Source organism: Oncorhynchus clarkii, chromosome 15 (genome assembly GCF_045791955.1).
Source record: "Oncorhynchus clarkii lewisi isolate Uvic-CL-2024 chromosome 15, UVic_Ocla_1.0, whole genome shotgun sequence".
Taxonomy (NCBI): domain Eukaryota; kingdom Metazoa; phylum Chordata; class Actinopteri; order Salmoniformes; family Salmonidae; genus Oncorhynchus; species Oncorhynchus clarkii.
In genome coordinates, this window is record NC_092161.1 from 19,617,118 (window position 1) to 19,736,277 (window position 119,160).

General features: G+C 41.9%; 4 protein-coding genes across 5 annotated transcripts; 2 read left to right on the top strand and 2 right to left on the bottom strand.

Annotated features, from left to right (window-relative positions):
• The first annotated feature begins 16,495 nt into the window (after positions 1-16,495).
• Positions 16,496-71,118, top strand: LOC139367016 (melanoma receptor tyrosine-protein kinase-like). The gene is made up of 27 exons (XM_071104868.1): positions 16,496-16,740; positions 46,473-46,624; positions 47,024-47,231; positions 47,447-47,581; positions 47,836-47,904; positions 48,108-48,226; positions 48,395-48,536; positions 50,795-50,911; positions 51,065-51,191; positions 55,370-55,443; positions 55,549-55,639; positions 55,932-56,134; positions 56,574-56,706; positions 56,823-56,910; positions 57,132-57,289; positions 57,461-57,499; positions 60,424-60,568; positions 62,807-62,929; positions 63,167-63,265; positions 63,633-63,818; positions 64,802-64,957; positions 65,146-65,221; positions 65,349-65,495; positions 65,625-65,722; positions 66,177-66,329; positions 66,427-66,562; positions 66,697-71,118. The coding sequence occupies exons 1-27, from the start codon at positions 16,662-16,664 to the stop codon at positions 67,029-67,031; spliced, it is 3,588 nt and encodes a 1,195-aa protein (XP_070960969.1). The 5' UTR covers positions 16,496-16,661; the 3' UTR covers positions 67,032-71,118.
• On the bottom strand, positions 70,983-83,500 carry LOC139367017 (regulator of MON1-CCZ1 complex-like). Of its 2 annotated transcripts, none has more exons than XM_071104869.1 (20): positions 83,278-83,500; positions 79,866-79,942; positions 79,696-79,780; positions 79,539-79,595; positions 79,324-79,410; positions 78,344-78,484; positions 77,986-78,089; positions 77,772-77,861; positions 76,884-76,989; positions 76,399-76,507; positions 76,039-76,083; positions 75,850-75,903; positions 75,051-75,179; positions 74,802-74,908; positions 74,267-74,386; positions 74,092-74,169; positions 73,643-73,747; positions 73,075-73,143; positions 72,395-72,620; positions 70,983-71,558 (listed from the first exon to the last, which is right to left on the bottom strand). In XM_071104869.1, the coding sequence occupies exons 1-20, from the start codon at positions 83,374-83,376 to the stop codon at positions 71,479-71,481; spliced, it is 1,968 nt and encodes a 655-aa protein (XP_070960970.1). In that variant the 5' UTR covers positions 83,377-83,500; the 3' UTR covers positions 70,983-71,478. The 2 variants fall into 2 exon arrangements, 1 of the variants encoding a protein (XP_070960970.1); XR_011626831.1 differs by having other exon boundaries at positions 71,382-71,558; positions 73,075-73,121; positions 83,278-83,478.
• A 468-nt stretch (positions 83,501-83,968) lies between these two features.
• Positions 83,969-93,293, bottom strand: LOC139367018 (serine/threonine-protein kinase RIO3-like). Its single transcript, XM_071104871.1, has 13 exons — positions 92,888-93,293; positions 91,742-91,860; positions 91,334-91,476; positions 90,763-90,870; positions 90,454-90,563; positions 89,748-89,891; positions 88,932-89,059; positions 88,412-88,594; positions 87,544-87,703; positions 87,285-87,365; positions 87,065-87,154; positions 84,950-85,057; positions 83,969-84,642 (listed from the first exon to the last, which is right to left on the bottom strand). The coding sequence occupies exons 1-13, from the start codon at positions 92,921-92,923 to the stop codon at positions 84,538-84,540; spliced, it is 1,515 nt and encodes a 504-aa protein (XP_070960972.1). The 5' UTR covers positions 92,924-93,293; the 3' UTR covers positions 83,969-84,537.
• Positions 93,294-98,660: 5,367 nt separating this feature from the next.
• On the top strand, positions 98,661-117,226 carry LOC139367019 (clavesin-1-like). Its single transcript, XM_071104872.1, has 6 exons — positions 98,661-98,704; positions 101,198-101,768; positions 102,102-102,276; positions 108,339-108,449; positions 109,003-109,235; positions 116,836-117,226. Exons 2-6 carry the CDS (start codon positions 101,380-101,382, stop codon positions 116,915-116,917), a joined length of 990 nt encoding a protein of 329 aa, XP_070960973.1. The 5' UTR covers positions 98,661-98,704; positions 101,198-101,379; the 3' UTR covers positions 116,918-117,226.
• Positions 117,227-119,160: the final 1,934 nt, after the last annotated feature.

A 119,160-nucleotide genomic window follows, 5' to 3' on the forward strand; every position in this document is an offset into this window, starting at 1 on the left:
CCACATCATCGACGGGGGGATTGTGCGATAAATCTCCTGGCAGACGCTGCGCTTCCCAGGAGTCACGTGTATCCCCTGTCGCAAGTGGAGACGGTGACATATGTCTCTGAATCCCTATGTCAGGGGTACATTCAGCCCTCTACTTCACCCGCCTCCTCAAGTTTCTTTTTTGTGAAGAAGAAGGATGGAGGTTTATGTCCGTGCATTGACTATAGAGGTCTCAACCAAATCACGGTGAGGTACAGTTACCAGCTACCTCTTATCGCCAAGGCGATAGAGTCAATGCATGGGGCGCGATTCTTCACGAATCTAGATCTCAGGAGTGCATATAACCTGGTGCGTATCCGGGAGGGAGACGAGTGGAAGACAGCGTTTAGTACCACCACAGGGCATTATGAGTACCTCGTCATGCCGTAGGGGTTGATGAATGCTCCATCAGTTTTCCAATCCTTTGTAGATGAGATTTTGAGGGACCTGCACGGGCAGGGTGTAGTGATGTATATCGATGACATTCTGATATACTCCTCTACACGTGCCGAGCATGTGTCCTTGGTGCGCAGGGTACTTGGACGACTGTTGGAGCATGACTTGTACATCAAGGCTGAGAAATGCCTGTTCGTTCAGCAGGCCGTCTCCTTCCTAGGGTATCGCATTTCCTCATCAGGGGTGGAGATGGAGAGTGACCGCATTGCAGCCGTGCGTAATTGGCCGACTCCCACCACGGTAAAGGAGGTGCAGCGATTTTTAGGGTTTGCCAATTACTACTGGAGATTTATCCGGGGTTTTGACCAGGTTGCTGCTCCCATTAACTCACTGCTGAAGGGGGGTCCTGTAAGGTTGCATTGGTCGGCTGAGGCGGACAGGGCTGGCCCATCCGGGTCCCTCTTTGGCATTCATAGTGGAGGAGGACACGTCCGAGGCTGGGATAGGGGCTGTGCTCTCACAGCACTCGTGTACGCCACCTAAACTCTGCCCCTGTGCTTTCTTCTCGAAGAAGCTTAGCCCAGTGGAGCGTAACTATGAAAAGTGGATCGATGATGGCTAGAAGACCAGCGACGCCGTCCGAAAAGGGAGGAACCAACTTCGGGGGAGGTCGTGACAAGATGAGAACAAATGTCAACATGGGCATTGAAGAACTTCGAATGGTAAATAGTCTGTTGTATAACCCTTTCACGATGTATGTAACTGAGGGATTGAAAATGTTGGGTCCAGACTATTGCTATACTGTCAATCGCTATGTATTTTCACGGTTGCACAGATCACCGGTTTCAGAATGGAAAGTGTACAAGAAGATATCAAATTAATTTACTTTTTTGTTACTTTGTTTCTTCTTTTCCCCTCCCTCCCTCCCTCCCTCCATTTCTTCCACTTCTCCTTGCTTCTATCAGGTCATGAAGAGGACAGAACAGTTCCATGCGACTGCCCTCACTACAGCAGCAGCAGCAGCCAACCTCCCGGAGTGGACCACTAAAGAAGATGAAGACCATCTATTACACACTGAACCTGTGTAACATAGACATCACACAGAAGCTGCTTGTTGCTGAGATTTGGTGTCCAGTGTCTGACTTAAACCTGCTATGATAAAGGGATCAATAAGTACACTGAACTTGATTTAATTTCAAAGCATTCTGGGTGTACACAGACAGATTTAGGGTGCACATCAATGTAGATTTCTTAAAAATGAACTGTGTGCGTGTGCATGTGAATACAAACACATGCACGTGAATACAAACGCATGCATGTGCACGCGTGCACACACAACCTGATATAGCCTTCGAATTCTGTAACACTCCATTCACATAACAGACCGGTAGCTAATTAACACAACTGAAGCAGCAATGGCCGCCAATACTGATGATTGAAATCACTACAACAATAAGACCAGAATTGAACTACAGTTTTATGATGTTTCCAAACGTTATGTTTTTATGTCTCATCTATCCTTTACCAGGTTTAATCCCAAAACAAGTTCTACAAAGAATCTGGGTACAAGTTCACACCACTTTACTTCGACAGGATGCTCAACATGCAGTGATTTCAGACAGAGAAACATGCTATTGCTATTGCTAAAAGTCCGTTCTCATATGCATTTATTGTTTATGTAGATGTGTTTGTGTTAGTCATTGATCACATAAAGTTGAGCTCGATATGTGTATCCTATATGTAATCTATAACTGTTGTCATTGCATAAAAAAAGATGTGCAGGCAAGGTGTATCATTTGCCACAAGATGGCAGCACACAATCCTCAGTCAGTCATGGTTCTATAAGTAAATTCAGCAACAAGAATAACCAAAAGCAGTCAATATAGAGAGATGAAGATGAGCTTCTACTCACTAAAAGATGTGTACAAGTTCTGTAAAAAAAACAACAACATGTAAATAAAAAGTTACATTCAACAAATCTGTGAAATGTCTTGGGATAGAATATGGAAAGATAAGTTATTCTGTTGTGATTGCCTGTAGGGATTCTTCTTGTGCGTGCTTATAAGTGCATTGAAAGTAAAACCCCAAACCAATCAGTGTATTTGTTGTCTTGCAATAGGATTCTTTTTAAGAGTCTAATGCAAAATAAATACTTTCTTGTATTAACTAATTGGTCCTAAGTGGCAAAATATTAAATTAGAGAGAAAAGCTTGATCTGTAGATTTGGGGGACAGATTAGTTATTTGTGGATGTGATACACTCTGTCGCCCTCTCGAGGAAAGAAAAGTGCATCCTTACCTAAACATCGACATTAGAATGTTCCATTGAAGAAACCACCAAGGACTGTATGCTATATCTGCAGAGTTATTTAGGCCAGTTGTTGTTCAAATCTAAAAACTGTCTAAAAAGCATTGTAAAAAAAGAACTCAAAAGGCTCACCTAACTTAATTTGCTTTCAACCGCTTGAGGAAAGGAAAGGGGATTCCCACAGTTACTTTCAAGCATAACAGTTGGTCTAAATGACCATTCAGATTGACAATAACAATTATCAGCAACAAAAAACTGATTGTTGCATGTTTATATTCAGAGCTCAATTCGATAAGGATGGTCACAACCCTCTGAAGACTGACCAAGTGCATTCAGATTTGAAAATGACCACGTCTATAACACAGCTGTGAAACCATACTGGTCACTGTGGGTATCCTGGCGCTAGTCCATCCTTATGTCTGCCACAGTTTATTCTAAGCATTGCAGTATATGTCTCTGTTCCTTTGTCTTTGTAAAAAAAAAGAGGAAGGTTGGGACTTGACTATGATGGTAATCCCGGGGATTGACTGCACATGTGCTTCAGCCATTATTAGACATGGAATAGGTACATTTTTATGTCTTCTTTAATTTCGATGTGACACGATGCATCTTGTGTGCCAATACCTTTTTGTCAACACACAACTCCTCCAAATGACTATAACACACAGCTCAGAAGACTTATTAATGCACAACATTCAAGTGTTGAGGTCAGTTCCATCCACTTACAGATATTCAATTTAATACTAAAATATGTAAAATATGTCTACAACTTTGTTCTGTCTCTATGGCATATGCAATGGCCTGCCAAAAAAAAGGATGACTGGTGGCTTTGCCTAAATCAGTTTGCTTAATTCTGGAGATTTGGTTAAATCATAATTCTTTGCTAGCGAGAAGGGGAGGGCAATCAGTGCTTAAAGTTGGACTGTGCTTTTGCAGTAAATGCAAGTTGCGAGAGGCAGGTGAAAGCAGGTTAATTGAATTGGGCTTTAAAAAAAGTGGATTGAATATGAGAGCAAGTGTGTGGTCACCTCTTTGCCCTCATTCCTTATTCTCCTCTGAGGGCACTTTTCCCACTTGCTGAGCAGAATGTGCTTCATTCATGATCGAATCTCACTGAGGGGTCTCAACATAAATGTTTTATGCACAGGTTTCATTGTGTGTGTGTGTGTGTGTGGGGGGGGGGGGGGGGGGGGGGGGGGGGGGGGGGGGTTGGTTGGTTCTTCTATCTTTGTGGGGAAACAATGAAAATTCTCCCATTCTCCCACATTTTCCACATCCACATGAGAACAAAGACTACTTTAGTTTAGGGGTTAGGATTAGGGTTAGAATTAGAGTTAGGGTTAGAATTAGGGTTAGGGTAAGGGTTTAGTGGGTAGGTTTAGGGTTATGGGTTAGGGTTAAGGTATGGATTACGTTTGGGGTTAGGTTTAGGGGTTAGGGAAAATAAGATTTTAGGTCCACACAAGGATAGAAGAACATAATGCGTGTGTGCATGTGTGTGTGTGCACATAAAGGTTATTAATTATATTATAAAACTGAAATGATAACTAATGATGAAAAAACAATCATTTAATTATTTAGTCAACTGAAATGAAATTATTAACAAACCCATTTGAAAAACGAAAACTATACTGAAACTATTTGACTCCAAAACTAACTAAAATAAAATAAAACAATCACAAATTATGTTTGGGCAAAAACCTAATGGGGTTTTCAAGCTACTGAATTTGGTGGGTAAATGCTACCAGGAGAAGCTGATGTTTCAAATAGACCTAGCTTGAACATCACTATTCCTAGCTATCACTAGCTGACAGGGGAGGGGGAGGAGGGGGGGGGGGACCTGCTATGTAGCTAACTTGATTCTTCTAACATGTACTACTAAAGCATTGGATTGGTGTAAACATGGGCACGAGAGAGTTTCTTTCCTCCATATTTTTTTGCACCAATCTTCACGATATTCCTTTTAAATTCAAGTGACATTGAGATTTACTTTATATCTTAAACCTAACCTTCATTTGAACAACTGACCACAGCAAGGCCGAAGTGTACAACTTTTCCGACGGTCTGTCTAACCGTGAATAATCACTGCATGCAATACGGTTTTGTAAACCTCCGAAATTCTAAGCTTAATTGTTCTCAGATGGTTATACCATGGACCATTTAGCTATTTGGTTTAGAATTTTAGGACCCTTTTAGGTATATCCATTTTTTTTATTTAAAAAAATGTTTGATAAAATATTGCATTTGGCCTTTACTACTATAGCTCATAGAGACGCATTGAATATCACATTCATAAATGGCAAAAAAAGACAGTCAAAAGATTCATCATAAGGAATGAGGTTTTGAAATAAATAATCTCTGGAAATAAATACATATTTTTTATATTTTTAACCCCTTTTTCTGTGAGCACAAAAAACGACCTCCATACTTCCATTAATTTGTATGGGTTACCTATAGATGAGTTCATCGTGTTCATGAGTCTCCCCTTTCTATAGATTAGTCATATTATTTTGTAGGCCAAACTGTTCGGATGCTAGAGGTTTTCGTGAGAAGACCGATTTTCGGGATGTTTCCTGGTCTGACAAATAGCAATGGAGCACTGTCACTTCCCACCGCAGAGGCGGAAGGGCGACATAGGTGGATGTGGTGGATTGAGACACAACCCATACAAAAAAACAGATCTCTACAGTTGTGGCCAAAAGTGTTGAGAATGACATCAATATTCATTTCCACAAAGTTTGCTGCTTCAGTGTCTTTAGATATTTTTGTCAGATGTTACTATGGAATACTGAAGTATAATTACAAGCATTTCATGAGTGTCAAAGGCTTTTATTGACAATTACATGAAGTTGATGCAAAGAGTCAATATTTGCGGTGTTGACCCTTTTTTTTCAAGACCTCTGCAATCCGCTCTGGCATGCTGTCAATTAACTTCTGGGCCACATCCTGACTGATGGAAGTCCATTCTTGCATAATCAATGCTTGGAGTTTGTCAGAATTTGTGGGGTTTTGTTTGTCCACCTGCCTCTTGAGGATTGACCAAAAGTTCTCAATGGGAGTTAGGCCTGGGGAGTTTCCTGGCCATGGACCCAAAATATAGATGTTTTGTTCCCCGAGCCACTTAGTTATCACTTTTGCCTTATAGCAAGGTGCTCCATCATGCTGGAAAAGGCATAGTTCGTCACCAAACTGTTCCTGGATGGTTGGGAGAAGTTGTTCTCAGAGGATGTGTTGGTACCATTCTTTATTCATGGCGGTGTTCTTAGGCAGAATTGAGAGTGAGCCCACACCCTTGGCTGAGAAGCAACCCCACACATGAATGGTCTCAGGATGCTTTACTGTTGGCATGACACAGGACTGATGGAGGCGCTCACCTTGTCTTCTCTGGACAAGCTTTTTTTCCGGATGCCCCAAACAATTGGAAAGGGGATTCATCAGAGAAAATGACTTTAACCCAGTCCTCAGCAGTCCAATCCCTGTACCTTTTGCAGAATATCAGTCTGTCCCTGATGTTTTTCCTGTAGAGAAGTGGCTTCTTTGCTGCCCCCCTTGACACTAGGCCATCTCCAAAAGTCTTCACCTCACTGTGCGTGCAGATGCACTCACACCTGCCTGCTGCCATTCCTGAGCAAGCTCTGTACTGGTGGTGCCCCGATCCCGCAGCTGAATCAACTTTAGGAGACGGTCCTGGCGCTTGCTGGACTTTCTTGAGCGCCCTGAAGCCTTCTTCACAACAATTGAACAACTTTCCTTGAAGTTCTTGATGATCCGATAAGTGGTTGATTTAGATGCAATCTTACTGGCAGCAATATCCTTGCCTGTGAAGCCCTTTTTGTGCAAAGCAATGATGACGGCACGTGTTTCCTTGCAGGTAACCATGGTTGACAGAGAAAGAACAATGATTCCAAGCTTCCAGTCTGTTATTCGAACTCAATCAGCATAACAGAGTGATCTCCAGCCTTGTCCTCATCAACACTCACACCTGTGCTAACGAGAGAATCCCTGACATGATGTCAGCTGGTCCTTTTGTGGCAAGGCTGAAATGCAGTGGAATTTCTTTTTTTGGATTCAATTCATTTGAATGGCATAGAGGGACTTTCAGATTAATTGCAATTAATCTGATCGCTCTTCATAACATTCTGGAGTATATGCAAATTGCCATCATACAAACTGAGGCAGCAGACTTTGTGAAAATTAATATTTGTGTCATTCTCAAAACTTTTGGCCACGACTGTATTTTAAACTGAAGGATTTTTTAAATGTTGTTTTATTATGTTACTTAGATTAATGCACCTGGGTGTCAATAGACTCTAGGAGTTTAAACTAAATAAAAACCTACCAAATCTGTCACGACTTCCAACAAATGTGGCTCCTCTTCCTGTTCGGGCGGCGCTCTGCGGTCGTTGTCGCCGGTCTACTAGCTGCCACCGATTCCCTTTTTCTGTTGGTTATGTCTTTATTGGTTTCACCTGTTTCTTGTTTGGGGGTTATTGCAGGGATATTTAAGCCGTTTATGCCCTCCTGCTTTTGTGCCAGCTAGTTCTCTGTTTTGTCGTGGATGGTTATTGTTTGTGCATTTTTCCAGACTGTTTGGTGTCCTGTTTTGGGTCGGCCTTTTTCGCCTGTCTATTTTGGCGTGACCATTTTCAACCGAATAAATACGGTTTTCCCGAAACATCTGCTCTCTGCGCCTGATTCCACACCCACCACTCCTAGCTATGTGACAAAATCAGGTTTGAAGACTGACTGAAAGTTAGCTGCATTAAAAATAAAAATGGAAAAAGTCATAGAAACAAATATAAACAAAAATCTATAATAACTTTGGTGCACATGTGCCAATGCCAGCGTGTCAGAGTCTCTGCATGTGAATCTCCTTATTATTGTAAAAATAAAGAGTATGTACTCAGCCATATACATTTAGGTGTGGATACACAGGGTTGGGTAGGTTACTTTCTAATTGTAATCCGTTACAGTTACTAGTTACCTATCTGAAATTGTAATCAGTAATGGTGCAAAGCTGTCATTAAGGCAAAGGGTGGATACTTTGAAAAATCTCAAAAATAAAATATATTTTGATTTGTTTAACACTTTGTTTGCATACTACATGATACCATATGTGTTATTTCATAGTTTTGATGTCTTCACTATTATTCTACAATGTAGAAAATACAAAAAAACTAAGAAAAACCCTGGAATGAGTAGGTGTGTCCAAACTTTTGACTGGCACTGTATATTTAAGGACATGTTGTTTTGCATTGTCCACAAGAAGAACAACTTCTAAGATGTATAGTGTATTATATTGAAGCAGATCGCATACTGAAACACGTTTCAAACTTCACATCCTCAGTCAGAGTTAACCTGGGGTCTTTTCCCACTGAACTTTTCTCACCTTATCATAGACTGCAGGTTCTGATTTTAACACATTTGACAGAGCAATTAATTTATGTTGCTCACACAGTAGTCATCCCACTGGATGCTCATCCTGGTTAAGACATTTGGTGAACCTGTTAGCGTTATGATCCAGGTGACCTTGGTTGGACAGTTTCTGTTATTTAGCAATGTGGGATTATGTTTCCTTTACTGTAGTCTTTTCCCAGCAACCGTAAGACAAGTAAACAAAATGGAAGACAGAGATATTCAAATTAGTTATCCACACATTTCTTGGATAAATGCCGTTGTAATTGTGTTAAAAGTGGACATTTCAGTCAAGATTTTTGTTCTGCGGGTCTTGACTTAATGCTTCCGCTCAGTGGGTAAGAATGCACTTCCAAATTAATTTATTTCACTGTCGCCTAATGTACTTTAAAGAAAAAAGGTAACCCATTTGCCTTAAAGCTTTGTGTACTCAGAAATGCGTTGTTCGCAAAGTGATTCATTGTGCATGTTGAAAGCCTTTTTAAACTAGAAAAAGTATAATCAAAACAGTTTAATAATGCATGTTGCATTGAAGGGCCAATGAGGGCCTCTCATGTTTACTCCTAATCAACACAGTAGACCTCAAACTGCATTTGATGTAAAGTGATTTATTGATAGTTTTAGTGATAACAAATTGAGTGGTTCCTACATTAAATTATGTGTCTCCCCACTGCATGGACGAAGATAGAAATTGTGTACGGGAAATATGTTTTTTGATTCAGTAGCGTTGTATTGAATGTTTTGATTCACTGTTCTGCATTGAGGGCGGTGTACATACTTGTTCCTTGGTTGCGCCATCAGCCTGACATTACCTGAATCTTAAACAAATTGTTCAGACTTGTGGTGTGGTATTTTTATTTCTTTCCAAAGAACAAGAGGATGTTGACTATTCGTCTGATGCATACATTTTTTTGTGTCATCCTAATCAAGCAATCACTTGTTTGAGGTCGTTTCTTCATGGAGACTGGTTCTATGTGGGTTGATATCAAGACTGCCATCAGAATAATTGATAGCAAATAGAATACAGATGGGTAAAGGCAGCCTACAGTAGTTGAGCGGAGCATTGAACTAATCTTGCCTGCCTTGGGGTAGGAGGGTCACACACGCATTTGTGGTTTATTTGACATTTACATGCTCAGAGGAAATACGGGGGTGCATTAACCTGCTCAACAGACCCATCAACCTAGAAGGGCATGTTGTGATAGACATTTGATATGCATCATATGCATGACTCAGGCTATCACATTGTAGCCGTTGCATCTACAAATGGTAGTAAAATGTGTCTCTTATCCCTCCACTGTGTCTGCATTGAAACCAGATGTATTGGTGCCTCCCTGTATGCAGCTTATTAACCAGATATTCTTTCAAAATAATATTTATTTATTTTAAGACAATTATTGATGCCATAAGTCAATGGTGCTACATGTCAATGACTTTAGAGGCTGGTATAATGATGATTTAAATGGTTTGACCATAGAGATCTGTTTACGCTTGATTGATATCCAGGTACAATGGCTCCCTGACTACCTCCGGAGGTGGTCAGGAAGATCTGATCACAATCAGACCACAATGTGTCTTTAACCGTCTATACCTGTCTAAAAATTGGGGCATAATCAGATGGTGGACCAGATCTGGAAAAAAGACGTATGCTAGAACCTGGTGTAAACAAGGATTTTATGGAATCAGACAGTGTTTACTGACATTCCCTTGCAGTGAGTGAGCTGAAATGCCTTAAGAAACCTAAAGCAACAAACAAAGTGGTGTCTTAGACAAGCGGTCTTCAACCTTTTCTTACTCAGGGAAACCGGCAACCCAGGGACCTCAATCATATTGTAATGACCTGGCTAGATCATGAAGGAGCAATTGTCCAGAAAGAGGACTGAGTTTACGAATTCACGGTTTATTAACCCAACTCCACACAAGTTACTGTTTGGCCGTAGCCCACACCAAATAAATGAAAGATATCTGTATAAAACAACCATGACCTTCTCTTGTGAAAACCAGATGTAAGAAAGAGAACAATGGCTAAACATGGTCTTAACTTGCAATGCTCCCCCCCATGCATGTTGCATTGAAGGGCCAGTGAGGGCCTCTCATGTTTACTCCTAATCAACACAGTAGACCTCAAACTGCATTTGATGTAAAGTGATTTATTAATAGTTTTAGTGATAACAAATATATAAAATGATATCATGCCCTGGTAGGATGATGTATGTTGCCATAATGTACTGGTTTTTTGATTCAGTAGCGTTGTATTGAATGTTTTGATTCACTGTTCTGCATTGAGGGCGGTGTACATACTTGTTCCGTGGTTGTGCCATCAGCCTGCCATTACCTGAATCTTAAACAAATTGTTCAGAGTTGTGGTGTGTTTTTTTTCTTTCTTTCCAAAGAACAAGAGGACATTGACTATTTCCGTGATTGGCAGATCACAGGGTCTGATATGCCAATCAAACTGCTAACACTGGGTACTGGTAAGCACAACACAACCAACTAACAGCATAACACAAAACACACAGCTGTCTGTGCGGGTCGCTCGAATATGTTTGTAACAAAAATAGTTTTGACATGTCTTGTACATCAGGTAAAGACAAGGAAAAGTAATCAACATTTTAAAATGAATAGATTTGGTAAATAGTTATTCATTATTTTTACCTCATCCCCACGTTATAATTGGAAGTTGAAGTGTAAACTCTAACATAACCTATTAGCTAGCAAGGTAACGCCAAACACATTTTCGCTAATAACAGCTGTTAAACAAAGGTTAGCTATGTGTTGGCAAAAATGTATGTCCAAGTCAAGAAAGCTTACCAGCAGCCAGTGGCACTTGCGTCGACTGGTACTTACAGTTGCTTTTTCAAAGCCTATTTCAGTAGTTGCCAACCTGTGGTCCGTGGATATATGATATTATAAGCAATTCTACATTACTTTCACAATGCAAATTGTTTAACAAACATCCATCTGTAATATGTCTTAAAGGTAGACTCAGGGAAAACTTCCCTCTCACACAGTCACACACCCGGTATCTACACATGTGTATGGGTTCGCTTCACGCTCTTACAGTGTGGGATCCACGGCACCAAAACAGTGGAGAAGTTGAGCCTCGTGCTTCAACGCTCTTAGTTGTTGCGGAAATTGACCCACTATGCTGTTTACTTTCTGCATTTACGTCATGTTGCTGAGTCTACCTTTAACTCCGTTACATTCACTGATAAAATGTACTCTAAATTTGACAGCTGATATTTTATGTTAAAGGCCCACTGTAATCAGAAACGTGACTGTTTTTTTTTCATTTTTGTCACACTATGAGGTTGTAATCATACTGTGAAATTGTGAAAATTATGGTAATGCACTTTTAGTGCAGGAGCAGTTTGAAAAGATAAAAACAGATGAGTCTAAGTGTCACTCTCTGACCATAGAGAGCCCTTGGTTCTTTGTTGAGTGCTGATGTGCGCTCTGTTTGTTCACGGTCGGTGTTTGTTTATTGTTTTGTTTAGAAGTTTCACTTTAAATAAATATGTGGAACTCAAATCACGCTGCGCCTTGGTCCGTCTTTCCTCACGACCGTGACAGAATATCCCACCAAGCAAGGACCAAGCAGCGTGTTCATGAGGTAAAGGAGTTTTGGACATGGGAGGATGGGAGACCCTTCCTTGGCGGGAGTCGCAGAGGACTCAGGAAGGACAGTGATGACGCTGGGGCCCGCGGCCACAGAAACCCCAATACCTGTCGGCTGAGCAGCGGAGAGTACAAGAGCCCGAAAGGCAAACGGTGGAGGAATTTAATGAGGGTTACCGGAGAGAGCGTATCATCAGTCCGGTGCCATCTGGGCCGGCTCCATCTGCACCGGTACCCAGTCCAGGCAGGGTGACCAGTGCCGTTCCAAGGCCGGAGTCTTCCTCTGCGCCGGTGCCCAGTCCAGGCACGGCGTCCAACCCAGCTCCATGGCCGGAGCCCTCCTCTGCGCCGATGCCCAATCCAGGCACGGCATCCAGTACCACTCCAAGGCCGGAGCCTGCCTCTGCGCTGATGCCCAGTCCAGGCACGGAGTTCAGCCCGGCGCCATGGCCGGATCCGGGGTCTGGGCGGAGGCTACGACCCGCACCGGAGCCGACACTAGTCACCCACCCTACCCTCCCCATTTGGTTTCAGGTTTTGAAAGTCCGCACCTTTGGGGGGGGGGGGGGGGGGGGGGGGGGGGTACTGTCACACCCTGACCATAGAGAGCCCATAGAGGGCCCTATGGTGTTTAGGTCAGAGCGTGAGTAGGGGGGTGTTCTAGTCTTTTCATTTCTATGCTGGTGCTCTTAGTATGGTTCCCAATTAGAGGCAGCTGATGTTCGTTGTCTCTAATTGGGGATCATATGTAGGAAACCCTTTCGCCCACCTGCTTTGTGGGATATTTTTTTTGTTGAGTGCTGATGTGCGCTCTGTTTGTTCATAGTCGGTGTTTGTTTATTGTTTTGTTTAGAAGTTTCACTTTAAATAAATATGTGGAACTCAAATCCCGCTGCGCCTTGGTCCGTCTTTTCTCACGACCGTGACACTAAGTTTGTAACAGTCGTAAAGTTGTCTATCGACTGTAAAATGTGAGCGCAACGGGAGGCGTCATGCCCAGATTTGTCCTCTTAAAAATAAAAATATTCTGTATTAAGTTTCAGAAGCACGACATGACCAAACTTGTGTGTGGATACTTGCTCGTCGAACATCTCATTCCAAAATCTTGGCCATTAATATGGAGTTAGTCCCTCCCTTTGCTGCTATAACAGCCTCCACTCTTCTGGGAAGGCTTTTCACTAAATGTTGGAACATTGCTGTGGGGAATTGCTTCCATTCAGCCACAAAATAATTAGTGAGTTTGGGCACTGATGTTGGGCGATTAGGCCTGGCTCGCAGTTGGCGTTCCAATTCATCCCAAAGCTGTTAGATGGGGTTGAGGTCAGGGCTCTGTGCAGGCCAGTCAAGTTCTTCTTGAAAAACCATTTCTGTATGGACCTCGCTTTGTGCACAGGGGAATTTTCATGCTGAAACAGGAAAGGGTCTTGCCCAAACGGTTGCCACAAAGCTGGAAGCACAGAATCGTCTAGAATGTCATTGTATGCCGTAGTGTTAAGATTTCCCTTCAATTGGAACTAAGGGTCCTAGCCCGAACCATGAAAAACAGCCCCAGACCATTAATCCTCCACCAAACTTTACAGTTGGCACTATGCATTAGAGCAGGTAAAGTTCTCCTGGTATCTGCCAAATCCAGATTTGTCCGTCGGACTGCCAGATGGTGACGCGTTATTCATCAGTCCAAAGACACTACAAGTTTCCACTGCTCCAGAGTCCAATGGCGGCGAGCTTTACACCACTCCTGCCGATGCTTGCCATTGCACATGGTGATCTTAGGCTTGTGTGCGGCTGCTTGGCCATGGAAACCCATTTCATGAAGCTCCCGACTAACAGTTATTGTGCTGACATTGCTTCTAGAGGCAGTTTGGAACTCGGTAGTGAGTGTTGTAACCGAGGACAGGCAATCTTTACGTGCTACGCGCTTCAGCACTCGGCAGTCCCATTCTCTGAACTTGTGTGGACTACCACTTCGCCGCTGAGCCGTTATTGCTCCTAGATGTATCCATTTCACAATAACAGAACTTACAGGGGCAGACCGGGGCAGGTCTAGCAAGGAAGACATCTGAGTTGTTGGAATGGTGGTATCCTTTGACGATGCCATGTTGAACGTTACTAAAGCTCTTCAATAAGGCCATTCTACTGCTAATGTTTGTCTATGGAGATTGAATGGCTGTGTGCTCTATTTTATACACCTGTCAGCAACGAGTGTGGCTAAAATAGCCGAATCCACTAATTTGAAGGGGTGTCCACATACTTTTGTATATATAGTGTAGGTTATAAGTAGGCCTGTCGTAAAATAAATAACATTAGCCTATTGATGTCATTTGTTGAGTACGGTAGGCACTAGCCTTTGTTGGTAATTAATGCAATATAGCCTGTTCAAAACGTTTGGGAAGGTTTAAACCAGATCGTAAGGGTTTTGTTTAATTCTATTTAGCCATTTTCTTTGGCCAAATTCAGTTCCAACTGTGATGCTGTTTCCCTCAGTATAACATCCTTCTCATATTTCTCTAATGAACAATGGCTTGACTTACATCTGATATTACCCTAATAAAGTTTAGAATGGTTTGGTGTGGTGTGGTGGGGATATTATTAAGATTTAGCTACTGCAGGCCTATGAAGGCTGTGCTCACTGGTGCTCCAACTGACAGATGAACTTGAGGTGAGAAAGAATGTTTCAGGCCTACCAGAGTTAATCCTATAATATAACAAAATAATGCTTATCTTTATCCAAAATATTCAGATAATTTACGAATTAGCCTCCTGTACGGCTATATCCGCATAGCAGACGCAGTAGCCATCTGACATAAAGAAATGTATGTTGGTGTCATGGCATGCCACTGGCATATCTCTATCTCTCTCGATTTCTCTCTGCAGCTGGGCCTAATCTTCTCTTCCTTATATATATATATATATATCTTTTTTTTACATGAATATCATACAGTGGACTCCAAGGCCTTTAGGCCTTTGCATGCAATGCCCTCATGCATTTTGTGCTCAAATCACCGACAGCTGAACCGTGAGGTGGACGAATATTGTTTTAGGAAAAACAATTTTAAGAATAATTGACTATAAAGTTTTGCGTATACTACACATCAAAACACAAGGAATAGTATTTTTGTAGTTTGTTATAGGCTGTTTTTAAGGACATGTAAATGTGGCTCATTTGGTCAACGTCACTCATTTATTGATGGCGCTGACTGCGCCAAGTCGGATTTGAGGGATGTCCGGTAAACTTTTCAAATGTCTGGAAAATTAAAATCTTCCTGGTCAAATTTTCCCAAAAACCCAAAACCCTATACTACTAACCACCTACAGATGGAAATGTGAATTACTATTTGGAATCGAATTAATTGATATTTTTGTAGGGGTTGATACATTTTTCGTAAGGTAAAATAGTCTGTAATTTGAATGTGGAAATTACAAATTTCAGAAGCCTTTTTAAACCTCAAATACACCACAAGTTAAAAATGTCCTGTATTGCAGGAAAGTTCTCCTGCAACTGGGTAATCAAATGAAGATCCTACATCTGTAGCAATTTTTATGAAGTTGGCTTTAGCTAAGCCAGTTTCCCAATCTCCCAACTTTATAACTAGCTACCAAGCATTTTCAGGCTATCAATTAAGTTAGAGTAGCTAGGTTGGTAGACTTCAGAAATGCAAGCAATTGCTAAATGTACTGAATAAGACTCACATTCCTTTAAATATTTTACCCAGATTTTAGCAGAGATGCAGAGAAGCATATCTAGTTTCTTTAAAAAAAGAACCGCCAGTCAGGAGGATACAGACAGCTCAAGAGGTATGCTTGGATATGCCCCAAAAAAAGCACAATGATTGCAGGAAAAAGCAGTTTCAGGTGTTTGAAAAGTGCTAAATTCTCCAACTTCCAGATGGGGGCATATCCCCCCCTCCGGTCCACCCCGCTGCCATCTTCACATACTTTGTGCCCGCTTAGATTTGTGTGGGGCATCGCGCCCCTTAGTGCAACAGAGCCAGTTACAACTGAATTATCTGATCATCAATAGATTCGACAAAAAGCAAGTTGTTTTTAAACACAGTGGCCACATATCATCAGGTAGGTCCTTGTTTAATAGCCTATGACATGTTGAAATGTTGACGTTTCTTACGATAACCTACTTCCAAACCAAATGTTACATAGACACAAAGGTAGAAGGGGTGTTTGTTATATGATCTCTTAAACAAAAAATTAATGGAACGAATTTGGAGCAGCAGTTCATTTTTTCTATGAGCACTTCTATGAGCGATTTTTAGTGGAGTGGGGAAAGGAGGTTGAGCACTGGAGCGGTGCGCAAAGACGTGGAGCGATGAGTGGGAGCTCACATACTCTGCTTCAGTGAGTGTAATTATCTCTAATGAGTGCAATTTTCGCAATATTAGGAGTTGACAAATAAAGTTGACAATTGAAAGAAGATATTATCCTCTTTTCTACTGTAGGTAGCCTATGTAATTCAAAATGTTTAGACAATAGCTTGCAATAAGAATCCTAGGCATGTATCCTACTTGCAATATGAACATATCAACCTAATAAAATGTTATTTCAGCCAGGGATAGGCCTATTTGAGATAACGTATCCAATGGCCTATGCTTGTGAAAGACCATGCTTGATATAACTTTGCACTTGACTGCTTTGCTTTCGAACTATACTCCTTCCAAATGACGTCAAAACAATTGAAAGTTGCTCTGACTGCGATAGAGACGGAAGAGGACCAATCACCGGGAAAAGAGAGAGCGCCAGTTCAACGAAGTCCCACCCAAATAGACTACACCTCTTACCTCCCCTGTACGTAAAGTGGGGGTAGATACATCACATAAAGGGGTTCGCCCAAGACTATGGATACATTTCTTCTCTAATTTCATTGAATATAACACATTTTGGAAACAATGCGACCTGAAACTGGAATAGTTATTGCTGCCTTGTTCTGCATGGGCTGCTGCGTGACACTGACAGCGCACAAGAAAGGTAGGTGTGAGACCGACTTTGCTTGTGGGGAATTTGGTAAAATGTGGGAATTAGTACTAGGTTAGCCTAGGCTACTTAAACGGAATGTTTGACACGGAATTCTAAATGACAATGCTTCTTCTACTGGATATAACACAGTAACCTGTTTATTGGTCGGGGGAAAAGTCTGCCAAACATTTTTTTTAAAGGAGACATCCACATCATGTAGCTTAATTCCGAAGACGTGTCACATGATTTCAATAGTATTTATCTCTATTGATCAGTAGACAAACTTATATAAACTTTAAACTTTAAAAAAATGCAAATTAATAGCCTACAATTGAGAGCTATTTAATTTAATTTTCTGAACACCTGCTTAAGGACTTTATATATATACATAGAGCTCTGCAATGTTTGTCCCTGCCACTGCGTTAGTTTTAAGGCTATTTCTAACCAAAATAATACTTTTCATTTTCTGAACAGAAACACTATGACTATAGGCCTAAACTAAAGCTGCATCATCACTCCTTACACATGAAACATTACACATCAAACTTCAAATTAAATGCAATAGTCTATAGTTTATTTGTACCTAATTAACCCACAGGCGTTCCAGAACTGCTTTGAGACTGTCCATTGCCTGTTCCATGTCTAAACTGTCTTGGTACATTAGCCACCACTGGGAAAGAGGAGACCAAATCTGGTCCTGTGTTGTGCCAAAGTGGGTCTCCAGTCCAGATGGTGGTGGTGACAGACGGGGTCCCCCATGGAGCAGGGACTGCCCCTTGTCCCCCTGGCTCCTCTGTGGACAACCACCTGCAGTAGGAGACCCTCTGATCTGGCCAGAGTGCTAGCTGTCTGGGACTCCCGCTAGTTTGAAAACACACCAGATTGTTAGCAGATTGTGGAAGTGTCTGATCTGGTTAGTCATTTGTCTGGGGTTGTTGGGCAGCCAGGTACACATTTCCATTCTAACCAAAATGGATGGACAATTCTGGTATCTATTTTATTCTGCTCTACATTTCTTGATTTTTAAGTGCAGTCAGAGAGATAGACAGTGTCTCGGGTTAAAACATTATAATATTAGACATATTTAGCAGTCGTTTCCTTTATAAACTGTGATTTAGAGGAAAGAACATGTTCCGCTTGCCAGATGAATTCAGTCATATTAGATGTAGGTGAAATGGAATTGGTGGTTACAATGTCTATTCCCTTTTTTCATTCACTACCTTCTACAGTGAGCCACTATAAAGTCTGACATGTTTTATCATTTATGATGAAGAATGATTTTTCCTTCTTGGGTAGCCTACTAAAATGGATGTAAATTGAACTATAAAATGCTGACATGATTTTCTTATAATTTGTTTCTGTAATTAACAGACGTCATCATACTAGACAATCATTTAGTTATTGTTCATCTTTGAGTAAGAATAGCTGACTGTTCCTTTTCTTTGACTGGCCTCACACAACAGCTTGAAGAAACGGTAGCTCCTGGAAGGACCCTTGCTTAAGGCTCACACCCCAATTATCCTGGTTTGTGTCTATGGCAATTAGTGTTCCTCTTCAGTACATTGTTTGAATTGAATTAATTTGTCATTGACTTCTTAGACATGTTCCCTCTGTTTCCACTATAACACAGACTTCTAAAAATACATATGGAATTACCACTGCAAATAACAAGTATCATTGGTTTATCAGTATAATTGTGATCCTCAATGTCTTAGAGAATTAAATAACTGAGTGTTAATAACAACGTAACAAGGTTCTTGATAAAATGAACGCAATTATTTAATGCAAGTAAATAGCTAATTTGATTGGAAGACCCATCTCAAATTGGTGAATGTAATGACCTTCTCATATGACAGTGGTTCAGTGACGTTTGCTGCTGTTTTGATTCAATGGAAGCTATTGTTCTCTAAAGCTCTTGCCAGGTTCTCAATTGCAGCCGTCTGCATTTCAGGGTAATTTTATTGTGTCAAGGGTCCATCATGGGTTTTGTTTTGTTGTGCAGCTGTTACATATTATTTCAATGCATTTGAGGAGAAAGCTTTTTCGGCTCCCATTTTCTGGAAGCATGTTATTCCTGGTTTGACATACTTAGCTGAAGAGATGCCAAGGTATTATTATTATTATTGTTCATGGATATTAATAGACCTTACCAGATAGCCTTAGCATTGAGATGATACTCTCAGTGAATGGTGTCCTCTTTCAATGCAGAGAAAAGCAAAAGAGGGAAATAAAACAGTTTTGTTGTCCTGAAAAGTAGCACTGACCTCCACTCCACTAGGCACTTATAGGACTGGTTAGGGTAGCAGGGTAGCCTAGTGGTTAGAGCGTTGGACTAGTAACCGAAAGGTTGCAAGTTTGAATCCCTGAGCTGCCAAGGTACAAATCTGTTGTTCTGCCCCTGAACAAGGCAGTTAACCCACCCTAGGCCGTCATTGAAAATAAGAATTTGTTCTTAACCGACTTGCCTAGTTAAATAAAGGTTAAAAAAAAAAATAAATAAATAAAGGTTAGGTGTGCATGATAAGTCCATCAAACTCAATTTGTGGCATCAGTCTAATGACCAGCCCTGTGTTTTAGCCTCTGGCACGTTTTCCTCTTTGAGAATCTGTTGACAGAGGACAACTAAAGCATTTGCCACTCTGAACCCTGTGAGTTTACCTAGTGATACCCTGCCTGTGGCCTCTAACAGACTGCATGTGTTGTAAAAACAGTCAAACCAGCCAGCCGCACAAGGCTCATCTGGCCTTTACCCATTAAGAGTGTCTGCTAAATGAATGCTCACTAAAAGGTCTCACTTGGTGTAGTGGGGAAGAACTACAACAGAAAACCAGATAGGTATAGGGCACACACATGACTGAAGGATTTTATAGTAGAAGCACCATAGACTACCAGGTGCATGATGAAATTGTTTTTTTTGTATCAACTCGGAGAAGGTACGGTGGAACTCGGAATTAAGTATCATAAGGTCTTCAAGTGGAAATCTTCTACATATTCTGTCTGTATGTCCCTTCTTTGTGTCTGGTTTATGCGGTATCTCAATTTGAATTGCAATGCCGAAACGGTAAACTCTTGGCTCGTGCTGCCGTTGCGTATTAAGAAGCAAAGAGAACAACACAAAGGTAACACACATTTTTTAACGGAAGCAATCTATTTGAGAAATGGAAACATTTCTTTCTTTCTCGAAACATGTGGAGTCAAGTTCTGGGCGGAATTTCCCTCGGCTCCATTTGTGAGAGTGTTTTACCCATCAACCTGTGCACTCTAACCCTACCTGGAATGCCTTTAACACCTCTGTTTCAAATGTTAAAAGGAAGTATCAATGTACATTGAAAAGAAGTTGGTCAAATGTCAAACACCTCCCCGTTTCTTGGAAGTGATTGAATATTTTGAAGGTTTTGTTTTGATATCACAATTATTCTGATTTTGGAAAGGTGTTCAGTTGGTTGGATGACTAGACCATGCCTTTATTACCGTTTTAGTTTTTCAGACCCCTGTCGAAAGAACACAGTGTCCGTTTGACTTGTGGAACCTTAAACCACCTTCCATCAGGTGTTACAACAAGAAGGTCCTGATATATGGCCTTATATGACAGTGAGCAGCATCCAAGCTGGTAAACAAATAACTTTGAGATTTGTTTCTCTTCTATCATGACTTGGATTTTGTTGATTTAGTGTTGTTTAGCATATATTTTACTAATCTGCCTAAATAGCTCCGTGGCTGTGTCTACGGCATTAGTTCTAATCAGCTATGTCTATGGTACGACAAGGACACTGTCCAGCCTTGGCATTTGGCTCCAGAGTCTGTCAAAATGCTGGCCTCTCAAGCATAAATCGTCTATTCCCCGAATTATATGTCCTCTCCAACCAAGGAGGGCAGCTTTCTCATTGCTGTTTTCACAATCCCGTTTTCACTAGGCGAAATCGAACCTTTTGAGAATTAACCATAAATCAGTATTTGCTAGAAATGAATTAGAAATCAATTTGAACACTTTAACATTTAACACGTGGTGCCACATATGATTCAAGAACAATGTCAATACAGCACTTGTTAGCCATTTAGGCATCATCTGTTATTGAGTGTGTGGAGAGTAAATAATGCTCCATTGATTTTAGGCCTGAATATCCAATTATATCACCCAGGGGGAGGTCACTTGTGTCTACTCTGTAACACTTATTGGTGTTAGTCCAATAACATCATATCTCACAAATCACGGCTGCTCTGTTGGTTGAATTGCAATCAACTTATTTAGCTCGAAAAATTCTGGCAAGCAAATTTTTGGCAAGTATATGAGGGAATACTTTTTTTTAATGAACATAAAGATAAAACAAGGGTGAAAGACGGTTTAATGCAAGGTCAAGTTTAAATTAAGAGTTTTATGATTAGGCTTTTTTCTGTGTGTTATATTCCCAACTTAACAAAAACAAGTGCAAACTTGTTAGTTGGTGCAAACACTTCTAGATACTGTGGGTATAGGAAAATTGGCAATTCCAAGGTAATGGAATCTCACTTAAAATGTATGCCAAACAAAAACCATTGATTTCAAAGTTTAGCAAACCACACTACTCTATACACAAGGACTACTTTTAACAATTTACACATTTTGTTTTACAAAAACACATTTACTGGAAGAAATGTGAAGATGCAAAGTTGAGTTAAAAAAAAATCATCCGTATTTTATGTGCCCAAGTTTTCCGAAAACAATGTTAAATATCTGCTCTGAATTAAGATTCAATGATGTCTGCAGAAACAATGGTGTCAGCTATGACATGACACATTGCCTTCACAATACAGTACAGTAGAGAACAGTATTGTACAGTTGAGTATAACTAATTGATAGGTCTACCTTTACTTGTTACATCTGTGAACATTCATTATCGTCCCTCATTAGGTAAAGGAATTTCAAGGCAGAATGCAATGTTTCTGAAAAACTTACAGAAGGCAGAAAAAAATATCAAAAAGTACATGATGAAATGAGTTGGCAGGGATTTTTCAACAGCATTGTTTTTTGATGTGTTTCTAATACCTTTTTAAAAAACCTTTTCCATATGTTTGACCAGAAATCAAAGCCTTTGCTTATTCCTAATGTTTGTGATGGGAAATGGTTGAAAATATAAATATGCCTTAATTAAAAAATATATATATTGACACTTTCATTTGACAACCATTTTTACATGATCCTGTGAACTTCACATGTTAGTGCTCATGGGTCCTTTTACATGGAAATGACTAAATCTCTAGTATTGTCACGGCCATTGAAAGAAGTGGACAAAGGTGCAGCGTGGTGAGCGTACATTTTCCTTTTATTATAAAAATGACGCCAACAAAACAACAAACGAGAAAACAACCGTGAAGCTTACAGGGCAAAATACCACAAATAAAGTTAACTACCCACCCTGAAGGAGGGAAAAAGGGCTACCAAAGTATGATTCCCAATCAGAGACAACGATAGACAGCTGTCCCTGATTGAGAACAATACCCGGTCAAAACATAGAAATAAAGAAACATAGAAAACAAAACATAGAATGCCCACCCCACATCACACCCTGACCTAACCAAATAGAGAAATAAAACGGCTTTCTGAGGTCAGGGCGTGAAAAGTATCTATTTTTACATGAGCAGACTTACAGATTTGTGTTTTCCCCTGGGCTTAATCCCCTTATTTTCATTTAGCAAATCATAAAAGTAATTTATGGGACAGACCAGGCTAGATTAGTTTTGGCTGGAAAAGATTCCACCAAATCCCAGGATAAATAGCTGTAAATAAACTGTTAAAAGAGACCATTGTCAGGCTTAGATTCACTTTTTTTTCATGTTGTCCTTATGTCCAGTAATAACTACAGCAATTGGTGTGTTGAAGTAGAACAGGAGTGGTCAACCCTGCTCCTGGAGAGCTGCTGGGTGTGCAGGCTTTTGTTCCAGACCTTCCCTACACTCCTGATTTTTACTAATCAGCTGCTCTTTAGGTCTCGATAAAGAGCTGATACTGGTGTGTTAGGGCAGGGCTGGATCAATAACCTGCCTATCCAGTAGCTCTCCAGGAAGTGTTGGCCACCCCTGGAGTAGAGATCCTCTCTTGTCTTGAGTTTTGAGTATACTATCTCAAACCTGGTGCTAGACAGTTGTTCTCTTCAAGTTGTCTGAGTCCTATCAGTGTCAAAACAGGTTTAACTCAGATATACGCCAACACACTTTCAATATATGGCCCTTTTTTAGATGTAATATAAGTCATGTGAATTTTAAGCAATGACCGCAACGTTTACTCTCCAATAACCCTTAGAAAACACACTGACAAACAAACCATTATGCTATTTTATTTCATCTGAGGCACTTCAGTGTTTCTATAGATACTACATATGTGCCTCCTCCTTGTTAACTGCACTATCTAATTTAAAGCAGCCTTAATGTAATTTGCTCAAATTCAATATAAAGCTGCTGTTACACATTTCTGTCTTTCTTGGCAACATTCTTGGACCTAAAGGGGGACTGCTCAGTGAATAATATTATTGTCTCTTGCTACATACGCTGTGAGAGACAGGGAGACCTTATCTGATATTCTCGAGTCCATGGGTTGCGAAATTCCGGATTGGGGGCTGAAAAAACAACTTCCTGTCACTGGGTTGATTCTTCTTATGTGGTGTTCTTTTCATATGTAAAGTTTTCAGACCAGTCAGTCATGGTGATGGAATGCGAGAAATTCACCTGGGAGAGAAGACTTTTCGTGATCCTATTGAGATAAGAAGCAAAAAAGCCCTTCACCTATTCTTTCAGAGTGACAACTCCTCCTGTTGTTTCAGCTCAGGTGTCAGATTGCAGATGGCATTTTTTGGGGGTGAAAGATTCCACCTAGACCCAATGCTTTGAATTCATCTGGATCTAAGATTGTTATCACGTAGTGTACCACACCTTCTCATTCACAAAAGACAGGAAATTCATCCAAAATAGAGTCAAAAGAATGGCAGGATGAAATATATGACAATGAATATGTGACAGAGTGAATCCAGTTGTGAGACTTACTGGATGTGTGACATGACTATATGTTACGTCTCTAATATGTCTCTAACGTCTCTACCCACTGGGCACACACTGGTTGAATCAACGTTGTTTCCACGTAATGTCATTGAACCAATGTGGAATAGACGTTGAATTGACATCTGTGCCAAGTGGGTAATATGTTTGAAGGTCTAAACAATTATGTTGATTTTTCTTTCCTCAATTTGAATCTTCCTCCCTGCTTTGACAAACAAGGCTTGTTTTTTTTTTAAAATCCTCATTGCCATGACATGTTGAAACATCAGGGTCACCTGCCTCTGGCTCAGTTCAGTGTTCATTTTTGACGGATTTCACATTTTTTAACTAGGGTCTGGTTTTCAGTGAGGTCTAGCGTAATTTCCAGATGAATAAATGAATCCCAACTCAAACATCCTTTATCTGCCATAGAGCACATCCTAATGTTGAAATACCAGGCGTTTGTTAAACAAGACATAGTGTACATAACAAGTGTTAGATGGGTCACTTGACTCGTGCTTGATGTGGGAGGACAGGACAAACACTTTTGAACGGCTGCTCTACATCAGGATCGATAATGCACTTGCGACACTAAGTGGTGGGCGTCAATGTTAATAATCTCCTGTAAATCTCATTGATTCGTCCCTAGCAAACCTATCGATTTCCCACCCAAAAAGGTTTGTTTGACCGACGTATGTCGGACTCCTGCAAATGCACACAAAGTGATATTCTGCATTCTAAAGTGATATGCCAAGTTGCTAATGTACATGTGTTATCCATCGTAGGGTCTGGCTGTAGAGATTTAGAGCAAAGACACCAATGCTGATGCTTTGTTATTTGACACTTATTGATTGTGAATGATGACCCACACTTGAGGTGAGGGATGTGCAAACAAGTGCCAAGTTGCCTCCTCTTGCAGGAAATGACCAACGTTCATGTGTGTTCATGCATGCCAAGGCAAGACAATGACTAGTTAGCTAAAGCCAAAACAGAGTCAAACAAAACCCCACAATTCTACAGACGGTAAAACTCTAGAAAGAGATTCAGAATTGGTAACGCCCTCTATTCTTGATGATACCACGTTCCCACAGTAGACACATTAATGAGAGAAAAGCGTCGACTAGGGGGGGGATAGAGAGAGTAGAGTCAAAAGGATGACAGGATGAAATATGACTTACTGGATGTGTGTGGGGGGGGGACTGGAGAGAGAGAGAGAGAGAGAGAGAGAGAGAGAGAGAGAGAGAGAGAGAGAGAGAGAGAGAGAGAGAGAGAGAGAGAGAGAGAGAGAGAGAGAGAGAGAGAGAGAGAGAGAGAGAGAGAGAGAGAGAGAGAGAGAGAGAGAGAGAGAGAGAGAGAGAGAGAGAGAGAGAGAGAGAGAGAGAGAGAGAGAGAGAGAGAGAGAGAGAGAGAGAGAGAGAGAGAGAGAGAGAGAGAGAGAGAGAGAGAGAGAGAGAGAGAGAGAGAGAGAGAGAGAGAGAGACAGAGACACACACGAGAGTGCTTAGGGTTAAACGGCAAAGCACAGAGAACAGGGTCGCCGGTCATTTGGAAAAGGGTAAACAACAGAAAGTCCAAGTTCTCTGGCCTTGAGAGGGGAACACTGGGGATAAATATGTTGGCCAATTATCTGAACCATGTGCTTCTGCTGCTCCAAATGCAGTCTCCTGCCTACCGCTGAGATTTTCACGCTTTTCATTAGCAAGAATCAAGGGGGATACGGTTAGAGTTATCAGCCCACAGCATATTTACAGTATATTAGTGCCTCAATGTGATTGGTTTATGCTAAAACACTTATCCCTACAACAACCTTCCTGCACTGTGCACACTGCATCAGAAAGACTTGTCTGTCAAATACTTAAGCTGTGATTGACAGTGTTACCCCTTTACTTTATTGTACCAGACACATACAAGCTATCTGCCCTTTTCAGCTTAGAATACCCACCGATTAAACTTCAGTAAGATTAGCACTTGGGAACTGATTAAATTGGTGTCAGCTGACCGGTCACAGTCAGTAATACCCAAGGATCAGGAAACCCTGTTATAGTAGAAGAATGTTGTAGAGATGGAATGCACATTAACTCTATTATTGAGTTAATGAGGGGTGGCTAATGGCTATCATGCGCTTTCCTCGTAATAAGTGTCTACCACCAATGGAATAGGCTCACTTTAATACATACAGATGTGGGATCTTAATTTGATCACCCTGTTGCAGAAGAACTTTCATGCAATGCAGGAAATGTAAAACTTGTAGTGTATATTTGAGGTTTAAAAAGGCTTCTGAAGTTTGTATTTTCCACCGACTTGATTTCCCTTACAAAGAAATGTATTAACCCCTACAAAAATGGGCATTAATTATAATTCACATAATAATTCACATTTCCTGTTGCTGCATGATTATTTTCCTGCTCTAGCAAACTGTCTCAAATTAAGATCCTACACACATACTACATATAGTTACAGTGTCTTCAGAAAGCATTCATACCCCTGACTTATTCCAGATTTTGTTGCGTTACAGGCTGAATTAAAAAAAATATATATATATTTTTTTACACACAATAGCCCATAATGACAATGTGAAAACATGTTTTTAGAAGTTTTTCCAAATTTATTAAAAATGATTTCTTGAAATACAGAAATATCTCATTTACGTAAGTATTCACAACCCTGAGTGAATACTTTGGCAGTGGTTACAGCTGTGAGTCATTCTGGGTAAGTCTCTAAGAGCTTTCCACACCTGGATTGTGCAACATTTGCACATTACTCTTTAAAAGATTATTCAAGCTCTGTCACATTGGTTGTTGATCATTGCTAGACAATCATAATCAGGTCTTGCCATAGATTTTCAAGTAGATTTAAGTCAAAACTGTAACTCGGCCACTCAGGAACATTCACTGTCTTCTTGGTAAGCTACTCCAGTGTAGATTTGGCCTTGTGATTTAGGTTATTGACCTGGTGAAAGGTGAATTAATCTCCCAGTGTCTGGTGGAAAGAAGACTGAACCAGGTTTTCCTCTTGGATTTTGCCTGTGCTTAGCTCTTTTTTTTATCCTGAAAAACTCCCCAGTTCTTAACAATTACAAGCATACCCATGACATGATGCAGCCACCACTATGCTTGAAAATATGAAGAGATTTTCCAGAAACATAACACTTTGTATTCAGGACAAAAAGTGAATTGCTTTGGCACATTTTTGCAGTATTACTTTAGTGCCTTAATGCAAACATGATGTATACTTGTATTCTGTACAGGCTTTCCATCTTTTCACTCTGTCAATTAGAGTAGTATTGTGGAGTATTTACAATGTTGTTGATCTATCCTCAGTTTTCTCCTATCACAGCCATTAAAGTCTGTAACTGTTTTAAAGTCACTGTTGGCCTCATGGTGAAATCCCTGAGCGTTCCTTCCTCTCTGGCAACTGAGTTAGGAAGGATGTACTTATCTTTGCAGTGACTGGGTGTATTGATACACCAGCCAAAGTTTAATTAATAACTTCAGCATGCTCAAAGGGATATTCAATGTATGCTTTTTATGTTTACCCAATAGGTGCCCTTCTTTGCGAGGCATTGGAAAACCTCCCTAGTCTTTGTGGTTTAAACTGTGTTTGAAATGTACTGCTTGACCTTACAGATATCAAATCAATCTTTATTTGTCACCTGCGCCAAATACAATCATTTGATTTGAGATAATTGTATGTGTAGGGTACAGAGATGAGATAGTCATTCAAAAATGATGTTAAACGCTATTACAGCACACAGATTCCATGCAACTGATTATTTGGCTTGTTAAGCACATTTTTACTACTGAACTTATTTAAGCTTGCCATAGCAAAGGGGTTGAATACTTTTCATTTTTAATTACTTTGTAAAAATGTCTAAAAAGAAAGCTCAACTTTGACATTAAGAGGTATTGTGTGTAGGTCAGTGACAAACAAATCTAAATGCAATCATTTTTATATTCAGGCTGTAACACAACAAAATGTGGAAAAAGTCAAGGGGTGTGAATACTTTCTGAAGGCACTGTCCATTTGCATCAGCAATTGCTCCATAACCTGTCATCCAGGTTCACAATCCAGCATTAGCATCAAATATCCCCCGTGATATGCAACTTTTCAGGGATGTTAGGAACCAGTATACACAAGCAGTTAGGAAAGCTAAGGCCAACGTTTTCAAGCAGAAATTTGCATCCTGTAGCACATACTCAAAAAAGTTCTGGGACACTGTAAAGTCCATGGAAAATAAGAGCACCTCCTCCCAGCTACCCACTGCACTGAGACTAGGAAACACTGTCACCACTGATAAATACACTATAACTGAGAATTTCAATAAGCATTTTTCTACAGCTGACCATGCTTTCCACCTGGCTACCCCTACCCCGGTCAACAGCCCTGCACACCCCACAGCAACTCGCCCAAGCCTTCCCCATTTCTCCTTCACCCAAATCCAGATAGCTGATGTTCTAAAAGAGCTGCAAAATCTGGACCCCTACAAATCTACCGGGCTAGACAATCTGGACCCTCTATTACTAAAATGATCTGCTGAAATTGTTGCAACCCCGATTACTAGCCTGTTCAACTTCTCTTTCGTATCGTCTGAGATTCCCAAAGATTGGGAAGCAGCCGCGGTCACCCCCCTCTTCAAAGGGGGGAGACACTCTAGAGTCTAGAGTCTAGACTCTAACTACTACAGACCTATATCTATCCTACCCTGCCTTTCTAAGGTCTTCGAAAGCCAAGTTAACAAACAGATTACCGACCATTTCGAATCCCACCGTACCTTCTCCGCTATGCAATCTGGTTTCAGAGCTGGTCATGGGTAGACCTCAGCCACGCTCAAGGTCCTCAACGATATCATAACCGCCATCGATAAGAGACAATACTGTGCGCCGTATTCATCGACCTGGCCAAGGCTTTCGACTGTCAATCACCACATTCTTATCGGCAGACTCAACAGCCTTTACAGTGGGCAAAAAAGTATTTAGTCAGCCACCAATTGTGCAGTCACAAGACAGTGTGCTTTTGCCGGCGTTCTGGTAAGTAGCTTGCTAGCTAACTGTCACGCCACAGATGAAAGGTTACCAGTATCTTCGGTCGTATGATCTGCTTGAGCTACTGTAGCTGGTTTAATGTTTGTAAACAAAGCCAAAGCAAAGCATAGGTGCATGTGATGACAGTTTTAAGGCGGTATATTTAAATGACTTACGATATAATAAGACGTTACCATTGCTGTACTACATTTCTGGCTTTATTTTTTTTAAATATATTTTTTTAATTTGATTTATTTCACTTTTATTTAACCTGGTAGGCTAGTTGAGAACAAGTTCTCAATTACAACTGCAACCTGGCCAAGATAAAGCAAAGCAGTTCGACACATACAACAACGCAGAGTTACACATGGAATAAACAAACATACAGTGAATAATACAGTAGAAAAAGTATATATACAGTGTGTGCATATGAGGTAAGATAAGGGAGGTAAGGCGATAAATAGGCCATGGTGGCGAAGTAATTACAATATAGCATTAAACACTGGAGTAATAGATGTGCAGAAGATGAATGTGCAAGTAGAGGTACTGGGGTGCAAAGGAGAAAAAATAAATAAATAACAATATGGGGATGAGATAGTTGGATGGGCTATTTACAGATGGGCTAGGTACAGGTTCAGTGATCTGTGAGCTGCTCTGACAGCTGGTGCTTAAAGCTAGTGAGAGAGATATGTGTCTCCAGCTACAATGATTTCTGCAGTTTGTTCCAGTCATTGGCAGCAGAGAACTGGAAGGAAAGGCGGCCAAAGGAGGACTTGGCTTTAGGGGGGAACCCGTGAGATATACCTGCTGGAGCACGTGCTACGGGTGGATGCTGCTATGGTGACCAGTGAGCTGGGACAAGGCGGGGCTTGACCTAGCAGAGACTTGTAGATGACCTGGAGCCAGTGGGTTTGGCGACGAGTATGAAGCGAGGGCCAGCCAACGAGAGCGTACAGGTCGCAGTGGTGGGTAGTATATGGGGCTTTGGTGACAAAACGGATGAGACTGTGATAGACTGCATCCAATTTGTTGAGTAGAGTGTTGGAGGCTATTTTATAAATTACATCGCCGAAGTCGAGGATTGGTAGGATGGTCAGTTTTACGAGGGTATGTTTGGCAGCATGAGTGAAGGATGCTTTGTTGCGAAATAGGAAGCCGATTCTAGATTTAATTTTGGATTGGAAATGTTTAATGTGAGTCTGGAAGGAGAGTTTACAGTCTAACCAGACACCTAGGTATTTGTAGTTGTCCACATATTGCATTTAGTTTTCATTGCAATTAAGAGCAGTTGGAAGCCACAGAAGGAGAGTTGTATGGCATTGAAGCTTGTCTGGAGGTTAGTTAACACAGTGTCCAAAGAAGGGCCAGAAGTATACAGAATGATGTTGTCTGCGAAGAGGTGGATCAGAGAATCACCATCAGCAAAAGCGACATCATTGATGTATACAGAGAAGAGAGTCGGCCCGAGAATTGAACACCGTGGCATGCCCATAGAGACTGCCATAGGTCCGGACAACAGGCCCTCCGATTTGCTACATTGATCTCTATCAGACAAGTAGTTGGTGAACCAGGCGAGGCAATCACTCGAGAAATACAGTGGGGCAAAAAAGTATTTAGTCAGCCACAAATTGTACAAGTTCTCCCACTTAAAACGATGAGAGAGGCCTGTAATTTTCATCATAGGTACACTTCAACTATGACAGACAAATTTAGAGAAAAAAAATCCAGAAAATCACATTGTAGGATTTTTTATGAATTTATTTGTAAATTATGGTGGAAAATAAGTATTTGGTCACCTACAACAAGCAAGATTTCTGGCTCTCACAGACTTCTTCTTTAAGAGGCTCCTCTGTCCTCCACTCGTTACCTGTATTAATGGCACCTGTTTGAACTTGTTATCAGTATAAAATACACCTGTCCACAATCCCAAACAGTCACACTCCAAACTCCACTATGGCCAAGACCAAAGAGCTGTCAAAGGACACCAGAAACAAAATTGTAGACATGCACCAGGCTGGGAAGACTGAATCTGCAATAGGTAAGCAGCTTGGTTTGAAGAAATCAACTGTGGGAGCAATTATTAGGAAATGAAAGACATACAAGACCACTGATAATCTCCCTCGATCTGGGGCTCCATGCAAGATCTCACCCCGTGGGGTCAAAATGATCACAAGAACGGTGAGCAAAAATCCCAGAACCACACGGGGGGACCTAGTGAATGACCTGCAGAGAGCTGGGACCAAATTAACAAAGCCTACCATCAGCAAGGGCATTGAAGATGAAACGTGGCTGGGTCTTTCAGCATGACAATGATCCCAAACACACCGCCCGGGCAACGAAGGAGTGGCTTCGTAAGAAGCATTTCAAGGTCCTGGAGTGGCCTAGCCAGTCTCCAGATCTCAACCCCATAGAAAATCTTTGGAGGGAGTTGAAAGTCCGTGTTGCCCAGCAACAGACCCAAAACATCACTGCTCTAGAGGAGATCTGCATGGAGGAATGGGCCAAAATACCAGCAACAGTGTGTGAAAACCTTGTGAAGACTTACAGAAAAGGGCATATAAAAGGGTATATAACAAAGTATTGAGATAAACATTTGTTATTGACCAAATACTTATTTTCCACCATAATTTGTAATTGACCCTTGAAAATTATATTTTGCCATTCTAATGTATGGGTTGTTGTCTTACAGTGGATGTAGCTTGTGTCATGATGAGTAGGAGGAGGATGGTATTATTATTTTCCATCTCCCTTTGTCTTTCCACTACTCTGTCTGCACAGCTTCCCAGGCAACCGCCACAGCAGGAATGCTGTGATACATAATCAGCTTTCCCAAGGTAAAGGGGGGATATGCTGTGAAGCCTAGGAAGACAGACCTAGAGTCGCAGTTATTCATTTAAAATCTGCATCAATTGAGCATTTCAGGCACACAAAAAAATCAAAATCCAAAACAAGAAAGAAAAGGTGCACAACCAAATATTGCATATTTCATATTGAGTACTTTTTTAAAAATCTCATCAACACTACAACAAATTGCTTGCATCATAACAGTAAATGAAAGGAAATTAAATTCACTGCCCATTTAACAAACATTTCTCTTTTCAAGAACATTACTTTATGTAGATGGGATCCTGGATCTCTTTTTAACGAGGTCTCCCTTGATCCAGTGCCAGAGGTGGGGAAGCTGTGCGAGCTGTCCATCCCAGGACCCCTGTCTGTCCAGTGTGAGAGGTCTGGCAAGGAGGCCATAACTGGATTGGTCTCCCGCTTCAATCTTGGGGGCGACTGAAGCCAAGTGGGTGACTGAAGCTTGCAGGATTGAAGCGTGGTACATGGATCCTCCTCTCCTCCCCATCAATCTCTGTAGTTGGTTGCATTTCCTAAAGCCTAAGTAAATCACTTTTATGTGATATGATATCAGATTTTGTTACTTTGTATGTATATTTTTTCAAGCATTCAGACGGGACATGAGTGTCACAAATTGTACGAATCAATGGATCCTGCACACTGTAGGGTGACCGGATGCCTACATTAGGCCTATGGCTCTTTTCTTTCTGTCAAATGATGTCTCACCATTATTTCTCATCTGTTCATGTAGATCAATATTTCAGATATTCTGACCTACTGCAAATGATCAAATAAATGTCTGATCAATACATACAGTTCTGAACATATTGTCATCTATAATGCTAATGCAGAGGCACCAATACATTGTCCAGTACACTTTTTGTATCCTGTGTTCATGTACAGTGCCTTGCGAAAGTATTCAGCCCCCTTGAACTTTGCAACCTTTTATCCACATTTCAGGCTTCAAACATAAAGATATAAAACTGTATTTTTTTGTGAAGAATCAACAACAAGTGGGACACAATCATGAAGTGGAACGACATTTATTGGATATTTCAAACTTCTTTAACAAATCAAAAACTGAAAAATTGGGTGTGCAAAATTATTCAGCCCCCTTAAGTTAATACTTTCTAGCGCCACCTTTTGCTGCGATTACAGCTGTAAGTCGCTTGGGGTATGTCTCTATCAGTTTTGCACATCGAGAGACTGAAATTTTTTCCCATTCCTCCTTGCAAAACAGCTCGAGCTCAGTGAGGTTGGATGGAGAGCATTTGTGAACAGCAGTTTTCAGTTCTTTCCACAGATTCTCGATTGGATTCAGGTCTGGACTTTGACTTGGCCATTCTAACACCTGGATATGTTTATTTTTGAACCATTCCATTGTAGATTTTGCTTTATGTTTTGGATCATTGTCTTGTTGGAAGACAAATCTCCGTCCCAGTGTCAGGTCTTTTGCAGACTCCATCAGGTTTTCTTCCAGAATGGTCCTGTATTTGGCTCCATCCATCTTCCCATCAATTTTAACCATCTTCCCTGTCCCTGCTGAAGAAAAGCAGGCCCAAACCATGATGCTGCCACCACCATGTTTGACAGTGGGGATGGTGTGTTCAGGGTGATGAGCTGTGTTGCTTTTACGCTAAACATAACGTTTTGCAATGTTGCCAAAAAGTTCAATTTTGGTTTCATCTGACCAGAGCACCTTCTTCCACATGTTTGGTGTGTCTCCCAGGTGGCTTGTGGCAAACTTTAAACAACATTTTTTATGGATATCTTTAAGAAATGGCTTTCTTCTTGCCACTCTTCCATAAAGGCCAGATTTGTGCAATATACGACTGATTGTTGTCCTATGGACAGAGTCTCCCACCTCAGCTGTAGATCTCTGCAGTTCATCCAGAGTGATCATGGGCCTCTTGGCTGCATCTCTGATCAGTCTTCTCCTTGTATGAGCTGAAAGTTTAGAGGGACGGCCAGGTGTTGGTAGATTTGCAGTGGTCTGATACTCCTTCCATTTCAATATTATCGCTTGCACAGTGCTCCTTGGTATGTTTAAAGCTTGGGAAATCATTTTGTATCCAAATCCGGCTTTAAACTTCTTCACAACAGTATCTCGGACCTGCATGGTGTGTTCCTTGTTCTTCATGATGCTCTCTGCGCTTTTAACGGACCTCTGAGACTATCACAGTGGAGGTGCATTTATACGGAGACTTGATTACACACAGGTGGATTGTATTTATCATCATTAGTCATTTAGGTCAACATTGGATCATTCAGAGATCCTCACTGAACCTCTGGAGAGAGTTTGCTGCACTGAAAGTAAAGGGGCTGAATAATTTTGCACGCCCAATTTTTCAGTTTTTGATTTGTTCAAAAAGTTTGAAGTATCCAATAAATGTCATTCCACTTCATGATTGTGTCCCACTTGTTGTTGATTCTTCACAAAAAAATACAGTTTTATATCTTTATGTTTGAAGCCTGAAATGTGGCAAAAGGTCGCAAAGTTCAAGGGGGCCGAATACTTTCGCAAGGCACTGTACATGCTCTTATGTCTAAGCTTCTAAGGTGACTCAGGCTTTACTAATTATTGTGAAGTGTATTAGTGAACTGTATTCTGCAGTTAGTTACAAAACAAATGCAATTTTGTATTTCTGCTGTTTGTCTGATATCCAAACGGTCCATGATCAGCACTGTTGACATTTTGCAGAGAAAGTGTGTTGAGGCATACTATTTAGGCTCAGAATGACATGTGGCCCATTGTTTATCTCCTCATCAATGACATGGCCTATTGTTTACCTTGTTACCTGGCAACGACCACAAGAGTGTTTCAAAGAGCTGCCAGTCAAGCTCCCTGCCCAATCAGGCTGTTCTTTCAGGCTTTCTGATAGTTAGAAATGAGAGAAGGTACAATTTCTTCAATTCTGAGCATTTTCATTAAAAAAAAATATTATCGGTGATGTTTTAGTCATTCAAAGGCTATTATTACTTGGGAAATAGGATGCCTGTGTGGAACCTTATAAGACAGCAGGATTGAGGGGCATTCAGCACAACGGGCATTTTTTAGCAAGAACATTGAATGAAACGAAAAGGCCCTTTCCTCTCATTATTTCTTCTCCCTTGTTCAGCCAGCAGTCTGAGAGACTGTTTAAAGAGACAGCGGAGGTGAGTGGGAAGGCCGCAGTTAGTCCGTTCATCCCATTTCCTATGCGAATGAATGACTGGGACCAGGTGTGTTTCTGTAATATAGAAAAAGTGTGAGTGTGTGCATGTGTGCACTTGTGTTTGTGTGCGTGCGTGTTTGCGTAGACTGTACAAACCCTCTGTGACCGTGAAGCTCCTCTTATCTCAACAACCAGTGTCCACTCACTCTTCCATCTCCCTTCCTCCCCTCCCTCCATCCCTTTCTAGCACTGCCCAAAGGATACATGGCATAGACTCAGGGAATTCCACACTTCTCTGTGAGGAGGGAGGGGAGAGGCAGGCACACAGGGGTGGACAGAGGAGAACTCTGAGGGAAGAGAGAGGTCATCTGTGGACCGTTACACATGGAAACTATGACTGGAACTTTAGTTCTATATTTTCAGCTAAGACAAATCCCTTTCAATGCCTCTTACAGAAAACAATGGATATAATGCAAACACACAATTGGCATCATCAGTAGTTGCAATGTCAGCTAAATGTACTCATACAGTAGGTGTAAAGAAAAATGTCAATTGAAATTATAAAAAAGAGTGAGATTGCAGAATCTCTCTCATATAGCCCCACCCAGTACAACACACACAGGAACTTCTTCCTATGAAGTCTGGCATGGCCTTGTAGTCGAGGATTTCCAAGTTAAACAATCAGCTGAAACCTGTTGTCACACACACAAGTTTGGGGTCACTCAGAAATTCTTGTTTTTGAAAGAAAAACACATTTTTGGTCCATTAAAATAACATCAAATTGATCAGAAATACAGTGTAGACATTGTGTTAATGTTGTAAATGACTATTGTAGCTGGAAACGGCAGATTTTTTATGTACATAGGCGAACAGAGGCCCATCATCAGCAACCATCACTCCTGTGTTCCAATGGCACGTTGTGTTAGATAATCCAAGTGTATCATTTCAAAAGGCTAATTGATCATTAGAAAACCCTTTGAAAAATGTTTATATTTGTCAGTATTCATGAATGAAAAAGAAAAAAAAAGGTTTTGAAATGAAAATACTACTCAGTGGCTATCAACAATAACAAAGCATTCTCTCCACCACTGTTTCAGTGTAAAGCAGGGGGATGGGCCTAGAGAAATGTTACCAGACTCAAATTCAAAGGCAGCGCTATGGATACAAGGACTGGCCATGCATGATATCAAAATTATAGTTTTAACCATGTTTTGTTTATGCTAAACAGTGTTTGTTTACAAACATTGGAGTTAAACAAGTTCTATTTTGGGTTCTGATGTGGTATGACAGTTGAACTAAGCGCATGAGGCATTTAAACGGTATATTCTTCAAGAATCAATGGACGCATACAGTGCATTTGGAAAGTATTCAGACCCCTTACTTTTTTCCCCCACATGATATTACATTGCAGCCTTATTCTAAAATTGATGAAATCAAAATGTCCCTCAATCTACACACAATACCCCATAATGACAAAGCCAAAAAGGTTTTTTGAAATTTTGCACATTTATAAAAAATAATACCTTATACCTTACCTTATAAATATTCAGACACTTTGCTATGAGACTCGAAAAAATTGAGCTCAGGTGCATCCTGTTTCCATTGATCATCCTTGATATGTTTCTACAACTTGGTTGGAGTCCACCTGTGGTAAATGCAGTTGATTGGACATGATTTGGAAAGGCATACACGTGTCTATATAAAAGGTCCCACAGTTGACAGTGCATGTCAGAGCAAAAACCAAGCCATGAGGTCAAAGGAAATGTCCGTAGAGCTCAGAGAAAGGATTGTGTTGAGGCACAGATCTGGGGAAGGTTACCATTTCTGCAGCATTGAAGGTCCCCAAGAGCACAGTGGCCTCCATCATTCTTAAATGGAATGAGTTTGGAACCACCCAGACTCTTCCTACAGCTGGCCACAAGGCCAAACTGAGTAATTGGAGGAGAAGGGACTTGGTCAGGGAGTTGACCAAGAACCCGATAGTCACTCTGACAGAGCTCCAGAGTTCCTCGGTGGAGATGGGAGAACATTCCAGAAGGACAACCTTCTCTGCATCCTCCACCGATCAGGCCTTTATGGTAGAGTGGCCAGACGGAAGCCACTCCTCATAAAAAAGGCACATGACAGTCAGCTTGGAGTTTGCCAAAAGGCACCTAAAGGACTCTCAGACCATGAGAAACAAGATTCTCTGGTTTGATGAAACCAAGATTGAACTCTTTGGCCTGAATACCAAGCGTCACGTCTGGAGGAAACCTGGCACTATCTCTACAGGGAAGCATGGTGGTGGCAGCAGCATGCAGAGAGATCCTTGATGATAACCTGCTCCAGAGTGCTCAGGACCTCAGACTGGGGCGAAGGTTCACCTTCCAACAGTACAACAACCTTAAGCACACAGCCAAGATAATGCAGGAGTGGCTTCGGGACAAGTCTCTGAATGTCCTTGAGTGGCCCAGCCAGAGCCTAGATTTGAATATCTCTGGAGAGACCTGAAAATATCTGTGATGCAACGCTCCCCATCCAACCGGACAGAGCTTGAGAGGATCTGCAGAGAACAATGGGAGAAACTTCTGCAAATACAGGTGTTGTCACGCCCTGACCGTAGAGAGCTTTTTATGTCTCTATTTTGGTTTGGTCAGGGTGTGATTTGGGTGGGCATTCTATGGCCTTTTTCTATTGTAACGGCTTTCTTCTATCTCCTCTTCTGATGAAGAGGTAGAACAAGGATCGGACCAAAATGCAGCGTGTAGATTGCGATCCATGTTTTAATGAACAAATGTAAAACACGAATCAATACAAATACTACAAAATAAAGAACGTAACGAACGTAACGAAAACCTAAACAGCCTATCTGGTGAAAACACATAGACAGGAACAATCACCCACAAACACACAGTGAAACCCAGGCTACCTAAATATGGTTCCCAATCAGAGACAATGACGAACACCTGCCTCTGACTGAGAACCATATCAGGCTGAACATAGAAATAGACAAACCAGACATGAAACATAGAATACCCACTCAGATCACACCCTGACCAATCAAAACATAGAAAATACAAAGTAAACTATGGTCAGGGCGTGACAGTACCCCCCCCCCAAGGTGCGGACTCCGGCCGCAAAACCTGAACCTATAGGGGAGGGTCTGGGTGGGCATCTGTCCGCGGTGGCGGCTCTGGCGCTGGACGTGGACCCCACTCCATGACAGTTTTAATCCCCCTCCTAAACGTCCCTAAATAGGTTACCCACCACAATGATAACATGGGACAGAGGGACAGCTCGGGACAGAGGTAACTCGGGACAGATGGGTAGCTCAGCACTGAGAGGAAGCTCAGCACTGAGAAGAAGCTCAGCACTGAGAGGAAGCCCAGGCAGGTAGTAGAAACTACCAGAACCTGGCTGGCTGGCGGTTTCAGCAGATCCTGGTCGACTAGCAGATCTGGAAGAATCTGGTCGACTGGCGGATCTGGGAGAATCTGGTCGACTGGCGGATCTGGGAGAATCTGGTCGACTGGCAGATCTGAGAGAGTCTGGACGACTGGCAGATCTGGAAGAGTCTGGACGACTGGCAGATCTGGAAGAGTCTGGTCGACTGGCAGATCTGGAAGAGTCTGGTCGACTGGCAGATCTGGAAGAGTCTGGACGACTGGCAGATCTGGAAGAGTCTGGACGACTGGCAGATCTGGAAGAGTCTGGACGACTGGCAGATCTGGAAGAGTCTGGACGACTGGCAGATCTGGAAGAGTCTGGTCGACTGGCAGCTCTGGAAGAGTCTGGTCGACTGGCAGCTCTGGAAGAGTCTGGTCGACTGGCAGCTCTGGCTGCTCCATGCTGACTGGCTGCTCCATGATGACTGGTAGCTCTGGCTGCTCCATGCTGACTGGCTGCTCCATGCTGACTGGCAGCTCTGGCTGCTCCATGCTGACTGGCTGCTCCATGCTGACTGGCAGCTCTGGCTGCTCCATGCTGACTGGCTGCTCTGGCTGCTCCATGCTGACTGGCTGCTCCATGCTGACTGGCAGCTCTGGCTGCTCCATGCTGACTGGCTGCTCTGGCTGCTCCATGCTGACTGGCTGCTCCATGCTGACTGGCTGCTCCATGCTGACTGGCGGCCCTGGCTGCTCCATGCTGACTGGCGGCCCTGGCTGCTCCATGCTGACTGGCGGCCCTGGCTGCTCCATGCTGACTGGCGGCCCTGGCTGCTCCATGCTAACTGGCGGCCCTGGCTGCTCCATGCTAACTGGCAGCTCTGGCGGCTCCTTGCAGACTGGCAGCTCTGGCGGCTCCTTGCAGACTGGCAGCTTTGGCGGCATCCTGCAGACAGGCAGCTCTGGCGGCTCCTTGCAGACTGGCAGCTCCATGCAGACTGGCAGCTCCATGCAGACTGGCAGCTCCATGCAGACTGGCAGCTCCTTGCAGACTGGCAGCTCCTTGCAGACTGGCAGCTCCTTGCTAACTGGCAGCTCTATGCTAACTGGCAGCTCTATGCTAACTGGCAGCTCTATGCTAACTGGCAGTTCTGAACAGGCGGGAGACTCCGGCAGCGCTGTAGAGGCGGAAAGCTCTGACAGCGCTAAACAGGCGGGAGACTCCGACAGCGCTGGAGAGGAGGAAGGCTCCGACAGCGCTGGACAGGCGAGGCGCACTGTAGGCCTGATGCGTGGTGCTGGCACTGGTGGTACTGGGCCGAGGACACGCACAGGAAGCCTGGTGCGGGGAGCTGCTACCGGAGGGCTGGGGTGTGGAGGTGGTACTGGAAAAACCGGACCGTGCAGGCGCACTGGAGCTCTTGAGCACCGAGCCTGCCCAACCTTACCTGGTTGAATGCTCACGGTCGCCCTGCCAGTGCGGCGAGGTGGAATAGCCCGCACTGGACTATGCAGGCGAACCGGAGACACCGAGCGCAAGGCTGGTGCCATGTAAGCCGGCCCAAGGAGACGCACTGGGGACCAGCTGCGTAGAGCCGGCTTCATGGCATTAGGCTCGACGCTCAATCTAGCCCGGCAGACACGCGGAGCTGGAATATACCGCACCGGGCTATGCACCCGCACTGGAGACACCGTGCGCACCACTGCATAACACGGTGCCTGTCCGGTCTCTCTAGCCCCCCGGTAAGCACAGGGAGTCTGCTCAGGTCTCCTACCTGGCATTGCCATACTCCCTGTTAGCCCCCCCCCAAGAAATTTTTGGGGCTGCCTCTCAGGCTTCCATCCGCGTCGCCGTGCTGCCTTCTCATACCAGCGCCTCTCTGCTTTCACCGCCTCCATTCTACGGTAACCTTCCTCGCACTGCTCCAGCGAATCCCAGGCGGGCTCCGGCACTCTCCCTGGGTCGGCCGCCCACCTGTCGATCTCCTCCCAAGTAGTATACTCCATACTGTACTCCTCCTTGGGCTGTTCCTGTTGTTTCTTCTCCCGCTGCACCTTAGTGCGGCTACACTCCCCTGGTTTAGCCCAGGGTCCTCTCCCGTCGAGGATTTCCTCCCATGTCCAGAAATCCTTATTGCGCTTCTCCTCGCGCTGCTCCTGCCTGTTGACACGCTGCTTGGTCCTTTTGTGGTGGGTGATTCTGTAACGGCTTTCTTCTATCTCCTCTTCTGATGAAGAGGTAGAACAAGGATCGGACCAAAATGCAGCGTGTAGATTGCGATCCATGTTTTAATGAACAAATGTAAAACACGAATCAATACAAATACTACAAAATAAAGAACGTAACGAACGTAACGAAAACCTAAACAGCCTATCTGGTGAAAACACATAGACAGGAACAATCACCCACAAACACACAGTGAAACCCAGGCTACCTAAATATGGTTCCCAATCAGAGACAATGACGAACACCTGCCTCTGACTGAGAACCATATCAGGTTGAACATAGAAATAGACAAACCAGACATGAAACATAGAATACCCACTCAGATCACACCCTGACCAATCAAAACATAGAAAATACAAAGTAAACTATGGTCAGGGCGTGACATCTATGTTTTGTATTTCTTTGTTTTGGCCGGGTAGGGTTCTCAATCAGGGACAGCTGTCTATCGTTGTCTCTGATTGGGAACCACACTTAGGTAGCTTTTTCCCACAGGGGTTTTGTGGGTGGTTATTTTCTGTATTAGTGTTTGCACCTTACGGGACTGTTTCGGTTTAATTTATTCTCTTGTTATTTTGATTTAGTGTTCAGTTCAATAAACAAACATGAACACTTACCACGCTGCGCTTTGGTCCGACTACTCTTCCTCATCCTACGACGAAAGCTATTACAGGTGTGCCAAGCTTGTAGTGTCATACCCAAGAAGACTCAAGACTGTAATCGCTGCCAAAGGTGCTTCAACAAAGTACTGAGTAAAGGGTCTGAATACTTATGTAAAATGTCATATTTCTTTTATTTATTTATTTTTTGATAAAATGTCTAAAAACCTGTTTTTGCTTTGTCATTATGGGTTATTGTATGAGGGGAAAAAACTCAATTTTTAGAAAAAAGGCTGTAACGTAACAAAATGTAGAAAAAGTAAAGGGGTCTGAATCCTTCCCCAAATGCACTGTATAATAAAGTCCAAAAAGGGATGTAACAACTACTGATTGCCCATTTAAAAAATACAATACTATGAACAGAAATCTGGAAACACTGGGCAGTAACTAAACCCCCCCGACACCAAAATAAAAAAATATAAAGTTTAATTATTTGTGGAGCGTCTGAGATAATTTAATTAACTTTCTTTTCATTCTATTATAAACTAACACCACCAACATCTGTCCACCCCCATCATTCTCTCCAGAGTAGAGCCACATGTAAAAGTGATTGAGCTCCAGGAGGAGTACGACCCACCCCTCCGGCCCTCATCCCCCTCTTGTCCTTTGGGAATGTGTCTGTGGGAGGAGGAAGAAGAGTGGGAAGAGAGGATGACAAGGTTTGAGTGAGGGGTATGAGGCCGGATGACCGCAGATGATGATAGACTTAGGAAACAAGCTTGATCCTATTACAGGAAGTGTGTGGAGAAAGGGTTAAGGGTCAAGTCCTTCAGGGAGTGGAGTATCCAGAGGTAGGGGAGCTCTACAGTAGTGCAGGCTACAGCAGTGCAGGGAGAGTCTGCAGATCGGACACAGATATGCAGTTATGCACACACATACACAGGCAAGCGTACACAGGCAAGCACACTTAGGAACTAAGGGCAAGGTTGTGCTTCCAGATGTCAGATTGCCCCAGAATGACATTGACCTGAACACTGAAGCAGCGTGGGGGGAACAGATACAAAACCGGGAGAGAGGGTGCAGCTGTGTTTACCTTAGTGACATCTCTGAGTGAGGCCTGCTTAGAAGCACACACACGGAGCTCAATGTACACTAATACTGTATGCATGTGAACTGCAGTTACATTAAAGTACAGTTAGAGTAAAGTTCCATCTAGAACATTCTATTTAGAGTTTTATCTTCTATTTTTGATGTAAATAAAAAGCCACCTATCAATACAATCTAGGATAACGAAGGTAAACCTGCCAGAACATGAAATACGACAGCTGTGTAATCAACCCAAGGGTCAAATGTTATTACACGTTACAATGCACATGCATTATGATGGCAGTTGTTTAGTGGAACGGGGGAGGAGGGGTACTGAGGTTAGGGTGACGGAGCCATACCTACACACTAATATTTTGACTTGGCCTATGATTTTACTTATAATGAAGTTATAATGATTGTTCTAGACCTAGGAGCTTGCAACTTGTTAAGTTAAAAGCGGTTTCTTGAAGAATGACTTTCCTGTCTACCTTATTAACCACAGCATGACTCTCTGAAAAGCTCTCGCTAAACTAATATGAACCACAAGCTAAGCTAAACTAATATGAACCACAAGTATATCAGACTTATTAAATGATTTGTTTGGCTACATCCTCATGCTCATGCTGTGAGCCCTGTTGTCTGGTCCCAAGATAAATTACACAGGGACTTTGTCTATTCCCTTACCAGCTGCTTCCATCTTCTCCCTCACCTCCCACTGACTACAGCATCTGCCTCTAAAACTGTGAATGTGCGCGGTCAACTCAAGATGCCCTAGCACAGGCGGCGTGCAACTCTCCACACCATCCACAATTCCTCCCAGAAATACAGCCTTTAACAGTTCTCCTTGGAAGAACAGGTACATTCAAATAAGCATGTGTTAACTAACTAACTATAGGTGTCCCCCAAAGAATCTGAGCGACTTATGCCAGTTGAGACACAATGATGTTAGAGTTTCAGAGGGCAGCAAAGTGCATGTGTGGGAGAGCTTTCTTTCTCTCCTTCCAGATGATGGAGTGGTGAAAATCCCTCCTTAGTTGGCGTGTAGTCTGCAGCAGTGTAGACGTTAAAGATCAACCTCTCATCTCCTCAGAACCTGTCCAACCTGTTGTGGAGACTCTCTGTAATGGCATATCACTTTATGTCAGGACTGACAGTCATTATGTCACCATTACGTGCACCTCAATACCACTAAGTGGTACTGTGCCCACAGTAGGTTAGGTTTCATGGTGATGTTCAGTAGAAATTTGTTTGGAAATGTAGTTTCCACTAAATTATGTCTCTCATCCAAAAGTGGAACTCTGTTGGAATCATTATGTAAATGACTCCTACAGTTAACATGAAAGCCAAAGTTTGATGTATACAATTAGCAACTAAACTTCCATAGTAGAGGTCGACCGATTCATCGGAATGGCCTATTAATTAGGGACGATCTCAAGTTTTCATAACAATCGGAAATCCGATTTGGCTGATTTTTTTTAAATGTATTTTTTTTTACACCTTTATTTAATCTTTATTTAACTAGGCAAGTCAGTTTAGAACACATTCTTATTTTCAATGACGGCCTAGGAACGGTGGGTTAACTGCCTTGTTCAGGGGCAGAACGGCAGATTTTCACCTTGTCAGCTCGGGGGATTCAATCTTGCAACCTTACAGTTAACTAGTCCAATGCTCTAACCACCTGCCTCTCATTGCACTCCACGGGGAGACTGCCTGTTACGCGAATGCAGTAAGCCAAGGCAAGTTGCTAGCTACAGTGGGGAGAATAAGTATTTGATACACTGCCGATTTTACAAAGCATGTAGAGGTCTGTAATTTTTTATCATAGGTACACTTCAACTGTGAGAGACGGAATCTAAAACAAAAATCCAGAAAATCACATTGTATGATTTTTAAGTAATTAATTAGCATTTTATTGCATGACATAAGTATTTGATACATCAGAAAAGCAGAACTTAATATTTGGTACAGAAACCTTTGTTTGCAATTACTGTAGTTCTTGACCAGGTTTGCACACACTGCAGCAGGGATTTTGACCCACTCCTCCACACAGACCTTCTCCAGATCCTTCAGGTTTCAGGGCTGTCGCTGGGAAATACGGACTTTCAGCTCCCTCCAAAGATTTTCTATTGGGTTCAGGTCTGGAGACTGGCTAGGCCACTCCAGGACCTTGAGATGCTTCTTAGGGAGCCACTCCTTAGTTGCCCTGGCTGTGTGTTTCGGGTCGTTGTCAAGCTGGAAGACCCAGTCACGACCCATCTTCAATGCTCTTACTGAGGGAAGGAGGTTGTTGGCCAAGATCTCGCGATACATGGCCCCATTCATCCTCCCCTCAATACGGTGCAGTCGTCCTGTCCCCTTTGCAGAAAAGCATCCCCAAAGAATGATGTTTCCATCTCCATGCTTCATGGTTGGGATGGTGTTCTTGGTGTTTTACTCATCCTTCTTCTTCCTCCAAACACGGCGAGTGGAGTTTAGACCAAAAAGCTATATTTTTGTCTCATCAGACCACATGACCTCCCATTCCTCCTCTGGATCACCCAGATGGTCATTGGCAAACTTCAGACGGGCCTGGACATGCGCTGGCTTGAGCAGGGGGACCTTGCGTGCGCTGCAGGATTTTAATCCATGACGACGTAGTGTGTTACTAATGGTTTTCTTTGAGACTGTGGTCCCAGCTCTCTTCAGGTCATTGACCAGGTCCTGACGTGTAGTTCTGGGCTGATCCCTCACCTTCCTCATGATCATTGATGCCCCACGAGGTGAGATCTTGCATGGTGCCCCAGTCCGAGGGTGATTGACCGTCATCTTGAACTTCTTCCATTTTCTAATAATTGCGCCAACAGTTGTTACCTTCTCACCTAGCTGCTTGCCTAAAGAAAAACTAACAGGTCTGTGAGAGCCGGAATTCTTACTGGTTGGTAGGTGATCAAATACTTATGTCATACAATAAAATGCAAATTAATTACTTAAAAATCATACAATGTCATTTTCTGGATTTTTGTTTTAGATTCTGTCTCTCACAGTTGAAGTGTACCTATGATAAAAACCTGCAAAATCGGCAGTGCAAAAACCTGCAAAATCGGCAGTGTATGAAATACTTGTTCTCCCCACTGTAGCATTAAAACAATTAATCAATCATAATCACTAGTTAACACATGGTTGATGATATCACTAGTTTATCTAGCGTGTCCTGCGTTGCATATAATTGATGCGGTGCGTATCGTTGCGCCAATGTGTACCTAACCATGACCAAAAATGCCTTTCTTAAAATCAATACACAGAAGTATATATTTTTAAACCTGCATATTTAGCTAAAAGAAATCCAGGTTAGCAGGCAATATTAACAAGGTGAAATTGAGTCACTTCTCTTGCGTTCATTGCACGCAGAGTCAGTGTATGTGCAACAGTTTGGGCTGCCTAATTTGCCAGAATATTACGTAATTATGACATAACATTGAAGGTTGTGCAAAGTAACAGGAATATTTAGACTAATGGATGCCACCCCTTAGATAAAATACGAAACGGTTCCGTATCTCACTGAAAGAATAAACGTCTTGTTTTTGAGATGATAGTTTCCGAATTCGACCATATTAATGACCTAAGGCTCGTATTTATGTGTGTTATTATGTTATAACTAAGTCTATGATTTGATAGAGCAGTCTGACTGAGCGGTGGTAGGCAGCAGCAGGCTCGTAAGCATTCATTCAAACAGCACTTTAGAGCGTTTTGCCAGCAGCTCTTCGTTGTGCGTCAAGCATTGCGCTGTTTATGACTTCAAACGTCACTCGCTCTGAGACTTGGAGTGGTTGTTCCCCTTGCTTTGCATAGGTAACGCTGCTTCAAGGGTGGCTGTTGTCGTTGTGTTCCTGGTTCGAGCCCAGGGAGGAGCGAGGAGAGGGACGGAAGCTATACTGTTACACTGGCAATACTAAAGTGCCTATAAGAACATCCAATAGTCAAAGGTTAATGAAATACAAATGGTATAGAGAGAAATAGTCCTATAATTCCTATAATACCTACAACCTAAAACGTCTTACCTGGGAATATTGAAGACTCATGTTAAAAGGAACCACCAGCTTTCATATGTTCTCATGTTCTGAGCAAGGAACTTAAACGTTAGCTTTCTTACATGGCACATATTGTACTTTTACTTTCTTCTCCAACACTTTGTTTTTGCATTATTGAAACCAAATTGAACATGTTTCATTATTTATTTGAGGCTAAATTGATTTTATTGATGTATTATATTAAGTTAAAATAAGTGTTCATTCAGGATTGTTGTAATTGTCATTATTACAACAACAAAAAAACAAAAAAAATAGTCATAATCGGTATCGGCCTTTTTTGGTCCTCCAATAATCGGTACTTGTATCAGCGTTGAAAAATCATAATCGGTCGACCTCTATTCCATAGTGACACTTTTCCTCTCTGTCTTCTGGTTTCAGTGTGTCAGGGGATCAGCAACAGGCTGACGCTGCTGGCGACTGTAGACGACCACTACAACAACCTTGTGAAGATGTACAGCAACTGTACCGTGGTCCTGGAGAACCTAGAGCTCACCTACATCCAGGACTACCACGACCTCTCCTTCCTCAAGGTGAGGAGATGGAGGGTTCGATTCCTATACATTGTTTGCAGTGGCTTCCTACCTATCCACCTTTCCTATGTCCTATAGTTCCTCGCCCTCTCTCTGATCTAAAATGACCCGAGAGAAAATAGTGTTGCAGCCATTTCATTACTTTTCTTGCCGTGGCTTCTAGCTCCTAGTTGAATGCACTGGCTGTAAGTAACTCTGGATAGGAGTCTGCTAAATGACTCAACGTCAATGTGAGTGTAATAGTCAGAATAAAGCTTTTCTATCCTTTATGACTTCACTACCACCAACTGAACAATGATTGTATTGCAAGGTTAACGTAGTCAAGAGTAGGTTGCATGACCACCAGACCAAACTCTGGCATGTTCCGCACTTCTATCCATTTCTATGTTCTCCCTCCAGTCCATTCAGGAGGTTGGAGGATACGTTCTGATCGCCCTCAATAAGGCAGCCAGCATCCCTCTCGAAAACCTGCGTCTTATCCGAGGACACTCCCTCTTCCTTGACAAGTATGCCCTGACTGTAACATCCAATTACGAGAAGAATCACTCCTCTGTGACCCTCAACTACACCCGGGGCCTGAGGGAGCTGAAGCTGAGTGGACTGACAGGTTAGTGGGTGACTGGGAGGTCCATTTCAGTGACTGTATCCTGGATTCTGTCCACACCTGAGTGGGTCAAATACATTATGTAATGTTATTTAAAGTACTTTGAAGTATTTGTGGTGCGCTTGATTTAGCTTGGGAGTTAGAATTTTTGGGTCTATGCCATTGGTTCCATTACACAGGCCAGACAACATATCTATGTGTCCTTCTATTTTGCACAGAGATTCTCAAGGGAGGTGTGAAAATTGCCCACAATCCTTTGCTGTGTAATGTGGAAACCATCCAGTGGTGGGACATGGTAAATAAGGCCATAAACCATAGTATGCACTTCAAACTGGAGAGCTATGGCCGTTACTGTAAGTATGCTAGATTCATTAACACTTAGTATAGTAATGAATCCTTCTCTGCTTTGTGTTCAGTGGAATCATTTTGGCGTTGTTGTTTTTCATTTGATTAACCAGCACAACTATTATGATTATTCCTTATGACACAGCTTTCGGGTTTGTGATTTACAACCAAACTTGCATGGCCAGGTTTAACCATGTGTAACACCAGTATTCTATGAATGACATCATTCAGATGTTAAGCAGGGTTTTTCCTCACCTTACAGGTGACAAGTGTGATCCGGGATGCTACAATGGATCATGCTGGACCTCAGGACTGGAGAACTGTCAAACCTGTAAGGAGCCATTCTTCTCTCCCCAAAATTAGTAGTGATACAAAAACATCACGTGCTATTTCTCTTTCATGATATTGGTAGAAACTTTTGTTCATGTTGAAAGTATTTTGTTGGTTGCTCGTTTTCTCACACAGACCCTTGCACTTGGTGATGGGTGTGTTTTGCTGACTGGTCCTCTCTTTCAAACTCCCATCTCTCCTCAGTTACCAAGCTGACGTGTGCAGAGCAGTGCTCTGGAAGGTGTAGGGGTCCTAAACCCAGTGACTGCTGTAACGAACACTGTGCTGCAGGCTGCACCGGCCCTAGGCCTACAGAGTGTCTGGTGAGAGACTCTTCTGACTTCAATGAATTCATAACTTACAAAAGTTATAATCAGATAGGAAACACATTTAAAAAGACAACAGGCAGACCCACTCCTGGGCTGCTCCAGATATCGTTGCCGATATTGCACACTCATTGTGATCGTAGTCTTTCATTCTTGTATTCAAAGGCTTGTAGAGACTTCCAGGATGATGGCACATGTAAGGATGCCTGCCCCCCTACCATGCTCTACAATCCCAACACCCACCAGTTGGCTTCCAACCCTAACGCCAAGTACACGTTCGGGGCCACTTGTGTGAAGGACTGCCCACGTAAGGTCATCTACATTATCAAAGGGTTAATAAAGATGGGGTCTGCTCATAACTTTACTTAATGGCCAGACAAAAATCTGTTCTACACCATACATGTCTGTCTGGTAGAATTGGGAATTGTGCTCTATTTGTTACTTTCATACAGTTGAAGTCAGAAGTTTACATACACTTAGGTTGGAGTCATTAAAACTCGTTTTTCAACCACTCCACAAATTTCTTGTTAACAAACTATAATTTTGGCAAGTCAGTTAGGATATCTACTTTGTGCATGACACAAGTAATTTTTTCAACAATTTTTTACAGACAGATTATTTCACTTATAATTCACTGCATCACAATTCCAGTGGGTTAGAAATTTACATACACTAAGTTTTCTGTGCCTTTAAACAGCTTGGAAAATTCCAGAAAATGATGTCATGGCTTTAGAAGCTTCTGATTGACTCAAATGATGTCAATTAGCCTATTGGAGGTGTAACTGTGGATGTATTTCAAGGCCTACCTTCACACTCAGTGTCTCTTTGCTTGACATCATGGGAAAATCAAAATAAATCAGCCAAGACATCAGAAAAAAATAATTGTAGACGTCCACAAGTCTGGTTCTGTCACGACTTCCGCCGAAGTCGGTCCCTCTCCTTGCTCGGACGCGTTCGACGTCACCGGCCTTCTAGCCATGGCCGATCCACTTTTCATTTTCCTTTTGTTTTGTCTTTGTTTTACACACCTGGTTTCAATTCCCCAATTACATGTTCATTATTTAACCCTCTGTTTTCCCCATGGTTTTTGTGCGTGTTTGTTTGTTGTTGAGTGGTCAGTAGTTCTGTGAGCTGGTGTGTTTCCCAGCATGGAATATATTGTTGGTTTACTGTCGAGTAAAGTTTTTACTCAGTTCTGTGTCCTGTGCCTGACTTCGTCCGACCCGTTACACACTGACTCTTGACAGGTTCATCCTTGGGAGCAATTTCCAAACGCTGAAGGTACCACGTTCATCTGTACAAACAATAATATGCAAGTATAAACACCATGGGACCACACAGCCGTCATACAGCTCAGGAAGGAGACGCGTTCTGCCTCCTAGAGATGAACGTACTTTGGTGCGAAAAGTGCAAATCAATCCCAGAACAACAGCAAAGAACCTTGTGAAGATGTTGGAGGAAACAGGTACAAAAGTATCTATATCCACAGTAAAACGAGTCCTATAATCAACATAACTTGAAAGGCCATTCAGCAAGGAAGAAGCCACTGCTCCAAAACCGCCATAAAAAAGCCAGACTACGGTTTGCAACTGCTCATGGGGACAAAGATTGTACTTTTTGGAGAAATGTCCTCTGGTCTAATGAAACAAAATTAGAACTGTTTGGCCATAATGACCATCATTATGTTTGGAGTAAAAAGGTGGAGGCTTGCAAGCAAGAGAAATCCATCCCAACCGTGAAGCACAGGGGTGGCAGTATCATGTTGTGGGGGTGCTTTGCTGCAGGAGGGACTGCTGCACTTCACAAAATAGATGGCATCATGAAAGAAAAACTATGTGGATATATTGAAGCAACATCTCAAGACATCAGTCAGGAAGTTAAAGCTTGGTCGCAAATGGGTCTTCCAAATGGACAATGACCCCAAGCATACTTCCAAAGTTGTGGCAAAATGGCTTAAGGACAACAAAGTCAAGTTATTGGAGTGGCCATCAGAAAGCCCTGACCTCAATCCTATAGAACATTTGTGGGCAGAACTGAAAAAGTGTGTGCGAGCAAGGAGGCCTACAAACCTGACTCAGTTACTCCAGCTCTGTCAGGAGGAATGGGCCAAAATTCACCCAACTTATTGTTGGAAGCATGTGGAAGGCTACCCAAACAGTTTGACCCAAGTTGAACAATTTAAAGCAATGCTACCAAATACTAATTGACTGTATGTAAACTTTTGACCCACTGGGAATGTGATGAAAGAAATAAAAGCTGAAATAAATCACTCCACTATTATTCTGACATTTCACATTCTTAAAATAAAGTGGTGATCCTAACTGACAGGGACAGGGAAATTTTACTAGGATTAATTGTCAGGAATTGTGAAGAACTGAGTTTAAATGTATTTGGCTAAGGTGTATGTAAACTTCCGACTTCAACCTTATCTATTGTTTCTTTCAGAATGTTTCACCTCAATGAATACGCCCCCGCCGCTATACTTACATGGTGAAGAGACTTTTGCCTATAATTGTCTGGATTGGTGAAGGTGACCCCTGACCTGTGATTGGTTGTTTATTATAGATAATTATGTGGTGACGGACCACGGGGCGTGTGTCAGAACGTGCAGCGGCAACACACACGAGGTGGAGGAGAATGGTGTCAGGAGGTGCAAGAAGTGTGACGGAATCTGTCCGAAAGGTAAAATATTGAAAATGTAACTCTTTGTCTGTGGTAGGCTAGTCAACATAAATGTACTTTATTTAAAAATTTGCTAGCTGTGTCATTTCTTAACCTCATAATGCTGCATTGGATCGTCAATGGTTTGAATGTTTTTGTGTTATTCTCATCTAGTTTGCGATGGACTTGGAATGGGGCTGCTTACTAAAGTGTTGTCAATCAATGCGTCTAACATTGATTCTTTCAAAAACTGCACCAAAATCAATGGAGCTGTTTCAATTATGCAGACATCTTTGGATGGGTAAGGATTAACAATCACATTGTACGGTGTCCATGGGCTGTCCTAATATGTACACCGTAACAGTGAAATACAATGCAATTTGCTCTGTGTTCATTCAAATTATTTTGAATAAACTTAAATGACTGTGTTTTGAACTACTCCCTCTAACATACAGTACCAGTCAACAGTTGACACACCACCTCATTCCAGGGTTTTTCTTTATTTTTACTATTTTCTACATTGTAGAATAATAGTGAAGACATCAAAGCTAGGAAATAACATATGGAATGATGTGTTAAACAAATCAAAATATATTTTAGATTCTTCAAAGTAGCCACCCCTTGCCTTGATGACAGCTTTGCACACTCTTGGCATTCTCTCAACCAACTTCATGAGGTAGTCACCTGGAATGAATTTAAATTAACAAGTGTGCCTTCTTAAATTAATTTGTGGAATTTATTTCCTTAATGCGTTTGAGCCAATTAGTTGTGTTGTGACAAGGTAAGGGTGGTATACAGAGGATAGCCCTGTTTGATAAAAGACCAAGTCCATATTATGTCAAGAACAGTTCAAATAAGCAAAGAGAAAGGACAGTCCATCATTACTTTAAAACATGAAGATCAGTCAATCCAGAACATTTCAAGAAGTGCAGTCACAAAAACCATCAAGCGCTATGTTGAAACTGGCTCTCATGAGGACCGCCACAGGAACGGAAGACCCCGAGTTACCTCTGCTGCAGAGGATGAGTTCATTAGAGTTACCAGACTCAGAAATTGCAGCCCAAATAAATGTTTCACAGAGTTTAAGTAACAGTCACATCTCAACATCAACTGTTCAGAGGAGACTGTGTGAAGCAGGCCTTCATGGTCAAATTGCTGCAAAGAAACCACTACTAAAGGACACCAATAAGTAGAAGAGACTTGCTTGGACCAAGAAACACAAGTAATGAGCATTAGACCAGTGGAAATCTGCCCTTTGGTCTGATGAGTCCAAATTAGAGATTTTTGGTTCCAACCACCGTGTCTTTGTGAGATGCAGAGTAGGTGAATGGATGATCTCTGCGTGTGTGGTTCCCACCGTGAAGCATGGAGGTGGTGGTGTGCGGGTGCTCTGCTGGTGACACTGTCCGTGATTTATTTAGAATTCAAGGCACACTTAACCAGCGCTGCTACCACAGCATTCTGCAGCGATACGCCATCCCATCTAGTTTGCGCTTAGTGGAACTAAGCCCATCTGTGTATGGGGCTATTTGACCAAGAAGGAGAGTGATGGAGTGCTGCATCAGATGACCTGGCCTCCACAATCACCCGACCTCAACCCAATTGAGATGGTTTGTGATGAGTTGGACTGCAGAGTGAAGGAAAATCAGCACACAAGTGCTCAGCATATGTGGAACTCCTTCCAGACTGTAGGAAAAGCATTCCACGTGAAGCTGGTTGAGAGAATGCCAAGAGTGTGCAAAGCTGCCAAGAGTGTGCAAAGCTGTCAAGGCAAAGGGTGACTACTTAAAAAAATGTTTGGTTACTACATGATTCCATGTGTGTTATTTCATAGTTTTGATGTCTTCAGTATTATTCTACAACGTTGAAAATAGTAAAAAATAAAGATAAACCCTTGAATGAGTAGGTGTTTCCAAAGTTTTGACTGTACTGTATGTACAGTGCATTTGTAAAGTATACAGACCCCTTTTTCCAGAAATACCGTATTTACATAAGTATTCAGACCCTTTGTTATGAGACTCAAAAAATTGAGCTCAGGTGCATCCGGGTTTCCATTGATCATCCTTGAGATGTTTCTACAACTTGATTGGAGTCCACCTGTGGCCCAGCCAGAGCCCGAACATCTCTGGAGAGACCTGAAAATAGCTGTGCAGCGATGCTCCCCATCCAACCTGACAGAGCTCTTCAGGCTAGGGACAGCATCCTGAATTTCCAGATGACTGGCGTGCCCAAAGTAAACTGCCTGTTACTCAGGCCCAGAAGCTAGTATATGCATATGCATTAGATAGAAAACACTCTAAAGTTTCTAAAACTGTTAAAATAATGTCCGTGAGTATAACAGAACTGATATGGCAGGCGAAAAACTGAGGTCACAGGCCTTTTCAATACTAGCCTATGGGATATACAAAGAAAAGGTGTCAGTCTTTAGAAAGGGTTTCAGGCTTGTTTCTTGAAAAATTAACAAGTGGTTGTAGTTTATCCAAGGTGTTCTCATCAGGACAGGGAGACTTTTGGCGCGCGTGAAGGAGGGCGCGATCTTCGTTATTTTCCTTTTCTATTGAACACCGTTCTTTCCGTCTGAAATATTATCGTTTATTTACATATTAGGGTGCCTGAGGATTGATTACAAATATTGTTTGACTTGTTTTGGATGAAGTTTACCGGTATCTTTTTGGATTCCTTTGTATGCATGTTGAAGGACTTTACCAAACAAAAGGAGCATTCATTGTGTAGCTGGGACCCTTGGGATTGCAAAGAGAAGAAGATCTTCAAAGGTAAGTGATTTATTTTATTACTATTTGTGATTTTTGTGAAGCCGGTGCTGGTTGAAAAAGTATTTTGATGTGGGGCGCTGTCCTCAGATAATCGCATGGTATGCTTTCGCCGTAAAGCCTTTTTGAAATCTGACTGGTTGGATTAACAAGAAGTTAAGCTTTTAAATGATGTAAGACACTTGTATGTTCATGAATGTTTAATATTACTATTTTGTCATTTGAATTTGGCGCACTCCAGCTTCACCGGATGTTATCCCTAAGAGGTTTTTAAGAGGATCTGCAGCGAAGAATGGGAGAAACTCCCCAAATACAGGTGTGCCAAGATTATAATGTCATAACCAAAAAGACTTGAGGCTGTAATCGCTGCATAAGCTGCTTCAACAAAGTACTGAAAAAAAGGGTAGGAATACTTATGTAAACGCAATATTTCCAGATTTTTTTTTATACATTTGCAAAAAATCAAAACCTGTTTTTTGCTTCGTCATTATAGGGTATTTTGTGTAGATTGAGATTATTATTATAACTATTTTAGAATAAGGCTGTAACATAAAATGTGGAAAAGGTCAAGGGGGTCTGAATTCACTGTATATACGTGTGTATAATATTCACTAGTGTTCGAAAGTTTGGGGTCACTTAATTGTCCCTTAATTGTTTTTGAAAAAAAAGCATTTTTTGGTCCATTAAAATAACAAATTGATCAGAAATACAGTGTAGACATTGTTAACGTTGTAAAATTACTATTGCAGCTGGAAACTTAAAAAATAATGGAATATCTACATAGGCGTACAGAATCCCATTATCAGCAACCATCACTCCTGTGTTCCAATGGCACATTGTGTTAGCTAATCTAAGTTAGGCAGAGTTCCTTTGTCCAGTGTCTGTTCTTTTGCCCATCTTAATCTTTTCCTTTTATTGTCCAATCTGAGATATGGCTTTTTCTTTGCAACTCTGCCTAGAAGGCTAGCACTCGCCTCTTCACTGTTGACATTGACTGGTGTTTTGCGGGTACTACTTAATGAAGATGCCAGTTGAGGACTTGAGGTGTCTGGTTCTCAAACTAGACACTAATGTACTTGTCCTCTTGCTCAGTTGTGCACCGGGGCCTCCCACTCCTCTTTCTATTCTGGTTAGAGACAGTTTGCGATGTTCTGTGAAGGGAGTAGTACGCAGCTTTGTACAAGATCTTCAGTTTCTTGGCAATTTCTCGCATGAAATAGACTTAATTTCTCAGAACGAGAATAGACTGACAAGTTTGGTTTTGTTTCTGGCCATTTTGAGCCTGTAATCAAACCCACAAATGCTGATTCTCCAGATACTCAACCAGTCTAAAGGCCAGTTTTATTGCTTCCTATCAGCACAACAGTTTTCAGCTGTGCTAACAATTGCAAACAGGTTTTCTAATGATCAATTAGCCTTTTAAAACTATAAACTTGGATTAGCTAACACACCATGCCATTGGAACACAGGAGTGATGGTTGCTGATAATGGGCCTCTGTACACCTATGTAGATATTCCATTAAAAAAATCAGCCGTTTCCAGCTACAATAGTCATTTACAACATTAACAATGTCTATACTGTATTTCTGATCAATTTGATGTTATTTTAAATGGACAAAAAAATATTTTCTTTAAAAAACAAGGACATTTTTAAGTGACCCCACACTTTTTTAACGGGAGTATGCGCCTTTGCAATTGCTTCTCTCAGTGATAGGTACACATCAACACCAAAAATGGACCCCGCCAAACTGGAATATTTCAAGACTGTGAAGGAAATTTCAGGTAGAACAGTTATTTAACTTATGTTCAATTGTTTTGTAATTCATCCAAGGGTAACAAAAGCCAAGACGATGCTTGATTACATTTATATTTGTTATTTTCCTAAAGGGTTTTTGCTGATACAAGCTTGGCCCGAGCACCTCAACTCTCTCAGTCCATTTGAAAACCTAGAGATTATCAGAGGAAGGACCAAACAGTTGTAAGTGTATCTCTGTCCTACACTGCGGTGATGTTCAATATGTCTGCTTCAGAAGGTGCTGTATGATACCTCTGCTATTTGTCATACCTATGAAACTAGGTTTTTGAAAATTGTTTCAAATGGAGTTTCGGTTCATGATTGATAGCAAAAACTCAGTAGCCTAGAAGATAAAACGTGAGCTGGCTTGAGAGGTTCCCTGCTGTATATTTCATTGTTTAATGATATGTTTGGGCTAGCTAGAGTAGCAGTAAGCTAACCTAGTAAACTATCATGACCTTTTATTTTCCCCTAGTGGTCAGGTGAGTTTCGCTGCCCTCAACTTGGCCCATCTGAAGTATCTAGGCCTCCGCTCCCTGCGAGAGATCAGCGATGGCAATGTTGTGGTGAAGAACAACCCCCAGCTCTGCTACACCAACGGAGACCACTGGAAGAGCCTGTTTAGATTGGGCAAACAGTCCTCAACAGTGGGCAACAACGTCAACATTAGCACCTGTGGTAAGCAAGGACAAGGATAAAGTATGAATTCTGATCAATGCCTTTATACAAACACTGCTTTTTGAGAAATGGTTACAATGGCCAAATGCTAATTCATCCCAGTTAGTGCCTGTGTCAAAAACAGCTCTATTCCCATTGGTCACTGGTACTTGATTGGGTCCAAGCGATGAGGCAGTGACTCCACCTCCACCCTCTGGGTTCTATTGATTTTTAGCACTATTGCGTACACCTATCCTACAAAGGAGGCTACTGAGGGGAGGACGGCTCATAATAATGGCTGGAACAGAGCGAATGGAATTTGATGCCATTCAGCTCCAGCCAATTAAGGTGCCACCAACCTCCTGTGCTACCCTATCCTTTCACATCTAACCTAGGGTCTATGGGGGGGGGGTTGTTGTTTCTGGATGGGGCCTATAGTCTTCCTCTCTCTTCCCTACAGCCAAGCTAAACAGTACCTGTGATGAGATGTGCACTGACGAGGGTTGCTGGGGGCCCGGCCCCACCATGTGTTTTACATGCCTGTATTACACCCGTAGGGGGCACTGTGTACGGGCCTGTCACCTACTGGAGGGGTGAGCTAGCCCAATGACACCAGAGGCAAACTATTGATACTTCTCATATGTCAAATATATCTACTGTAGGCTTGTGCTGTGTTAATGTTTTAACAGTTTTCCCCTCGCCTCTTCAGGGTGCCACGAGAGTATGTACTGAATAACAGGTGTCTAGAATGTGACCCAGAGTGTATGGTGAATGGACCACAAAGCTGCTTTGGACCAGTACGCTACTTTCACTTCAAATCCATCTCAATTGTCTCATCTAAAATGATCTTGACATTCTGACGTGATATTGAGTTACATAACAAATTCAGAGAATTAGACTAATTCTGTGTGGCTTGGGAAATGTGGCATAGCCAGTGGTTTTACTCAAGACAAGTGATTATTTCAGTGAAGATCAACAATTCTGGAAACCTCTGACCCTCCTCTCTCGCCCTCTGAAGGGCCCTGACAAATGTTTGGCGTGCGCTCACGTCAAAGATGGGCCCCACTGTGTATATCAGTGCCCACACGGCGTTCTCGGGGACGGGGATAGGCACATCTGGAAATACACCGACAAGAAGCGAGAATGTCAGCTGTGCCATGAGAACTGCACCCAGGGGTAAGGCATAGGTTACCCATCTATTACCAATCTATTTCTAACTCTTTGTTGTAAAGCCAATGTCAGCCTATTTTGAATGAATGTCTGTTGATAGACCATGAACATTTTACCATGGTCAAGACTGTGTGAAGTAGTCTCCTGACCATAGTATCCCCTCCTTCCTGTCTGCAGATGTTCTGGACCTGGACTGAGTGGCTGCAGCACCAGAGGGTGAGTGAGGATCATCTTGGTTCCAGATCTGTTTGTGCTGTTTAACATGACAAAGACTATAGTAGTTATTTCTTTAACTAGGCAAGTCAGTGAAGAACAAAGTATTATTTACAATGACGGCCTACCAAAGGGCAAAAGCCCTCCTGCAGAGACAGAGGCTGGGATATATGACACACACACACACCATGACAAGAGACAACACTACATAAAGACCTAAGACCTATATAGCAAGGCAACAACACAACATGGTAGCAGCACAAAACATGGTACAAACATTAATGGGCACAGACAACAGCACAAAGGGCAAGAAGGTAGAGACAACAATACATCACGCAAAGCAGCCACAACTGTCAGTAAGAGTGTCCATTAGTCTATGAAGTGAAGAGATAAAACTGTCCAGTTTGAGTGTTTGTTGCAGCTCATTCCAGTCACTAGCTGCAGCGAACTGAAAAGATGAGCGACCCAGGGATGTGTGTGCTTTGGGGACCCTTTAACAGAATGTGACTGGCAGAACGGGTGTTATATGTGGAGGATGAGGGCTGCAGTAGATACAGTTGAAGTCGGAAGTTTACATACACCTTAGCCAAATACATTTAAACTCAGTTTCACAATTCCTGACATTTAATCCTATTAAAAATTCCCTCTTAGGTCAGTTAGGATCACCCACTGTATTTTAAGAATGTGAAATGTCAGAATAATAGAAGTGATTTATTTCAGCTTTTATTTCTTTCATCACATTCCCAGTGGGTCAGAAGTTTACATGCACTCAATTAGTATTTGGTAGCATTGCTTTTAAATTGTTTAACTTGGGTCAAATGTTTTGGGTAGCCTTCCACAAGCTTCCCACAATAAGTTGGGTGAATTTTGGCCCATTCCTCCTGACAGAGCTGGTGTAACTGAGTCAGGTTTGTAGGCCTTCTTGCTCGCACAAGCTTTATCAGATCTGCCCACAATTTTCTATAGGATTGAGGTCAGGGCTTTGTGATGGCCACTCCAATACCTTGACTTTGTTGTCCTTAAGCCATTTTGCCACAACTTTGGAAGTATGCATGTGGTCATTGTCCATTTGGAAGACCCATTTGCGACCAAGCTTGAACTTTCTGACTAATGTCTTCAGATGTTGCTACAATATATCCACATCATTTTCCTTTCTCATGATGCCATCTATTTTGTGAAGTGCACCAGTCCCTCCTGCAGCAAAGCCCCCCCACAACATGATGCTGCCACCCCTGTGCTTCACGGTTGGGATGGTGTTCTTCGGCTTGCAAGCCTCCCGCTTTTCCCTCCAAACATAACGATGGTCATTATGGCCAAACAGTTCTGTTTGTTTCATCAAACCAGAGAACATTTCTCCAAAAAGTACAATATTTGTCCCCATGTGCAGTTGCAAACCGTAGCCTAGCTTTTTTATGGCGGTTTTGGAGCAGTGGCTTCTTCCTTGCTGAGCGGACTTTCAGGTTATGTTATAGGACTTGTTTTACTGTGGATATAGATAATTTTGTACCCATTTCCTCCAGCATCTTCACAAGCTCCTTTTCTGTTGTTCTGGGATTTATTTTCACTTTTTGCACCAAAGTACGTTCATCTCTAGGAGACAGAACGCGTCTCCTTCTTGAGCTGTATGACGGCTGCGTGGTCCCATGGTATTTATGCTTGCATACTATTGTCTGTACAGATGAACGTTGTACAAGGGTTTTGAAATTGCCCCCAAGGATGAACCAGACTTATGGAGGTCTACACTTTTTCTTCTGAGGTCTTGGCTGATTTCCTTTGCTTTTCCATGATGTCAAGCAAAGAGGCACCGAGTTTGAAGGTAGGCCTTGAAATACATCCACAGGTACACCTCCAATTGACTCAAATTATGTCAATTAGCCTATCAGAAGCTTCTAAAGCCATGACATAATTTTCTGGAATTTTCCAAGCTGTTTAAAGGCACAGTCAACTCCGTGTATGTAAACTTCTGACCCACTGGAATTGTGATACAGTGAATTATAAGTGAAATAATCTGCCTGTAAACAATTGTTGGAAAAATTACTTGTGTCATGCACAAAGTAGATGTCCTAACCGACTTGCCAAAACTATAGTTTGTTAACAAGAAATTTGCGAAGTGGTTGAAAAACGCATTTTAATGACTCCAACCTAAGTGTATGTAAACTTCCGACTTCAGCTGTATCTCAGGGAGGGGGGAGTGAGGCCTAAGAGGGTTTTATATAGATAAATATCAACCAGTGGGTCTTGCGACGGGTATACAGAGATGACCATTTTACAGAGGAGTATAGAGTGCAGTGATGTGTCCTATAAGGAGCATTGGTGGCAAATCTGATGGCCGAATGGTAAAGAACATCTAACCGCTCCAGAGCACCTTTACCTGCCGATCTATAAATTATGTCTCCGTAATCTAGCATGGTCATCTGAATCAGGGTTAGTTTGATAGCTGGGGTGAAAGAGGAGCGATTACAATCAAGGGAACCAAGTCTAGATTTAACTTTAGCCTGCAGCTTTGATATGTGCTGAGAGAAGGACAGTGTACCGTCTAGCCATACTCCCAAGTACTTGTATGAGGTGACTACCTTAAGCTCTAAACCCTCAGATGTAGTAATCATACTTGTGGGGAGAGGGGCATTCTTAGCAAGACCGCACAAATGGATCTGGCATCAGACTAACATGAAACTGTATCATGGTGAAAGTAGCACTGATCAAGTAAATTAAGAGAAGTTATCTTGGGTGAGTTTCCCCAAAAAATATATATAGTTTACAGTATATAACCATTTAGTCCCGTATAGGCAATAGATGAAAGATCAATCAAATGTATTTAAAGCCCTTTTTACATTAGCAGTTGTTACAAAGTGTTTGATCTTAGATTATCTTAGTGGTATTAAGAATCTATCAGGAAACTCACCCCTGTGTTGTTGCTACTCACCCAGTGGTCACGTTGCGTCGGTGGTGGTGGCCAGAGTGGTGGGAGGCCTCCTAGTGTTTGTGGTCCTCGCCCTGGGTGTTTTTGTGCTGCTCCGCAGACGCCACCTCGTCAGGAAGAGGACACTGCGCCGTCTGCTGCAGGAGAGAGAGGTAACAGACACAGGAAGGACACAAACTGTATATTTGGACATGCATTAGACATGCGCATATAGGCTGCGTTCACAGTCACACATGCAGCCCAATTATAATCTTTTTTCCACTAATAATTTTTTTGACCAATCACATCAGTTCTTTTTCAGAGCTGTATTTTATTTGGTCAAAAGACCAATTAGTCAGCTGTGCCACCAGAGACTCTGGGTTCGCGCCCAGGCTCTGTCGTAACCGGCCGCGACCGTGGGGCAACGCACAATTGGCCTAGCGTCGTCCTGGTTAGGGAGGGTTTGGCCGGTAGGGAAATCCTTGTCTCATCGCGCACCAGCGACTCCAGTGGCGGGCCGGGCGCAGTGCGCGCTAACCAAGGTTGCCAGGTGCACGGTGTTTCCTCCGACACATTGGTGCGGCTGGCTTCCGGGTTGGATGGCGCTGTGTTAAGAAGCAGTGCGGCTTGGTTGGGTTGTGTATCGGAGGACGCATGACTTTCAACCTTTGTCTCTCCCGAGCCCGTACGGGAGTTGTAGCGATGAGACAAGATAGTAGCTACTAAACAATTGGATACCACGAAATTGGGGAGAAAAAGGGGTAAAATTAAAAAAAACTAACAAAAAAATACCAATTAGTGACAAAAAGATCAGAAATGTAAAAGTAGGCTACAAAAAAGATTAAAATAATTCCAATCCTGATTAAAATGCAACAGCGGTTTAGTGTATTGAACTTCTGGCTTTAGGACCATGCAGCGCATCCCTCAGAGAGCAGAGATGTTGTCAGACAGTTTGCTTTGCCGGTCAGCGGTTTAGGCAGTACCTGGATTGCTTTGAGTTTTATGCTGGCATTTGAGCGCAGCCTTGTAAGCCTCGCAGCCAGCTGTTCTATGCATCAGTCACTTTCACATTGATGTCGGCATAGACGGCGCGTTAAATAGGCTAGGCAAAGTAAATAGAATTTGCCAAAATTAGCTACATAACTACTCGTGCCTATACAGAAATAAAATCATTCAAAATAATACACCAGAGATGGTTATTTAAATCAAATGTATTTACAAAGCCCTTCTTACATCAGCTGATATCTCAAAGTGCTGTACAGAAACCCAGCCTAAAACCTCAAACAGCAACGAATGCAGGTGTAGAAACACGGTGGCTAGGAAAAACTCCCTAAAAAGTTCAGAACCTAGGAAGAAACCTAGAGAGGAACCAGGCTATGAGGGGTGGCCAGTCCTCTTCTGGCTGTGCTGGGTGGAGATTATAACAGAACATGGCCAAGATGTTCAAATGTTCATAGATGACCAGCAGGGTCAAATAATAATAATCACAGTGGTTGTCGAGGGTGCAACAGGTCAGCACCTCAGGAGTAAATGTCAGTTGGCTTTTCATAGCCGATCATTTAGAGTATCTCTACCGCTCCTGCTGTCTCTAGAGTTGAAAACAGCAGGTCTGGGACAGGTAGCATGTCCGGTGAACAGGTCAGGGTTCCATAGCCGTAGGCACAACAGTTGAAACTGGAGCAGCAGCACGGCCAGGTGGGCTGGGGACAGCAAGGAGTCATCAGGCCAGGTAGTCCTGAGGCATGGTCCTAGTGCTCAGGTTCTCCGAGAGATTTAGCTTCTTTTAAAAATGAGCTGTGGTTTGTTTTAAGTGCGCAGTTTGGTCAGCGTGCGCTGACTACGCAATCTACTCATCACATTAGGAATAGTAGCCTATTTTACATTAGTCTATAGATGCATGCAATCCTTTATTATAAAGGTGCAATTTTATGGTATATCGCTTCCCAAAACTTGAAACTCTGTGCTGCAGATGGATGTCGGCATTAGATATCGGCCTTGTGACTCGATAGTCTGTATTATGTATTTATTTCACGTTAAACTGCAAGTGTATTTGAAGTTGAGTAGAGGTTGACTTTGTATATGCCGTTCCACAGAACTTTAAACTTAATATTGAGGTGATAATTCATGGCTGGGGTCATTTTTGTTTTTGCTCTAATCCAAATAGCATTTTAGAGTTTTTTAATTGTGTAGAAATGCAGTAAATTAGCTTCAATTTATCCACTTTCCCATACCCTAGGTTTAACTGAACTGATGCCACTGGTGTAAACACAGCCATACAAACTCAATCACAGACATGACACGCTCATGTACAACATTCAACCACAGGGGCCAACATGTTAACGACACTTTTACAGGGATGAATGACACACTGGAGGTAGATAAGACACTTTGCTTTGTTGTTGCTCCCATAGTTGGTTGAACCCCTGACCCCAAGTGGAGAGGCACCCAACCAGGCCCTGCTCCGCATTCTGAAGGAGACTGAGTTTAAGAAAATCAAAGTGTTGGGATCAGGGGCCTTTGGAACTGTCTTTAAGGTAAGCAAAGTGATCAGTGCTTTTTTAATGGAGGTGGTTCAGACAGTGAATGAGTAACCTTCCATGAGACCTGAGAAACAGTCTTGTGGCAGGACACCGGGGTCTGAATCCAGTCGATCACACTCTACACAAATCATTAGTGATCAAACTGATTTTATAAAACGTGTTCCTCGTCCAGGAATAGAGTTGTGTGTCCATTAGTTTGTAAAAGGTGACATAAACGTGTTCTCTCCCCAGGGCATGTGGATTCCTGAGGGAGAAAACGTGAAGATCCCTGTTGCCATTAAGGTGTTGAGAGAGGCCACTTCACCAAAAGCCAACAAGGAGATCCTAGACGTGAGCAAACTGTTTGTATAGATGTTTCTAAATGCAGCCCAGGCGTTCTTGCAGTCTGGCTTCTCAGCATGTTTTTACATTTACGTCACTTAGCAGACACTCATATCCACAGAGACTTACAACAGCAATTAGTGTTAAGTGCCTTGCTCAAGGGCACATTGACAGAGCTTTGTCGGCCTGGAGATTCAAACCAGCAACCTTTCGGTTATTGGCCCAACAATCTAACTGCTAGGCTACCTGCCACCCAGCAACCTTCCAGCAGATTGCCATGTCCTTTTCATGTGTTTTCTGAGATGTTAGACACTTCTCCAGGCATTGTGAGATCTGAAAGATGACCTGGAACATCCTCCATCTTTTCTGTCTGCAGGAGGCCTATGTCATGGCTAGCGTGGAGCACCCCCATGTGTGTCGTCTACTGGGCATCTGCCTGACATCCACGGTGCAGCTCATCACCCAGATCATGCCCTACGGCTGTCTGCTGGACTATGTCAAGGAGAACAAGGACAACATCGGCTCCCAGTGCCTGCTTAACTGGTGTGTGCAAATCGCCAAGGTGAGCAAACAGGAAATTACTTTGCTGTGTTACATTGGTGCTTTGTCTTATTTCGTAAATAAGTATGCCATACTCATGACTTTGGGGAAAACAGTCCCTCCCAACTAATCACCAGCAAACCTGTCAAAGAAGTTCTTTGTCAGTCAATCTCGATCTGACTAACGTGACAAGTCTCAAATAGAACCATGCCAGCTGCTATAACAACTGTATAACCAGATCCGTCTGCAATATGTAGACGAACAGCGGGTGGCGTGATTGATTATAACAAACGGGAACAAGCTTAGCTTTCTTCAACACTCACTCTGCTCTCGCAGTATTTCAGGTGTGATTAGGAATGGGTCTTTGACGGACTGATGTATTCACTTAACTTCTTTGTTACCCCTTTGAACCCCGTCCCCCCACGCACATCCCCCAAAACCCCTGGCCTGAGTGGAGCTCTCTTCCCAGCCTTGGTTGTGACCTTGCCTCTGGTTATTCTTCAGTCTATTTGTACAGTAAGCCTGCTGAGGGCTAATTATTGAATACACAGAGGTCTATCTGTTCACGGCTTGTCTTGCTGTCTCAAAGAGCAACATTGTCTCATTGATTCTATGGAGATATGGATCAAAGCAGGGAGGGGCTGTAGCTATAAAGATACTAATAATTATGTGTTTTATAGAGAAGGGTGAATTAGGCATCTAAAGCGGTTAAGTCCCACTCAAAGTAGCCCTCTATGGAAGGTTAAGTATTGGGAGGTTACATTAAAGTGCCTGGTGAAAGGGACCGTGTTCGTGTCAACATTAGTACAAATGCTTACCTCTGGATAAACCAATGTCAAATTGTAGTGATAGACTCTTTTTCTCATTATAAAGTGCTTTACATTGTAAGGGGGTCCTCATCTCATCCACTACCAATTTATATGTACAGTGTCCATATCAGGACAGCTTCTGAGTCACAAGGAGTTGGTGTCTGACGTCCATATGTCTTTTGGATGTTGTCTGCAGGGTATGAACTACCTGGAGGAGCATCACCTGGTGCACCGTGACCTGGCGGCCAGGAACGTTCTGGTGAAGACGCCTCACCACCTCAAGATCACCGATTTTGGACTGGCCAAGCTGCTCACCGCAGACGAGAAGGAGTACCACGCAGATGGGGGCAAGGTTGGAGCAACTAACATCACTGCCGTAGTCACATTTAGTGTTTTTATACAAACAGTCATGCAAATCATAGAAAATGTGGGAATTTCTCTCACAATGAATGAACCCTGAACACAATTAACTTCCAATAAAGAATTGTTACAGGATGGGCAATGGACTTGGCTGACCAATAATCCTCCCTCCTACTGTAGGTGCCCATAAAGTGGATGGCACTGGAGTCCATCCTTCACTGGACCTATACACATCAGAGCGATGTGTGGAGCTACGGTAAGTCCAACTGGACAAACAGTACAACAAATATTTGTGGAAATAGTCAAACTGAAATTCTGAACTACAGCTTCTGAAAGTGTCTACCTCTTTGTTCTACTGTTGGTGTTTCTGTAATGACATGCAGGTGTGACAGTGTGGGAGCTGATGACGTTTGGGTCCAAGCCCTACGATGGCATCCCGGCCATTGAGATAGCTGGAGTCCTGGAGAAAGGAGAGCGCCTGCCCCAGCCCCCCATCTGTACCATAGATGTCTACATGATCATGGTCAAATGTGAGTCATGTGCAGCATAGATATGTAAAGGGGATACCTAGTTATTTGCACAATTTAACGCATTCAACCGAAGTGTGTACACATGTTTGTTTACACAATCAAGGGGTTTTATGTCTTACCTACCTTCAGGCTGGATGATCGATGCAGAGAGCAGACCACGGTTCAGGGAGCTCATCTCAGAGTTCTCCAAAATGGCCCGGGATCCATCTCGCTATCTGGTCATTCAGGTAATTTAAAAATACTTTACTCCCTCAGAATGAGATATTCTATTAGATGGTTGCATCAACTCTTATTTCTTTGATGGGACATTACAGGAAAGGTCTCTATTACAAAATAAATGTTTAATCCTAATGGGATTTTATCTATTTAGGATCAATCAAAATGAAATATTTACCCATATTGTAGTTAGGTCCTCCCTGGGTGCACATTTTTGTTTTTGCCCTAGCACTACACAGCTAATTCAAATAATTTAAGCTTGTTGATACATTGGTTATTTGAATCAGCTGTGTAGTACTAGGGCAAAAAACAAAACTTGCACCCGGCAGGACCGAGTTTGGGAAACTCTGCAATAGGCAATAAAAAGTATTGAAAGCTATGATGGTATGTTTACTTAATTTGCTGATGAGAGTCATTTATGACCGAAGTGTCATGTTTAAACTTGACACTAAATGTACATTTCAGGGGGATGATCGCATGTACCTGCCCAGTCCCACGGAACCTATGTTCTACCGTAGCCTGATCAGTACATCAGAGAACATGGAGGATGCTGAGGAGTATCTTCACCCCTATAAGGATCTCTCCACCAGACAGACCACCCAGCACCACAACTCTAGGGTAAGCGCACGCGCGCACACACACACGCGCACGAACGCACAAACAAACATATGCACACACACATCTGATGTTTGACGTCTCAATCGTCTCAACACAGAATGGCCATCCAATGAGAGAGAACAGTGTGATCCTTCGCTACATCACAGATCCCACCCACGGTGGTTCTCTAGAGAAGGACATCACAGACCCCACCCACGGTGGTTCTCTAGAGAAAGATTTCCCAGCTCTTCCAGGTACAGTACAAACGTTATCTATGATGAGTTATTCAATTAACGTTCAACACATATGCATTGAGGGCGTAACACTTCACCATCTCTGCTCTGTAATGTAAGCCTGGGTAATTACTTGACCTTTGTCTGTATTCTAGAATACCTTAACCAGAACGGGAACACCAGGCTCTCTGACGTCTTCAACCCCAGCTATGAGGACCCCACTGAGCCAGCCTGGGCTAGTAGGCCCTCCTCTGGGTACGACCCGGACGTCAAGTTCTTCAACTTCCTGCCGTGCGTGCTGGAGATCCCTGAGTACCACAACATGGCCCGCAGTACCCTCCCTCGCTCCGTCTGCGAGCGCATGGACAACCCAGACTACCAGGAGGACTTCCTGCCTCAGGCCACACCCACCAGTAGTCACTTCCTGCCTGCAGTAGAGAACCTGGAGTACCTCGGGTTGAGCGCTGCTGTACACGCTCCTGTACGCTAGGGGTTTCCTCCCACAGAACACAGGGACAGTGAGGGACTATAGGATCTAAAGGCACTTGGATGGAGACAGATGTTGGGACATCAGGGAAGGGTTTGGAGAGATTACAGTAGTGTGGTTGTCCCTTTATTTATGGAGTGAATAGGCTTTTTGCGTCGTCCTTGGATGTAAGTCAGCCGAAACTGTCATGAATTGATGCTCCTGGGAAATGTGTACTCTATTTCAAATCCATGAAGCAACCATCCACAGGTGAGTTTGGGTGACTTTCCAATCAGAAGAATGAGCCAAAGCCTTGACAATACAATTATGTCACGCAAGTAATTTATTTGTACACTTGTTGTTTGTTCAGTTTGGGTCGAGTGTGTGAAACAGTTTTTTTTTATTTGTCTTGCCATGAAATGTGAATGTGGAGTGAACTGAGTACACACTGAGATACTGACCATTAAGGTCAGTGGTGGACCTTATGCTTACATTGTATTGTGGACACAGTTTATTAGAGCTTTTCACTGTTGTACACACTTGAATACCAAGACTCAAACGATTTTGGGTACCGAGAGCTACTGGTAACTAAGAGGGTCAATTCAAAGTATTTTCAAAAAACGACACACAAATGTACAAATGCACAAATTAATTAGAGTTCAGAATACACCGTGAAAAAAAAACTATATAAACACAAATATATATATATTTATTTTACTAAGTCTGGCTTTCAACTTACTCTTGAAAGTTGTAATAGTAGAATGCACAAGGTGACATTTCAAAATTGGGTAGTAAAGCATCAGTTTTCCTCTTGTCAGTCATTGCATACCTTGCGAGCTATTTATAACTAAAGTTAAATGTCCAGATCAACTAGACCGTGTCAGCTAAAGTTTTTTAGCTAGGTTTTTTTGTCTAAGAAAAAGCATGATCTGGCGTATATTCTGAAAAAAATATTTAGTGCAGAGGTGCAGACTAAGGGTGAATAAACTGTAAGCTATAAAAATGTAGTTTATATATGAACTCCCAGTAACTTATTGGGTAAAACAACAGGGTCACCCTGAAGAAGGCAGAGTGATGCCGAAACGTTGGTGGTTTACCCAATAAATTACTGGGAGTTTATATATAGAGTGTGCAATTCTTTATTTTTATAGCTAGGTTATAGCTCATAGATTTTGTTGTAATGTTTGAGTCACTCAAATCAATGAATATACATTAGGCATGACAACATGTGTAGAATTGCAGGAAATAAACTTTAAACCTTACATTTTATTTCGGCCAACAAGAGGGGAGTGAGCAGCTTCTCGTGAACAGTGCTTGTGCCCATAGAAATAGACATGTTGTGCACGCAGGGGGGATGCAGATGTTCCCCAATGCTGGAAGGGGGGCCTGAGTGAAAAAGTTTGGGAACCCCTGGTCAAGCGAACCTACTGGTTCTTTCAGATAGAAATAACAGCATTAGCCATGCATTATTGTTTACAACTTGATAAGAGCTAGGTAAATGAGTGATCCGTTTGGATAAGGGAATTGTAAATTACACTTGTTTTAGATTAACACTACATGACAAAAAGTATGTGGACACCTGCTCGTCGAACATCTAATTCCAAAATCATGGGTATTAATATATTGCTGCGGGGACTTGCTTCCATTCAGCCATGAGCATTAGTGAGATCGGGCACTGATGTTGGGCGAGTAGGCCTGGCTCGCAGTCAGCCCAAAGGTGATAGATTGGGTTTAGGTCAGGCCAGTCAAGTTCTTCCACACTAATCTCGACAATAGATTTCCATTATTCTTCCTCCACCAAACTTTACAGTTGGCACTATGCATTAGGGCAGGTAGTGTTATACCAGGATCCGCCAAACCCAGATTCGTTCGTCGGACTGCCAGGTGGTGAAGCGTGATTCATCACTCCTGAGAACACGTTTCCACTGCTCCAGAGTCCAATGGCGGTGAGCTTTACACCACTCCAGCGGATGGTTGGCATTGATCTTAGGCTTGTGTGCGGGTAGTCGGCCATGGAAACCAATTTTATAAAGCTCCCGACAAACAGTTATGGTGCTGACGTTGCTTCCAGAGGCAGTTTGGAACTCGGTAGTGAGTGTTGCAATCGAGGACAGACGGTTTTTATGCGCTTCATCACTCGGCGGTCCGCTCTGTGAGCTTGTGTGGCTTACCACTCCCGGGCTGAGCCGTTGTTGCTCCTAGACATTTCCACTTCACAATAACAGCACTTACAGTTGACCGGGGCAGCTCAGCATGGCAGAAATTTGACGGACTTACTTGTTGGAAAGATGGCATCCTATGACGGTGCCACGTTGAAAGTCACTAAGCTCTTCAGTAAGGCCATTCCACTGCCAAAGTTTGTCTATGGAGATTGCAGGGCTATGTGCTCAATTTTATACACCTGTCAACAACGGGTGTGGCTGAAATAGCCGAATCCACTAATTTGAAGTGGTGTCCACATACTTTTGTATATATAGTGTAGATAAACATTTAGAGATTTGGGGATAGGAGCGTGAACAGTGTCACGTGGACTGTTAGCTCTTGTTAGCAGCAGATACGTCAGATTATTTGTGAAATTTCTACTTGTCTAACAAAACATTTTTTTACAATGGAGATTGTTTTAACAACCTGGATTTGTCTCTATCCTCGAGTTGAACATCCACATGTGAATTAATTTATGAGAGTACAGTACCAATTCAGATGTATTTCCCCAGAAATCAGCAGTCTTAAGCAATGTTAGGAAAAAGTTAGCTACTTGTACATAAATGAACATTCCCTGGAAATCCCCTCATTGTGACTCCATTCCTTTTGTTAAACCTAGAATTCATAGGCTGCGTTAACACAGGCAGCCCAATTCTGATATTTTTTATGCCACTAATTGGTCTTTTGACCAATCACATCAGATCTTTTCAAATATCTTTTTCAGGCCTCCCGGGTGGCGCAGTGGTCTAAGGCACTGCATCACAGTGCTAGCTGTGCCACTAGAGATTCTAGGTTTGAGTCCAGGCTCTGTCGCAGCCGGCCGCAACCGCAAGACCCATGGGGCGGAGCACAATTGGCCCAGGGTCGTCTGGGTTAGGGGAGGGTTTGGCCTGCAGGGATGTCATCGTCCCATCGCGCACTAGCAACTCCTGTGGCAGGCCGGGCGCAGTCCACGCTGATGCGGTTGCTAGGTGTACGGTGTTTCCTCCGCCACATTGGTGCGGCTGGCTTCCGGGTTATGTGGACATTGTGTCAAGAAGCAGTGCGGCTTGGTTGGGTTGTGTTTCGGAGGACACACGGCTCTCGACCTTCCCCTCTCCCGAGTCCGTATGGGAGTTGCAGCAATGAGACAAGACTGTAACTACCATTTGGATACCATGAAATTGGGGAAAAAATGTGGTTTAAAAAAAGGGAAAATACAACTAAAATATATTTTTCAGAGCTGATTTGATTGGTTAAAAGATATTTATCAGAATTGGGTTGCCTGTGTAAACGCAGCCTTAGTTGCTACACCAATTTTGTTTTACTGAAATTAATGACATTAATTCTTGAAGAATATAACTTATAAATGAGTTTAGTTCAACTGTCGTACCACATCAGAACCCCAAATAAGCTTTTTACTCCAATGTTTATAAGCGGTATATATGTAAACAAACACTGTATAGCCTCAAAACATGGTTGAAACTATACTTTTAAATATCATGGATGGTCAGTCCTTGTATCCATTGCTCTGTCTATGAATTTGAGAGTGGTTACATTTCTCCAGGCCCATCTCTCAGCTTTTTTCTAGCCGATAACAGAGGCACTGTTTTTATGATTGTCTATGTTATTACAGAGGGGTTAGAAGTCAGTAATGCAAGTAGAAAATAGTCGGTAATTCAACTCAATTTAAGCAGTTGGTAATTGTGAGACAACTGCACGCTCTCTGAGCCAACAGTGTTTGACACGTTACCATGACGTTCTTCCTGTGTTTGTATACTGTATCTACTAGTATTTGATGTTTAGGAAATCAATTTTAATTGTGCACTTCACACATACAAAAGTACAACATTCCACTGTAATGCTATGTCCTAGATGCTACAATGCTTAAAATAAAGGAATGACATTTTAATTTTCCTAAAAAGTCAAAGCTACGTATAATCAAATTATTTCAGGTTTTCCGTCGGCAATAGAAGCAGACACAATCATCATTATGTTTTTCAAACCATAAGCCAGGTTTGTGTTCATTAGGCAGAAGGACTACCTTGACTTGTCCAATAAGAAATGCTCCTTTTCGTTTACCGTTGCAAAACGTTTTCTATCGAATGCCCTAATGAGCATGACCCAGGGTTAGTCAGAAGGACGCCTTGTCAAGCGGACTAATGCACAACCATGACATGTCATACACCATTTATTGTTAGAATATGTACAAATGATTTTATTAGCATGATTTGAACAATTATTTACAATAAGTTAATGGACTGTGGGATAACATAAAATATGTCTCGACTCAAACTGTTACTTGCTTCATGAGTGCCTGCTCCCCGAAAACTTGCTTGAAGTATACCACATGCTCCTCACAGTGCTCACCTATTGGCCAATCAAAACAGAGTATTAGGGCAAAGGTCAGTCAATACATGCCAGTGCAGCTAGGTGGAGACTAATTTATTTATTAGCTATTCATGTATTAATTAGTCATTTATTCCCAGGTTTATTTATTACCCCACTGCAAACATGTTGATTGTGTTTTTACCATTAGTACCCATTGTGTCCTTTTCTATTTCTACATTTCTTAAAATTGTATACAGTATTTAGACAGGTATATGCTACTCTGTTTGTCATCCTCTTGGATTGCAGTTTACGTTGATAATGTGGGTGTCTATTAAACCTGAAACCTATAGGATAAAGGTTCACAATCACTGCTACTCGCTCACTCACACATGTTCAAAGTTTCAAAGAAGCCATGCAATTGTGGTAAGAATTGTATGCTTGGGAACAATCATAGATGCATCCACATGAATAGAAAAGCAACAGTTTCAGCACATGCCTGTTGTTCCTGGCTTAGCAGAGTTATTATTTGGGTCAAGGCAATCTAATATAAATCACACAGAGGGAGGGCACTCATTCATTATTGAACACAACGGCATTACCAACATTTCTACCACAGAATAGAGTCCATGTGAGAATTATTTCTACGGTCATTACAAAGGATTTAGTCAGACCAGAGCCATAAAAATACATAGTCTGGCATCACTCCTAGACAATTTATTCAACCTATCGGTGTGTATAAGTCAAGCCATCTGGCTAAAGACAATGTGGTTCTAGATGAAGTGTTCTGCTATGTCGGCCATGGTGAAAAGTAGTGCACTACATAGGGAATAGGGGGCCAATTGAGCTGCAGACCTAGTGTAGTGGTGTCACATCACCTGGGTTGAAGCTGGGGTTGCCTCTCAGACGCAGGTTCCTCTGCTCGAAGAACCGGAAGATGGTGTAGAAGAGCATCTGGTCGGCCGTCTGGCGTGCTGCGTCTAGGAACTTACGGGCGGAGATGTTGCCGTGGCCACCCACGCTGCGGATGAAGCGCAGCGCACCCAGCACCTGCTGTCTGGACAGGAGCACCTCCACGATCTCATCATTGGCTGTGGACAGTCTCTGTTACACACACACACACACACATAGATGTATGATGTTATAGATCAGCATGTTACACACACATACTGTAGATCAGAACGTCACATGGGAAACCCTGTGCTGACTCAAACAAAACAAACTAGATGTATTGTTATAACTCAGCCATGAATGGAGTTTGTTCACTTGAAGGTTCCTTATTTGCTATAATTAGCTGGCCCAATACAACTAATGGAACTTTAAAATGGGATTCTCTGGAAAAACATTAAACTCTCCAAAGGACTTTGGATGTCCTGTGTGATATTCGATAGCTGTTTAAACAGTGTGTGTGTGTGTGTGTGTGTGTGTGTGTGTGTGTGTGTGTGTGTGTGTGTGTGTGTGTGTGTGTGTGTGTGTGTGTGTGTGTGTGTGTGTGTGTGTGTGTGTGTTTTTGAATGTGTGTGTGTGTTTGAGGGTGTGCATAAGTAAGGGATCCTACCTTCAACATATCCAGGGAGAGCTGGTGAGCAGGGGGGTATGTGCTTTCTAGAGACAGCAGCAAACAGGCCTTAGAGAGAATGATGATGCACATGGTAATTCCATGACCAATCAAAATAAAGATCTTACTGTAGAACATTTTTGAGGTCAGCTCAAACAATGAAACGAGAGAGCGAGAGAGTAAATAATCAACCACTATTAGAGCAACATCATGCCTTTTATCCTTCAAACAAAGTTATCCGGTGAGAAATGGGATCACAGGAGGAGTAGATAGGGGAAGAGTTTCCCACGCATTATATTGGATTAAATACCATGTAAGAATTGTGAAAGACCTGGGTCAACCACATACGTTGTTTCCAATGTACCAGGAAAACCATATGAACTGTAGCTCAAGCTTTTATTTTAAGTATTTGAAATGTATTTGACCCAGGTCTATTCTGAAGCGAATAGCTTGCTATCCCTTTGTCCCAAACGTTGTATTACTCCACTGAATACCCAAAAGCTATTGATGACTATAGGACCAAACTATCATGAAATAGTTGAGCTGTATGTAGTAACTGCTGATTCACCAGTGGCTTGGAGTCGCTGAGGACGTGGTACTGGAGGAACTGATGGAGCATGTAGAAGAGGTTGTGCTGAACCAACATCTTAATGACCAGCTCATACAGGTAATGCTGGGGGGGAAACAGAGAATGGTTATTAAATTGCTGCATCTGAGGTCCTAGAGTGTGCAGCTCTCTTTTTATTTTTCAAGTGTTCTACTCTGCTAGCCAGTACCTCGCCTAAACAGGTGTGCATTCCTTTCGCCTCCGGAAACAGAGAGTGCACCTTAATATTTCAATATTATCTCCAGGGCAATATGAACCAATAAATATGTAGGATCTACAGGAACATAAAGTATACTAATGTAGCACTGGCAACATGTCACAACATGAAACGGTGGCATCTCACCATAACTCATAAAAGAACAAAATAGGTTCTGATAAAGCCTCCACAAAGGCTCCTTTTCTGCAAGTACCTGCACGGTGATCTGGACCTGGTTGAGTGAGCGAATGTACTCCATCAGCACAGCAATTATAAACTTGTGAGACGTGTCCTATTGGAGGGGTGAAACAATATAATGTTCAGTCATCTTACAGGTAGTTGAGATTATTATAAGGCAGCCATTGAAATATGTGCTTTGCTGCAGTCACCTTTTTCTCAGAGAAGGAGGACAAGACGTGGGTGTACATGTCTGACTGGTCGATAACCGCCTGCGTCCGGACGGGCCTCTCCCGAGCAGCGCTGCCTCGGCTGGGACCAGACTCCGTAGCCTAGAAGAGATCAACAGGAAAGAACAAAAGTCATGTCACTGAAACAGACCGTGTGTGAGCTACTGATCCGCCGTAACACGGATGAGAAAACTCTAATCTGTTCAGCTGATTATAACATCTACATCCTTTGTGTTATTCAAATTACAAGATCAACATTGTTAAGACATATCCAATAGTGAGATATCACTACTCTTCTAAATATATTTTCACTGTGTCCCTTGATTTTCAAATTACTTAAGTGAACTAACACAATTAGCTTTTCTGTGCATTTATAATAATGTAAGTAATATCATTGAAGTACATCCATTTATCCACATGCATACACACTCTGATCATGCCTTACTAACAGTCAAGACAGCTGTGCTAGAAACAGTGTGGCTTTCGTTATGCAGTGTTTTCATAAGACTGTACTCACCACAGTGTAGGTCTGCTCTGCCTCCAAGTACTCTTTGTAAACTTGGTTGAGTTTGTCGAACACTGTGGCCACCACTGGTAAGCCCCCCTTATCTCCCCTGTTGAGCACTGAAACACAGTGCGTGAACACTATCTACGGGCACTATGGTTTAGGGGTTCTCTAATCATGAACAAACTCGACTTCTTGTTTTATTAGTGTGCTTGCTTCAGAAACGAACAGTCTCCCCTATGTTTCACGAGGCATTCTTACTTTGTGCACACACGGACAAGATTACCATCTTGCAGTCTCGTCTACGCAGGAGGAAGTCCATCAGCTTGCCCTTGTCCTGCAGGAGGTTGACGGTCGGCGGCAGCTTCACCTGCAGATACCACAGATACCCTGAAGCAAAAGGGGAACACACAGCACAGGTCAGACAAGCAGGAGAGAACCTGAGCCCCACCCGGAAACAACCAACTGTAGATCTGAGAAGTTTGGATAGGCGCAAGCAATATGGCAACCATTCTACATAGTCTACCAGAGAACGAGGTGGCTCTCCTACCACAGTAGGTACTGTACCTATCTGTTCCTATCAGATCTACAGTGAATAGGGGTTAAGGACAAGTGGTGGTTTCTTTTTTATTTAGTATTTTACCCCATTTTTCTCCCCAATTTTGTGATATCTAATTGCAATCCAATTACGATCTTGTCTCATCGCTGCAACTCCCCAAAGGGCTCGGGATAGGTGAAGGTTGAGTCATGCGTCCTCCAAAACATGACCCGCCAAACCTTCGCTCCTTAAAACCCGCTGCTTAACCTGGAAGTCAGCTGCACCAATGTGTCGTAGAAAACACCGTTCAACTGACTATCGAAGTCAGCCTGCAGGCGCCCGGCCAGCCACAAGGAGTCGCTAGGGCGCGATGAGCCAAGTAAAGCCCCCCCGGCCAAACCCTCAATCCCGCTGCGCCACTGGGGAGGCCTACAAGTGGTTGTTTCTGGTTCAAATTAACCCAGACAGTTTGCCAGGACATAGTCGTCTATGGTTAGATGTGTGGATGTTCTTCTCACTCACCTTCGCTTGCACTGATGATGATATCGGGTTGAAAGACGCTCCAAGATGAGGAGTCTGAAGGTCAAGGGAAGCATAGTAATACCACCACCTACCATCTCCATGCTAGCCGTCTCAATTATCATTGATACCATTCCATTGACACAAGTGTCGCCGTAGCTCATCTAGCTACTAGCGTTTCATAAAGGATACAGAGTTCACAAGGCACAGGAGGCTGGGTGGGTACAGCAGCAAGACCTATGGAGACAGGGAGACGTGAAGTTCGTTTCTGTCATGGGTTTAAGAGACATGGGATGGAACATAAGGGAGCGCAAGGAGAGGAAAAAAACTGTTTTCAAAAGTGACAGATGGGAGTGAAGTTCTGAAAGTTCTGTAATGTCTCACAGTATGACACATGGGGGCAGAAAAAATTAAATAACAGACAGAGAGAGACAACTTGAGGGACAGGCAGACAACACAGGCACAGAGACAAATATAAACTCAGCCAGTCAGACAGACAGTCGGTAAGGACCGGCATGGCCACATACAGTAGTCAATCCATGTAGCCTATACCTGTTAGGGGAATCCTGTAGGGGTGGATGGAGCGACCAGGCAACACAGGCTGATGGACGTTAAGGGCACAGTCAGGCTCCCGCAGCTTGATGTCAAATATGATGGAGGTCTGAAACAGAAGACATTATCTACATCATTCAGGACTGAACGTGTTTGTACATTGGATATGGAACAACATGATAGTAGTCTTTTTTTGTCTAACTTTGAGGCTGCGAACTTGGGACTATAAGGTTCTTTCTGAATTTTTGTCAAAATTGAGTTATTGACATACAGTAGCATTGTTCTGTTTAATGTTCTCTTCCTATATAGTAGTCTAAATACCCCAATTCATGTTGTTAAATTCAAAAGAATACAAGATTAAAATTGCTGACACCATTCAAACCAATGAGGGTTAAGATCTTTAAAACCAATTATCTCAGAATCATCTTTTTGCAGATAGAATCTTATAGTCCCGAGCTCTCAATTTCTTGCCAAAAGGAACTCACCTGAGAGCTCTGATGATGCACAACAACCAGGTTATCCACCACGTTGAGGGCAAACTTCCCTGTGGTGTTGAGTTTCAACACGTTGGTCTTCTTACAGGATCCCTCCCTGGGAACAACATGCTGTTAGTCAGGACCAATGACTTATATAAACCCTAGATTTCTGATGCTATGTATTAACCATTGAGAAGCTTTGATGCCACCGGTCAGCCATATTGCCCAGGGGCGCCGTGTTGAAGCCACCGTGACTCCATCTTGGCACTCCCACACCATTGTAAACAATATTTTGGAAGCTATAGAAATGCATTTATTGTCTACATTTGTTTTTGACACGTTTATTATATTACAGACACCTTAATGCATACTTTTAAATTAGATTGTGAGCTAAACATACAAAAAAATAAAAAAAGATCTAAAAAACATTTTCCTCAATGTTTTGGGGGGGTCCTTCAAAAATGTAATTGAAATACTGTAGAATTCTGTTCATTCCAATGGAGGACAGCTCCTACTCCCCATTAAGTTACGAATGTAGACATTAATAAATGCATTTCTATAGCTTCCAAAATATTGTTTACAGTGGTGGGGGAGTGCCAAAATGGAGTCACGGTGGCTACAACACAGCGCCCCCTATCAGTAATCTAGTGTATATATAAACCATTGGTCAGGACAGTGACTGACATAATATGTCACTTTATCCCTTCGGGTATTCCCTATTCATAAATAACACCATACATATTTAATTTCAAGGTGGTTGAATTAATGTCTCTAGCAACACTGCATATTAGGGTAATATGGTTGCTGCATGACCTTGTTATTAAGTTAGTAGTATGAATTTCAGCATGTTTAGACCAATGCCCATTAGGAATATGCTATATGAAATGTAAGATGTACCTGGGTAGCTGATAGAGGACCACCTCAGCACAGGGACTGTCAGTAGTTCTGGAGTGATGCTTCAGATACATTACATACAGCTGACCGTAACTACCATTAGAAACAAAGTGAACAACTCACTTAGCTTTTTATACTGCCAAAAGTTGTTTGAAAATGTTACTTGAATATCGAGCCAAACTATGAAATTTCAATTCAAACACAGATGCAAACTTACATGGTGGCCACAGCAATGTCCCTCTCTGTCAGATTGGGCTTGGCTGGCTTGGGAACCACTGGAAGCTCGATCTCAAACTTGGGCATTTTAGACATGGTCCCACTCTGCAGGTACAAACAACAACGGGTAAGTTAACACCATCAAAAACAAGATAACGACAGTGAGCTTGGACAACCACTTTAATCAAATCAAATGAAACACTAACCTATCAAATGTTTGATGAATAGATTTTCAGCAACTTGCGGCTGCTAATGCTTTCTCAAACATAAACATGAGCTTTGGTGGAATATATCGTGTCTTACTGTATCCGGTTGTGGACTTGTTTGAAACATTTATTATCTCAGTTGTGACCACTTACTTTGAAGGCAAACGGCTGCAGCACATTGCCCTGGGCGGTGGTAGAGAGCAGGATGACTGCAGTCTCAGGACAGTACATGTACCAGTTCACATTGACGCTCTGACTCTTCAGCAGCTTCAGGCTGCGTTTGTCAGGAAGCACCTAAACACAGCGGGCATCTCATTGACATACACTTCATCATCTGTCTAATGTCGGAATAACTGGCACAAGAAGAAATTTTTCTAGATCTCATTTGGAGCCTAGTAGACATCCATATATACATGCTTTTTCCAGGTACAATTTGACCTTACACAGCGCAGTAGGGCAAAATCTGCCAACTTCATAGCACAGTCAGAGTTAAATTGAGACCTCTAGTGGTTGTAGTTTGAATTGAGATGACCGAGTCACATAAGCTTCATGTGACAATGTTTTAGTATAGAAAAGAACAATACAAGTTCAATTCAACCAATTGTGTTACAATAATCTAGGACACAGTGCATTCCTAAACCACAAAACAACTAGCTTATTACTCCCTTATCACAAGAAATAGGAGTCGTAAAATATACACTGAGCGTATCAAACATTAGGAACACCTGCTCTTTCCATGACATAGATTGACCAGGTGAAAGCTATGATTCCTTACTTATGTCACTTATTAAATCCACTTCAATCAGTGTAGATGAAGGGGAGGAGAGTTTTTAAGCCTTGAGACATGGATTGTGTATGTGTGCCATTAAGAGAGTGAATGGGCAAGACAAAAGATTTAAGGCGAACCGGTTTAAGTGTGTAAGGAAATGCCACGCTGCTGGGTTTTCACGCTCAACAGTTTCCCGTGTGTATCAAGAATGATCCACCACCCAAAAGTCATCCAGCCAACGACAAAGGAGTCCATGCCCTGACAAATTGAGGCTGTTCTGAGGGCAAAGGGGGTTAGGGGGGGGGGGGGGGCAACTCAATATTAGAAAGGTGTTCCTAATGTGTTGTACACTCAGTGTAGTTACCTGGTAGAACTCAATTCCCTGGTCAGTGATGAAAACGATTTCATTCCAGTTGGTCCAACAGAAGCCCAAAATACTGGCATTCTTCATCTGCCAATCATAACATTTGAATATCAAAACCACAACTATAGAAGATTTGACTCATGCTTAGTTGCACCTATGTAGAAATGACAGCTATTTTTAACTTTAAACATTTGACACTGGATATGCTTGCATACCTTACATTCCTGGGAGCATTCCAAATGCGGATAATCCGGTATGAAGCTTATGAAATCCTAAAATAAAACAGAGGCCATCAGCATGGAAACACAATGTTGGGATAACTTAGAGGTAGGCTACCTTCATTGAGTCGGGAATGATTTACGTAATGCTTACCACAGATTTTGGTGTTCTCTGGACAGCCAAAATCTTATTTCCGATCGAAAACTTAATGCACTTCACCTCTCCTTTGTCATCCATTCTGTGAAGAAAATACATACTTTCATGAGATCATCATCACTGATCTTACAATATTTATCATCACAAGTTATGTGCAATGTTGTTACCTGAAGGCAACTGAGTTTTTGTCATCTGGTCCTTTAACCACAACCCCAGTGGCACCCCCTGATCGTACTGCAAACACCTGAATGGGCAAACAGAGGAAGCTCAATATATAAAAGGATTTGGGAGGAAAATATTACATTTAGATAGGGTAGCAATAGAATTATGCATAAAATTGAGGGTTACTCCTTGTCTAGTCTGGTAAATGTATTGCCAGTGGAGAAACATTTGTTAATGTTGACTATATACTATAGCTAACCAATTTGTCTACCTCCTTTACTTACCGAGGTAAAGTTGGTTTTATATTCACACACATTCAAGATATTCAACAGACATTTGCCAAAAGCCATTTACAAATGTAAAAATCAATAACTAATTCACCTTGTCACAGAATCATCAAACTAGATATGATTAATTCTATAAATGTCATGCATACTTTTACAACCTCTGTTTTGAATACAAATTCCAGTTTTGATTTGATAGAAATACATAAAAATCTATCTATTTAAAGATGTATAAATCAATAACTAATTCACACTATGTATGATTTATTCTATAAATGTCTATCATACTTTTACAACCTTTATTTTGAGTAAAAATTCCAGTTTTGACTTGATTTATTTGCAAATTCCATACATCACAGCTATAAAATGCCATGTATAAAATGCCATGTAAAGCTATATAAATCAATAGCATTTTCACTCATTATGACATAATCATCAAACTAAGTATGATTTATTCTTTAAATGTCTAGTATACTTTTACGACCTTTGCTTTGAGTAGAAATTCCAGTTTTGATTTGATAGAAATAGATACAATCTCCAATATTGCAAGTTAAAGATGAAGAAATCAATAACTTATTCAGTGATAGTCGCAGAAAAAGTGAAAATATGCGTTTATTTGCAATAACTTTAAAGAAATGTTAATTTCAAGTGCATGAAGTTAGACAATGTTAACAAAGTTTTACAATGTTTACAATCTTAAATTGTATGCCCAATCAATGTTTGCATTTTTGGTGCAACAGTTCCACATTTTAAAGTAGTTACAAGGCACAACAGTCATTTATTTATGCGTCTAATTTAACAGCCAAGAGGCCCCTTCCAAACATTTTATATTTTGGCTTTGTTGAAGTTCGTCTTCGTCATCCCCAGACAAGCTGAATGGTACCATCTCCTTAGGTAATAGATTCAAATGTTCAACACTTACAGCCAAATGTTTAATATCCCAGGTATTCCCAGAACACATTCTGGAAAGTCTATAGATACAGTGGTCATTGGTCACTTTATTAGGTACAAACCCTTTTACATTTGGAACAGCGTTAATTCGGAACTGTTGATGAAACTGGGAAAGGAGACAGACTTTAAGTCCAGTTGGAGTTTATTACAGGCAGTACAAGTTTTGGAACTTTTCTAAGTTACAAAAGACCATCACAGACTGTGCTGTCATTTTGTACATTCTAAAGTTCAAACAAACAGTAACAGAATACCTGAATACTTCTCTGTATGCTTTAGTGTCTAGCAAGCCAAGACCACGGGACTTGGTGTATGTAGGAGCAGTTTATTTTTGTGAATAGGGTGGTGAACCTAATAAAGTGGCAACTGAGTGTAGATATCACAAACAACTCCTTTTGAGCAGTGTCTGTCTGTTATACGTTTGATCAATGGGTATGATGGTACATCTGATCCCCAAGGTCCTCATAGGCTCATTTGGATATATAGAGTTGGAAGTAAAGAAAAAATATAAAACTAGGACATTAAAACACTGGCAGAATTCCACATCCATTCACATCAAATATATATTTTAATGTATAAATACCCTTCTAAGGCCACTGTCTTTCTGGACATTTTAAAAGGTTTGCAAATAGTTATTTCTGCAAGGAATGTGAATTGAAAGGGATATGGTAATACCTATGTAGGTGACTTAGTTTCTCCACTGGTATAATGGCTATAATGTGTGGTAGTTGCACACCTCTCTGCTGAATTATGTGGAGCTGATTTGGGCTAGTTGATATTGTTTTCGGTGAAAAAACTAATTTTCACGTAGGCTTTTTGCTAGCAGTTAAAGAGAGAAAATAGCATAGGGACAGCCTGGTTGAAGTCCTAGTTTTTAATGTTTAGTGCCAGTAGATTGCAGAGGGGTTTAGAGACAAATCATAATGTAAGAAGTGGACTGTACATTTAGCCCAAAAACAAAACATGTACAGTCCCCTTCTTATATTAGTGCTTTTTTCATTATCCACCTTCTGGTATCTTTCAATACACATGCTAATACATATATTTTTTTGTACCTTTATTTAACTAGGGAAGTCAGTTAGAATAAACTTTTATTTTCAATGACGGCCTAGAACGAGATTTGAACTTGCAACCTTTCGGTTACTAGCCCAACGCTCTAACCACTAGGCTACCCTGCCACCAACTACTGTTCAGAAGTTTGGGGTCACTTAGAAATGTCCTGTTAAATTAGAGATATAAAAATAAATGACTCTTGTGCCTTGTAACTACTTTAAAATGTGGAACTGTTGCACTAAGAATGCAAACATTGATTTTGCATACAATTTAAGATTGTAAACATTGAACAACTTTATGTAAATATTGTCTAACTTGATATAGAACAAATTGCACTTGAAAGTAACATTTCCTTAAAGCTATTGCAAATACATGCATATTTTCACTTTTTTTTGCGACAATCACTGAATTAGTTATTGATTTATACCTCTTTAAATGGCATATTACAGATGTTATGTCGTTCTATCAAATCAAAACTGTAATATTTACTCAAAACAAAGGCTGTAAAATTATGCTATACATTTATAGAATAAATCATACATCGTTTGATGTTTCTGGGACAAACAGTGAATTAGCTATAGAATTATACCACTTTAAATTGCATTTTAAAGATTGTATGTATTTCCACCAAATCCAAACTGGAACTTTTATTCAAAACAAAGGTTGTAAAAGTATACTAGACATTTATAGAAAACCATATATAGTTGTATGTTTCTGTGACAATCAATGAATTAGTTATTGATTTTAACCATTTTAAATAGCTTTTGGCGAATGTCTGTTGAATGTGAATATAAAACCAACTTTACCGACCATATTAAATTAGTTATACTGTATGGCTACACCTTCTTTACGGTTGATAGCCATCCTCATCTAGTTAGCTATATGTTCTTGCTGAATGAAAGGAAATGTAAATGTCTTAAAAGTAAAAGTTCACGGATTATGTATTTAGCTAGCTATAAACGAGCTAACTAAAAGCATGTAGCTATCTATATCAGTGTGGTGTCAAGAGCATAATCCTGCTAGCTAGCTGGCGTTGGGACACAATATCGGGAGTGTGTACTGGTTGGACTAGTCATACGATGTGTCCCAAAACCACTAGCCAACTAACGTTAGCTAGCCTAGGCTACTGTACCTGTTTATTCGCTTCGTCGAAAAACACATTGTTGACGCTTGACGCATTTTCAAATTGCACAGGGTTTTCACAAAGTTCGAGGTAGTGTTCCTCACTCATTGTGAACTTTCAGTTATGCTATGATGTCTTGTAGTTGTCAAGTGTTTGTGCTGTATAACGATTTCAGAACTGATTTGTACGAAAGATAGGTTCGTCACTAGTCAGTCATAAACCCCGCCTATTTCTACAATTGATCATCTTAAAATGTGATATAAAAACGAACCTTAACCCACTGTTAATCTTGTGCATAACCCTTAACATCGAACATCACATTTTTGTTTTCATACATTTTTACGACATCGTCATTTTGATATAGTGGCTGTGGTTGCTAACTAGCGAAACAAAAGGTCCAAAAACCTCTAGAGTAAGTTCCGGTTTGAAAATCATGTAAATCACGCGAATCGCCTACCATAGTAAATGTCCCTTTCAAAATATAAATCCCATCGTCAAACTTTGAACTCAAACGCTCCAAAAAGGTACGGGTAGTTTCTGGAGGCCTTAAAACATTTTACAAGATGGATTGTAGTTACACAAAGGTTGCTTGTTATACGTCTTTTGTTATATATTTGCTAGTGTAGGTGTGGTTTGGTGTCTTCCAGCAGCTTCTGCTCCATTTGTCCAGAGCGAAGCAAAATAAATGACAATGCATAACTTATTTTGACCATTTATTTCCACCATAATATTGAAATGCCAGAGAGTACACAAACATGACAGCTCCATTGTAAGAACAACGGACCTCAATGCAAAACAACTCATTCTGTCTTCAGTCAAGACAGCACCTTTTCATGATTAAAATATTCACTGATACTTTGGGCTCTCCATCACAATGTTGGATGACAATTTGTTTCATTCAGAACATAACGCAAAACTCTTTTCATTCGAGCTCAGTTTACTTGAGAAGATAACTTGTTCATAATGTCATGAATGCTGGTTACTAATACTCTAATTTAAAAAGCAATTATTGTGTGTGCATGTAGACGCAGTCTGTCATGTACCCCGTCAGACATCCCCATCCATTCCATTTACAGCCGTAGTAACGGAATGAGATGTTGACATTTCATGGAAGGTGGTTTGGAGCCTTTTTAGCCCAATGAAGCCTATGACACCATCTTAGGATGCAGCGACCTTTCGACCTCTTGCATACCTCACTGAGACCATGGGGGGGTTTACTCGACCCATTCTCTCAAACAATCACCCAAACAGGTGTCTAATATCTGATTGTTAATCATCGTCGTGTAATAGGGGAGGTCCTCCGTCGCTGAAGTTGTACATTTTCTTGCCCCTTCTCTGCACGTGGTCCTCATTCATCTTCTCCAGTGCCTCAATCTAGAAAACGACAACTTTGTATGAAAATTACTATTTTAATCCCAGGTGTCTGGTAAGCATTGTGACGAATGCATTTGTGGCACTTGATACAATTTCATTTGATGGATTTGGGTCAAATTCCAGTATAAACATCCCCACAGCAAAAAGGCACTTTAGTACATGATAGATTTTGATGCTGTGTGGGACTAGATAACATGAGAGCCCACTTTAAAACTGCCTGAAAAATGCATTTCAGGAAATTCAATGCAACTACATACATCTTCACCAGAGAAATAAATGCCTCATATGGGCCTCAATGTTTTCTGACCTGGGCAAGGAACTCTGCCTCGCTGTCACCACTGAGCTGCAGCCCAGACACAACATTGAAGAGCTCGTACATGTTCATGGACTCAGACACCCCGCCCTTCTGGAAGAACTGCGTTGAAGAAATAAAATAAAATAAAAATATATATAATAAATATAATATAAATATAATAAATATAATATATATAATAAATATAATAAATATAAATATAATAAATATAATATATACAGTGCCTTGCGAAAGTATTCGGCCCCCTTGAATTTTGCGACCTTTTGCCACATTTCAGGCTTCAAACATACAGTTTTATATCTTTATTTTTTTGTGAAGAATCAACAACAAGTGGGACACAATCATGAAATGGAACGACATTTATTGGATATTTCAAACTTTTTTAACAAATCAAAAACTGAAACATTGGGCGTGCAAAATTATTCAGCCCCTTTACTTTCAGTGCAGCAAACTCTCTCCAGAAGTTCAGTGAGGATCTCTGAATGATCCAATGTTGACCTAAATGACTAATGATGATAAATACAATCCACCTGTGTGTAATCAAGTCTCCGTATAAATGCACCTGCACTGTGTCTCAGAGGTCCGTTAAAAGCGCAGAGAGCATCATGAAGAACAAGGAACACACCAGGCAGGTCCGAGATACTGTTGTGAAGAAGTTTAAAGCCGGATTTGGATACAAAAAGATTTCCCAAGCTTTAAACATCCCAAGGAGCACTGTGCAAGCGATAATATTGAAATGGAAGGAGTATCAGACCACTGCAAATCTACCAAGACCTGGCCGTCCCTCTAAACTTTCAGCTCATACAAGGAGAAGACTGATCAGAGATGCAGCCAAGAGGCCCATGATCACTCTGGATGAACTGCAGAGATCTACAGCTGAGGTGGGAGACTCTGTTCATAGGACAACAATCAGTCGTATATTGCACAAATCTGGCCTTTATGGAAGAGTGGCAAGAAGAAAGCCATTTCTTAAAGATATCCATAAAAAGTGTTGTTTAAAGTTTGCCACAAGCCACCTGGGAGACACACCAAACATGTGGAAGAAGGTGCTCTGGTCAGATGAAACCAAAATGGAACTTTTTGGCAACAATGCAAAACGTTATGTTTGGCGTAAAAGCAACACAGCTGAACACACCATCCCCACTGTCAAACATGGTGGTGGCAGCATCATGGTTTGGGCCTGCTTTTCTTCAGCAGGGACAGGGAAGTTGGTTAAAATTGATGGGAAGATGGATGGAGCCAAATACAGGACCATTCTGGAAGAAAACCTGATGGAGTCTGCAAAAGACCTGAGACTGGGACGGAGATTTGTCTTCCAACAAGACAATGATCCAAAACATAAAGCAAAATCTACAATGGAATGGTTCAAAAATAAACATATCCAGGTGTTAGAATGGCCAAGTCAAAGTCCAGACCTGAATCCAATCGAGAATCTGTGGAAAGAACTGAAAACTGCTGTTCACAAATGCTCTCCATCCAACCTCACTGAGCTCGAGCTGTTTTGCAAGGAGGAATGGGAAAAAAATTCAGTCTCTCGATGTGCAAAACTGAGAGACATACCCCAAGCGACTTACAGCTGTAATCGCAGCAAAAGGTGGCGCTACAAAGTATTAACTTAAGGGGGCTGAATAATTTTGCACGCCCAATTTTTCAGTTTTTGATTTGTTAAAAAAGTTTGAAATATCCAATAAATGTCGTTCCACTTCATGATTGTGTCTCACTTGTTGTTGATTCTTCACAAAAAAATACAGTTTTATATCTTTATGCTTGAAGCCTGAAATGTGGCAAAAGGTCGCAAAGTTCAAGGGGGCCGAAAACTTTCGCAAGGCACTGTATATATATATATATATATATGTATTAAAACCAACAGCTTGTCACTGATACAAAGCTGGTCTAAGAATAGTTTACATATTGGTTTCCACTTTCGCTCATTTTCCACCAACATTCATTGCATGTTTTGAGGAGTGGCAGCTAAATATATTATCCATTCAAATGGATTGTCAATTGTTGTGACAGATAATCAGGACTTTAGTCAATATTTACTGTGAGATGTACATAATAACAGCCCATTTAAACCTACAGTACTTGGATAACTGTGAGCTAACTTACCGTGGCCACGTTCCTGCAGTCCCTGAATAGGAACTCATGGCTGTGAGGGTGATTGGGCTCGATGGACTGACTCACATCAATCAGCCAAACCTTCAAAAGACAAGATGATTACACCACTCAAGGTAGAATCTCATGCCTGAATTTCCAGTGTAAAAATAAATGTGTAGATTGACCCACCTAGATAAAAAAAACGTTAAGACGAAAAGGATGAATAGCGTACCTTGCCCTCATGCCACAGCATGTTGTATTCACTCAGGTCAGCGTGGACAAGGTTACACTCCTGATACAACTGTTGCATCATCTGCAAGGACAGAGACATCCAGGGGTCAAAGTACTCCAGAATAATGATCCGGGTAACTCTGTGGACACTCATCACTATGGAATTAGCACTTACAACCAGGCATATTAGTAAAACGTATGAAACTATATACCAATAGAACCATGTGTATGTTAGTGCATGGTGGTAAAGCTGCACTTACATGAACCACTTGGTAATAGGCCCTCTTCATGTCCTCAGAGCCCAACATGGCCTCCTTCAGTTTGGGAGCCGGCACATGGTCCTTGCCAATGAACGACATCACAAGGATGTGCTTCTTCAGAACCACCACCTCGGGGCATGGGATGCCAGCTTTCTTCATACTGATGGAGTAGAGGGGGGAAAAGAGAGACCATGAGCCATACACAGTTGGAGCTTTGGAATCTATTTTTTTGTATGGCTATAGGTTGGCCATTGGCCATTTACTGTAGATCATTTGATATTAAAAAAACTACATGAAAAGGTTATTTGAATTGAGTTTAGATAAAAATCAGGTGAATTGGTGTTGGTCCATATACAGTGTACAAAACATTAAGGACACCTTCCTTATATTGAGTTGCGCACCCCCACCACTTTTGCCCTCAGAACATCCTTAATTCGTTGGACTCTACAAGGTGCCGAAAGCTTTCCGCAGGGATGCTGGCCCATGTTGACTCCAATGCCAGTTATGTCAAGTTGGCTGGATGTCCTTTGGGTGGTGGAGCTTTCTTGATAAAAAAATCCAGCAGCGTTGCAGTTCTTGACACAAACCGGTGCGCCTGGAACCTACTACCATACCCGGTTCAAAGGCACTTAAATATTTTGTCTTGCCCATTCACCCTCTGAACGGCACACATTCACAATCCATGCCTCAATTCTCTCAAGGTTAATCCTTCTTTAACCTATCTCCCCCCTTCATCTACACTGATTGAAGTGGATTTAACATGTGACGTCAATAAGGAATCATAGCTTCCACCTGGTCAATCCCATGGAAAGAGAAGGTGTTCTTAATGTTTTGTACACTCAGTGTAGGTGACATCGCCACCACCCACCGAGCCAGGTTGTGCATCTCCTTCTCAGCCCACAGGCGGATGATCGTGCGGGGGTTCAGCTTGCTGAAGCGGTCTATGAAGCGGTAGTCATCCTTGATGTACTTGTCACGGTTCTTGAACTCGTTGAGTGTGGTCTTGAAGACCTTGAGCACACACTCATCTGGGACAGCATTATTCTCCATGCTAGGAGAGGAAAAACACACGCAACAGTATTGAAACAAACTTAATTAACAGACATTTAAGGAAGTAGCTCTGTACCAAAACATGTAATAGTTTATTTTAAAACAACTATGGCTAATGACAAATAGCAAATAAGGCTACTGCTATAGAATCTCTGTCAATGATTGTCATCACAATGTAAATGTCATGCCATAACCTTAGGCAACCACAGTTGGGGAAATTTCTATTCAGATCCGACTCATCTTCAGGCAGGTAACAACACCTTTAGGGTCAATCAACCTTGGGTGAGCCAATTAAAGGTGTGGGTTCTTGCGACAACTTGTCACGATGACACCCTCACCTTCCCCCATTTGCGTGGAACACCACAGACTCCTTTCCAGTGCTGATGCAGCCGTTGATGTTCTCCAGAATGCCTGCGTTCACCATTTTGTACATGAGCAGACGGGTCCTTGGGTCCACTGCTTGTTCCTTAGAGAGACAAGGGGAGAAAAAACAAAGGGGGAAAAAAACAAAGAATCATGAGGATCAGGAGGAGAGAATTAGGAAAGCATGAAAGTACATTAAAATAATACAGATCTGATTGTATAAGTCTTAGCACAGTGTTATTTTGAAATTCAAAGACTTCTATAGTGGTGAATTTTGCTACTTGTTAGTGCTGAGCGATTAGTGCTTTTTGAGGTCGGTTTTGTTTGATTCTTTTTTCATAATCACGTTTTTAATTACAGTTTCAATTATTTGGGTTGAATGCAGTAACACAGAATAAAACAATTAATAAAAGTGCCATGATGGTAGTGACAGCCCATGACCGCTTATCACTCATTTACAGTGGTGGAAAAAAGTACCCAATGTCATACTTGAGTAAAAGTAAAGCTACCTTAATAGAAAATGACTCAAGTGAAAGTCACACAGTAAAATAATACTTGAGTAAAAGTCTAAAAGTATTTGGTTTCAAATCTACTTAAGTATCAAACGTAAAAGTAAAAAATCATTTCAAATTCCTTATATTAAGCAAACCAGATAACAATTCTTGTATTTTTTTTAATTATTTACAGATAGCCAGGGGCACTCTCCAACACTCGGATATAACACTCGGTATTGGTTGTTTTAAAAAAACTTTTCTGTAAATCGCCCAGCACTACTATTTGTATAAACTCACAGCAGTGGAGTGCTCCTTCTTCTCATGCAGCCGTGCACTGCGACGCTGCTCGGAGTAGCAGTGTTGCTTGAGGGAGTTGTAGACCTGATTGGAGAGCTTCAGGTCCATGCCAAGCCCATCTCCCAGATTGATCTCTGGGGCAAACTGGGAAGAAGACAGAGAGGGTGATTTCAAAATGGCTGACAATTCAGAATATGTTCACATCAATGTGTATGCACATCAAGCCACACATTTCAAAGCTAATGAAGACAACTGCTAATGATGTTAAATACCCATGTCTCGGTGTTGGGGAGTAGTGAACTAAATGTAGTTCTTGATGGTAGTTTAACTACATTAAAATCTAGGTAGCTAGGTTACTTTTTTGCCACGTAGAGGTGTAACTAACTACAGGAACTACACGTTTTTTTTTGCAAAAATAAAATAAAATATGGGTGTTGGCAATAATAGCATTTATTTTTCAGCATCAGACTCACCTAATTCTCACTTGAAACAGTTTTTGTGTTTAGCAGGCTAAATTACACATTCTATTAACATATGAACCCAAAGTGATATGTTTTTGCAATTTGTAGTCAATGACATTTCAGATTTACATACGATCATTTTTCACGAAGTAGTTTGGATGGAGTGAACTACTTTATCAAAGTAACTTTAAGTTTACTTGGTAGCTTGGTAAATCTAGTTAAGGTTATCTTGTTATAACTCTTACATTGTCCATGCGTGCAGTATTCTTCCTGCCACACACAACCTCATCGTGCTTAGTAGTGATGTTCTTGCCTTTCCCAGTAAAGCCTCTCCTTGGAGTTATCGTGGGTTTGTCTAGAATACATTGACCAAAAGTGAATATAGAAAGTTGAACTATTGCTTTAACATAACCAACCACCAATATCATGAAAAGACCAACAGCCACCAATATTCTATGCAGCAAGACGTTGTCCTGTTACATGTATACAGTAGATGTATAGGACCTAGCTACAATACTAGTATAGGTGTAAAATGACAAAGTGATAGACTTTACCAGCTTTGTAGGGGTCGTCACAACTATCTTGCCAATCAACTTCATCCTCGGAGCTGCCGCTGGCCTCGTAAGGGTGCACCATGCGATAGTTCTCAAAGGAGATGGATACTGCAACAACCAATCATATCTCAAATTCTTCATATTCCCACTTGATTCCTTTTTACACTCCAGAAACTTGGTCATGTTTATTAAGAGTACCAAACAGAAAATATTTAAAAACATATTGCTACTGAAAATGTCTTCCATTTGATGCAGAATGAGCACAACCCTTCGTAGGGTTGTCACGATACAAGTATCACGATCCTACGATACCAGATTTTCCATGGCAAAAAATAAAAACTCTATGGTCCTATAAAAACCTACTTCATGTAAAATTGTGGATGCTATAGCTTGCAAAATAAACAAATGTGACAACATAATGCTCTTTGTTTCTAAGATTAGAAGTGTTTTACCCAAGAAATTACATCCACTTCATGTTTTGTTTCATTGCCACGATAGCTCAGAGTATCGCGATACTGGTATAGCGACAACCCCTGTATGGTTTTAATACAGGACTTGTCCATAGGCTTACGTTTGCTATCGCCATTGAACTTCCTTTCTTCTGTGCGTAGCTGGGTGTCAAACTCCTTGTCAAACTGCATCTGCAGCATCTGAGCCAGCATCAGATCACTGTCTGTCTCTCGCTCCTCACCGGCATCCAGAGCAGCGCTGACACTAAAACAGAGACATAGGATATCGGACATACTTCTCAAAAATAACCCAACGTCAGAGTGGTTTGACTTACAATTAGGATATTAGGTTGGCACATTAAATTGTTAGGAGTATATATAGGGTGCAACTTTTCTGTCTTTACAGTGACACTAACAATTAACACCGAAGTGTACACCACCTAGACTAGATGGTAAAAAAGTCATTTTAAAAATTCCTTACAAGTTCATGAGAATCGATAACACAGACAGGTGATATTAACAGGACTTACTTTGAGAAATCAGGGAAAGAATGACTTTCATCATCCAGTTGTTTGGCCAGCTGCTCGCTCATGACATCAGTGAAGGAGCAGGGACACACCACCTTGGTTGTGGTGGCACCCCATGGACTCTGAAGGACCATTCATTCACATTATTAGCTAGGTAATGCAAAACACAATACAGCATGATTTTTCCCTTTGCGAGCACATCTATGTACCACGTGCTTGATTAAAGCAGTAACCAATTAGCAAGTTACTAAGCTAGTGAAACGAATTATAACCCAATATTTTTTATAACTAAACCAAACGTTTCAAACGGAACAAATAAGTTACCCCATTTGCGCGTTCTAACATACGTTTGCATTTTTCCGTTAAGGAACGCCTGCTCTGCGAAGTGCGCGTGTGCAATAACTCGATTCGCCTTTCCTAAACAACGCACTTTTTGGGAAACTTTGGCAAAAGGTAAAGTCTACAACTTAATTCACTATGTTCGTAACATATTTAAATTTGAGGAACAGAACCGTATTGAGAAAAAAATTAATCGTTGAGAAAATTTGCAGAATGTCGGCCAAAATCCATCTCGTTCTATCTTCTCCAACTGCCAGCCACTGGGCTTCTTCTCACTACCCATATTTGGTAGGAAGTGGAAACGCCAAAAGGATGCTTCACATTTATACATCCGGCGAACCATCTGTGCTATAACCACCGATAGGACAATGTCCTTGCTTTTTCTGACCAATATGACTCATTTGTTCCCAATAGAAACGACAAGCTGTGGTCTATCTTGGTTTAGTTAAATCTTTGCTATAACGTTACCTGTCAGCCATACTGGATAAAAAAAGGCAGCCAGGGACATGCCCTGACTTGTCTAACTAGCCAACGTTTGAAGCATGTCAGCCTGTTAGCTAGTATCAAACTTGGCTGGTATTGGTTGATAAACGTATGAATTAAGCCAGTGTTAGTTAGATCAATTCACTTATAGCTGTATTTAAAACTAGATCATGTGATCAATTCACTTATAGCTGTATTTAAAACTAGATCATGTTATATGTCCTCTCCCAGACAAACTATTGAAAGGCTCTGTTCTTGCCACGACCAGGGCCATTTTACATGTCCAGAATGTCGGACTGACTACCTAATCTTAGCTAACCAACTCACCTTTGGTACTTCTGCAGTGATCGATATTTGATCCATGACAGTCAGATGTTGGGCTTGATGGTGAATAATGTTTGCGCAAGGACAGGTTTAAAAAGCAGAGCTACGTACAAAATTGCTGGCTACGACGATAGTCTCTTTCGTTAGCGAAATAAAAACTTTAATGTCGATGTGTTAGCGTAAGTCAAATTACTACAGTATTTAAACGTTAATGTCACAAAATAACAAGACTTCAAGAGCTACAGCGCAAATTATCTGACCGACGTTCTTTTTCCTGAATAAGGAAATGACGTCACCTTCTCTTCTTCCATGACATAATGGCGGTCCGCAAACCAACCTTAAAGGTGAATGCCGCCACCCATTGTGCTGGAGTGTGCGGCCAATCACGGTTTACAACATTTCAAAATCCTCCTACCTGACACAGTACCTCGTATAAAATAAAATAAAAATAGCCCTACTACCTCCTAATAGACCCTCCCCATCCCCCAAAACCCCTCCAAACCCTACCATCCTCCTCAGTGAATTTTAGAAACATTAAAATTGTAAAACATTTAAAAAACAATACTAAATATAATCACGTCACCATATAATTTATTAAAACAAACAATTTTGCAAAGAAGGTTCTCACCCCCTTCCATTGGCTTACACAGTAATTATGACAACTTTCAGAGGACGTCCTCCAGCCTATCAGAGCTCTTGCAGGGCGTTCTCCTATAGAACTCCATTGTTATGGAATGGTCAGCCTATCCTACCTTAAAGTCTTTATTAAAGACTCATCTCTTCAGTAGGTCCTATGATTGAGTGTAGTCTGGCCCAGGGGTGTGAAGGTGAACGGAAAGGCACTGGAGCAACGTACCGTCCTTGCTGTTTCTGCCTGGCCGGTTCCCCTCTCTCCACTGGGATTCTAACCCTATTACGGGGGCTGAGTCACTGGCTTAGTGGTGCTCTTCCATCCCGTCTCTAGGAGGGGTGCGTCACTTGAGTGGGTTGAGTCACTGACGTGATCTTCCTGTCCAGGATTGGTGTCCCCCTCGGGTATGTGCTGTGGGGGAGATCTTTGTGGGCTATACTCAGTCTTGTCTCAGGGTAGTAAGTTGGTGGTTGAAGATATCCCTCTAGTGGTGTGGGGGCTGTGCTTTGGCAAAGTGGGTGGAGTTATATCCTGCTTGGTTGGCCCTGTCCAGGGGTATCATCGGACGGGGCCACAATGTCTCCTGACCCCTCCTGTCTCAGCCTCCAGTATTTATGCTGCAATAGTTTATGTGTCAGGGGGTTAGGGTCAGTCTGTTATGTCTGGAGTATTTATCCTGTCTTATCCGGTGTCCTGTGTGAATTTAAGTATTCTCTCTCTCTCCCTCTCCCTCCCCTCCCGGAGGACCTGAGCCCTGGGACCATGCCTCAGGACTACCTTGCCCGATGACTCCTTGCTGTCCCCAGTCCATCTGGTCGTGCTGCTGCTCCAGTTTCAACTGTTCTGCCTGTGGCTATGGAACCCTGACCTGTTAACCAGACGTGCTACATTGTCCCGGACCTGCTGTGTTTAACTCTCTCTCTCAACCACACCTGCTGTCTCTAACTCTGAATGCTTGGCTATGAAAAGCCAACTGACATTTACTGCTGAGGTGCTGACCTGTTGCACCCTCTACAACCACTGTGATTATTATTATTATTTGACCCTGCTGGTCATCTATGAACGTTTGAACATCTTGTCCATGTACTGTTATAATCTCCACCCGGCAAAGCCAGAAGAGGACTGGCCACCCCTCAGAGCCTGGTTCCTCTCTTCCTAGGTTCCTGCCTTTCTGGCGAGTATTTCCTAGCCACCGTGCTTCTACATCTGCATTGCTTGCTGCTTGGGGTTTTAGGCTGGGTTTCTGTATAGCAATTTGTGGCATCAGCTGATGTAAAAAGGGCTTTATAAATACATTTTATTGATTGATTGCAGCATGAACTAACATGTTGTCCACCCAATCAAAGGATTGGATAATTAATCTAGTACTGAAAGCATAATCTACAGCTAGCTAGCACTGCAGTGTATACAATGTGGTGAGTAGTTGACTCACAAAGAGAGAGAAAGACAATAGTTTAACAGTTTGAACAAATTAATTGGAGGAGAAGTAAGAAATAGAGCGATAGTCTATTATTGTTTTTTAACTTTCAGTTTCACTTACTTATCATGCACATGCAGCTAGCTAGTTTAGCCTACTCAAACACCCTGCTCAAACAGAGGGATGCTATGTTAGCTAGCTGGCTATGACTCTCCAACACAACACTGGAACACTTTCAAGTCAAGGTAAGCTTTTGGTATTACTAATTTATTGCCACCGGGGACTGCCGGTGTCACTGCTTAATGACTGTACACTGTAATGTAACTGCATGATTATAGGGGGTTTACTAATGTGTTAGTTCTATTAGCTATGCTGACTATGACATTACTTTAGCTAATATGGTGACAACGATGTAGGCTGTGTGTTTGGCTTGCAAATGTTTTTTCACCTGGTCACATGCAGCTGATGTGTTGTGCAAGTCCAAAAGGGAAGGGAAGAGAGAAGAGAGTACATAGATGCGATAAGGAATACAACGTGGCTGCTATGAAAGTGAACTGTGTTTATGGGTGATCAGGGTATATTCATTTATTTAGCTGATTCTGTTGAAAAATGTTTCTAAAAATGGAATCAAACGGAATAAATGGGGATAAACATACCTGAATTTGTCCAATAGAAACTCTCGTTTGCAACTGTTGGCCTAATGATTAAACCCTATTTCAGCTAGTTACAGGCAACAGTGTGCAAGGCGGTATTGAATGTCACTGTCTGTCACCTTGAATTTGTTTCTCGGCCTGTGTGCACCTACAGTACCAGCCAAAAGTTTGGACATACCTACTTATTCAAGGGTTTTTCTTAATTTTTAATATTTTCTAGATTGTAGAATAATAGTGAAGACATCCAAACTATGAAATAACACATATGGAGAGTCATGTAGTAACCAAAAAAAGTGTTAAACAAATCAAAATAGATTTTATATTTGAGATTCTTCAAAGTAGCCACCCTTTGCCTTGATGACAGCTTTGCACACTCTTTGCATTCTCTCAAACAGATTCAACTGGAATGCTTTTCCAGCATACTTGAAAGAGTTCCCACCAACGCACAAGCTGCTTTTCCTTCACTCTGTGGTCCAACTCATCCCAAACCAGCTCAATTGGGTTTAGGTTTGGTAATTGTTGAGGCCAGGTAATATGATGCAGCACTTCATTACTCTCCTTCTTGGTCAAATAGCTCTTACACAGCCTGGACATATGTTGGGTCATTGTCCTGTTGAAAAACAGATGATAGTCCCATTAAGTACAAACCAGATGGATGGGATGGCATATCGCTGCAGAATACTGTTGTAGCCATGCTGGTTACGTGTGCCTTGAATTCAAAATAAATTACAGACAGTGTCACCAGCAAAGAACCCCCACACCATCACACTTCCTCCTCCATGCTTCACGGTGGGAACCACACATGGAGATGATCCATTCACCTACTCTGCATCTCACAAAGACAAAAATCTCACATTTAGACTCATCAGACCAAAGGACAGATTTCATCCGGACTAATGTTCATTACTCGTGTTTCTTAGCCCAAGCAAGTCTCTTATTATTATTGATGTCCTTTAGTAGTGGTTTCTTTGCAGCAATTCAACCATGAAGGCCTGATTCACACAGTCTCCTCTGAACAGTTGATGTTGAGATGTGTCTGTTACTTGAACTCTGTGAAGCATTTATTTGGGCTGCAATTTCTGAGGCTGGTAACTCTAATGAACTTATCCTCTGCAGCAGAGGTAACTCTGGGTCTTCCTTTCCTGTGGCGGTCCTCATGAGAGTCAGTTTCATCATAGTGCTTGATGGCTTTTGTGACTGCACTTGAAGAAACTTTAAATGTTCTTGAAATTTTCCGCATTGACTGACCTTCATGTCTTAAAGTAATGATGGACTGTAATTTCTCTTTGCTTATTTGAGCTGTTCTTGCCATAATATGGACTTGGTCTTTTACCAAATAGGGCTATCTTCTGTATACCACCCCTTCCTTGTTACAAGACAACTGATTGGCTCAAACGCATTAAGATGGAAAGAAATTCCACATATTAACTTTAAACAAGGCACACCTGTTAATCGAAATGCATTCCAGGTGACTACTGCATGAAGCTGGTTGAGAGAATGCCAAGGGTGTGCAAAGCTGTCGTCAAGGCAAAGGGTGGTTACTTTTTTTTTTTGTCAAACCCGTAAAAAATATATATTGACAAAAAAATACACAAAGAAAAAGTGAACTTACCTTTGACTACCTCCAGTCTGATTTCTGTATCGATGTCTGTCAAGGTTCTCCTCACTGTGCACCAGCATGCCCCAGCGTCTTCTAGGGTCAGGTTGGTGACATTTAAAGTGAAGAATCTTCTCTTTGTGTCCCCATACAGAGAGAACCTGCCTTTCTCAGTGTGGCGAACACCACATTGAGTTTTAACTACAATATCAGAGTAGTTTGAGTAGTTATCGTACCCACGGCCATAGCGGCACCTGATCTCTGCCTCTCCTCCCTCGTATCCAGATGCAAAGATCCGACCCATAATAGACGAACTCCACACAGCAGCTGGAGAGAGACCACAAGTTCACATCAGACACAGAACTGCCCTTTAGTTACTAGCTGCTTCAGCACAAAGAACAATAAGTGAAAAGCAACAGCAAATCTAATGTGTTTAGCAACTGACAGTGTCCATTCAGTGTGCTTCAAATAAGTTTTACTGTATGCTCTGTAGATATGATGATGAGGAGCACACTTTGAAGACTTTTCATGATGAACTGCTGCCCTCAGTTAGCCTAAAATTACTTTAAGCTGCTGTCTCCTGTATCTCACCAGTTAGGGTTAAGGTACTCTTACTTCTTAGGTACTCTTTCTTCTTAGTTAGAGTAGGTTTCAAGAAAGAAAATCCTATTTTTAAAAATGGCACGTTTGAAGTCTATTTGGAATTTACTTAATTTAAATGGAATTGACCCTAACTCATGATTAGATCTATATTGTCCCAAGTAGACTAACCTATCCTATATACTTTAATAAAGTATAGTATGCTTATTCTGGCATTGTACAATAGGCTATAATAAGTTGCATTAGGCCTAGTGAAAAGGCAAAGATTATAGGCTTATTTGTCAAATGTGAAAAAAATCAACTGTGCTTGAACTGGACATGGGATGCGATGCGCGCGTCCTTCAGAAACCATATTCTAACCAACTGGGCGCAATTGCCACGAACGGAACTGATGGAGACTACGTACATGTTTTATTGGAGACTTAAAAAGACCAATTGGATGAGAATAGCCTATGGTTTACGTCGTGAGAATGGTGTGATACTTTGCGGCACACGGAATTGGTGATTCCCCACCTCTGTGAGTCTCCATCACTATCTGTTCTCAGTTAGTCTCGTATTCGTCCTCCAGGCAGAGTGCGCACAACCCTCATCGAAGCAGACACAGCCGCGCATGGCCGCCAATCTGTTCCGTTTATGGGGCACAGCATCTTTTCAGGCAGCCTACACCGTAGAATACATTCAGACAACGCAGTCCTTTAGGCTACAGGATTTCAAATATTTTTTTACTTGATAGCCTTTCAAGGAAATATTATATTTTTCTTTATTTACGTTTTCCTTGCCAACTGGATAAAAATAGGCTATATATTATTTATTGAAACTCCTTTATGGCCAGTATTTATAAATATCAATGGAATGATACGTCTGCTGTGCAGTCCTGCGCTTCATCGGATACCTGGCTGGTTTTACAGGGCGTGGTGTTCATGTAAGTATTACATTTATCTCAATGTGGATTTATAACATTTGTATATACAAAGTGTTTATCGATATGTGGCAGGTTTTCTTTGGGGTATATGGCAGTTTGTCCTGATTCACATTGTGGTCGGTGCGGTACGTCATGTAACGCAATTAATCCGTGAACGGCTGATGGAATGGGACTTTAAGTTATTGAGCAATGGCATAATATTTGGCATGTTATTCCCTATTGTATCTCTGAATAGCAAGGGAGATGAGGTAATGTTTCATAAATAAATAAACAGGGAGAGGCCCTCGCAGCGTTTGACCCGTAATTGGTGAGCGTCACAGTCACAGAGAACCTGCTTGGACCAGCAGGCAATCTAATGTAATGGCACTGGATTGGCTAGGTCAGTCTTGCTAAATCAAATGTAAAATTTAAATAAATAGCAAATAACACCATTGTGAATTTATTACTGATTATGATTATCACTATTAAAACATAATTACATTAATAACCTCTGTATACAGTGCATTCGTAAAGTATTCAGACCCCTTGACTTTTTCCACATTTTGTTACTTTACAGCCTTATTCAAATATGGGTTAAATAAAAAAAATCCTCAAATCTACACACAATACTCCATAATGAGAAAGTGAAAACACATTTTTATAAATGTTTGCAAATGTATAAATAAAACATAAATAAAAAACAGAAATACTTTGTTACATAAGTATTCAGACCCTTTGCTATGAGACTCAAAATTGAGCTTAGGTGCATGTTGTTTCTACAACTTGATTGGACATGATTTGGAAAGGCACATGTGTGTCTATATGAGGTCCCACAGTTGACAACGCCTGTCAGATCAAAAACCAAGCCATGAGATTGAAGGAATTGTACGTAGAACTCTGAGACAGGATTGTGTCGAGGCACAGATCTGGGGAAGGGCAGCAAAACATTCCTGCAGCATTGAAGGTCCCTAGGAACACAGTGGCCTCCATCATTCTTAAATGGAAGAAGTTTGGAACCACAGAGACTCTTCCTAGAGCTGGCTGTGGAGATGGGAGAACCTTCCAGAAGGACAACCATCTCTGCAGCACTCCACCAATCAGGCTTTTATGGTAGAATGGCCAGACGGAAGCTACTCCTCAGTAAAAGGCACATGACAGCCCACTTGGAGTTTGCCAAAAGGCACCTAAATTACTCTTAGACACTGAGAAACAAGATTCTCTGGTCTGATGAAACCAAGATAAAACTCTTTGGCCTGAGGTACTGAGTACTGAGGTATCCTTGATGAAAACCTGCTCCAAAGCGCTCAGGACCTCAGATTGGGGGCAAAGGTTCACCTTCCAACAGGACAATGACTCTAAGCACACAGCCAAGACAACGCAGGAGTGGCATCGGCACAAGTCTCTTAATGTCCTTGAGTGGCCCAGCCAGAGCCCAGACTTGAACGCGATCGAACATCTCTGGAGAGACCTGAAAATAGCTGTGATGCAACGCTCCCCTTCCAACCTAACAAAGCTCGAGAGGATCTGCAGAAAAGAACTGGAGAAACTCCCCAAATGCAGGTGTGCCAAGCTTGTAGCGTCATACCCAAGGAGACTCGAGGCTGTAATCGCTGCCAAAGGTACTTCAACAAAGTACTGATTACAGGGTCTGAATACTTACGTAAATGTGATATTTCAGTTTCTTCTTCTTATTATTATTTTTTAAACATTTCTAAACCTGTTTTTGATTTGTCATTATTGGGTATTGTGTGCAGATTAATGAGGAAAACAAACAATTTAATATATTTTAGAATAAGGCTGTAACGTAACAAAATGTGCAAAAAGTGAAGGTGTCTGAATACTTTCCGAATGCACTGTATTTTCATAATATTTGGGTTTTTCACAGTGTAAAATCCATATCTAGTAGGCTTATTGTTGGTAGGGAAAATGCAGCGCCTGTTATATTTGAACTCTGACCTGAAAACCATGCACAAGAAAATGTAGCCCATGGGTTTGTCCATGATGGCCGCAATACCCGCCTTCTCAACTTGAACAGTGTATGTTGTTAAAATCGTCAGCCCTTATGCATTTCCCAAACCAGGGCCCTGTTCGACCACTTTAAAAATGTAACCTTTCTGTGTCCTTTCCTTGGAACATTTACTGATCTGACCTGATTGGATCTGTGATAGATATGAAGTGGAACAAATATTTTCTCCTATCCAGTTGTGTTGGATCAGTGCTTAGCCAATTGGATTTATTAGGATCCCCATTAACCGACCCCAATGGTGACAGCTAGTCTTACTGAGGTCCGACATATAACGAAAAAGACATTACAGACAAAAGACTTTACAATTTACATACATGTAAAAACATTAACATGTAATATGTGTGCATCTATCAGTTACACATACAGTACATGTCAGTACATACACACATACAGTAGGCCTACTCTAAAGAAGAGAAGAAGGAAGGATGAATGTTTTTAGTCTACTGGTGGACCAGTTACTCTAAATCTTCCATATCTTTTCTTCGTAGGCTAAACACTACAGGTGACACAGCTCAGGGGGTGGTGTACTGGAGAGACGCGTGTGCCGGTGAGACGCCACCAAAAATGTACAGAACAGAAATCAAGACTGTTTACTAAGGAGATCTCTACAATAATATTTAGCCAAAACCCAGATATAGAGAGAGTGTGAACTTGACTAAAGCCAAAAAAAATGACTCACTTGCAAGCGGGCCTGAGCTCCGAGACCACAGAGAAAGCTCGTCAGGAGCTCAACGAGAACCCTGACACCCTCCATGCGGACATCCAGCAGGTGCGCGACATGATCGTGACACGGCCCGACATCGGCTTCCTGCGCACGGACGACGACTTCATCCTGAGGTTTTTGCGGGCGCGCAAGTTCAACCAGGCAGAGACCTTCCGGCTCCTGGCCCAGTATTTTCAATTCCGCCAGCAGAACCTGGACATGTTCCAGAGCTTCAAGGTGGACGACCCGGGGATCAAGAGGGCTCTGATGGACGGCTTCCCAGGTGTCCTGGAGACTCCGGATCAGCATGGCCGGAAGATACTCATCCTATTTGCTTCCAACTGGGACCAGGGAAGGTAATAGATATTTTAGAAGGCACATTTGTCTCACTGAAGTGGCTTCTTTGATGTAATTGTTCCATTAATCAAGTAAACAATTGTACTGTAGCTACTGATCGATACTGATTTGATAGAATACTTCAAAAATAATAATTTGGAACTAAACAGCAAAACAATAACCACTCTCTTGCCCAAAGACTTTACGCCGGCCCTTTTCTGGCCCACTCAATGGTCAGACCCAGCAGACCCTGGATAGAAATAATTTAATTATTGTAATAGTCTTGATATAGAACAGTGCTGGATTGTTCTGCATTGTATCCCAATTTGATGTATATTTCTCTCTCTGTGAAGGAGCTCTTTCACAGACATCCTCCGAGCCATCCTCCTCTCCCTGGAGGTTCTAATAGAGAACCAAGAACTCCAGATCAACGGCTTCATCTTGATCATCGACTGGAGTAACTTCTCCTTCAAGCAGGCATCCAAGCTCACGCCCAACATTCTCAAACTGGCAATCGAAGGCCTGCAGGTAGGCGTGACCAGGGTTGTGTTCAGTATACATTAAACAGAACAAAACGGTCTGAAACAGAGTGAGGTGCTACAGTATCTGAACATGTCCAATAAGAAACGCTACATTTCATGTTGCTATGGTGTGCCCTAATGATCACCACCCAGCACTGACTGGGTTGAATCGACCCAAAGCAGATAAATGTAGTTAAGTAATCAGCATTAAGGTGAATTAGATCATGGTTGCATTGGACAGTTGGATTGTACTCTCTTACCTCTATAATTGGTTAGCTGTAGAGAGAAAATGTGGAAAGTGATGGGTATCATCAGCACCTATTTTCCTGTTCTGAATGTTGAAATGAAGATGGATTTTATGGTTTAATGTGTCTCTATGCTCTGGTCTGAATATTCAATCCAAGTCTATTCCACTGGATTTTTGGACAATTATAATTTGACACATGCAATATGTGGAGCCATCACACCACATATGGCCAATTCTACAGTTAACGTTTTTATTGCATAATTTCAGGGTCCTTCTTTATCAGTTCTAAGGACAGATATAGATAGACAGTATTCTGCCTTGCAGTGCAGCGTATATGACTAAAAGTAAATAAAGATTGCTCGGCAATATGACGATAGTAGGCCTACATAAAGATGGGATGCCCTGTTGCTAAGTAACAAGGTAAAGCACAGTGGTTAGTGTATGCCCTGATCTCAAACGTTATGCTACTCAGAAACTGAGTGATGTGGACACATTATATGGGCCGATCAACAAGTAGACAGTGGAGATATCAGGGAATATGCTTTTTTGTCTGAATTTCATTACAAAATTGTGTTGTGTAATAGAAACACCAAATGCTTATGGCTTATGAGGGAATTATTTAGCAATGGCAATAAGTCAGAAACTGTACAATCAACTGGGTAGTAGTTTACTATACTGAACAAATGTATAAACAACATGCAACAATTTCTAAGATTTCACTGAGTTACTGTTCATATAAGGAAATCAGCCAATTAAAATAAGTTCATTAGTCCCTAATCTATGGATTTCACATAACTGGGAATACAGATATGCATCTGTTAGTCACAGATCCTTGCGACATGGGGCCGTGCATTATCATGCTGAAACATAAGGTGATGGCGGAAGATGAATGGCACGACAATGGGCCTCACAATCTCATCGCGGTATCTCTGTGTATTCAAATCAACATCGATAAAATACAATTGTGTTCGTTGTCCATAGCTTATGCCTGCCCATACCCTAACCCCATTGCCACCATGGGGAACTCTGTTAACAACGTTGACATCAGCAAACAGCTCGCCAACACGACTGTACTGATCACAATGGGAGACAGAGAGCTGGTTTCAAGCGCAGGTGTTTATTTGTAAAGGACCACAGGAGGAGGCAGGTAGCTGGGTCCAGGGCCAGGCAGAAGGTCATACACAGGGGGTCCAAAAAGGCAACAGCAGGCCAAAATAGGCAAAAAGCTTTAGTGAGGCAGGCCAAAACTATCATACACGTGAGGATTAAATTACGGGGAAAAACAGAGCTCCGAAGTGTGTCACAAAACAAACAATACAATACCTCACAATGACGGGGTGCAAAGAACTGAACTAAATAGTGTGTGATACTGACATACAGGTGTGTGAACAGGTGATCAGAATTCAGGTGATTGGGATCTGGAGAGTGAGATGCGTTCAGGGGATCTATGTGTTTGAGAGTGTGAGCTGGAAAGTGGGCTGGAAAGTGAGCTGCGTTCAGGGGATCTACTTTTTTGAGAGTGTAAGTTGGAAGTAGACATTACAACTACACAATACACGCTACGCTGTCTGTCATCTGCCCGGTACAGTTGAAACCGGGAATTATCCATGAAGAGCACGCCTCTCCAGCATGCCAGTGGCTATCAAAGGTGAGCATTTGCCCACTGAAGTCAGTGACGACGCCGTACTGCAGTCAGGTCAAGACCCTGGTGAGTAAGAAAAGCACGCAGATGAGCTTCCCTGACACGGTTTCTGACAGTTTGTTCAGAAATGTTTCTGTTGTGTAAACCCACAATTTCATCAGCTGTCCGGATATCTGGTCTCAGACAATCCTGCAGGTGAAGAAACTGGATGTGGAGGACCTGGGCTGGCGTAGTTACACATGGTCTGCGGTTGTTAGGCCAGTTGGATGTACTGCCAAATTCTCTAAAACAACGTTGAAGCAGCTTAAATCAAATTAAATCAAATTAAATCAAATTTTATTGGTCACATACACATGGTTAGCAGATGTTATTGCGAGTACAGCAAAATGCTTGTGCTTCTAGTTCCGACGGTGCAGTACTATCTAACAGTAATCTAACAATTCCACAACAACTACCTAATACACACAAATGTAAGCAAAGGGATGAAATAATAATATATACATATAAATATATGGATGAGCGATGACCGAGCGGCATAGGCAAGACGCAATAGATGGTATAAAATACAGTATATACACGAGATGAGTAATGCAAGATATGTAAACATATGTAAACATTATTCAAGTGGCATTATTCAAGTGGCCAATTATTTCAAGTCTATATGAGGGCAGCAGCCTCTATATGTTAGTGATGGCTGTTTAATAACAGTATGATGGCCTTGAGATAGAAGCTGTTTTTCAGTCTCTCTGTCCCAGCTTTGATGCACCTGTACTGACCCGCCTTCTGGATGGTATCGGGGTGAACAGGCAATGGCTTGGGTGGTTGTTGTCCTTGATGATCTTTTTGGCCTTCCTGTCCTGTAGGTGTCCTGGAGGGCAGGTACTTTGCCCCCGGTGATGCATTGTGTAGACCGCACCACCCTCTGGAGAGCCTTGCGGTTGTGGGTGGTGCAATTGCCGTACCAGGCGATGATACAGCCGACAGGATGCTCTCAATTGTACATCTGTAAAAGTTTGTGAGGGTTTTAGGTGACGAGGCAAGTTTCTTCAGCCTCCTGAGGTTGAAGAGGCGCCGTTGCGCCTTCTTCACCACACCATCTGTGTGGGTGGACCATTTCAGTTTGTCCAAGATGTGTACACCAAGGAACTTAATACTTTCCACCTTCTCCACTGCTGTCCCGTCGATGTGGATGGGGGGGGGGGGGGGGGATGCTCCCTCTGCTTTTTCCTGAAGTCCACGATCATCAACTTTGTTTTGTTGATGTTGAGTGAGAGGTTGTTTTCCTGAAACCACACTCCGAGTGCCCTCACCTCCTCCCTGTAGGCTGTCTCATCGTTGTTGGTAATCAAGCATAACATTGAGCTTGGGGGGGTACTATGGTGTTGAATGCTGAGCTGTAGTCAATGAACAGCATTCTTTCATAGGTATTCCTCTTGTCCAGATGGGATAGAGCAGTGTGCAGTGTGATGGCGGTTGCATCATCTGTGAACCTACTGGGGCGGTATGCAAATTAGAGTGGGTCTAGGGTGACAGGTAAGGTGGAGGTGATATGATCCTTGACTAGTCTCTCAAAGCACTTCATGATGACAGAAGTGAGTTCTACGGGGCGATAGTCATTTAGTTGAGTTACCTTTGCCTTCTTGGGTACAGGAGGAATGGGACAGCAGACTGGGATAGGGAGAGATTGAATATGTCCGTAAACACAACAGCCAACTGGTCTGCGCATGCTCTGATGATGCAGATAGGGATGCCGTCTGGGCCGGCAGCCTTGCGAGGGTTAACGCTTTCTGGATAGGGTAGATTTTAATCGTCACAGTGGGTACAACATCTCCAATGCACTTCCTTATAAACTCACTCACCGAATCAGTGTATAAATTGATATTATTCTCTGAGGCTGCCCGGAACATTTCCCAGTCCACGTGATTCCGATCAGTCAGACCACCATTGAATAGTTCTCGTCACAGGTACATCCTGTCTGAGTTTCTGCCAATAGGACGGGAGGATCAAAATGGAGTCGTGGTCAGTTTTGCCAAAGGGAGGTAGAGAAATTAATTTAAATTCTGGGAACACAGTGCGTAGAGCCGGCGCAGGATATACTGGACCGTGGAGACGCACTGGAGGTCTGGAGCATCGAGCTGGCTGAACGCGTCCTGGACAAAGGACCACCTTCGCATGGCAAGTACGGGAAGCTGGCACAGGACGCACTGGGCTGTGAAGGCGCACCGGAGATACAGTGTGTAGAGCCGGCTCAGGTTATCCTGGACCGAGGAGGCGCACTGGAGACCAGGAGCGCTAAGCCGGCACAACCCGCCCTGACTAGATGCTCATTTTCGCATGGCAAGTGCGGGGAGCTGGCACCGAGCTGTGAATGGACACTGGAGACACAGTGCATATCACCGCATAACATGGTGCCTGAACGGTCACACGCTCCTTAAAGCGAGTGGGGGGAATTGGCTCTGGTCTGAAACCTGGCTCCGCCAACCACCCCGTGTGCCTCCTCCCCAAAAATGTTTGGGGCTGCCTCTCGTGCTTGCGTCGGGGTTGCAAACCCCGGAGTCGTCGTTGATGCTCCCTTGCTGCTTCCGTCTGCTCCCATGGAAGGCGATCCTTTCCGGCCATGATTTCTTACCACGTCCAGGATCCTTTACCGTCCAAAATATCCTCCCATGTCCATGATGTCTGCTCCTCCTGGCCACGCTGCTTGGTCCGTTTGTGGTGGGATCTTCTGTCACAATCGTTATAAGGAGTGGACCAAGATGCAGCGCGGTATGTTTCCATCCTTTATTTTGGAATAGAAAACTTTAAAAAACAAAACGAACAAACAAAACGTGAAGCTACTATAATGCTCACAGGCATTATACATAGACAAGATCCCACAAAGCACAATGGTGAAATGACTGCCTAAATATGATCCCCAATCAGAGACAACGATAAACAGCTGTCTCTGATTGGGAACCATACCAGGCCAACATAAATCACTAATCACCTAGATGACCCACCCTAGTCACTATCACGCCCCAATCAACATAGAAAATAAACAGCTCTCTATGGTCAGGCCTCATGTGGTACCCTTCCTGCAGGCTCATCCTGACATGACCCTCCAACATGACAATGCAACCAGCCGTACTGCTCGTTCTGTGCGTGATTTCCTGCAAGACAGGAATGTCAGTGTTCTGCCATGGCCAGCGAAGAGCCCGGATCTCAATCTCATTGAGCACGTCTGGGACCTGTTGGATCGGAGGGTGAGGACTAGGGCCATTCCCTCCAGAAATGTCCGGGAACTTGCAGGTGCCTTGGTAGAAGAGTGGGGTAACATCTCGTATGCAAGAACTGGCAATTCTGGTGCATTCCATGAGGAGGAGATGCACTGCAGTACTTAATGCAGCTGGTGGCCACACCAGATACTGACTGTTACTTTTGATTTTGAACCCCCTTTGTTCAGCGACACATTATTCCATTTATGTTAGTCACATGTCTGTGGAACTTGTTCAGTGTATGTCTCAGTTGTTGAATCTTATGTTCACACAAATATTTACACATGTTAAGTGTGCTGAAAATAAACGTAGTTGCTGAGTTTGTTTAAAAAATAACACTTTCACAAAAAGAAATCTTGCGAGACTCATAATCTGCTGAATGATTCAGCTTTTGTCTTAATAACGGACCCATAAGCCTTCTATTTACATGGTTTTGTCATGGGGATTGCATTGTTGATGCTACACCGCAATCGTTAAAGGTGTCGATTACAAGGGTGGAAGGGGCATCCCCCAGCAATGCATTGTAGCAGTATTGCACACTGTAGATGGCTAGCAGAGTTCTAAACAGCAACCGAAATCCTCCTAATCAGTATCTTGGAAGCTCTGTCATGATCTTGCGCTGCTCCATTTTGCTGCAGGGTACTGTACTGTTCTGTCCAAAAACCTCTTCAATAAAATAATGAATGCCATTTAATTTAGATATTACGATATAGAAGGACAGAGGAACTGGCTTAGCCTACCATTTTATCATATTATTTTCTATTAAGATTTTAACTTTTTTTAAAATTATTATGCTATGGTATTTCAAGTCTCTATTGTAACTAAAATAGAGTTCAAAGCAAGCAGAGTTAATGAAACAACCTAATAAAAATCATACTTTACTTGAGTATAACTAAACCTATATTCCCCTCCCTACTTCACTACAGGACAGCTTCCCTGCTCGCTTCGGTGGGATCCATTTTGTGAACCAGCCCTGGTATATCCACGCCATGTACACCATCATCAAGCCTTTCCTCAAGGACAAGACTAGGAAAAGGGTAATTGCCTTTTTCACTACCTCAGTTACATTCTCTGTGCCCTACCCTTTTCTCTCCACCCCTTTGTAACTGTTGCATTATATTGAGTGGTTAAGCACAGGACTGGTAGAGGTGGAACACTACTGAGCTGACAAAGCCAGATAGAGAGATGTCATTAAATATCTTTGTTAGTTGAATAAAATGTAAGTTTACACAAAGGGGATATATCATTTAGTCAGCACTTATAGAGCTAAGACGTAGTAGGAGTATTTGAGATTCACATATTTTGGGGTAGTTTCAATTTAAACTTTTCCTCAGGATAGTGCAGGTTAGATTAATGGAAAAACTTAAAGATATTTTGTAATACAGCTTCTAGCGTCAAATGTTTGGAGGGGTGTCTGATGACACTGGTTAAAAATAAGTAAGTAAGAAATCAATAATTTGAGATAGTTATGAAATGTATTGGCCAGGGCTCCCTTGAATAAATTTGAACACCAGATAAATAAATACATTAAATAAACAAATGTGAATACAAATTTAAATAAATCAGATTTTTTTAAATTCTTCCCAACAGATTTTCCTCCACGGGAACAACCTCAACAGTTTACACCAGCTTATCCTACCCGATTGTCTGCCGTCCGAGTTTGGTGGCACGCTGCCGCCCTATGACATGGGCATCTGGGCACGGACCCTCTTAGGGCCCAACTACAACGACGAGACGGAGTACACACTCACCTACGACGCCCTCCATGTCAAAGGGAGCTATGGTGGCGGAGATAAGGAATGTGCCAACAAACTTCTGAAAAGGTGAGCTACAGAAAAGGTTGAAAAATTCCAGGAATTTTTCAGCTGGAAAATATCCATCGGAATATATGGGATTTGGGGGGATATAAAAGATTTGGGTAATATTCCCCTTTTTTGCAACACTAGCTATAGTATAGTACTGCAAGAAGTTAGCAAAAAGCGAAACAGAAAGTTAGAGAACACAAACGGATCAATCCAGTGTCTCGCTGACATCCTTCTTCATTAGTATCGACCGATTGTTTGAAGTCTGCCAGAGCAATTACGCAGTCTACAGACTTTCAGATAATGACCTCTATGGGGCTGACCACTGACCAGTGGCTCGTGTGAATCCTCAGAAATACCCATTTAAGTCCGAGGTGATGAATAGGCCTGAGTCTTGCCCACTACTGTCCACCAAACAGCTCACTCAGTCAGAGACCCACTGCAGTTTGACATTCACCACCCCCCCCAGCTAAAAAAATACTTTCCTTTTAGGTTCAGAGCTTTTCGAAACTGTACCCTTTTACAAGTTAAAGGTGACACTGAACATGAAAACAGTATACAGTATTGTATATGGATTCTCTGTCCTCAAGCAAAGGGGAATGTCAGAGAGAGAGGGAGAGAGAGAGTAGTCATTAAAATAGACAAACCTCCTCCACGGTAGCAGGCCGCATGCACGACTCTCTTCCTCTGCAATCAACAGAAAGTCATGTAGGATCAGGTCTCAGGAGAGCAGGCTTCTCGGAATTGATATAATTAAAAAAGCACTTAAGAGACCCTCTCATTGACCCCGGCCAGTGTCTGCTCCAATCCCAGGGATCCCCAGTCTCATTTGCTTGCCACGCTCCCCCTAATTAGGAGCCTAACTCAGGGGACAGCATCTGGAGGGGACGAGCCTGGATGGGGGATTGGTGCAGAGAGCATGAACCTCCCTCTCATAATGGATAGGATAGATGAGGACTCCATCTATGTGGCCAAGCTTTAAAGTCAAAATGGACTGTATTGTGAAAGTGTATGAATACAGAAAGTATCTTTGATGTCTTAGTTAAAGGTTAGAGGTAGGCACATGGTCAGGAGTATGGTTGAGTTTTGGGTTCATTTTCAAATCAGATTTTTTGTTGTTGATATCTTGTCATACTGGTGATAGTGACAACTATCGATAAGGGATACTGGGAACGCTTGTGTGTTATTGGTCATCTGAGATCGTCCTCAGAGCATCCAGTGAAGAAATAGCAGCCATGATTGTTGACATGTCATGAACCTACTGATGGGCATGATCAGATGGCTAAGGAAGATTATTGACAATTGGGTCGATTGTGGGTTTGTTGAATATTGTTAGTGTTTTGTGTTGTATCAGATCAAGGAGGTTAAATTTGATTGCTGCTGTTTCACTTCAGTGTGGAGTAGGGCTGGGCGGTAACCATACTTTACTAAACTCAGCAAAAAAAGAAACGTCCCTTTTTCAGGACCCTTTTCTTTCAAAGATAATTAATAAAAATCCAAATAACTTCACAGATCTTCATTGTAAAGGGTTTTAGCACTGTTTATCCCATGCTTGTTCAATGAATTATAAACAATTAGTGAACTTGCACCTGTGGAACGGTCGGTAAGACACTAACAGCTTACAGACGGTAGGCAATTAAGGTTACAGTTATGAAAACTTAGGACACTAAAGAAGCCTTTCTACTGACTCTGAAAAACACCAAAAGAAACATGCCCAGGGTCCCTGCTCACCTGCGTGAACGTGCCTTAGGCATGCTGCAAGGATGCATGAGGAGTACAGATGTGGTCAGGACAATAAATTGCAATGTCTGAACAGTGAGACACCTAAGACAGCACTACAGGGAGACGGGACGGACAGTTGATCATCCTCGCAGTGGCAGACCACGTGTAACAACACCTGCCCAGGATCGGTACATCCGAACATCACACCTGCGGGACAGGTACAGGATGGCAACAACAACTGCCCGAGTTACACCAGGAACGCACAATCCCTCCATCAGTGCTCAGACTGTCCGCAATAGGATGAGAGAGGCTGGACTGAGGGCTTGTAGGCCTGTTGTAAGGCAGGTCCTCACCAAACATCACCGGCAACAACGTCACCTATGGGCACAAACCTACCGTCGCTGGACCAGACAGGACTGGCAAAAAGTGCTCTTCACTCTTCACTTCGCAGTTTTGTCTCACCAGAGATGATGGTCGGATTCGTGTTTATCGTCGAAGGAATGAGCGTTACACCGAGGCCTGTACTCTGGAGCGGGATCGATTTGGAGGTGGAGGGTCTGTCATGGTATGGGGCGGTGTGTCACAGCATCATCGGACTGAGCTTGTTGTCATTGCAGGCAATCTCAACGCTGTGCGTTACAGGGAAGACATCTTCCTCTCTCATGTGGTACCCTTCCTGCAGGCTCATCCTGACATGACCCTCCAGCATGACAATGCCACCAGCCATACTGCTTGTTCTGTGCGTGATTTCCTGCAAGACAGGAATGTCAGTGTTCTGCCATGGCCAGCGAAGAGCCCGGATCTCAATCCCATTGAGCACGTCTAGGATCTGTTGAATCGGAGGGTGAGGGCTGGGGCCATTCCCCCTAGAAATGTCCGGAAACTTGCAGGTGCCTTGGTAGAAGAGTGGGGTAACATCTCACAGCAAGAACTGGCAAATCTGGTGCATTCCATGAGGAGGAGATGCACTGCAGTACTTAATGCAGCTGGTGGCCACACCAGATACTGACTGTTACTTTTGATTTTTGATGCCCCCTTTGTTCAGAGACACATTATTCCATTTCTGTTAGTCACATGTCTGTGGAACTTATTCAATTTATGTCTCAGTTGTTGAATCTTGTTATGTTCATACAAATATTTACTCATGTTAAGTTTGGTGAAAATAAATGCAGTTGACAGTGAGAGGACGTTTCTTTTTTTGTTGAGTTTATATACCGGTATTGATGCAAGGACCGATTTGGGTTTTTACTTGACCTTCTATAATGGTATTTGAATGTTTGGTTTGTTAAATGTGATACACCGTGTGTAACGCCCATTTGCATAGTTTACTCCGCTATTTGAGTCATCCTTCTCCGTTCTCTCCATGCCATTTTCGATAGACCTAGTCCCACCCCCTCACTCAAGGAGCGCATTTGCTGCTTGACCACGAGACACTTTCATTCAGTCTGCATGGTCAATGCAGCACATGAAACAATGTTGATGACAAGGATGTTGTTTCCACTTTGATCTTAATATAAATCCACAAGCATTCTATAATTATAATATTAGTTTGCAAACAGCTAGTTTGTATTTTCTTAGCAAGTTAAGCTAAATCGTGTTAGCCACTAATGCTAATCACTAGTTAGCTGGCTAACTAGCTAATAAAAGTACTAAGTCAGAGCAAACGTAGCTAGCTAATACAGCCCTTATACCACTGCTGGTGGAGGCCTAAATCAGCATGTTGTTTGTGCAACAGTATCTTCGAAATCAAAGAGGAATAGGCAAAGCATGAATATGTTGGCTAAATGAATAAATATTTAATGTAGCCAAAGATTATAGGGTCCCCTAGGAAACACTGAACATCACTTTGATTCCTACCCTGTTACAATAATTAATCCATAACATTTTCATTCGTTGTCATGTCAAACAACACTACATTCAAAGTAGCCCACTATTATTTATATTTTAACTATAGAATTAGAATTTATATTATAGAATTTCCCCTTTTGTTCTCTAGCAAGTGGTAGGCCAATGACATCACAGATTACCATCAGACCAACCCCTTGAATGCCCTTTCTCCTTGAAGTTTGCAGTTTTTTTTTTTTTTTTTTTACCTTGTAGTGTGTGTACTTAACTTAATTATACTTCCAATATCACTTCTCAATGGTAAAAGTTTTTAAAAAATTGCTGGAGGATGTCTCTAATTATTATACATTTTAAAAATTAAATCAGATTTTTTTCTCTACTGATCTACACAACCTACTTCATATTTTCAAAGTGATAGAAAAATTATAGAACATTTCCAAATGAATAAAAAATGGATTGTGTATGTCTTCACAACCCCCGAGTTAATACTTGGTAGAAGCAGCTTTGGCAGCCATTACAGTTGGGAATCATTTTGATTAAGATTCTACCATCTTTGCACTACTCTTACACGAAACCCAAACTGGCTGCGCGCATGCGCCATCATGCATACATTTATTTTGTCCCCCCACACCAACCGCGATCACGACACACAGATTCAAATATCAAAACAAACTCTGAACCAATTATATTAATTTGGGGACAGGTCGAAAAGCATCAAACATTTATGGAAATTTAGCTAGTCAGCTTGCACTTGCTAGCTAATTTGTCCTATTTAGCTAGCTTGCTGTTGCTAGCTAATCATTCCTGGGATATAAACATTGAGTTGTTATTTTACCTGAAATGCACAAGGTCCTCTACTCCCGACAATTAAACCACACATAAAACGGTCAACCGAATCGTTTCTAGTCATCTCTCTTCCGTCCAGGCTTTTTCTTCTCTTGACTTTATATTGCGATTGGCAACTTTCATAAATTAGGCGCATTACTGCCACTGACCTCGTTTGTCTTTCAGTCACCCACATTGGCGTGCGTGAGCAGTGTGAGTGCAATAATTGAATAACATAGATTTCTGAATTTATTTTGCGACGCGAGCGGTGTAGTCAGCCTGTTAGGGTAGTCAGCCTGTGTAGTCAGCCTGTTTTTTCTCTCTCCAAAATTGCTCAAGCTCAATACATGTGGTTGGATCATTGTTGGACAGCAATATTCAAACAATGTCTTTGATTTTCAAGCAGATCTAAGTCAGGACTGTGACCAGACCATTCAGGAACACTTAATACCTATTGGAATGCAATTCTGTAATTAACATTTATTTCATTGTCCCGATGAAAAATAAAACACTATCCCAGGGTTAGGTATCCAGAAGACTGAGACAGGGTTTCTTCAGGCTTTGCTCCTGGGCTTTCCTCAGACTTTTTAACCCATAACAGGATGCCTCCACCACAATACTTGAAAATACAGAGGATCAACAACATTGCATTCACTATACATTACTGGCCTTTATGACAAAGTGAAAGGAAGGAAGCCTTTGTTAAAAAATCCACTCCAAATCAACCATTCGGTTTGCCACAAGGCTGCAAGACAACATCAATGCAAAAGAAATCTAAGCAAGCCTAAATATCTTATATTGATTGATCATTCACAATATTATTTTTTCTTACCTCGCTAAATTATCTAACATCAATGGCACATAATTCAACTCATTTTAACCTAAAAAAGGCTTAATACATGTCATTTATCTAATTTCAAGATATTTTTCTAGATATTTTACCTTAATCATTTTACTAAGGTAAAATATTTGGAAGATTTAATTGAAAGAAGGTGTGAAGACATACGCAATAAAGACATCTTAGATTTTTGATGAATTATTAATTAGGAAAATGTTATAGAATGTTTCTTTAATTTTGAAAATGTGGAGTAGGTTGTGTAGATCGGTAGGAACAAATCTAATTTAATCCCCTAGATTTAATTTTAAAGCAGCAAAATGTGTAGACTTTCAGTAGGTACTGTATGTAGTACAGAATTACAGTTCCATATACATGATCTGTGAAGGATCTATAGTGAATAAAAATATAAACGCTACATGCAACAATTTCAAAGATTTGACTGAATTACAGTTCATATAAAGAAATGTCAATTTAAATAAATTCATTAGTCCCTAATCTATGGATTTCACATGCTTGGGCAGGGGCGCAGCCAGTGGGTGGGCCTGGGAGGGCATAGACCCACCCACTGGGGTGCCAGGCCCAACCACTGTGGGGTCAGGCCCAGCCAATGTTTTTCCCCACAAAACTGCTTTATTACAGACAGAAATACTCTGTTTTATCAGCTGTCCGTGTGGCTGGTCTCAGATGATCCTGCAGGTGAAGAAGCCAGATGTGGTCCTGGGCTGGCGTGGTTACACATGGTCTGCGGTTGTGACGTTGGAGGCGGTAGAGAAATATAATTAAATTCCCTGGCAACAGCTCTGGTGGACATCCCTGCAGTCTGCAAGCCAATTAGACGCTCCCTCAACTTGAGACGTCTGTAGCATTGTGTTGTGAGACAAAATTGCACATTTTAGAGTGGCCTTTTATTGTCCCCAGCACAAGGTGTACCTGTGTAATGATCATGCTGTTTAATCAGCTTCTTGATATGCCACACCTGTTAGGTGGATGCATTGTCTTGGCAAAGGAGCAATGCTCACTAACAGGGATATAAACACATTTCTGCACAAAATAAGAGAAATAAGCTTTTTGTGAATGTGGAAAATAACTAAGATCTTTTATTTCAGCTCAATAAACATGGGACCAATACTTTACATGTTGTGTTAATATTTTTGTTTAGTATATAGTATGTACACCTGGTAAATGGTTTATGGAGGCTTCATTAAGGCGCATAAGCAATACATTATGAACTTTCACTGGTATATAAGCATTTCATTTTGAAAGTTGCATACATGTGCACTAAGTTTACTAAATATTAGGAATCCCTTTCTAATATTGAGCTGCACCCCTTAGAACAGCCTCAATTCGTTGGGACATGGACTCCACAAGGTTTCAAATGTATTCCACAGGAATACTGGCCCATGTTGATTCCAGTGCTTCCAATGGCACGTTTGTCTTGCCCATTCACCCTCTGAATGGCACACAAACAATTCATGTCTCAATTGTCTCAAGGCTTAAAAAGCCTTATTTAACCTGTCTCTTCCTCTACACCGATTGAAGTGACATCAATAAGGGATCATAGCTTTCACCTGGATTTTCCTGGTCAGTCTGTCATGGAATGAGCATGTGTTCTTAATGTTTTGTATACTCAATGTATATATTTCAAGCAACATTTGAATGGGTAATCATGCAATGCAATGCAAATCTCATCATCATATCAAATCTGAAAGATATTAAACCAAGCTAAATTTGGAATATCTAAATCTCAGTAGACAGAAGGACATGTTTGTGCCACCGTCTCTTTCCTTAGCAGAGAGAGCTCTGGGTAGGCTCCATTTTCATCTGCTGGTGATTTTAATCAGTGGGCTTACAGGGGGAGATGAGGGGAGGGGAGCGGAGCGCTAAGCTCCCCCACTGGCGTTAAAGTGCTCTAAACAGCACAGCACAGAGAATCAGGGATTTAGTCTAGCCTTATCCCCATTGGATTGCCCTCCTGAGCTGGGTTGTTGAGCTCATCTTTAATGGACCACCTAGCATATTATGAGTATTTCCTGGTAGCTAAATGAGACAACACAGGGAGGCTTTGTGTTGACGCATGGATATGAGAGTTGAGGAGTTATGTCATGCATTTTACCATTGGCAGTCCAATGTGTTTTTAGGATATAAAACAGTGTGCTATTTTCCTAATCTGGATTACCCCCCCCAAAATGGTTGGTTCTCAGTTTGTGTTTAGACATAATAAGAGGGGTGATCCATGTTTAGTCTTATAATGTATTATAACTGCATCATGACCACAGATACTGTATGGCTAGTTCTCTCTTTGATCAATATTACCCTGGTCCCTGCTAAACCTTCTCCATTATACTGCTGACAGTAATTACCATCTCTTACTGTTGTTGTTGTTTAACTCAGGTCCGAGTCAGCCGTGGAGCCGGGTACCCTACGGCAAGCTGACAGGGACAACACGGCACAGCCACTCCTGGCTCTGGACTGATCACTCCGATCCGTCCACATTGTATCCAAAGCACTCTAATTTGGATTCCAACCCCACTGACTCCAAAACCCTAAACTGAACTTTGAGAAAGTCAAAAACGCAGGCACGGACCCAAAATGGAGACTAAACCCTTGTTCACATGGAGCTACTGTACTGAAAACCTCTCATCTCTTGACTGTGAGCCAGTGCCAGTTTCAAAAGCTGTGCCATCCACTTTCACTGGCAAAACTATAGGTCACCAGCCATCCAAATCAATGCCGATAGGAGTAGAATGATTAAACTAATGTTTGTTTTAACAGTACCACTAAGAAAGACTGACTGGCCGAGTTAAATGTCCAAAAGCCCCGCAAACAGAATGCCAAACTACTGTATCTTACTGTTTTAGGGGCTGTCATTTCTATGAAAGTCAATATATTTCAAGATTGTATATTTATCAGGGCTACTGCACTATCAGTGTGACCTCCATCGAACCAAAATGTATTTAAGTCAACTTTAAAAGAATGTATAGGAAATGTATTTTAAGTTATGTGTTGTGTTCATTACGTGTGAAAAATCACACAGCGGAGTATAATTTCAAATGAGATGAATCACATTATTGTTACACTATATAAATGAAGCTACCTATGTAAATAAACACAACTTTCTGTTTATGTTTAGATCACTTGACACCAGTTTGACCTAATTTTTCATTTACTGAAAAGAAGCTATTTAGTTTACAATTATTCAGTGCAACATACAAAATAGAATTGAAAGATGCATTACTTACTTGGCAGGCCAAGTTACAACAGATGGAACAGTTCAGTGATTTCAACACTACAAAAAGTGATAGATTCATAACAGAGTACCACAAAAGGTGAAATAATTCTCAAACAATGTGGCTTTTGTGAACGTGCTTGATTTACTACCCCATTGTAACTAAGAAACTATTTTGAAGCCAGGAGGATAACTTGAATGTGTTATCACAGCCCAAACAGACCCCCAAGACACCCGTGTCCATGACAGACAGCCACACTTGGGTGAAAAGTTCATCCTTTTTTGGGCAGACAGGATGACATCCAATCGTCCTAACGAATGACTCCGACCCATGGCATTATGATATGTTTACATACTCCTCTGAAGTAGGAAACGTGGGGTACATTGATGTTACCCCAGTTTCCCACTTGTATTTCCTACCCGTAAGATCAGTATGAGCGGTTTTGGACATCTGAAACAGGTAGCTATGATGAGTCCGCGGGCTTGCCAAGAATTTCTTAGTCCTGAGTTTCTGATTATTCTGATAGCACATGAACTCAGCAGAATCCCACTGGACTGATTTGGACATGATTTCATTGCTGCGATGAAGCGGATTACCAACGCACATAGAGAGTAATTAAATAACAACATCTAGAAGAACATGCTTCAGCATTTCTTTTTCCTTTTGAAAATCAACATTGGTCAAGCAAAGACCCCTTCTAGTCAGCTTTGCTATACCTGGAATGCAGCAGACCTGGGTGAAATGCTTTCTAATACTCAAGTATAGCCTATGTAGTGCACTTTATTTAGCTCGGACTTCTCCTCTTAGGGACTATTCCATTGTACAAGGCAAACTAAATTAAGCGCATTTGAAGTATTGGGAAGTATTTGACATACAGTGCCTTGCAAAAGTATTCGGCCCCCTTGAACTTTGCGACCTTTTGCCACATTTCAGGCTTCAAACATAAAGATATAAAACTGTATTTTTTGTGAAGAATCAACAACAAGTGGGACACAATCATGAAGTGGAACGACATTTATTGGATATTTCAAACTTTTTTAACAAATCAAAAACTGAAAAATTGGGCGTGCAAAATTATTCAGCCCCCTTAAGTTAATACTTTGTAGCGCCACCTTTTGCTGCGATTACAGCTGTAAGTCGCTTGGGGTATGTCTCTATCAGTTTTGCACATCGAGAGACTGAAATTTTTTCCCATTCCTCCTTGCAAAACAGTGAGGTTGGATGGAGAGCATTTGTGAACAGCAGTTTTCAGTTCTTTCCACAGATTCTCGATTGGATTCAGGTCTGGACTTTGACTTGGCCATTCTAACACCTGGATATGTTTTTTTTTTAACCATTCCATTGTAGATTTTGCTTTATGTTTTGGATCATTGTCTTGTTGGAAGACAAATCTCCGTCCCAGTCTCAGGTCTTTTGCAGACTCCATCAGGTTTTCTTCCAGAATGGTCCTGTATTTGGCTCCATCCATCTTCCCATCAATTTTAACCAT

Coding starts and splice junctions, on each gene's coding strand:
- LOC139367016 (XM_071104868.1), top strand. CDS start 16,662: ATGCGACCTGAAACTGGAATAGTTATTGCTGCCTTGTTCTGCATGGGC. Junction 60,569..62,806: donor GTCTGCTGCAGGAGAGAGAG/GTAACAGACACA, acceptor TTGCTCCCATAG/TTGGTTGAACCCCTGACCCC. Junction 65,496..65,624: donor CTACATGATCATGGTCAAAT/GTGAGTCATGTG, acceptor ACCTACCTTCAG/GCTGGATGATCGATGCAGAG.
- LOC139367017 (XM_071104869.1), bottom strand. CDS start 83,376: ATGAGTGAGGAACACTACCTCGAACTTTGTGAAAACCCTGTGCAATTT. Junction 79,943..83,277: donor TCGACGAAGCGAATAAACAG/GTACAGTAGCCT, acceptor TTGCCCATTCAG/GTGTTTGCAGTACGATCAGG. Junction 78,090..78,343: donor TGCAGCCGTTTGCCTTCAAA/GTAAGTGGTCAC, acceptor TTGTACCTGCAG/AGTGGGACCATGTCTAAAAT.
- LOC139367018 (XM_071104871.1), bottom strand. CDS start 92,923: ATGGATCAAATATCGATCACTGCAGAAGTACCAAAG. Junction 91,477..91,741: donor TCTTTCCCTGATTTCTCAAA/GTAAGTCCTGTT, acceptor TCTCTGTTTTAG/TGTCAGCGCTGCTCTGGATG. Junction 88,595..88,931: donor TTCCACGCAAATGGGGGAAG/GTGAGGGTGTCA, acceptor TTCCTCTCCTAG/CATGGAGAATAATGCTGTCC.
- LOC139367019 (XM_071104872.1), top strand. CDS start 101,380: ATGACTCACTTGCAAGCGGGCCTGAGCTCCGAGACCACAGAGAAAGCT. Junction 102,277..108,338: donor TGGCAATCGAAGGCCTGCAG/GTAGGCGTGACC, acceptor ACTTCACTACAG/GACAGCTTCCCTGCTCGCTT. Junction 109,236..116,835: donor GCCAACAAACTTCTGAAAAG/GTGAGCTACAGA, acceptor TGTTTAACTCAG/GTCCGAGTCAGCCGTGGAGC.